Source organism: Suricata suricatta, chromosome 6, assembly GCF_006229205.1.
Source record: "Suricata suricatta isolate VVHF042 chromosome 6, meerkat_22Aug2017_6uvM2_HiC, whole genome shotgun sequence".
In the NCBI taxonomy this organism is placed as follows: domain Eukaryota; kingdom Metazoa; phylum Chordata; class Mammalia; order Carnivora; family Herpestidae; genus Suricata; species Suricata suricatta.
Window position 1 is genome coordinate 31,854,856 of NC_043705.1, and position 109,983 is coordinate 31,964,838.

The following is a 109,983-nucleotide window of genomic DNA, read 5'->3' on the forward strand; positions in this document are numbered from 1 at the left end:
GGCGGCGAATCCGTGGCTGCCACCCCCCGCGGCGCGGCCCGCTTCTCCTCTGGCCAAAGCAAACCTCGGCGTGGGTTTCTGGGGAGAAGGATCGGGGACAAATGTGCGGCGACAGAGGAAGCTAGGCCTGAGGAACATGTAGCTGAGCTTAAAGGCCATCACCCTTAGCTCTTAGCTCTCAGACTGGGGGCCGTGCAGGCATTCAGAGGGCAGGTGTTAGATCCTGATATCCGGGTTCAAATCCCAGCTCTGCCGTGCCAACTGTGTAACCTTGAGCAATTTAACTTTCCGGAGTCAAGGTTTCATTATCCGTAAAATGGGAATAATAGCACCAGCCTCCTAGGGGACTTGTGAAAAGTAAATTAGAAAACACATGTAAAGTACTTAGTAGAGCACTCATACAGATAAAATTGAATGCTCATTATTATCATTAGGATAAAGGCTGGAGTTCTCATAGTTTTCAAAGCTCTGCATAACCCATACTGGTAGCTCTGTGGCCTTCAAGAGGGCACTGTCCCCCTTCATTACTGAGCTTTGATGGCTACATTGATCACCCAACAGCCTAATTCCCTTCTGCCTCAGGACCTTTGCATGTACTGTTTCATCTGCCTTCTTTTCCACCCTCCATCTCAAACCAGCCTGTGTGTTCTTTGAGCCTGAATTTACTTGTCACACCATCGGGAAAACACTCCCCAATTTTCCCCTCTCTCACATGTAATCTCTGCTCTCTCTTCTCATAGCAGCTGGGCTTCTCCTTGCCAGCAGTCCTCCTAAATGCAATGTATCATCAGCTTTGTTATGTTTTCATACCCACCACCCCTTGAACAGTTTGCTCCACGAGGCCAGGAGCCCATCCTATTGCATCCCCAAGCCCTGGAACAGTGAATGGCCTAGAACCTCTATTTGTTGTGAATCATCCAGCATGGCTGGTGGGACCCTGAGGCCAGAGGGATTCCTGAGTCTTCTATACTGTTTCACCAGTTCGTTCCAACAGTGGCATTCAAATAGGGGCGCATTCTGCTTTAGAGTCAGAGCTCTTACCTCTGGGGCCACTCTGGCTCAGAGCAAACAGCTCTGAGGATGCCGTCCCTGCCCACCAATGCAGTAGAACGCTGCCACCCAGAAGCAGAGAGGCAGGTAGGAGCAAGGGGCTGAGGGCAGGTAAAAGCTGTACACCCTGCTCCACACATTGAGCTTAATGAGGAATGTTCGCAAAGGTGGCAAAGGAGATCTGCAAAAGCTCAGCTAAAAACAGGAGTGCCTCTGGCTTCTGAGCTGCCAAATCCCAGGCAGTGGAGGGAGGCCCCTGCCTAAGCCAGCCTCATCGCCCTGAGGGTGCTGTTCTCACCTTTCACACCCACCTCAAAGCTCCACTGATCCTGCTACGTCTCCTCTCACCACCCCCGGGGGCTTTTTTTTTTTTTTAAGGTTGGATTCACATCCTTCATTTGCTCTCTTAATGGCAGCCCTGCCTGTTCTCCTGGATTCCAAGAGTCAGCCAGCAAAGGGTTTGGAGGCTTACCGGGAAACCATTCTTCAGAGTCCTCTCTGCGGATGCCTGGCTGGGGTAGGGAGGTGGGGGGGAATGGTTCCTTCAAAGATTCGATGAGACCACCTTTCTTTGTTCAGGTCCCCTCCACCCTCCAGCTCTTAGAAACCTGCATCTTCCAGCAGTGTCCAGAGAATTCTGACAGGTGGGATCCGAGGTCACAGCAGGACAGCTAATGGAAAAGTCTAGCAGATGATGTCAGGCTAGAACTCAGGAAAAAGAACAAGGGTAAGGCTAGTAATTGTTGCCATTTACTGAGTTCTTTCTGTGTGCCAGGCACTGCGCTAACCGAGCACTTTACATGTGATCGCTCAGGGAATCCTCACATCACCCTGTCAGGATGTACTATCCCTGTACCCCCATTTCACAGATGAGGAATTTAGGCTCCAAAAATTCAAATCACTTTCCCAAGTTCACACAGCTAGAAAAGGGTGGCGGATATAAACCCAGGCCATTAGGACTCTGGAATCCAAACTCTTAACCACTCTCTTCTTCTTTTTTATCTTCTTTTTTTTCATATAAAGTTTATTTATTTTGAGAAAGAGCACACACGCACATGTGCACTCAAGCACTTGCACACACGTGTGAGCAGGGGAGGGGCAGACAGAGAGAGGGAGAGAGAGAATGTCAAGCAGGCCCTGCACTGTCTTTTTGGAGCCCAATGCAGGGCTCTATCCCATGAACCATGAGAACATGACCTGAGACAAAACCGAGTCAGATGCTCAACCAGCTGAGCCACCCATGCACCCCTAAAGTCTCCTCTCCTTTAGGAGTCAACAACATAGGAGAGAGTTCAAGAAAAGGGCAGTGGACAGAGAAATGAAACACAGGCAATGGTTGGACTCAGGCTCAGGAGGAGGAAGAGGCAATGGCAGACATGAAATGATCAGGAGGTAAGCAAACACAGAAAATGCAGTAGAAGGGAAGCTGGGGTGGGGGATGTGGAGAGATTCAAGGGTCTGCTGCAAAAGATGGTGATTTTTGCTGGGCCCTGGGGACTAGGTAGGTGTGGGAGTATATGGCACTTTTGGGATGTCTATGAAGATCATGAAAAATCCAGAAAGAAAGCTAGAGAAGGAGGACTCACTTCATTGACTCAGAAGTCTTAGTTTACTCTAAGTCTCTGTTTGCTCTTAGTCCCATTCTCTTCCTGTCTCTTCTAGAACCTTCATCTCTATAATTATCCTGACCCTCATGCCAAAGCATATGTGTCTCTACTAGTTATTTTCTTTTTTCTATGAAATATACAAGAGCCTTTCCTATCTTGGGAGGAAAATCCTAAGTCTACAGTCCTGGTCTTTCCTGGGTTCCAACTATATCCTGCCTTGGGGGGTCCATTAAATGTCCCTCTGCTCTTTCATATCCTGATAACATTTTCCAAAAAAACTAGCTTAATGAATTTCTAATATTGGCAGTAAAAGTCAAAACTTATGTGAGGGAGGACAGAGAAGGTACGTAAGCCAACCTTGAGTTCAAGGTTTCTTTCCTGAATGTCTTGGGGAAATGATACAATGGACAGAAATAAGGAAGTGGGGTGATGAGGTGGTTTTGTATGTGAGAATTAAGGAGTGGACAGTCAACTGAGTCAAGTGCCCTGGGCCAAGGTGATCGATTGAGCAAAGGCCCACTGGCAGTTAACAAGGTGGTCTTTGATGGCCACACTGACAGCTGTGTCAAGGAAGCTGGGAGACAAAGCTGAAAAGCAAAGGAGTCGTGAAGTTATGGGAAGCAGTATGTGTGCTACTTAATTAAGAAATCTGGCAGTAGAGAGAATGAAACAGAATGGTAGCTGAAAAGGGCAGGAGGATCAAATAAAGGATTTTCCTCCCAAGATAGGAAAGCCTCTTGTATATTTCATAGAAAAAAGAAAATAACTAGTAGAGACACATATGCTTTGGCATGAGGGTCAGGATAATTATAGAGACGAAGGTTCTAGAAGAGACAGGAAGAGAATGGGACTAAGAGCAAACAGAGTTTGGCCCTACAACAAAGGGAAGAGACAGACCTCTCCAAACGGGTCTATGTTCCCGTCATTTCCTCTAACTCATATTCATACTGTACATTTATTTGTATAGTGTGCAACTAAACATCCACAGCTGTCCTCACAGCGGCCCTCAAGGTAGAACCTTCTTCCTCACCACTTATGGAGCATGTGCCAGGCAGTTTATACACGGTTATCTCAGGAGAAGGCTACAGTTGTCATTCCCTTCTCAGAGATGAGGAGTGAGGGAAAAGATTTTATAATTTTAAGTCTTTTAATACTGTTTGACTTTTTCCTAGAATAGGGGCTCTTTTAACTGCTCATTACTTAACTGAGGGGTAAAATCCACCAAGCCTGACCTGCTTCCCATTCTTGGCAGGAGAGCTCTTCCTGAACACACTTTACACTTACGTACAAATTGTTGGACCACCTGCCCAACCTCATGTCCAAATCCTATCAGGTAGAAGGCATTCTATGACATGCTCTTCTTAAAATAAAAACAAACAAAAAAACTTGTATAGAGGACCTTGCATTGCTAATGACAAAATTTTCCACTGCTAGGTGTACCTGGCTGGCTCAGTCCGCAGAGCATGTGATGTTTGATCTCGAGGTTATGAGTTCAACCGCTACACTGAATGTAGAGATTACTTAAAAATAAATCTTAAGGGCGCCTGAGTGGCTCAGTCGGTTGGGCAGCTGACTCTTGATTTTGGCTCAGGTCATGATTCCAAGGCTGTGAGATTCAGCCCCGCATCGGGCTCTGTGCTCACAGTGTGGAACCCACTTTGGATCCTGTGTCTCCCTCTCTCTGCCTCTCCCCAGCTCATGCTCGCACGCATACTTTCTCTCTCTAAAAAAATAAATGTTAAAAAAATTTTTAATCTTAAAAAAATTCCCACTAATAAAATGCAAAAAGAACTAATATTAGTGCTGAGGTGATGACTCAGTCTTTTTGGTGACAGGTGAGATCACTGGATGGAAGGTTCTGGATGAAAATGAAAATTTGATCCCCTCTAATCCATCCCCCCCGCATAGCAGCCAGTAGCCTCCTTAGGATCTCTGTGGCCTGATCACACCCTTGCTTCCTTCCTTGGTGTCCCATGCCCTCAGCCCAGAGTCCAGACATCAGGAAGGGGGGGGGGGGAAGGCTGGGGGAGAGGCTTATGAGACATTATGACCTGACCCCGTTTATCTCTCCAGACCAGAGGGCTATCCCTATCCCATACCACCCCCTCCCCTACTCTCCCACCACTGCCCCACTTCCCACCAGCTACAGCCACACTGAAGGATCTCAAGTTATGCTCCCTTTGCCTCTCAGAGGCTTTGTACCAGCTATTTTCCTGGCCTGAATTGTTGCCCCTTCCCTTCTTTATCCGGCTAGATCCCAGACCTCACCACTCAGGCTCATCATATGTCATCGCTTCCAGGTAGCCTTCCTGACTTCTGTACCTGGGTGTTCTCATGGCACCTTGTACTTTTCCCACTGAAGCTCTTGCTGGCACCCAAAACCCCACAATTCCTGGCATCTGTCTTCCCGTCTGCACTGACTGTGGGCTGAACCTGTGAACTGCTTTAGCCAAGAGAGTATAGGTGCAGGTTCCAGGCCTAGAATTCAAGAAGCCTGGCAGCTTGCGCTTCTGTACATTCAGAAGCTCTGAGGCACCACTGAAGTTCAGCTACTCAGCTGGAGCAGCCCTGAGACAACGTGGAGAAGGAAAAGGGCTCAGCCGCCCCAGTGTCCTGGGTGCACCTTCACAGAGATGCCGCTCTCAGCTGCCATCTGACTGCCACCTCGTGAGAGACCTGAAGTGAGACCAGCAGAATTGCCCAGCTGAGCCGTCAATTCACAGAACTGTGAGACATAATAATTGTTTTAAGCCACTAAATTTCAGAGCATTTCTTACGCTGTACTGAGACACCATTCTGTATTTTAATTGTCGACTGAGTGTGTCTGCCCTGCGGACTATTTTCTCTGTGAGGGCAGGGACCACATCCACTTTTTAAAAATTGGTATATACTCAGGACATTCTCCAGCACAGAAGAAGCACTAATATATTTGATTAACATAAATTAAGAATCTCTACAAAAGGAAGACAAGAAAAAAATGTCTGAAACACTTGCTGTGGTGAGTATACAATGTCATCAACAAAAGGTAATGAACTGGATATCTGGGCAGTAGGTTCCTGATGTTAAGTTAGACAGCTTATCTCTGTGGAAGGATTGGGTCAAATTGACTGGGCTACAAGCCAACACTAGAGTGCAACCTTGGGAGCTGAAGAAGAGAATGGCCAATGGCTTTAGCAAAGCCAAAGGCAAGGGAACAAAGTTGTCATTCTGATGGCGCTCCTCTGGGCAACACTGGACAGGTGATCTGCTATGCCAAGGAGGTCTCCAGCTGTCCTTGCCATCTACACAGTAGTTGTTTAGATTTCTAGGGACAAGAGATGTCATGTCATTTTACACCTCATCTTCACAGTTTTTCAATGAGCTTCAAACATGAAGGGCCCTCAGTGTGTGTATATGGAATGAATACGTTCCTACCCAAATCAATAAATCCCTGATTGGGGTCTGGTGCTCTTGTCTGGAATTATCATCAGCACAAGGGTGTCCAGTCAACAGACATTGTTTGATAGTTTATGTCAAGCTCTATGTGGGACACAAAATGGGAAAATGCCATCCCTGCCCCGAGGGAAAGAACTGGGGAGACTAGACTTACACAAATGGGATAATTAAATCACAGGACAACATATAATTACTGCTAAATTGTGTGGTAAGAAATTAAGTGCTACAGGAATTGGGAAAAGCAGAGCGAGGGCTCAAACAGTTGGGGAGTATTCACTGAAAAAGCTGGATGTGGCCAAGCCTCAGGGCATGAAAAGAACTGCAGACAGGCTGACAGGAAGAAAGGTGCAGAAATCCCGGGAGAGAGAACAGAGCCAAATCAGTTATTTTGAGGCAGCAACCCAAGGAATGTGAAAGGTGCCTGCCCCAAATCCCAAAGCAAGGGTATCTCTGAACACAGTTTCCCAATATTTGCACTCCTGGGCCTTTATTTATTCAGTTTTTTCTCCTTGCAATGACTTTCTCCCTTCTCCACCTAGGAAACTCTTACTCCTATGTAAAGATCCAGCTCAAATGTAAAACTTTTCTGAATCTTTCCTCAGTATCCCATAGCCCAGTACTCATGCTGCTATTGGAACCTATCTATTGGTTTTGCCTACTTACCTCCTCTGCCACTGCAATTAGAGCAACTTACATTTATTGGGCTCTTACTATGTGCTCGGGGCTATGCTAAACAATTTCATGAGATTATTTTTTCTCCTATTTGATAGATGAAGAACCTGGGGGTTAAAGTGGTTGACTGCTGTAGAACACATAGCTAGGAAGTAAGAAAGCGAGGAATCAAAGCAATTGTGGAACTCCACAGGCCATTCTTAAAACACTGGACCAAGTGTTCCCGGAGGCCACAAGTGCTCTTCACTCTTCTGTCTTCTCAGATGCTAGGATGGTGGCTGCCACATGGCTCAAAACTTGCTGAACAAATACAACTATCCTATCACAAACCGGGTCTAAAAGGAGGTGACCCCAGTAAACTGTTAGCCCAGTGTAGACTTCTACCCAACCTGAAGTCATGTACCTGGGAGAAAGGAGGAGGTCTAGTGTCTTACATTCGAATTTGATCTCCTTTATTTCATAGATTTACATTTGGTGAAATAAGAACCATTCTCTCCCACACAAAAGAACGCAGATAACAAGGGCTGGGTCTGGAGATGACGGCTCTGATTAACAGGTGTGGGGGGGCGGGGCGAGGGAGTCTCCTCTTAGGTATTTCAAAAGCAACTCAAATTGTTCCTGTAGAGCCAGGAAGGACTACTCGAGATCCCTTGATCTTATCCTATCTTGGCGTAAGCTGGGGCCCAGACAGGGGAAAAGGTCGTCTGGTGGCTGCACGGCTACAAAAAGAGGAGCCGGAGCTAGAACCCCGGAATCACAACGCTGCCTGCGCAGTTTTTCATCGCCGAGCCCTTCGGTCCCGGCCCGAATCTCCTAGTCGAGGGCCTTGGACTGGAAAGCGCGGACTACAAGCATCTCTCGTCGGACCCTAGCGCTCCTCTCCGACCACTGGCCCTGCGTACTACCGCCTCGTCCATGCGCGGGGCTGGGGAACATGCCCCCCTTTTCGCGTCTCCAAGGGGTCTGCAAGGTCGGCGAGCGCTACAGAGGCCGCCCTCAGCCCCGCCTCTCCACAGTCGTTTCCGACTCAGTTCGGCCCCACGCCCCCGCCGCTGGGCGTCCTCCCCACTCTCAGGCTGGCGGCAAGCGACGCCTCTTCCACGGGAGGCCGGGCCAACGTCCTTGCCCTTCTCGCAGTTCACCTCCCCGCCCGCCCCAAACACGCCTACACCCCAACTTCCTTTCGCGTAGCGCCGCTCTTCCGGCTAGGCTCCTTTCTAATTGGCTGGCTGGGAGCTTCCTCGGGACCCGGCCATTCGGAGGGCGCGACGGCGGCCCCTCTAGCCTCTGCCCCGGCGTCTGGCCTCGCTCTTTGGACTGCGAGCTCTCTATGCTGTTGGCGACGACATGTGGCGCCTCCCGGGACTCCTGGGCAGAGGTAAGGGGCGTCGGAGCCGTCCGTCGAGAGGCAGCTGCAACTCCGAACTGGAGGAAGGGGGCGGGCCGGAGGACGGAGCCTCAGCCTGAGCGGCCTGGGTTAAAGCTGAGAAAAGGCGGGGTCCAAAGGGGGCGGAGCTACGCCCGCTTGCCAGGGACTTCTAGAACTTGACCTGTGAGTGGGACTTGTGGGGGGAAAAGGGTGGAGCTTAGGGCCTTGGGGACGGGTGGGGGTATTTAAGGGAGGGAGGGGTCAAATAGCAGGTGCTCAGAGTCCGTGAAAGGTGAGTAGGGGCCAGTGGAGTAGGCGGAACCAGTGAAAACAGGCGGGATTTAGAGACCCGGCGCTCCAGAAATTGAGCGAGAGTTTGTGTATGAATGTCTGATAATTTTATAACGGTGGTTGTCAGCCCTTGGAAGACATCACAGTCACCAGAGGAGCATTTTCAAAATATGCCCTGGATTATCCTGGTTTGTTGGTTTTGGGCGGCACCTCTGAAACTGTACTAGGCAAAAGATTCACACTTATGTCCTAGTTTATGAACTTATGCCGGGGCGCCTGGGTGGCTCAGTCGGTTAAGCATCCGACCTCGGCTCAGGTGATGATCTCACGGTTCGTGGGTTCGAGCCCTGCATCAGGCCCTGTGCTGACACCTAGCTCAGAGCCTGGAGCCTGTCTTCAGATTCTGTTTCTCCCTCTCTCTCTGACTCTCCCCTGCTCATGCGCGCGCTCTCTCTCTCTCTCTCTCTCTCCCCCTCTCTCTTTCTCTCTCAAATAAATAAAACCAGTAAAAAAATTTTGGAAGAACTTATGCAGTGGTAGATGTCAGTGATTCCTGGGTTCCAGGAGTGGGGCTTTGTCAAGGGAGAGAGGAGATTGGTGGGGCCGTTAATGTCAAGATGATTGATCTTTGTTTTTATACACAGCTCTTCCCCGTCTGCTGGAACCCGGCTTCCGGGGGCTGACTCCAAAGTCCACCAACCCAGATGGACCTCACGCTGCCCCCTCTACTCTGCTGGTCCCTGCCCCCACCTTTGACAGGTGAGATATTACCATTTTGTTGCCCGTCTCTTCCCCCGACCTTCCACTCTTCCTACTTGGGATAGAACTTGATAGCCTTTTTTTGCTTCATGTAGGTCAGGCCCACATGGCTCAGGCCCAAGCCCAAACAGGGGCCCAAAGTTTGATGGATGGAAGGAGGCCTTCCAGTGGATGTCTGCCCGTGTCTCCCCAAACACCTTGTGGGATGCCATATCATGGGTAAGGCTTCCCAGGTTCTGTCCTTGACCCTGTGTGTGGATGAGAATGATCTTCCATGGAATATAGCTTAGAAACAAGAGCTAGGGCATCATGTTACCACACCCAAAATTTGAGTAACCCATGAAATAGGAGCACATTTGAGGAGATGTTGCTGCTCCCCTTCCCCTCTGCCCTATTTCTCCTTTCATTCAGTAAACATTTGTTTAACACCTTTTCTGAGACAGGCATTTTTGTTAGGCACTAGTGACAGAGTGGATAACAAGGTAGATGTGATTCTTGCCTTGCTTACAATGAATAATACTAAACAGCAACATCTTACATATTAATGTAAAATATTATATATGCATTATCTTGTTTAATCCTTATAAACATCTTGCAAGGGAAATATAATGTCTGTTTTATAGATAAGGGAACTCAGGCTCTGAAACTTTAGGTAACGTGCTTAAGGCCATATAGCTATTAAGTAGAGAAACCTGATTTTATTCTGGAGCTCATGCTCTTAGCTACCATGCTCTACAGCTTGGTTGCTATACTTAGTGTGGCTTTATAAAAGCACCTACTACAGATCCTGGCCCATAACAGTTGCTCAATAAATATTTGTTGACTCTGATCTATAAAGTTAGGTGCTCAGTGGCAAACACTAGGTCCAACAAGGCAGAATCTTTGCTATACAGGTTGTACACACAGCACTCGCATTTTTGTCACATCTCTGTCAATTTCATGCTGTGTGCTTTGGGCAAGTAACTTGACTTCCCTGAGCATCCATTGTCTCATCTGTAAATTGGTGTCACCAACAGAATGGAGCCTGGAAGGTCTCCATGGTAGGGCCACTTCTCTCCAGTGCTGTGGTCTAGGGGCATAACATACTTTGGGGAGGGGGACATTTTCCCATTTTGTCAAAGATCTGAGCCCTAGAGTGATTCTACAGTGAGTCCTCCTAGAATCTGGGCCTGGATTCTAGGAGTCCTGATGCTGTCCCTCAGCTCTGTCACTGTTGCCCTTGTGAACAAGTACGAGCTGTCCCAGGACCCTGGATACATGTCCCTGTTATTTACATGCTGGCACCTTCTCTTCCTTCTGGCCTCAGCTCACACATCACCCCTGTAAGAGAGGCTATCCCTAATGCCCTGTTTTGTGAGCCCTCCCTCTTATGCTCTGTGTAAACTCCTGATTTGTTTCTTTTTTGGCATTTTGCCTTGTCATTATATTTATTTCTCTGTGTACGTGAATTTTGTCTTTCTTCCTTAACAAAGATCTAACTCCATGAGGTCAGAGACCGTGACTGTCATCTTTCCTAGTGTACCCAGTGCCTGTTGTAATAAACACGTATTTGGGTGTGCACAGGAGGGGACAGGGAAAACCAAGCAGTCACTGGGCTAGGAGCTAGCTTTGGTCTTCCACACACCTGTCTACGAAGGAATACCTTCAGCAAGCCTGTGTGTGTGAATGTGTCTGTGGTGGCATGGCTTGGGCAGAGAGAAAGGAAGAGTTGTGCCCCGGGCCAGAGAAAGAGAATGAACTTGATGGGGAACTCTGACCTGTCACTGCATTTGTGGCCAAGGCCCAGCTTACCACGTTATCTTTTTGTCTGCTTAGACTGTATTTGTTCGTTCACTCATTATGCATTTAATATATTCGTATATTTATTAACACTACAACTTAGCATTCTTCTAGGCTCCAGGGTTACATTGGTGAACAAAACAGACATGATTCCTGTCCTCGTGCTGCTTAGAGACTAAAGGAGAGACAGACGTTAGCTAAAAAAATTGTTGAGGTGATTATTTAAGTACCTGTGTGATCCGGGCTCTGCAGGGCAGGTTTGGGCACTGGGAGGGTATTAGTTGGCCTCAGCCAGGAGTCAGGAAAGGCTTCTCAAGGAAGTGGTGTTTGAGCTGAAGGGTGAGACTGAAGGAGGTGACTCGTGCGAAGCTGGGTCCCCGATGTGCTGTCTTCCCAGGGCACTCTGGCCGTGCTGGCCCTGCACCTGGCAAGGCAGATCCACTTCCAGTCGTCCCTGCCAGCAGGACCTCGGCAAGCAGAGCACTGCTCTTGGCACAGACCCCTGGACCGTTTCCTCTCATCTCCCTTGTGGCATCCACGATCCTGTGAGTTCTCAGTCCCAGGGACAGGAGAGCTAGGCTGGGAGTTTCTCTGGGTCAGGAAGCATCTCTGGACACACCTCAGGAAAAGAGCCATCAGCAGCTCCTTGCCTTTCCTATCTGAAGTCAGAGGAAGGAGAATGTGAGGAAGTTCTCCCCACCCAGGGTGTGGGCCACACCTGCCCCTCAGTGTCCTCCCGCGTCCTCCCCCGCCCCCACATAAAGGGAGCCCCAGAGGGATCCAGGCTGCTTTAGATCCTGGGTGTGGCTTCCTGCCTACCCTTCAGCTGTGACCCTTCAGGCCATTCATTAATAAGTGAATCTTCATTGGAAAGCTATTATGTACTATGGTACACAGGCGATACAGCCCAGCGGTTACGGCCCTGGAGTTAGTGTCAGGGTCAGGCCCCAGAGCTGGTGCATACTAGTCTTGTGTCCCCGAACAAGTCACTTTTAACTCCCCTGTACCTCAATTTTTTTCGCCCATAAAATGCGATAATAATAAAACCTACTTCTTAGGTCTCTTGGGAGGGCTAAATGAGTTAATACATGTCAGAGAGTTAGAACAGTGCCTGGCGCATAATAAGTACCCAGTAAGTTCAAGGTCTTGTTCATATGATTATAATCATTATGAATATTGCCATCAAATAGAGCACTAGGTGTGGGGGCTACAACAGTGAGTAAGGTAGATGCCTCCCAGCCACTGGAAGAATTCAGGCAGAGGAATAATTTATACCTAGGGCAGTAGATGAGCATAAATGTAGGCCCCTCTTGGCCCCTGCGGAGAAGCCAGCAAAGGAAGTAATGGAGGAGGAGGCAGAGGTATGTGAAGGAGATGTCTCAGGAGATTCCACATTCTTCCCCCAAACCTCAGGGGTGCTCAGTCAAGCCTGAGCAGACTGAGCTGATCCCCTGCTGATGTGTCTGCTCTTATTGCGTCTTCCCAGCCCTTCACAGGCATGTTCTCCCGAGCCCTAACGGCCCAGCTCCTGGACACACTGGCCTCAGGGAACCCAGGCTGGGCCGGGAAGACACCCCTACTCAGCCCGAGAACCTCTCTTCACACAGCTCCTTGAGGGTGTCTGGTCTTCAGGATCTCACTGAAGAAGGTATGTTTTCACCTCCTAGAATCAGCCAGAGGTAGAGGTGGGGGGGAGAGATTGGCAGATGGACATTTGTTGATGCACATGCCACACGAGGGAATTGTCATTCCTGTGTGGGCCTCTGCTTTCTGGGGCATTTTGAATGAGTTTGTTTCCTGGTGGTGGTGCTGGCAAGAGGGGCTGGGGAGACTGGGACAGTGGGAGAAAACAAGAAGCCACACTATCTCCTTCACCCTGGCTGGGTGTCCCCCATTTCCCTTGCAGATCTCAGTGATCTCGGCTTCCTTCATGCCAGCAGTGACATCAGATCCAGGGCAAAGCCAGCCCAGTCTCAGCCCACCGGACAAAAGCAGGTATTGTTCAGATGTGGCCTCCAGATCCTCACAACATTCCCCTGGGCAGGTGGCAGTTCCGGTGAACCGTCCTGTGATGAGTCTTTCTGTTTATTCCCCAGGAACAAGATAAATCAAAAACTCTTTCCCTTGAAGAGGCTGTGACTTCCATCCAGCAGCTCTTCCAGCTCAGTGTTTCCATTGCTTTCAACTTCCTGGGTAACTGGGTGGACCTTGCATCAAGGCAGGCAGATGGGAAAACGGAAAGGGTGTGGGGTTGGTCACTTAGAGTTAGGGTAGGGAGGGGTTTAAACTGAGAGAATTTATTTTCTCCCTGGGTAGGTAGACCAGATCTGGCATGGTGGCACGGTGGCGTCAGGGACCCATCCTCATGATTCTGCCGTTCTTAAGCCTGGCTTCCTAGCATGGCCATACCTAAGCATGGCCATACCTAGTCACAGAGGAGACTGTGCACTTACCTGAACATCATTACTGTGTAAGAAAAAGATAAATCTGGGAGGATGCCTTGCATTTTCTGACACGTTGAGGCAAGAACAGACTCCTAAGGTCTGGAGCAGGCTCTCAAGTGCACAGACGGGGACCTCTTATCCACATCTGGAGGCTCTGGATGCCCCCCACCATTTGTTCTTTTCTCCACAGTGACTTAGCATAAGTTTCAGGCCTTTTAATGCAGAGACCCAGACTGCCAACAGCATCTGTTGGAGAGCAGAGGCAGAAGCATGAGAAGGTGGGATTCATTCAGGGCAAAGCTGTTAGGCATTCAGCTTTTGCTAGGCCCTACTTTTAGGTGTCAGGGTTATAGTGATTCATGACACAGAGTTCTTTCTGTCATGGAGCTGACATGTGAATTGAGGGGGAGAAGAATAAAACATTGCCAAACCTTTAAAAAGAATTTCAGATGATGGTAAATGTTACAGAGAATTGTAAATAGGGGAAGGAGCAGCTTTTGATCTGGAAGTCCTCACATGGGAGGAACTCTGCACCAAGACCTGACTGGCAGAAACAAGCCAGTCTTGTTTCTCTCTAGAGAAAGAGCTTTCCAAACGGGGAATAGCACGTACAAAGGTCCTGAGGCAGTATTGAGTTTTGCTTGTGAAAGGAATAAAAGAAAGGTGAGTGTGGCTGGAACTTAGAGATCACCAGGAGAGTAGAAAGAGATGAAGTAAGAGAAGCAGGGAGGGGTCTGGTCAGGCAAGGCCTTCTGAGCCACTGTGGAGTGTGGATTTTCTAAGGGAGATCAGAAGCCATTGGAAGGTTTTACGGTGGAACAGGAAGAGGGGCAGTCATATGGTCTCATTTACCTTTTCAGATTTCTCTGGCTGTTGTGTGGACAAATGTGGAGTGCAGGGATGCCAGAGGAAACAGGAGACTGGGTTGGAGGTGTTACTGATGGCACAGCAAAGCGTCATGGTGGCTTGGCCTAGGCTAGAGGCAGAGGGGCCAGAGAAGAGAGAGGGATCAGGGAGCCAGGGTGGAGAATGGGGACAGGGTGGCATCCTTTGCCCTTTTGAGTCTTCTCAAGGACAGAGGGCTCTGTGAATCCTGGACAGTGTATTTTCAGGCAGCAGGGAGGTAACTCTAATTCACTGCCGACTGAATGGAACCTGGCTTCTACCTCATTAGCTTTTTGTGATTTTGATGGCCCGACAGTCTCTTCTGAGAATTTTCTTGCCCGTTCCTTCATTCATATATTCATTTATTCAGCAACGCTAAGCATGTGGCAGAACACAAAGGGAGCAGCAAGCCGTCATCATATTTTGCATTTGTATAGAGCTTTCACCCTATGCGAAGTTATTTCTTCTACATTCTTTTTCTGCTTCTGCCTCCAGGATTTTGCAGTCTAATTGAGGAGACAGGGCTGTACTCTGGAAACAGTTTAGTTCAGAGAAAACGGCTTGTATATTAAGTAAAAGCCAAAAGAGTGTTTGAAGCCTGAGTGTGGTCTGAAGCTTCCAGAGCAGAAGCAGGATGGTGGAGACAGAAAGATAGTCCAGGGAGGAGAGACAGCTTGAGCAGAGGTTTGAGTTGGGACTTGGCTGTGCCCAGCCCCATCTGTATTTTTTGTCTCCTCGTGTGTTCGATGATAAAATGGAACATGGGCTTTGCTGTCAGACACACCTGAGTTCAGGTCACACTGTCTTAACTTTCTCTCTCACGGTTTCCTCCTATAGCAGGGTTAACAGGATCAGCTGTTATCAGTAAGATTCAGTCCATTACAAGCAGCCTAAACCCATTCTGGCTAACTTGAGCACAAAAGGAAGCCACTGGGATCTGTTGATCTGCCAAGTCTCCAACAGGATGGGAATAGCGAAGGTCCTAGGATCCAGGGGGCAGTAACTGTCTTCAGAGTTTTGCTGTCACAATAAAGCTACAAAAGCTATTTTCTCTCCTGCCTCCACCAGATCAAGATTCAGATTCCTGAGCCAGGGATTTACTGGTTGGGAAGAGCAAAGCACAATGATTGATAGCCCTGGGTGGAGGGGTGGAGGGCTGCTCTTGAAGGAAAATCGGGGTGCTGGTACCACAAGGAAGATGTTATATAGGAGGGCAGAAGCCACTGATGTCTCTGGCAAACCAGTGAAATACCGGAGGCTGCAAACATATACAGAGTGTCTAGCACAAAAAAGAAAGGAAGCAGCTTATGAGGATCTGGCCAAGGATGGGGGGAGGTTCACAGAGGACATGGTGTTTCTTACAGGGACAGAGAACATGCGGAACGGGGACTACACGGTGGCCTTTTCTTACTTCCAGAAAGCAGCAGACCGCGGCTACAGCAAAGCACAGTACAACGTGGGCTTGTGTCACGAGCATGGCAGAGGCACCCCCAGGGACCTTGGCAAGGTACTGCACCTTCTCTTTGTCCCCAGGCCTGTCTCCTGAGCTGCCCTGCCTGAGTTGACCTCCAGAAATGAGCTGCGGGTGGGGCTTGGGGAGAGTTCACCTGCTCTCTGGCAGCCGTGAGGGGAAAAAGAAGAAAGAAGCTCCTAACTTCTAGGGATTTAGATTCAGATGGAGGCCAGGGACCTTGTCTTTTTTCTTGGCAGCTGTATCCTCAGGACCTAAAACCTTACCTTAATGAGTGGATTAGTTCATTCTAAAAAAGTAGGATATGTACCCAAAGATGTTATATTCAAGAATGTACTTCTTAGAATTGTATATGGTGGTAAAAAAAAAAAAAAAGCAACTTGAAGTTCTTCAGTAATATGTTGGTTAATAATATCCATGTGGGGCTTAAAAATGATGCACCAGGGGCAGTGGGGTAGCTCTGTCTGTTGAGTGTCTGAGTCTTTAGTTCGTGATCTCACCGTTTTGGGATTGAGCCCCGTGCCAGGCTCTGTGCTGACAGCACGGAGCCTGCTTGGGATTCTTTCCCTCCTTCTCTATTTGATCCTGCCGGGTCTCTCAAAATAAACATTTAAAAAATGATGCAGTAGATCTATATTTACTGGCAGGGAAAGACATTCATGGTATATTGTTAAGTGGAAAAATAGGTTACAAAAGTGTGGATGTTCTCTCTCGTTTCTCCTGTGCACACACACATACATAAAAATGTGTGTGTGTGTGTGTGTGCATGTATATGTCTACATGTGTAAATACACGTACATGTAGGAAGAAATTTGCAAAGCTGTAAACTAAAAGGTGAACAGAGAATGATGTTGAGGAGGGAGGTTTTTTGGGGATTTAATGTTTCTATTTTTGGTTTGTCTGTATTTTGAAACTTTGGCTTATCTGTATTTTCTGATGAATCTGTGCTGATGATATATTGTTTAATTAAAATAATTTTTACAAATTTTACTCAAAGAGAAGGCTGGTTGACTGGGTGTCTGTCCCTTTGTCCCAGGCAGTCCTTTCTTACCAGCTGGCTGCCAGCCAGGGCCACCGCCTGGCTCAGTACCGCTACGCCAGGTGCCTGCTGCAAGGCCCAGCCTCCACGTGGGGCCCTGAGTGCCAGAGGGCGGTGTCCATGCTGAAGCAGGCTGCACACTCGGGCTTGAGAGAGGTTAGTGCCCAGGGTGGGTGGGCAGTTTCTCCTGGGCTCCTGAAACATGCGGGGCCTGGAAGTGACTGAGATGCCTTTTTCCTTCCTCCTGAACCACAGGCTCAAGCTTTCCTCGGGGTGCTTTTCACCAAGGAGCCACACCTGGATGAGCAGAGTGCTGTGAAATACCTTTGGCTTGCGGCCAACAATGGGGTATGGGCTTGCCAGTGTCCGGGCATGTTGGGGTTCGAGTCTAATGAAAGAGGGGATCTCGGAACTGGTACCAGGCTCTGCTGAGCATAGGAGGTGGTTGACAGGAATGCTGGGCCAGCCTCACGTCTTAACTGTTGCTACCTTACTGTGTGACCCTTGGGGAGGTCTGGTGGCCCTGGAGCCGGCCCACAGCAATCTGAGCGAGCTGCCAGTTGTTTAAAATCAGCTGTGGGTGGGGTATTTGCATCACAGAAATGACTACATGCTCCAGAGCAGGGTCTGTTTCACCGCACAGCCAGTTGCTACATTTACCAGCATACTACTGGACCGGTCACTTCTTGCTGTCCACATCTCGAAAACTGGGATAGTAATGACTGCATCACCTGTCGACTGCTTCACAGGGGTGTTGTGCTGAAGATCAGACTCTAATGGAGGTAGCAGATGTGCGAGCACTTGGTCAGCTGTGCACTGGGAAGGTGTATCCTCAGGAGCAGTGCAGTTCAGGGAAGTAAGAAGATGCTGAGCAATTTCAACAGGCAGGTGTCTGGAGATGTTGGCATCCAGGCTGCAAGACCTAGAGTTTGTTCCCTGGAGTATTAGTTTCATGGGGTGTTTATAAGTAACAGGAGGGAAAACATGGTCACATGGGTTTGGGAAATTCTGTGTTAAACAGGTGCCTTCAGTGCCGGAGATCTCAGTGTTCACCTCAGTGTGATTCACCAAAAAGGCATCTGTGCTTTGCAGTGTTCCTCACGTGTACTTGAGCAGGACTTTTTTGGGCTCCGCATCCAGACGGACCAGGAGTACTGGATTAAAGCAAGCCATATGCACATATTAGAATTCCCCTGCATTGGGGCTGCTGATTCTTGGTGTTTCCCGGCCAAGACAGTGGTACCTGATTGGACTCTTGGGCATCAGAATATTTGTTTTTGTTTTTACTCTGTTACCTGTAGTAGCTTTCAGAAGGGGACCAATGTCACCAACCAGTACTGCCTCTGTGCCTGCCTTCCTTGCTAGAGTCCTGGCTCTGTCTCCGGCTGAGTGCTTCTCACCTTCTCCTGTGCTAGACATGCCCGCGGGCACCTTGGCCCGCTTGGGTCAGCACGCTGAGAGAAGTGCAGACAGGGTGTTGGGCGCAGTACTCACATGCACCCACCCCAGACTAATGTATCTTTGTAGGTTTGTGCTGAGCAGAGTTGCAGGGTGGCTCTTTTGGCTTCATGAATGTCCTGCGCTGTGTTCTAACCTGGTCTACAGCCATGAGTCCACCATGTTTATTACATAGACTTTGGCCTGCATGTTACAGAAACTCTCTTAAGAAATTTGACTCTAGAAATTAGAAGAGGAATGGGACCATGGTGGAGAGTCTACAGAATATTTTTTTTAAGTTGGGCACTTGAATATAATGATCATATTCCAGTAAAGAGAGAGAGAGAGTAATGATGTGGGCAACTAAAATAATATGAAAATAATCACAGTAAATGCTTCTAATGTATTAATACATGTGATTTTCATAACAATTCGATAAGGTAGGTGTTAATATTATTTCCCACTTTATAGATGAGGATACTGAGATACAGAGGCATAGGGTAATGTACCTGAGGTTCCATAGCAGGTAAGTGGTGGAGCCAAGGTTGGGACGCAGACAGTCTGGCTCTACAGGTTGTGCTCTTAGTCTCTACCTGCTACTGCAGGGGTCTCCAGGGATCATTGTTTTCAATGAGAGGAGACAGGATCCAGCACTTTGGGCAAAGGGATTATTAGACTTTTAACCTTTCAAAAGAGGGACACTCGCTGTAATGTATGTTTTGCAGCCCCTGGGCAGACATTCAGAAAGGCATGTGGGGCCTCTGAGAAGCCTCGCCTCCACCCTGGCTCCTGGCTTTTCCAGCCTAACTAGGAGCCTGACTCCCAGGTTTCCCACAGTTGGGTTGGTCGTTCCTCGTGGCCTTGACTTCTGCTGCCTTCAGCACCAGCCTCAGTGATAGTCTGCCACGCTGCCGTGCGAATCTTCCTGGGCAGAGAGATCCCCAGCTCCTCTGTGTGGGGCACACTCTGGGCCTCTGGCTTTTCATACTTGAGATCCCTTGGTACAGGGAGGGCTGGAGCTGGACCTTGAACCTGCATGGGTGAAGCCCCAGCTTGCCTGACTGCCCCACCTTCCTCCTGCCTTAGCGTTTCAGTTCCTCTCTCCTGCATGTGTGCATATCTGTATGTCTGTTTTCCCTTCTAGGACTCACAGAGCAGGTACCACTTGGGAATTTGCTATGAGAAGGGCCTTGGTGTGCAGAGGAATCTGGAAGAGGCTGTGAGATGTTACCAGCAGTCAGCAGCTCTGGGCAATGAACCTGCCCAGGAAAGGTTGCAGACCCTCTTTTCCATGGAGGCAGTGGGTAAAGGTGCGTATCGGAGCTGACAGGTTCCCTTCCCTGAGCTCAATGCCCTATGATAGAGAAGGCGATGGCAGTAGTCCTTGGTCTCCGTGTCATTTCCTGCCCCAGTGACGGGTAAGAGCCCAGGTTTTTGAGTCAGACACACCTGAGCCTTACCAGCCCTGCTGTGTCACTGAACTCAGACTCCATGTCTTTGAGCCTTCAGGTCTTCAGTTCTGAAAATGAGGGTACTGCTAGTACCTTACTTGTTTGGTCGTAAGGATTGAATGATGGTTCTGGAGGGCTTAGCACAACCTGGCACACAGCAGGTATTGCATAAATGGTAGCTCCTCTGAGGATGTTTTAGGAGAGACCATATCCTGAGATTTCCTCAGTGCCCTGAATTACCCTTTGAGGGCTCTGAGAGCCCTGCTTCCTCATGAGTCACTCGGTCTGGCCCGGGTTAACAATGCCAGGGGCAACCAGACCCTGTAAGAAGTCCTTGATCCAGAGATGGAACCCACAGTATGAGTAAGAGTCGCTCTCACCTCTCCTCACAGCCCTGGGGCCCAGCGACTTGGCAGTGACAGGATTGAAGTCCTTCTCCAGCCCCTCCCTCTGCAGCCTCAACACTCTGCTGGCGGGAGCCTCGCGCCTCCCACACGCCTCAAGCACAGGGAACCTTGGCCGCCTCTGTAGGAGTGGGCGTCTCGGAGCCAGCCCTGGGGGGGCTCTCCCCCCCCACAACTACCCCTTGGAAAGGAGTCTCGTCGGACTGGGTTTTGGCTAAGGTGAGATAAGACAAGTCACTGGTGCTGGGGTGAGGAGAGCGTATAAGTTGGATGGCAACAAAAACAGGTACCAGTGTCCCTTTCTGAAGTGGACATTCCAGTGAGAGCTGAGGTTCTCAGGCAATTTCAAGTGCATGGCTATGACTTTGACCTTTCCTCCAGTTGGTAGTCTCACAGATGAGCAGTGGAAACAATCATAGTTATTTCTGGTTCTGTACACACAAGGAATTCATTCACTGACCTCTGAGAAACTCTCCTGAAGGGTGACTTTGCCTCTGACTTTGAGGAACCACTTTCTGTTCTCTCCCATGCCTCAGTTTCCTCAGGCCAGATGAGTTTTTGCCAACATCTGATGCATGTGCCTCTGGTCGTTCACAAGAGGATTTTAGATACTCAAAGTAATACTTTCTGTCTTAGTAATTGTATGTTTAATATACAATGTAAAAATGTGACTAGCACATTATAGTTTCACAGATAATAAAAATGACCCATTTAAAGAGAAACATTGTGGAATTGGATAAAAGGGAGCACAGGCCCGGAGAGGTGGCCAAACGCATGAGGGTGGTTCCATGAATGGCTAAAACTTGAGGAACATTGAGTCGGGCCATTCCCAAGATGAGCTTCAATATTCACTTTTGCTCATCCCCAATGGAGTTCGGATCATCTTCATCACTGATTTGAGAAGAATGAGTTTCTTGCCTACATACCTAATATATCTGCTTGACTTTTTCAGACCTTTTCACTTCAGCCCTAGAGACGGAGCCTGTGGCTTCTCAGAGAGCTACAACTTGAGTCCCAAAGCAGAGGCCAGTTACCTACCCCGCTTCCCAAAGAACCTTAAGCATCTGCCCCCGTACAGTAAAGAAGAAGAAAGTGTGTAAAGATCCAGGTCCTGGCCATGTCACTTTGCCTGACCATATCACCTTAAGAAGCAGTGACCTGACCCACTACATTGTTTTCTCAGTTGTTGACCAAAGGCATTGGTGTCTGCCCTTCAGCCCTGCAGAGCTCATGGGGGACATTTCACTGCAGAAAGGGCCTCCATGCTCACTTAGGCCCAAGGAGGCAGACTGGTGCCTGTGGTTCTATGACTTTATGAGTCACCAGGCCAGGAGAAGGCCAGGCCCCCTGACTCCTGGCCCAGGGCTCTGTTTTGCCAGTTGACACTAGCTCTACGTGTGTTACTGTCATGCTGCCAAAGCGAGGGAGTAAGTGGAGGCTCGGGGCAGGAAAGAGTAAGTTTCGAGATCCTTGTTTGTGAAGGATATGCCAGAAATGGATGGGACTTTAATAAAATAGATATTGGATTATCTCATCACTCTTGCCTTTGAGTATGTTGGGGAGAGCTGGGGGTGGGGAAGGAGGGCCGAAAGCAGAGGCTCCAACCTCTTCTCTAAACTCTCCATTAACCAATTTGAAGGGTCTTAAAAGCTTCTCCAAGAGAGAGACTTAGGAAAAAATGATTTCTGAGTCAACGCTAATGACTCCAATTACTGAATCTGTGAATAGCTGCTCCCTAGCTTCTGGATGTTAGCCCAAGTTCAATAGCATGGATGTGGTTGAGGGTGGGGGCTGGGAGGGACCAAACCCTTTAGAAACTATTCAAATGTGAAAGACCACCCACCTTGGCCACTTCAGAGGTGGAAGGAGTTGGGGGTGGAGGTTGTCTTCTCTGTTGCCCACCCCTCTCACCAACCTCTAGTGGCCCCTGCCACACTTTTCTAGCACCTTCCTCTCACCACTGAAGTCTTTCAACTCTAATGCCTCCCGTGACTGCTGCTCCATTTCCAGAGCTGCCCTGCATGCTGGCCTTCCCACCCCCACACTCTGTGCGGCTGCCTCCCACAGATGGTTCCTTGGGCTCTGGGACCTTGTCTTTGTATTCTGGTATCCTCAGAATACAAATACTTAGCACAGGGCCCTGTACTAGGAGGGGCTCAATACACAGGTTAAAGCTCAGGTTTTTAAGCTGTACAATGCACTAATCTCTCTGTAAGAAAAAAAAAGTTCTGTGGTCAAATAAGTTTGGGAAACGCTGTACCAGACATCCCTTTTTTATAGATTTACAATGCACATCAGCATCTTTAAGATTCCAAGAAGCCTGTAGTCAAGAACTTGGTTAACCCCACGTTCTCCAGCCTGAGCTGAGCACAGAGCCTAGCCGCACACAGATTGCCGATCGAACTTCCTGGGGCACCTTCTGTAGAAGGACATCTCCTGCCCTCCTGTGGGACCCCACTCCCCAGCCTCCTCTCCTCTTGTCATTTTGGGTTACCGCTTCCTTCTGGGGAAGCAGTGGCAGTTCAGACAGTCCTGGGACAGCGGGCGGCCCGTGTTGCTGGCCAGATGCAGTTCTCCCTGCCCCTCAGTCGTTACAAGTTAAGTACTGATTCAAATTAGGGTGCTAAACCTGGAGGTAGGATATTTTTAAGCTTTTCTTGTGGAGAGGGAGGATGGAGGAGTCGTGAGAGAGATGTTGTCAAGGGCTGTTGTCCTTGGCTGTTCAGTCACCGCAGCCTCCGTCCAGCCCCAGGGGGTGGGCCTCCGTCCACAGGCGCTGCTGTGTTTTCACCATTACAATTCCATTATTAATGACTCGTTGTCAGTGCTCTGAAAGGAAATACTAGGGGGAGGGCAGGGGCATGGCCCCTGTCTGGGTTAGGTACAGGGTGACCCAGGTTTTAGGACCTGGTGCCCTCAGCAGTGAGACTTTCGTGTGAGGCTATGCTGACTCAGTTTCCTTATCCAGGGATGCTGGTTCCAGGGAGCCCTGACCCAGACCGGACAAGGCCATTTGATTCATTATATCTTCGGTGCTAATATAGCCCAGGGTACTTAGTATATGTCAGTAAATATTTATTGAAAGAATGAGTGATTTTATGTATTGCCTCCTCTTCACCTAGCGCCTTGCGCCAACCCTATTTAGCACATAGTAGGTGCTTTAAATATTTGTTGAGTCCCTGATTCTGTATACCCCCTACTGCTCTTTCTAGTGCTACTTCTGATGCCTCGTAATCACTCAGTAAAATCAAAGTGTTTGTTGAATGAGTGTTTCGGATCATGCCTCCATCCTCCCCTGCCCCATTACATCATACTCCATACTTAGTAGGAGCTGGAAAAGGCTGACCTATTTTCTAGGTGCATACTATGTGCCAGGCCAAGTTCGCACTGAAACACCTCCCTCACCCTCCTGTTTTCTTTTTGGGATTTGGTTCTCTCCAGAGTCCCACGGGTAGTGGTTGCCATCTCACTCTTGTTTTAGCCAGAGGAGAGGTGGGGTCAGTGAGCTGCCAAGCTGAAGTTGGGTGATAGACAGGGAGGCTGCCTGTCAATCTCTGAGCTGCCCCCAGGCTCCAAGTGAGCACTGCATTGCACTCCTTGTGCTGGAGAACCGGCTGACTGTTGATAAAAAAAAAAATGTCCCTCTGCGCTTTCCAAATTAAGACGACATTTAACTGAGTGCTCGCTGGCTTGCCTGCTCCCTCGATATCCCAGGGGACTGAGCCCATCTTGGTGAAAACTTCTGAGCATGTCCGAAGTCTCAGCTTTGACATCTTGGCTGATGCGAAAAAGTTTCTGTAACCGTCCTGCTCAGCATCGTCAGTTCTGTCACCATACATACTGTGTCACTCTCAGCCTGTTACTGAGAGAGTGCTGGGTGTTTCCATGCTTGGGGGTGGTTGTATGGTGCAGCCAAGAGCAGCTACATACACCCCGACTCTGGCCAGAGATCGGTTGCCTCAGAACAGAAACAGCTCTACCCGTGAACTCTTCAGGGTCTGTGGAGAAGGCAGAGCCGAGGACCAACAGAGAGGATCGCAGTGGTCCTTAATCTTATCGAGGCCACAGACCCCTTTGAAAATGTGGCGAAAGCACGGATTCCTTCCCGTAGAAAAGTGTGTATCCCCTCAATTTTGTATGCACTTCAGCGGATTCATAGATCTTAAAGCCCAACCATGGACTCCAGGTTAAGAACCATTGCTATATTAGAAAGAACATCACACAAATTCCCGATTCAGATCCTAGCCCTGCCACAGGCCTGGCGTTTGGCTTTGCGCAAATCAGAAGTGTCTTTGCTTTTTTCTTGGCTATAAAATGTTCTGGCTCCTTCTGAGTAAAAATTGCTTGTGTTTGAGGAGGTTTAGTTAGTGATTTAGACCAGGTGCAGTGTAACCTTTCATAGGTCACTTGTTCCTTTGAGAATCTGATGAGGACTTTGCATCTTCTACCTAGAAAAACACCTATACACAAGGCTTTGCCTAGTATTCTCGAGGTCCAAGAACTACAGAATAGGGATTTTTGAACTAGAGTGAACCAGTGATCAAGGGCATGCAGTGATCCAGTGGACAGCCACCTTTCCAGTTTTCTTTTTAATTAATTAATTAATTTGGCTCCAGGTTTCTTAGGTCGACTCTTCCCCCATCTCTTTCTTTCTCCACCCTCCCAACATCAGCTCTGCATCAAAAATCCGCCAGTAGTTGTGGGTGGGGAGTGGCGGTCAACATTGTTTACTCTAGTTCCGTGGTTTTCAGAACTTTGATTTCCCATAATGGAAGGGTTTTTTTCTTTCTTTCTAATGACGTCTTACCTGGCACTCCAGTGCAGATAAAAGAGAACTCCAGTATTACTTGTTTTGCTTGTTGGTGGTGTTTGCTTATTTAATACATTCCGTCAAGGACAGAAATTACATGATGTTTTTTTTTTGGTTTTTTGTTGGTTTTTTTTTCCCCCTAGGAAGTGTGTCTTGGGTTTTCCTTATTATTTTCATTACTTTTATTTTTCTCTTCTTTTTTTGGTGGTGGGGGTGGTTATGTTTAAATGAAGTTGATTTTACAACACCAAAGACTTAATCATCCATTTCCTATATAAAAGGTAGCTACTTTTTTGCACGGACCTCAAGTATATTGTAGTATAGAGGTGGAATTTAAGGAAAGGTATTAAGCAGGCTGTGTTTTAGCTTATGGGCAAATAACAAATTGTATCATGTATCTTGAATGTATCATAGATAAGCTGCTATATAATGAATGCCACTTCAGATAGCTGTGAAATTAGGTGATTAACTAGTTGTTACTTAACCTTCTAATTTCTGTATAAGTCTAATTACATTAATTAATTAACTAATTAATTAAAAAAAGAACTCCAAAGCGCCAATGTATCCGTTTAATTCATTCATTCATTCAACAAGTATGTATGCATCAAGTCTTTGTGCCATCACCTGGCTCGTCAGGCTGGAGACCCCGTCTGCTTAGTTTCCCCTTGTAAGGAGATCACTTCGGCCTGAGTAAAGTGACACAGATTCAGAGACTCTGCTCTTTGAGCACTTAACTTTTGGGGGTCTCATTTTCCTCATCTGTGAAATGGAATAACTGGATAATGGTATCACGTTGGATTCCAAGTACATATGGCTTTCATGGTCCCTGGTCGGGAGTATGATTGGCCCATTACTGGAGACAATGAACATGAGTACTGGCCTCCAACAAAGAACAAAAGGAGGAGCACAGAGAGGCATTTTTGTCTGCAGTGTCCAGGAGAGCCCCATGCTACCAAGAAGCTGAGTGGCAAGCTGAATGACTGCTTGGAAATTTCTAGGAAAATTGTGAGGCTGAGACTTGGAAAAATATTTGCTATTTCTTTGCTCCCTCTGCCCTGGAAGTTTTGCTGCTGTCAGTATCGATTTCATAGACCCAGGTCATACACTGTTCTCTAGGGCCTAAATCACAGGCCCAAACCTGCTGTGACAGAGGAAGATTTATCCATGAACGGTGGGTCTGCAAAGGTGACTTCTGTACCTAAAGGGCTAATCGTTGGGAAAGGACAGGAGCCTGCAGAGGCCAGGCTCGTCTGTGTCACATTAGATCCAAGTCCCTCTTGTTCTGTGCTCGGAAGTGCAGAGCCGTGGAGGCCTGAGCAGCTTTGGAAATGTTTTTTTTTCAACAGTGTTTCATGAGGGAGCTCAGATAAGTCCACTCCTGGCAGGAGCTCAGCTGTAGGGCCTTTTCCCTTCCTTTCCTTGGCTGGCAGTACAGTGTCAAAGTGGGGGGCATAGGTTTTGGTGTTGGTCAAGGCTAGTTCCAAACCTTGCTTCTGCCTCTACTCTTGATCTTGGGCAAGACACGCTGCTTCTCCAAGCCTCACGTCCTTGTCCGTGAAATGGGGACAATAACACCTCGCTCCCAAGGTTGTTGAGAAATTAAACTAAATCCTCCTGTAAAGCCTGGGGCTTTACTGTCTCACATAAATGCTCTATAAATAGTCATACTTTTCTTAGCCCCAATTTTCCAGCTGAGAAGCAGATTATTTAATAATGTAGCAATAGGGCCCTGGGGTCAAGAGTACACATGTTCATCATCGTGTACCTTACACTGTGTACCAATGTGTCCTATTCCTGTCCAGGTCCAGCATATCATCTTGCCAGGGAATGGGCGACAAGGACCCCTCACTCTGCTCCCCTTCCCCCTCCCCTTGACAGGTGCAAATGGGAGAATAAGCCAGTGCTTTTCCTTTATTAGTAGGTCAGAGAGCTTTGCCTGGCACCCCAGGACCAGCACCGCCCCCCAACTATGCAATGAGGCCATCCTTTCCTGCTTATGACACTCCTTGGCATCTGTTCCACAGGAGGACTGACCCTCTGTGCTCTACATGTGTTTTGCCAGCAAACACTCATTTCAGCCACAAATGGCTCTGTCCTCCAGAAAATTCACAGGCAGAGCCAGCCTCTCACAAGGGTCTGTGTTGGTCAGCCAGCTATTAGTCATGGCGCCCTTGCCTTCTCTGTGGGGCAGGATAGGTCACCCTAAAGTTCTTAGGCCGCCTCCCAACAGTGAATTCAAAGATTTTAGAAAGCAGCTTGTGTCCCAGGATCCTTAGTGCCCGGGCTCCCTAACATCCCCGGTTCCTGGATCCACAACCCCCTGCTGCTGCTGCTGCTGCCAGTCCTGCCCTCGGCCCCCCTCTTGCCACCTGGGCCCCCCTGTCCTTCTGTGCCTGAGGCCCCACTGGTGGCCAGGTCCAGACTGAGGGTCCTCCCGCAGACAGACAGCCTCCGCAGCACCTCGGAGGCGGCCTCCACGGGCACGCTGGAGCGTTGTTCAAGCAGCATTTCCAACAGCGAGCTCATCTCCGAGACGAAAGTGCTGGCCAGCCGAGTGCCTGTCAGGCTCAGCTCAGGCCCTGTTGCCTTGCCAAACGTCTGGAAGGTCCGCGGCTCCTCCAACGCTGGAGTGTCTGGTGAGAACACGTTGTCACGGTAGTTTGTGGTGAGGGGCAAAGAGAGCCTTGCCATCCAGGCCGGGTCGGGGACGCTCAGCCGGTCCAGGGCCAGGCCTGCACGGGAAGGAGGGAACACAGTGAAGTCTGGGCTCAGGAAAGCACCAGGCAGGCCAGGGTGGGGCTGTGGGCAGGGCTAGGGCAAAGGACAAAGGAGGGAAGGGAAATGGCAGGGGACAGACGGGAGGCCAGAGGGGGAGGCGAGAGGGGGACAAGAGAGGGGGACAGGAAGGAAGAGGCCCTGACGGAAGCTTGTCAGGCAGGAAGGCTGCCTACTGAAGTACCCACAGGGGCTGAGTGGGGAGGAGGCAGGAGGAGGAAGAAAACCTTGAATTAGATATAGCCAGGATCCTCACTCCCTCAGGCACTAGTAGGTGAGGAATGGGGGGTGGGGGAACGTCCCTTTTCTCAGCCAAGGCTGGAGTTCCTGCCTTGGTCCTGCCACCTGCCTGTGTTCATCATAATAGCGACCACTTCTTAAGTTCTTTTGTGCCAGGTAATTTATCTAGTTCTCTCATTTAACCTCTGCACATACCTTTGAAATTAAGAGTGCTATGCTATCCCCGGGCTCCTGGGTGGCTCAAGTCAGTTAAGCGGCCAACTTCAGCTCAGGTCATGATCTCACAGTTTGTGGGTTTGAGCCACGCATCAGGCTCTGTGCTGACAGCTCAGAGCCTAGAGCCTGCTTCTGATCTTGTGTCTTTTTCTCTCTTTGACCATCCCCCGCTCACGCTTTGTGTCTCTCTCTCTCAAAAAATAAATAAATATTAAAACATTAAAAAAAAAGTGCTATCCCATTTTATGGATGAGGAAACTCAAGTTCCAAGAAGTTGAATCACAGACCTGCTAGGCAACCAAACAAAGGACTGGCACTATAGCTGATGACTTCAAAGCCTCCTGTGACCATACCATGCTACCCAGTCTCTGAGGAGCTGGCCCCTCTTCCCCCTGGGTGCTCTGGGTGCCCACCTGTGGCCTCTGGAATTTCCAGGCCCGCCAAGGTCTGTACTGTCACCATGCCCTAAACTCCTCAAACTTTACTTCTCAAGCTGCAGGAAACCCTTGGCCTCAAGGCAGGCTGGGAAAGGGCTGTCTGCCTAAGGGCTGTCCCAGGAAAGGGACAGGGGCAGTGAAAAACTGTCCCCTCGATCCCTAATGCCGCCATCACACTTTTGCTTTTCCCATGTCTTCAGCAAAAACAGTATCTCAGAAAACTAACCCTAGGGGCACCTGGATGGCTCAGGGAGTTAAGTATCCAAATCTTGGTCTTGGCTCAGATAATGATCTTGCGGTTTTATGTGTTCAGGCCCTATATCTGGGTCTGTACTGGCAGCACGGAGCCTGCCTGGGATTCTCTCTCTCCCTCTTTTCTGCCCCTCCCCTGCTCACGCGGTCTCTGTCTCTCTTAAAAATGAATAAAAACTTAAAAAATAGAAAGCTAGCCCTGGGTCCAATGGTAGAGGTCAAGCCAAAGGAAAAAAAGTAGAAGTCTTATGGTTAAGCAACTGTGTTTAAAAAAAAAAAGGTACAACATCCACATTACTGTGTATTTAATGTTTGCTTAAGGTGAGCTTCTTTAGCATCTATGCATATAATAAAAAACTGGAAGGAGATATGTCAAAATGTTAACTGGAATTACCCCTGAGCAGAAGTGATTTATTCTCTTTTTGTTTGCCTACATTTTCCTGCCTTAACCAAATATTACTTTTGTAATTTGGAAAAGCTATTCCAAAATACAGCTAATCACTGTTTATATTGATAAATGAGTCTCAGTCTTGCCTTGTCAGGGTCAGGCCTCTTCCCCGCTGGTCCAGCCCACGCCTGGGACTTAGTGAGCATTTCTTGAATGACTCAGTGAACATAAATATTAACCCTGGGCATTTGGGAAATGTAAACCTTAGTTCCCTGAGACTCTGGTAATAAGGTGGAAATTCTACTGGTGTTACAGAATCAGGCCTTGGTGTACCAAGGGTCAGAGAGCTTCAGAAAGAAGGAGGCTCAGAATCAGAAATTCACTGGAGTGAATAAGAATGGCTGAAAAACAATGGGGAATCCACCCTGCGGTAGGTGGACGCTGGGCTGGCCTGGGCTTGATTTCCTACCTCTGCCATTTATGAGCAGTATGACCTTGGGAAAATTGCTTAACCTGAGTCTCCTTTTCTCTCATGGGAGTGGTAAGACTCATATCGTCAGGTTGCTGGGAGCATTCAGTGAGCTCATGCAAGCAGTAAAATATTGACCTTATAATACTATCAGACGGATGCACCCAAGACCTCTGGGGTCAGCGAGCTCACCAGTAGCTGTGTGAGCAGCACAGGCTTTCTATCCTCGCCACCCTCATCATGCCCCTACTTCTTACAGTACCCCTGTGTTCTTTGGCCTCTGGGCTGTGGACCATGTGGCATTGGAGCTGACTGGTTCCAGCTCAGAGCTGACCAGTAGCGATTAAGGTGATAGAGATCATTTTAAATTTACTGGAAGCCATGTTAAAAAAGAAAAAAGGAAAGGCAAAATTAATTTATAAAACATTTTATAATTAATATCATTTTATCATATGATGAATATTTTTTAAATTAATGAGATATTTTCCATTTTTTTACAGTCTTCAAAATCTGAATGTGTTTTATATGTTTATTACATCCTTTTTTAAAATAATAAGTTACATTTTTTAAAATACATTTTATTTATATACTTAATTTTTAAGCAAGCTCTATGCCCAACACGGGACTGGAACTTACCACCAGAGATCAAGAGTCAGATGCTCTACTAACTGAGCCAGCTCAGGTGCTCCAGGTTTGTTTTATTTTTTAAGATGTCTGATTCTTTTTTTTTTAAGATTCTTTTTTTGTGTTTAAGTAATCTCTGCACCCCAAGTGGGGTTCAAACGCACAACCCTGAGATCAAGAGTTGCATGTTCTTCCCACTGAGCTAGTTTGGGCCCCCATATATCCCATCTTGATTCTGACTAGCCTTTTTCAAATGTGACTCGTGGCTACCATATTGGACCTCACGATTGTGGATTCTAGACAATGCTGTCATACAAAACTTTCTACATGTGTGCTGCCCAAGGCAATATCCACTGACCACACGTGGCTAGTGAGCACTTGAATTGTGACTGGTATAATTGAAGAAGTGAAGTTTTCATTTTACTTAATTTTAATTAGATTTAATATTCCTTAATTTTAATTTAGAGCCACATGGCCAGTGTTTGTAACCATTTTCTGCACAAGCTTGGGAAAATTATTATTATGTTTTAAAATATATTTATTTATTTTTGAGAGAGAAAGAGAGAGACAAAGTGTAAGCAGGGGAGGGGCAGAGAGAGAAGGAGACAGAATCTGAAGCAGGCTCCAGGTTCTGAGCTGCCAGCACAGAGCTTGATGTGGCGCTTTAACTCACAAATTGCAAGATCATGACCTGCGCCAAAGTTGGAAGCTTAACCGACTGAGCCACCAGGTGCCTTGGGGAAATTATTAAACACCCTCGCCCCTCAGTTTTTTCCTTTATGAAATAGTGATACTGAATAGTTTGTATCTTGAAAGATTTTCTAATGAGAAACACATAACAGGGACAGTGCATGGAAATCTCTCCTATGTTTTTTTTTTTATTTTAAAAAATGCTTTTATTTCTTTTTGAGAGAGAGAGACAGAGAGACAGTGCATGAGTAGGAGAGGGGCAGAGACAGAGGGAGACACAGAATCTGAAGCAGCTCCAGGTTCTGAGCTCTCAGCACAGAGGCCAACACAGGGCTCGAACCCATGAACCATGAGATCATGACCTGAGCTGAAGTTGGACGCTTAGCTACTTAACTGACTGAACCACCCAGGTGCCTCTCCCCTATGTTTATTTTTGAAACAGAGAACATGAGGCAGGGAAGGGGCAGAGAGAGAGGGAGACAGAGAATCTGAAGCAGGCTCTGCGCTGTCAGTGTACAGTGCAACCTGGGGCTGGAACCCACTAACCGAGAGGTTATGACCTGAGCTAAAGGAGGACGCTCAACTGACTGAGCCCCCCAGGCGCCCAATTAGCTCTAGTCCTTGCCACGCCTTCAGTGTGTTTACAGCCCAATGGAGCACGTAGGATATGTCCAGTTGAGAAACAGATTATTAACTACAGCGACAGAAAACCACAGCATAGGGATGGACAGAGGAATGCTATGTTACCTAAAGGAGGCTAACCAATGTCCAGCTGGCACCAGATTATGTACTTACTGTCAAAACCATTGTTTCCCTAGAAAATATGGTTTTTGTTAACATTAGAAATGTTAACACATAAAAGAGTTGACTCAGTTCTCAGGGACGAAGGATATTTAAACCCACCAAAGAAACACAAATGGGTGGTTCAGGAAGTAAGGGGAGGTCCCTTGATGGCAGACAGGCCCAGGCTAGCTCCCTTTCAGTCACTGCTGAGCTCAGTGACTCTAGGCAGCCTGCAGTGCCTCTCTGGGCCTCGGTTTGTTTGTCTCTAAATTGGAGCTCATAACGTCTGCCTCCAAAGACTGGAAGATTAATTGCAATAATGTGTATGAGACGCTCTCCAGTACCTGGCACACACCAAGAGCTCATTTACTATTATTATGATTTTTAAAATGAATAATCAAAGTAAGAATCTGGTCTTTTAACAAATGAAGACTGCCTGAAGGTTTAGGGAAAGTCAAAGGCTGCTGATATTCCTGGCTAGCAACAAAATGTCTGTGTTCTCCCATGGAGGGTGTGCGAGGTGACCTTGGAGGCAGAAGCAAGGTCAGAGTGATCCTGGGGAGTTCCGTACCTGTGTGAGGGTCCAACAGGTTTGACAGCTCTTCTTCTAGCAGCTGCTTCACGGAGAGGTCCTCTTCAGGACCCAGGGGCCCTTCCTCCTGGTCTGGTTCTGTCTGGCTACCAGCCCTGGCACCTGGGCCATCTGTGTCAGAGACTGTGCTCCTGCAAAGGAAGCCAACCGGTCCGTGAGTGAAGAAGTTCACACACAGATTCATTCATTCCTGTTCACGAACATTCTTCTATTCATGTCAGTATTCATCCCTTCATGTAAGGAGTGGATACACAGCCTGGCCTTCAGAGTCAGACAAACCAGGGTTATTTGGTCCCAGGCCTCCTGCTACTACTCTTGAGTCTGTTGCCTCGTCTGTAAAATGGGGATAATAAATAACCCCCACCTTAAGGGGCATGTGAGGATAAAATGAGACATTGTATGTAAAGCAACTAGTACAATGCCTGGCGCTTGTAAGCACTCAGCAAACAGAAATAACAATGAATGCACTAATGCCGTTGCTCCCCATGGTCCCTCTTGATCCTCTGCAATGCCTGGCCCGTTGTAGGAGCGGAGTAACTTTGTTTGAGACAGTGTAATCACCCGTCCATCCATCTATGCCTCCGCCTCCATCCAGCTGACTATGAGCTCCAGTGAGGGCAGGGGTTTTGTCTGCCCCATTTGCTGCTCACCAGTGCTCACAGCAGGGCTTGGCACATAGTAGGTGCTTAATAAATACTTTGTGGGTAAAGTGATGGAATATTCTATTTTGTATTCCCTATTTGAGGCCAAATCTCAGGCCAGAAGGGCAAGTCAGCGGAAGATGCCGCTGAGGTGAGAAATTGGAAAGCCACTTGGACTGTCCCTGACTCCTGCGGTCTCTGTCCTGGCCTCTCCCTCCCACAAACCCTGCCTACCACGAAGGTAGGCTAGTTCCTGGGACTGCCTCAGTATGTGGGGGGGACAGGTCTGGCCCCACATTCCAGCAGGTGGGAAGGCTCCCTGAGGAGCCTTAAGGTCTGGGAGTCTTTTCTGCTTTTTTTTCTGTGACCATTCCTGCTGTCCTGAAGCAATCAGCAGGGTGGTGACAAGTTTGCAATAATGATGACAACAACTAATGTTTATTAAGCAATTACTCTGAGTCAGGCCTTATGTTTTGCAAGGTATGTGCACCTTCTCCTTGGACTTTTCACATCTGTACAGGGTTCTCTTGTTATCATTCCCATTTGGCAAATGAGAAAACCAAGACTTGTGAAAATCATGCATTCGCCTAAGGGCCCCCCGGATTAAGTGTTAAAGCAAGAATTCAAATCCAGGCTGACGTGACTATGGGGTGCGTGTACTCACTGCTGCTCTACTCACCTCCCACAATCGTTGCAAAAAAGAAGGTAGGGGTTGTCAAGATAAGAGCACTGAACCTGGAGTCAGGTGCCCCGAGCTGGTCCCAGCTTTGCCACTCACTGGTTCTGTGACCTTGAGCAAAGTCACTTTAGGAGGAAAGGACTTAGCATTGGTTATGCACCTAGTATGTGCCATTCACTGGGCTCTGGGCCTAGAATACATTTGATTGTAAAATCTTGACGCCATCACTGCAAGGAAGTGTGATGACCTATATTTTTACAGATTAGAAACCGAGGCCCTGAGGATTTATCTGGCTTGCTCAAGTTTAATACAGAGAGGTTGGATTAAACTACTTAGAGCCCCAGTTTCTCCATCTGTAACAAAAAGGAATTATATTAGATGTCCCCTTGAGGTCTCTTTAATTCTAGGAGTGCCCGAAAGAACATATCCACACACCCATGTTCTTAGCCAGGGAGCCCTCAAATTATGTGTAAGGGTCAAGAGAAAGAAAGCTGCAAGTTATGCATTTAAAGCCCAGAGCCGAGCACCTCTGCAATCAGGGGATAGATAGTCAGAGCCTCAGGGATGAAGTCATTTCCTTAGAGACTCTGGGTCCTATAAATACTATAAATACAGTTGCTCCGGGACCACGCTGCCTGGGATGGGGGGATGGATGCTGTCCGCTGCTCTCCCAGGGGGCTGCCGTCTGGGATGTGCTCACCCTTCCTCAGATCACAGAGGCCGCAGGGGTACACGCGAGCTGGTGGGGGGCTTGATAAGCCTGTGGGCACATGTGCTGCTTACCTGCCGCCACTGGGCTTGGCCAAGTACTTATTTCCCCGGTGGTTTGGTTTGGGCTGGAATTGGCCCTGATGCAGCAAGGACAGCAGCTGGGAGATTTGCTGCAAGACAGGAAAAATCTGTTGACTCCACACAATTCCGACCCAGCACACTTCCTTGCCGGATGTTTCCCTCAATGCCCGCGCTTTCTTTTTATAGTCTTTCCTCCAGCTTCAGATGTTTGTGTGATCAGATGGGGGATGGTGACCGGTGACGGAGGCGGAGACCTGTGCAGGCAGGTTCCTTGTTTTGTCCTGTCACCACGGGAGCTGGGTGTCTGAGGGAGAGAATGGGGACCCCCCTGGGCCCATCCTCTCATTTTCATTCTAAGTGACCTGCTTCTGCTGGATCTGTGGGATGGGGGTGAAAACGCATTTCCTGACCATAAATTCGTTATTACTTTGATAAGGATTATCTGAAGGTGTTATTTTCACGCCTTCCACAGTATTCAAACACTCAGCCAATTTGGGTGGGCAGTGGAAGACTCTGCTGGGGAGACAGTAAAAGGTATCATTCATTCATTCGTTCATTCATTCATTCATTCAACAAGAGTAAGAATGAGAACAGAAAGAACAGCAGGCCAGAGGAGATGGTAGAGGTTTAGAAAGGTTGGACAGTGGGTGTGCAAGATAGAAGCGCCATTCTCTGCAGGGCCTTGTGAAGGAGAAAACAACAGACCAAGACTTGGGAGGCTGAGTTCTAGTTCAAGGTCATTTCTAGTATGTGTACTGTTAGGTTTTTAGACATACTCAGACCTCAGTTTCCTCATTTCTAAGTTGGAGCTGGAAATACCCACTCAGCCTTTTCCACCGGGTTGTCAGGATTAAGCCAATGGTTTGAAAATTTTAAATGCTCAGAGAAAGTGAGGATTAAGGGTTGTTACTCCTAGAAACACTGCTCTGGCCCACCCCCACGTTTCCCTGAGAAGGCCCACTCGGCCTCTCTGGGCAGCCCCCGACAGAAAGTGCCAACCTCAGAGGACAGCTGGAAGAGGAGGTGGGAAGGGCTGGGGGCTCACTGTGGCCTGGGAGAGTCGGAGTCCAGTTGCCTGCCTCAGGGCAGGCCCCACCTCCCTGCCCAGGCCCAGAAGCCCTCCTAAGGCACCTGCCATTCTTCTAAGTGTTAGCTGATATTTTGGGGACTCTCCCTGACTGCCACGGCCTGAACATAGTGTGGTCATTCAGAATCACTTCACTGTTAAGGCGTGGACTCTGGAATCAGTCAGACTTGGATTCAAATCCTAAACCTGCCCCTGCTCCCGTTCCATCTGGATGGCCTTGAGAAAGTCAGCATTCTCGGTTTCCTCAGCCGTCAAAAGGGAATAATAAAGAGGCCCAGGTGGTTGTAGTTATAAGGACTAAATGAGTGAAGATATAGAATTCATTAATTTCCTTTTTTTTAAAGTAATCTCTCTATTCAACATGGGGCTCGAACCCACAACCCCAAGATCAAGAGTTGCATACTCCAACCAACTGAGCCAGCCAGGAGCCCCTATAATTCATTTATTAATAGATCGTATGACAAGCACTTAAAAACTGTAGGGGTGGTGTATAATCTCATTTAATTCTTACAATAACCCTAGGGATGAGATACCATTACACCCATTTTGCAGAGGTGGCACCTGAGGCTCACAGGGGCTACATAGCACTTAACGGCCAGGCTACAATTTGATCCCACATCTGACTCTGCTGTGGCACTGGGCTGCTGGAAAGACCTGAGCATGAAGCAAGCTGCCTCTACCCTCAAGGTGATCCCAGTTGGGCACCCTTCTTTCCATCACCCCAGTGAGCTCAACTGCAGCGCTTGTTCTCTGCTATCTCTGTTCAACAACTAGCACAGCTCAAAAAGTTCCCCCAGTAGGCATTTGATGAATGAATGAATGAATGAATGAATGAATGAATGAATGAATGAATGGCTCTGGACAACTTCTGGGGCTACACAGATCCCAGGGCAAGACTCCTAAGAGAGGAGCTGCACTCTCTCCAGGTGGTTTCCTGGGGAGGGTGTAGGGGAAGGAAGCTGTGTCCTTGGTCCACAGGAAACTTGAGCCAATGGCCTGGCTAAGCAGAAGTGTGTCTTGAGTGGACAGCTTGGCACAGAGAAAGTTATATGAAGTGGAGGGGAACAGATATGGGTGTGAGATAAGGCACAGTCTCTACAAGAGATTTCCCATTTTTGTCTGGCGAATCCCTGGTCACTAGATACTTTGTCTTTCATTGTCCCATTTGATCCTCAACCCCTGGGAGGTAGACACAGGGTAAGTTTGGCATCACAATTGCCACTTAATAGATAAGGAAAAGGAGGCTCTGATATTGACGGACTTGCCCAAGGTTGCCCAGCTACTAAGTGGCGATGCTGAAATTTAAACCCAGATCTACCAGACTCCCAAGTCCCGAGATTATTTCCACTGCCCCGTTCTGTAGGCCTAGCCAACAAAGTCTAGTCTTAGGCCAGTCACATTGCAGCCTCTGAGCCCAGGGGCAATGATGCTCATGCTGGCCTGCTTCATGGGGAGTCTGCCCAGATAAGAAGAGATGAAGAGCTTTTGCAGGAGTAATCGTCACCACTTGCTGAGGACTGACTATGTGCCAGACATTATTCTAGGCTTTAAGTGCACTCATTTCATCTGCAAGCAAATTTAGAAGAAGGGTACAATTAACATAGACATCTTCAACAGAGAAGCTGAGTAATGTTCCTTCGGTTCTTAGCTCAGAAGAGGTAGAGCCAGGATTCGAACCCAGGCAGCCTTAACCCAAAGCATGTATTCTTAAGTGTGCCTTTTGCTGTGTGTCTACTTGACAGACCCCAGGTAAGTGTTTTTATAAGAACTAATCAAGTCCTCAGGACAACTCTGAAAGGTAGATGCTCTTACCATCATCTCTGCTTTACAGATAGGGAGACAAAGGCTCAGCAATAGCAAGTAAGTTGTCCAGGATCGCACAGCTAAATTCTGTTGACCTCAGAACTATGCCCTGACCTACTGCATCCAATGTACCATAAAGTCCCTAGTGAACCCAAGGAATGAATGTGATGAATGTGAAGGTGATGGGTGGTCCAGGGGTGACCACAGAGAGAGCTGCCCACACCCAAGGTACCTGAACAGGAGGAGAATCCATCGTGAGTTCCTCTACAGGGTTCCGCTCTGCAAAGGCAGCCACAGAGAGCCGGACCAGGCTCCGCAGGATCTGACGGGGACCCGACTCTTTCTCAGGGGTCACTTTGCTGTTGAGATTCCGCTGCCGCCTCAGGGTTGCAGAGGAGGCGGGTGGAATCAGTGGAGCTTCCTCGCTGCCTGCATCTCCTGGCAGCCTCCCTGCAGGGCTGCCCATAGCCTTTGGGGGCCTTGATCGTGGCTGGCCCATCATAGGCTGGGACTCGGGAATGTTCAGGTTCTCCCTGGAGGCGTTCCTTTGCCTGGGACAGTTGAAAAGGAGGTTGACAGTGTCCTGCAGCACCTCTCGGCTTTCAGCCAGTGCTCCCTGGTTGCCTTGGTTACGCAGGGTCCTGTACAGGGTTGGAGTGAGGTGAAAGGGGGCCTGCAGGCAGGGGTCCCAGCCTGCTTCCATCATCCCTTCCTTGTCTGTGTCCTTGTGGGGCTGCCCAACTTCACTGGGCTCATCCACTTGACCCCTGAGCACAGGCACAAGGTGGATGTCTGCCTTCTGAATGTGTTTCTGGGGCCTCTTGGGCTGGTGGCGATAGGTAGATTCAGCCTCCCGACAGTTGTACGCCCCATTGTCCTTCTTCTCTGTCCGGCAGATGGACATGATCAGAGCCAAGATCAACCCAAAGATGGCCAGCAGTACAACCAGGCAAATCACTGTCAGCACCGATGTGCTCAGGGCCCCAGGTTCACGGGCCCTGTCCCTCAAGTGGTCCACACTGGTGACAAATGAGACCATCAACAGGGCTCGGGTCTGCAACGAGGGGCTGCCACGGTCTTCTACCACTATCTCCAGCTCCCACTCACTCCCAATGAGACTGCTGGCATTGGTGATGTTGATGAACAGCTGCCCCAGGTGGGGGTTGAGGACAAAGATGTGGGCTACATTCCCGCTCCTAATACTGTAGAGGAGCTCCCCATTTGCACCTGAGTCTTCGTCTCTTGCTACAATGGTTGTCAAAAGGAACGGTCGGGAACTGTGGGTTGTCAGTGGCGTTGGATCAGCACCCACTGGACCCAAGCCATTAGGAGTTTCAATGGGTACCAAAAGGTGGCCTGTGGAGGCATTTACAAGCACGGAGAGGCTGGCTTTTCCATCAATGAGAATCGGATGAATCACCTCTGGGGCATTATCGTTGACATCCAAGAGGCTGACAAACACAGAGACGCTGGATGCAAGTTGAGGCTGCCCCCTGTCCTCTGCAATCACACGGAACTCAAAACCAGGCATCTGTTCATAGTCCAGTGACCTCTGAGCAGTGACTTCTCCAGTGTCTGAGTCAATAGCTACCAAGTGAGAAACTGGGGATTCCTGGATACGATATGAGATTTTTCCATTAATGCCCAAGTCTGCGTCATGAGCCTTGATGGTAATGAGGTGAAGAGAAGGTAGGTTGTTCTCCCGAGTAGAGACCTCATACCTGTTCTTCTCAAACACAGGTGCATTGTCATTGGCATCACTGATGTGAATGCTGAGCTGTTTCCTGGCTGATAAGGGCTGAGGTCCTTGGTCTTGAGCCAACAGAGTGAGGGTATATTTAGGCCACTGCTCTCTGTCCAGTGTGGTGTTGGTTAGTAGCATGTATGTGTTGCCATTGGTCCTTTTCAGTCTGAAGTGGCCCAGTTCTTGGCTCAGCCAACAGTGAACCAGACCATTATTTCCTGAGTCCAAGTCATTTGCCATGATGAGAGCAATGAAACTGTCCTTTGGAAGAGCTTCTGACACCAATGATGGCTGGGAGGCCCATGTAATGTGGATGCTTGGGGCATTGTCATTGACGTCCAGAACCTTGATGAGTACTTTGCAATGGGCTGGGATGGGATTGGGACCCAAGTCCCTTGCCTGGATATCCACCTCATAGGCAGGATTCTTCTCATAGTCTAGGGGTTGGCGCAGAATCACCTGGCCTGTTTTTGCATCGATACTGAAGGTGTCCAGCACCTCTGGAGGTACATGCTTACTGAGGAAGAACTCCACCTCCCCATTGGGGCCTTGATCAGGGTCCGTGGCAGTCAAGTTTATGAGGAGAGTCCCAGGGGCAGCATCTTCCTGGATTTCTAGTGCCAATGAGCTCTCAGCAAACACAGGGCTGTTGTCATTGGAGTCCAGGACATTGACCTTGACCAAGCTGGTGCCTGACTTGGGGGGGTTCCCACTGTCATAGGCAGTTAGCACCAGATCAAAAAATGAGTGGATTTCCCGGTCTAGCTCCTTCACCACCACAAGTTCTGCATGTTTGGTCTCATCAGGCCCCACGATGACATCCAGTGCAAAGTGCTCACTGGGAGACAGCGTGTAGGAGTACAGGGTGTTAGGGCCAGTGTCTGGGTCGAGAGCTCTGTCCAAGGGGATCCGGGTGCGCAGAGAGGCACTCTCCGAGATTTCCAGCTCCTGCTCGCCTTTGGGAAACTGTGGCTCATGGTCATTGATGTCCAGCACCTGGATCTCCACGTGAATCAGAGCCAAATCCTCTGTGGCAAGCACGTCAAAGGAAACCAAACAGGGATCCTGCTGCCGGCAAAGCTGCTCTCGGTCCAGCCGCCTCCCTGTGCTAAGCAGGCCGTCCTCAGGGTCCACCCGGATGGGGAGCGCCTGAGGCAGCTGCAAGACCTGGAAGGCAGCCCCTGTTTGCCCATGCCTCTCCTCCCAACCCAGTTCCCGCGACAGCTTGCCTATCACAGTGCCAGACGGCACTTCTTCTGACACTTGGTATCTCACAGTGAGAGTGGCCACCTCCTGACAATCCCCTGGAAGGAACAAGTAGCCACCTGGCCCCAAAAGCCCCAGCAGAAGTGACAGAAGTCGTATCATGCTTACCGCCAGAGTGGGCTAGACTCAGAAACCACTAGAGTTCTTCAAAGGGTAGGCAAGTCCTCCAGTGTTTCCTGGGGGGCTCGATTAGCCCCGTTCTCCTGCCCCCAGACCTGCTGTCACAGCCTCGTCCCATAATTAGATGATGATGGAAGTAGCAGGATTTCCAGGCAAGGCCATCTTCATCTGAAGAGATCTCAGAGGTCCAGGCCCCGATGAAGTGAAGTTGCTAAGGGAGACCTTGCACAGGGACACAGTTGGTCTCCTTTAGTAAATGATAGAAAGAGCCAGCCGGTCCAAGAGGGACTTGACCCAGTAAAGCAGGATGTGGGGATCTGACTTCCAAACAGTTGCTGGGCTGGGGAAATGGAGAAGCAGCTTTTTCCTATGGAAACCCCACCTACAGGAAAAGGGAGGGCTGTAAGTTTCAATGCCAATTAGAGAAAGAGTGTTTCCCCCACACCATCGAGTGGCCTGTGGCTGAGGAGGATGGGAGTCCCCGGACTGGCCGATGGAAAGGTGCTATCCACACAAGGCAGCCACCGAGGGAAAGGTTGCTGTGCAAACAAGTGGGCAGAAATCCTGAGCCCCGCTGCCTGCCCCTGATACCCATCCTGGCCATGTTGTGTGCCCTGTGTCTCTCTTTCCTTCGGTTCTCTTTGTTTCCCCCATCTCGCCATTATTCCTCTCCCACTCAGTCTTTTCCTTACACTCATCTACCTTGACGTTTTGGCTCTGCCCAGATCACCCATTTTTGTCTCTTGGGAAGCAACTGTGATTAAGAAAGTGACTGTCAGAACCAAACTGCCTAGGTTCAGATCCTGACTCTGCAATTTACCAGCTGGGCCATGTGGGACAAGTCACTTAACCTCTCTGGGCCTCTTCCACTTCATCTTTAAAGTGTGTACGAGAATAAGAACAGTAGCGCTCACAGCAGGAAATTGTGAAGACGAAATGAAATGATGCATGAAGGGCCAAGTCCTGGCTCAGAGTCACAAGCAATGAAGTTTTGTGAACAGTGGGTGTTGAGAACTGAATCACTGGTCCCACCTTGTAGCTCTGGCTCTCACACTGGCCCTGGGGCAGTCCCTGCTCACACAAACCCAGGAGGGTGCCCATGGCCTTGGCTCCTAAAGGCAAGAATCTCTCTGACCTGACCACATGGCTTCCTCCCCCTTCCCTTCCTGCTCCCCAGTCTGGAGGCCCATTGTTTTCTGCATCTGGTCCTGCCAGAGTCCCTGTCTGGGGGAATCCCCAGCCTCCTGCTCCCCTGCCTCAGAGAATTTTATACTTTTCCCTCTCCCACGCCTTCCTCTCCTTATCCCTCCCTTCCCCTGATTCTTCTCTCCCTACTCCTGTTTATGACAGAGTCCCATGAACAGTATTCCCCTGCACCCCCAACACGCACAACGATGTGGACGTGTTCAGGTGTGCCCTCCCCCAATCACCTCCTCACATTGGTGAGGCCCAGGATCACTTGCTGCTGCCAGCACCCTCCTGGTCTTATACCCTGCCTCGGGCTGAGTCTAGAGGTTTGTAAAGCATTTGAAGTGATAGGAATTTAAGGCCAGCTTCCCTTAGGTGGGCATTTACAGCTGAGTCCTTGAAGCTGGAGGTGCCCATTGGGACACATCAGGGCCTGTCGGCCTGTAGGACAGGGGGAGCTGAGGGACTTCCGTGGCCTTTCAGCCATCTGTGCTCCTCCCTTCCCTTCATCTTTTCTTTCCCACACCCTGTCCGTGTTCCACTCCTGGAGGTTTCCTGTCCATGTCACTTGTTGAATCACACACAGCAAGGGCCTGAATTCACGGGGTCATCGCCTACAGTGTGGCCCTAGAGACAGAACACTCACAAGCTTGGAGACACTGTAAAAGTCACTTAACCTCTCTGGGCCTCAGTTTCCTTCCCTGTGGGATGTAGCTGTCATTCACCTAATGAGGTTTTGGTAGGATCCAACAAGATGATAGCTATAGGGCACAGGGAGTGCATTCATTGGGACTGTTCTTGTAGCTTGTATTATTTTCCAGGTTTTATGCCTCTGATGCAAATGGTAAAAGGGGCCTTGCATCTGTCCCTTCACTGTCTTCTCTGCCTCCTTGGCCTGGACAGCTCACTTTCCAGGGCGTCCTCAGCTCAGGTGTGGGCCATGCTGCCTGTGCATTAGCAGGAGCCAGCACAGGCCCCGTGTTCAGAGACGTGCCCTGTGCTTACTGCCACTGGGTGACAGCCTGCATGGTGAGCTCACTGCTTGGCCCTCATTTGTCCTATCATGTGCAAGGAAGCTAGAAAGACAAAGTGACCCACAAGGGGCTTGCATTCTAAGGAGGTATGTGGAAAAGGAAAGAAGTGGGTCCAGTGGCTCTGCATTTGGGCCCAGAGGTCAGAGGAGGCTCCCTCATGGAGGGCATTGGGCCGAATCCTGAAGACATGGAGGAGTTAGCCAGATGAGGATGGGTGAGCAAGGGAGAGACAACACATGCAGGGGGAGCTGAGTGGACAAAGGTGGGTGAGCTAGCTCCTTATAATATCTGTGTGAAGAAAAGGGAGGAAGAAGATGGTCTGGGACATTAGAAGGGGCTGCCAGATCCTGGAGGGCCTGGGGTTCCATGCTAAGAATTTGGACCTTGTCCTGAAGGCCACAGGGGAGTTTTTGAATGGCTCTGAGAAGGATCATGAGGACAGTAGCTATAGGCCAGGCCTTGTCCTGAGGGCTTTACCTACCTACATCCTTCTGTGCCACCCTCATAACCAGAGCCATCGGGGTAAAGAAGCTAAGCACAGAGGGTTAGCTAACTTGCCCAAGACCATGTGGATTGGACCTCCATAAGGCCCCTTGGGCTGAACTCTGGAAAATGCATCGATGAAAACAGATGAGGAAGGGGGAGGGCAGTAGGGAGTAATGCAGGGAGCTTTGGTGCAGAAACTCTAGGGCTGTGAATGTTTCCAGAATGCCATCTGGTGGCCAAAGGCAGAGAAGAAGGTACAGAGGCAGAGAGGTGGGTGGCTAGAGTTCCCGAACATCCATAGCTCTAGACCCCTGCTGCATGGGTCACAACGTAAAAAGCTTACACACGAAGATAATCGCTATCTTTCAGGAGAAACCTAATGTCACCCAAGGTCCACCGAAGAAACCATGGAATTCATGGTTTTACCTATGTTAACATTTATATTCTTGGAGGCACATTGTTCTATCCATGTTCTGTGTGTTTGTGTTGCCTTGGCTACACCACGGATGCAAAAACTGGTCTCACAGGTCACAGGAAAGCTTGACTTTAGACCTCGCAGATGGTTTTCGTGGTTGCAGTTGTTTTATTCACGCCGGGAGCACAAAGCTGAGACAGCCCTGTAAGAATCCAAAGCCAGCAAACAAGGTATCAGACATTTTGAAGGTGATTATCTCCAGGAATGAGATCCCCACTTAGTGATTTTCTCTCCTCCTTTCTGGTGTGGGGATCTATTGTTCTTCAGCATCCACACGTCAGGAGGTGAATGGACTTCTTTTGGAGAGCCTCATCACTACGAGTTTTGAAAATTGGTTTGAAGTCATACAAGGACTCTGAAATAGGTTTGCAAAAGCTAAGGATGGCCTCCCTCAAGTCTGAAATACTTTTTTAAAGAGGGCAGCACCGGGGCTGGTGTTTGAAAGACTTGCTCACCACCAACTTTAACATCATTCATACTTGGGCCCTCAGCTATGGGGAGGGGCTGGGGGATGAAGTGGGAGGGGCAGGGTTGGGGTATTTTCAAAACACCTGGCATCCTGAGGAAAGTTGAGGAGTCAGACCAGCAAGGTGGAACTCTGACCCTTGGGGGACCCCTAGCTCAGCTGGGGGAAGGCTAGGATCATGCTCCATGCTATGAACGTGCTGCTTGGCTGGCTTCCCATGCTCCGGGCTCCTTACGAATCTGCCCGGCAGCTGCCACGGTGACCATCACAAGACCCCTTGGTGAAGTTCACAAGCTTCATCCTCCAGATCATTCCCATTGGGAGGGTGACAGGACTACCCAAGGTCAGCCTCTTTCTTTCAGCAAGACCTTGTTTAAATTAGAGTCAGTCTGGCCAGGTATCTTGATGGGAAGACTCAGGTAGATGTTCTGAGTCTCCCGCTTTTGATCTGGCACCTTGTGGTCTTTGTTGGGACAGATGACAGATGGCCACTCCCACACAATGGCACCTCTTTCTGGGCCCAGTGCAGAAAGAAAGGTGTACTTTGTAGGGGAAAATTTGCCAAGAAATAGAACTTTTCAAGGAATGAAAAGGCTTTGCATCTTGGTTGTCTTGCTTAAGAGTGGTAGCTCTCAAAAGGGGCCAGCTGTCAGAATCACTTTTCTGAGTACCAGAGACAGGGCAAGAACAGTCCTATTTTTCCCGTCTCACCCTGCCAAAGAGAATTTTATAACTGCCAACTCCATTCCCTCTACCTCCCTTCAAAAAGTCTTCACCTTTCACTTGGGACAGAGTTGGGGAAGTTGATTGGAGCTTTTTTTTCTGGGAAGAGAGGCTTAATTGGTCTACATAATAAAAGGAAAATAGGAGAGGGGGGTTGATGAAGGCTGAGGAAATGACCAAGGGGGTGCTGTGAAGGAAGGCAGTAACTTGAACATGAGGACTTGTGAATGAACTGTTGTGAACCATAGGTCTCCTTCATGATTTTCAAGAAAAATTCAAGAAGAGACTTAAATTTATTACAATTCATTAGCTTTAGGAACCAGAACCGAAGCACATAAATTCCGAGTTGATAAGGGTTACACATATGTTTTGTCTCTCTCCCCCAACCTCAGAGGGAAAGTGGGCCACTTCTAGCCTGTAGTTTTAAATTCTGATATACAAGTCACTCTGACATGCACCCCATCTCCACCCCAGTCTCACTGAGAACCACTGATTTAGAACTCCTTAGAAGCACTAGCAACTTTGTAAGAGCCAAATTCTACGGCATCAGGCCTTTCTCACTGAGCAGTCCTCCTGGTCCACAACGCTCCCCCTTGCCTGGGTCACTACTCTGCAGAAACTCTGTGCATGGCTGCCTCTCTTTCTTTCTTTCTGCAGACTCTTGTCTGCTTCCTTGATTCCGTCCTTGGTTTTCCTTCCTTCTGACTCCCAGGTGTGGACATGTCCCCAGACCCTGTCCTCAACCTTCTCTTCTCCATAGTGTTCTTAGCCCAGAAACAGGCTGTCAGATTAAAAAAATAAATAAAAATACGAGGTGCCCAGATAAAGTTGAATTTTAGATACACGATGACACTGTTTTTAGTGTATTTTTACCTGGCAATTCTACTCAGAAGTAAGATATAGTCTCAACACAAGGTTCGCTTCTATTTTTCTGTTTTCTCTCCTCCTCTTCCTCCTTCTTTTCCTCCTCCTCCTTCTTCATCCCCTTCTTCCTCTTCCCCTGCCCCTTCCTCTTCGCCTTCTCCTCCTTCTTTAGAATTGTGATTTACACAGTGAATCTGAAAATCTTTCAGTGAACACAAAAATCAAACATACTAGAAGCATCGTCTGTGCATGAATATTCAGAAGCTGACTGTGTTGATTGGCCTTGTTATGAATTCAGCATTTCTGGGTGACTCCAGTATCGAACTGTTCTCACACTGACAGAACCACCCCGGGGGGAAGCCTGGATCACACTCATTCATTAGCTTATTCAGTCTTCCAGTCACTCATTTATTTGGCGGAATTCAGCATGTTCCTCTCTATTTACAAGGTCAATTTTTTTGGCAAGGGAAGTAGCTGAAGTTGACCCACATTTTCCCTTCCTCTAAACCATTGGTTTGGTTTTCTTTCTTCACACAGAATCTAATCAACCTAATTCTTGCCTTGCTTCAGAAAGGTTCTTGCAGGAAGGAAAACGAGTCTTCCCATCGTTACATAAATTCTCATGGGGCTTCCCTTTATACGTTTATGACAGCCAGGAGTTGAGCCTGGAGCTCTGAGACAAACAGCCACACACTGATTTATGATGGCAGCTGCTGCTAAATCTCACCCCCTTTCCTTCTTGCAGAGCCTTGTTACCTTGGGGTTACAAAACCCTTTTCACTGTTATTCAGGGGAATAAGAATAAAATGCCAGGTTGCAAGTATAAACATGATCATTCTGTGCCTATTATTGTAAATCAAATTTTACCTTGCATCAGAAGCACAGAAAACATTTTATACTGTCAGCCAACTCAAGCCTTTTTAGGAGTCTATTTTTATATAACCCTGGGATGACCCGAGGTATTGTATGAGCTGCCCCAACCTAAGAAACTGGTCACACAAGTGACCTGGCTGTTTCTCCTTACACACCCAACTGACCAGTTCCCTGGAGTGAATTGTTAACTCTATCTAAGTATGACACTGGGGCTAATGATGTGGACTCAAGGCTCCGGTCACTTGGATTCAAGGCTCCATTCCATAATATACCCTGTGTGTGACAGCAGAAAGTCACTTAACTTCTCTGGAATCAGTATCCTTAGCTTTTAAATAGGGATGATAATTGATGATGGCCCCATCATCCACTAGGCATGGGGACAGGTGATGGAGGTGATTCTTTCCCTCTGTATTCTCATTCTCACCTATCATTATGTCATCATAAAATCTAATCCTGATTTCCTTAGGGCGTTCCCTTTTAATTCCTATAGGATGAATTATTTTGTTCTCTTTGTATTTCTGCTACAACAAACCTAAATCTTTTACAGGGTACAGGAGAATGTGAGACTGGTGAGGAACTGGTCCTAATCTTATCACTGTTTGACATTGGTCAAATCACTTCACCCATTAGTGTCTCAACTTCCTCATCTGTAAAATGGGGAGACAAGGTTGCCGCAGTTATGGAGTCCTGGGTATTTAAATGAGATAATGCATGTAAGATGCTTAGCCCAGTAGAGGGCTGGGCACTTGCAGAAAGCTTATTTATTTATTTATTTATATTTTAGAGAGAGAAAGAGAGAGCACACGAGTGGGGGAGGGGGCCAGAGGAAGAGAGAAAGAATCTTAAGCAGGTTTTACGCTTAGTGTGGAACCCAATGTGGGGCTCAATCCCACAACCCCGGGATCATAAATTGAGCCAAAATCAAGAGTCAGACACTTAAACAACTGAGCCACCCAGGCACCCGTGGGGAAAGCTCAATTTGAAAAATTATAAAGGACATGAAACCAAAGATACGAAAGTCTATTATTTTTAGGAAGTCTAAAAGCAAATTTTATTATAACACTATCTTTATCCAATCCTGACCTCAAAACTGGACTCTAAACATTTAGTCCAAATTATTAATACTGCTTTGAAGTTCTCTCTTCTATTCCCTCCATTCTGTGACTTCTGACATGAGGTCATGACATGATGTCATAATTTACCTCCTGCTCAGATTTGTGACAATGTTCCCACTGGTTCTTAGGCTCCCATACTTTTTGCATCTGGTAGGTCTCTAACAGGATTCATGGTCTTACCTATGAGCACAGTGAGATAGGGTTATCATATGTTTTGCTTTTGGTTTTATTTCCTTTGGCTAAACATGAATAATGATATTAGTGAATGACTTTAGAGACTCTTCCTCTGCCTTTCTGTCTTTAAGGAGAATGTTTCTGGTTTGTAAGTCTATCACAGGGGTTAGTTAGGTTTCTAGTCTGAGACACTACGGAAAAGTAGGAGTGATTATTTGCATCTCAAAAGTTTCCCATTTGTGGCAGGGAAACTCCTCCAAAGCCTTGATTTACTCACTTGGTTTTTCTTCTCTCCTGGGTGCAGGACCGCCTGCATAATTTGTGGAGCCCAGTGCAAAATGAAAATAGAGAGCTTCTTGTTAAAAAATTAAGAATTTCAAGATGGCCACTGGAGAGCATTAGACCAAGAGCAGGGCCCTTGTAAGCCTGAGGCCTTCCCGAGAACAAGGCCCTGTGGGATGACACAGTGGCTGGCCCCTGAAGCCAATCCTGCCTGGACGACAGTGGTGGTAATGGCTTTTAGAATCCTGTAGGTTTGCATTAGAGGACCACCCTTGCAAGTTGCTTTTCTTGGGGGAGAAGAATCTGATAAAAAGGACACAGGAGCTCATTAGATTATTAGGGCACATTAGTTTGATGGTTTCCAAGAACTGGAGCCAACATTTCAGCATCCCACTTAAGTGCTGAGAACAGTGTTTTGTACCTAAAACTTTGTTATTGAGATATAATTTATATATCATAAAAGTTACCCTTTAAAAGTATACTGTCCAGAGATTTTAGTATACTCAAAAAATTGTGCAATCTTCACTGCTCTAATTCCACAGTATTTTTATCTTCCAGAAGTAACCCCATGCCCATTAACAATCATTTCCCATGTACTCCTGCCTCAGCCCCTGGCAGCCACAAATCTTCTTTCTGTCCCTGTGGATTTGCTGTTTCTGGACATTTCCTATAACAGGAATTATACAATTTGTGGCTTTTTATGTCTTACTTCTTTCAGTCAGTGTAATGGTTTTAAAGTTCATCCATGTTGTAGCATTTATCAGTACTTCATTCCTTTTTATGGCATTGTATGGATATACCACATTTTGTTTATCGGTTTATCCAAGGATGGACGTTTGACTTCTTTCCACCTTTTGGCTTTTGTGAATAGTGCTGCTATAGTGAACATTTATGTACTCTACATTTGTACATAGGTACAAATGTATATTCGTGCAAGTTTTTGCATGAACATATGTTTTCAATTCTCTTGTGTATACACCTAGGAGTAGAAATACTGGGTCTTATTGCAACTCTATGTTCAACATTTTGAGGAAGTGTCAAACTGTTTCCTGGAGCAGCTACACCGTTTTACATTCCCAGCAGTGTATGAGGGTTCCAATTTCTCCACAGCCTCACGGATACTTGTTATTATCTGCCTTTTTATTATAGCCATCCTGGTGTGAAGTAGTTTCTCAGTGTGGTTCTGGTTTGCATTTCCTTGCTGACTAATGATGCTGACCATCTTTTCACGTGCTTCCTGACCATTTGTGTATCTTCTTTGGAGAGAGGTCTATTCAGATCCAACATGGGCAAACCTTAAAAATATTTAAAATTGGGGTATTTGCTTTTTATATTGTTGAGTTACAGAAGTTCTTTATATGTTCTGAATATTAGATCACTGGTTTGCAAATATTCACTCCTATTCTGAGATTGTCTTTTCACTTTGTTGATAGTGTACTTGAAGCACAAAAGGTTTTGATTGTGTTGAGTCCAATTTATCTATTTTTTGTTTCTTGTGTTCTTGGTGTCTTATCTAAGAAGCTATTGCATAATCGAAGTTTAGAAGACTTACTCCTTCATTTTCTCGTAAGAGTTTTACAGTTTTAGCTGTTACATTTAGGTCTTTGATCTACTTTGAGTTAATTATGCATATGGTATGAAGTAGAGGGTATGTGATTTTTTTTTTTAAAGAGGGCATGTGATTTTAATTCCCGCTCAGTTTCTCAATAATTATGGGTCCTTTGGTAAATTCCAACCTCCCTACGTTTAAATTTCCTCACTAATAAAGTAGGAATAACAAATAGTATCTAAAATCAGAAGGTTAAGGTGAAGATAGAGAAAACGTACACACACTTGGCAAAGTGCTTGAAGTATCCTGGCTGCTCAATAAACGTTCAGTTATTACTGTTATAATATGAACAGTGAGTGAATGATTTCATAGAGGAGGTGCCCCAAAGATGGGCAGCATTTTTGAGAAAGAAGTTTGGATAGGGGAACCTTGCTTCGTCTACCTGGAAGAGCACGTCTGAGATTGTTAAAGGAGTGTATGTCTTGGATACAGCACTCTCTCCCTTTCACCTCCAGGGATTGGCAAAATTTCGAATTCCAGAGCCCTTCCCAGAACTATGGAAAGGAGCCCTCTGGTCACAGAATCTGCGTTTGTATCCACCTCCCCAGAGGCAAACATATTTACCACGGGAGACGCGGAGGGCGGTGACCGCGATCGGCCAGGCACAACCGCCTTTGGCCTTCAGGGGGCGGCCGAGGGCCCGCGCGGTCTCGGCGGCTGCGCAAAGCTGTCCCGTTGCCGGGGCGCCGCAGCCGGATCCGCCCGACTCAGCTGACGCCTCCAAACACGGAAGAGGCGGTGCCGAGCGCAGGTTGAGCCGGGCGTCTTCAGGCCGGGCCGGCGGTGGCGGTGAGGGGACAAGGGCTAGGGCGGAGGGCGGAACATTCGGGCCGGGCGCGACGGGGCGGCCGGAAGGTTCGGTGTGGACCGGGCGCGCGAGGCAGAGAAAAGCGGCCGGGCCGGGACTCTTCCGTGGGCCTGAGCCCCCAAACCCGGGACAGAGCGTCCCCAGCCCGGCCCGGCTAAGAGCCCAACCCCCTACCACCCGGGGCGCCGTGAGGAGGAAGGGGAAGGTCCAGGCCCTGTTGGTTCGGGACACCCGGGGCCGGCTCCCCCCTCACACATTCTTAAAGCGGCCTCTCTGTCGGAGCGCAGGGGCAGGTAGCGAGGCTGGGGCCTGCCCCCGGGTTGTAGGTGAGTCGTACCAGCAACGACTCAGCACCCCGGGTGGTGAGTGGCAGGGACACCCTCGGCGGCGTGCTGCTTCCGGAGCCAGGGCTGACCCCAGCCCTACAGTTTGCACGGCGTGGCCTGGGAGAGTGAGTAGGATTTTCCCAGGCCGAAGGGAAACCCGGCGGAGGAGGGCTTCCGTCGCTGGGGTAGCGGTTTCCCGTTTACCGAGACTAATATTAAACTCGATATCTATCTGATGGCCCGGGGTTTAGTCTCGTTCCTGGGTTACAGATGAAGAAACGGAGTGGTCTCAACCCAGATTTACTTACATATTAGCTGTGTGACCTTGGTCTGGAAAGGGACTTAAACTGTTATTTTTCTCATCTGTGTAATGCAAATAGAGGACTCTGCTTCTTGGGGCTGCGGGATTCTGCCAGGAGTGATTGCATTTAAAGTGCTTATCACACTGCCCCACACACAGTAAGAGCTCAGCGTTAGTTTTCTTAGTGGTGTCGTGACTCCTGCTTCTAGTGGACTGTAGTAAAGCCGTCACTGAACGTTGGGATTCCGGTCCCCCTTTTCAGCACACTGCATCTCACACCAGTTCAGGTACATATTTTTCTCCGTTGCCAAACCCAAGGCACTGCTAGATGCTGAGAGCAGCACACATATGCAAAAGACTTGATCCTTGCTCTTAAGGAGCTAATGCAGTCTGGAAGTGTAAGCTCATGAACTTCTGTAGTGCAGAGTGGGATGTGATAATGTCCTAGAAAAGTTACAGTAAGAATAAGTTTGCTGGATTTTTAAAGTAAGGACATCTAGTTGAAAATTTCTACGTAGAATAGGGGCTTTGGACATGAGTCTTGAAGGCCTAGTGGATAGAATGAAAATGAAATGTAGGTCTGCCGGGCGAATTAGGGGACTGGGACCTGGTGGCAGCTTCAGAAGCTGGGGTCTGGTGCCATAGGGCATGAGAAGCTGTTGATGGGAGACACTGCTTGGAGTAGAGCTGCTTAATCCTAGCGGCACATTAGAATCATCAGAAGAGCTTGGATAACTAATTATTGATGCTTGATTTAATTGCTGTAGAATACAGCCTAGGTATTGAGATTTTAAAAAGCAGCTCCCCAGCTGATTCCAGTGACCAGACAAGCTAAAGAAGAATAACCTAAAACCTGAGTCATTATAAAATAATCTCATCCCATTTACAAATGCTTTAGACAGGAAGAAACAGAAAATTGTTTAGGATTAAGTAAGGTAATGTGGAAGGACCTAATATATAGTAGGTGCTCAATAAATGCAAATGGATTCTCACTTTCCTTCTTAGTTTATTTGGGAGTCACACCTCTGAGAATCTGGTTTCAAAATTATCATTTCATATAAGATTTTTGACTGTAACTTCTGAGTATTCTTAGGCTTCTCCATAACCCATCTATGGACCACCCTCCACTTATCTTCACTCCTAGTTGAGAAGTCTGGCTCTAAAATTTTGAAAATAGAACTTGAAAGTGTGTGTACATGTGCACGCTTTTGTTGTTTAGTTTTTAAATATCTTGCTCTTGTTCTTACGTCGACCTAATGTTGGGTGCCCCTAGCAGGATTAATTCATAGGTGAGAGGAAAAACCGGAGGGGGATAGGAAATGAAGGAATAGAAGAAGCTGAAGAGCAAGGGAGAAACAAAAACAAATCCAGGAAGACGTTTAGATGTTAGAGGTGTGCTCACCTCTCTTGCAATGTTGGTATTCCACCTCGGCTCCTCCCAGGGCTGAAGGCGGTCAGATAAGGTTTCTCACATAGCTGGGGCCTCCCCCCGTGGCTCTGTCAGGCTGTCCTAAAGAAAGTAATAGGCAGCTGTAGATTAGGATTGACTGTATGTTATGATGTGTTTGACTTAACTGGTAATAATGGAAATTTGGAATTAAAATTTGAAAAGGGTCCTAACACCATCTTCTGGTTTTTTTGTTTTTTGGTTTTTGGGTTTTTTTTCTGCAGATGGCTGGATTTCTATAGTATAACTAGTATGAGTTCCAGATCTTGGCCTTTGATCCAACTTCAACAGTCTTCTCCTCCTCCTCCTGGAGAATAAATGGGATTTGCATGAATTCCACACTCTGAATTGAAAGATAAACTGCATTGCTAACAGCCTTTTCTTCTGATTGTTATAAACAGGTACTAACTCACCTCAACTAGAATATGCCCATATGTTCTGTTTGGGATAGGAATGTAGCTTAAGCAGAACCATGATCATCCGTTGGAAAAAAAAATTTAATGGAATCATTTTAAATAAATTTGTTCAAATTTTGAAGTGTCGCTTTTTATAATGTCCTAACTTTTCAATTAAAAAATATTATAGTGAAGAGGTGGCATGTTTGCAAATCCAGTTATAGTCCAGTATTTTAATTGACAGAGTGGTAATTTTTTGTTGTTTTAACAAAGTAATTTTCATAGATGCTCATTACATACTTTTCCACATTTAAATTACCTGAAATTGTGGTGCATCTTTCAGTTGCTGTGATTAAAAAGCATAGATTTTACATCTTAATTGTAGCATATCTTCATTCTTAGTTTCATCTGAAAACAATGGTAAATCTTAAAATTATTGTGACAGAGTCTGGTAGTATTTTAAAAGCTTAATGTTAGGGGCACCTGGATGGCTCAGTTGGGTAAGCATCTGACTCTTGATATCAACTCATGGTCTCATGGTTCATGAGATCGAGTTCCCTGTTGGGCTCTGGGCTGACAGTGTGGAACCTGCTTGGGATTTTCCCCCTCTAGCATTCCCCTCTTGCACACACAAGTGTGGTCTCAAAATAAATATTAAAAAATATAAACAATGTTACTTTGCTGCTTCCTCAGTTATCTAACCCTCTTATATAGTATCTGTCCCTGTAACATTCTCTAGAACAGGGCGTTTTGAACTGGGAGCCATCCCCCACTGCACCCCGGTGGGTGCATTTGACTATGTTGAGGGGGAAACACACTGTTGGCATCTAGTAGGTTGAAGCCAGGGATGCTGGTCCATATCCTGTAAGGCACAGAATAGCCTCCTGCTACAAATAATTGTTTGCTCCAAAATGTCAGTAGTACCGAGGTTAAAGAAAACCTGCCCTAGAGATTTTTATGAATTTTAAAAAATTATTTAGGGGTGCCTGACTGGCTTGGTCTGAGGGAATGTATTGTTCTTGATTTTGGAGTTGTGGCTTTGAGTCCCACATTGGGTGTAGAGATCACTTAAATAAAACTTAAAAAACATAATAAAATTATTTATTTATTTTTAGGAAGTATATCACATATACTCTGACTTTTTTTTTTTTTTAAGAGCGTGTGAGCAGAGGAGGGGCAGAGGGAGAGAGAGAATCTCAAAAGCAGGCTCCGTGCACAGCACAGGGCTTGATCCAACAACCCTGGGATCATGACCTGAGCCTAAATCAAGAGTCAAACTCTCAACCGACTAAGCCACCCAGGGGCCCCTACTTTGTCTATTTTTGTGAGCAAGTCACTTTGCTAGGATTGGTGGCCCAAGTCAGAATAATTTGAAAATGAAAAAAAATTTTTAGATCATGCCTTTTTCCCCTAAATTTGTGATACGTACCTGTTAGAGTCAGCAATTAGAAGCACCACAACCATCATTTTTGAAAAAGCTGTTCCTGTTGCAAAGGTACTGGAATATTAGATATGTCTATCATCTTCAGTTTAGCAGAAAAGTGATAATATTGATTAATTCTTTGCAGTTTTTTGTGTGGAACTTTATTACCTTTTGGGGGGAGGTGTGGGTGGGGGTTGCCCCTAAACCTTTCTAAACTCTCTGCCTTTCTACTCTTAACTGATTTGGATGATTGTCTTCAGCTCCAGAAAATTAAATGTCGTCAGAAGACCGAGAAGCTCAGGAGGATGAATTGCTGGCCCTGGCAAGTATTTATGATGGAGATGAATTTAGGAAAGCAGAATCTGTCCAAGGTGGAGAAACCAGGATCTATTTGGACTTGCCACAGAATTTCAAGATATTTGTGAGCGGTTAGTTAGTAATACTCTCTTACACAGATATTTCTACATAAATGTTACTCTCAATTACTTTGTGTAGACTAAATTATTTACCATCTTGTGTTTATAGGCATTGGTGATAGATGATAGTATTACAGATTTAATGCATGGTCCTCTTTTAATTGAAAATTGGACTGAGGGTACATGGTTTTCAATTTGATTTGCCTTTTGACCACTAAATTGGGATATTATCCTGCATATTTCATGCATCCTGATCTTCTAACTAGCATTTTATCAGCTATGAGCCATTGGCTGTTAAACAGGGATAATAAAAGAGAAAATGACATCATGTACATGAAAACGCTTGGGAAGCTTTAAAGTACCATGGTGGTTGTTAATACCATTTGGTTTCCAGAATCATTTCAACTACCATAAACCTGTGACATATGCAGTTATTCTGTGACCTTTTGCTTCAGAAACAAAAAACTGCCGCTTTTGATACAAACGTTCACAGAAGACTTTGATGCACACTTTCTCAAAATGTTTCTACCAAAAAGGCATTGAGTAAACAAAGTAAGTGTAATAATTTAAAATGAAACTTTGATTGTGAGAGTGTTGTGTGCTGTATCTTGCCCTCGAGCCTGAGATCATTGTGTTGGCACAAATTCTCCCAACTCTGATTCATGGGCAGTTGGCGCATGCTGGTCTAAGTAGGTCATAGCTCTTCCATAAAAATAAAAATCCTTTTCTCTAGACCGTGTCTCTAATCATCTACTTTAATCATCAACAACAGCAATAAAAGAAAACATTGTGTATTACTTGCTTATTAGTGTTAGGAATTGTACTCAAAACTATGTACAAGAGTAAGCTACATGTCTTCATTAGAAATGTCATGGTGCTTAGTAGATTTTTCAGGGGCTTATAAGGTTTTTTTAAGGTGGTGGCCATGGAGTGACAATTAGGAAATAGAAAGTGCTTTGGGGGAGGGTTTTTATCCTCTCAGCTAAAGCGTTAGTCTTTCTTGAGCACCTGCTCAACAGTAATGGACACTCAAGTGTTGACCAACTGATTCTTTCTAATTTTTGTTTTCGGTTCAGGCAATTCAAATGAGTGTCTCCCGAATAGTGGCTTTGAATACACCATTTGCTTTCTGCCTCCACTTGTGCTGAACTTTGAACTACCACCAGATTATCCATCCTCCTCCCCACCTTCATTCACACTTAGTGGCAAATGGCTGTCACCAACTCAGGTTAGACCCGAAACTTAATTTCTCCTATCCATTTTTAGAAACTTAAAAAAAAAATCACCTTTAATTAAAGACTACTACCTTGATGATCTTGAATTCAGTGCATGAAGAACAAATGGCTTTGATTTTGTCATTTTTCCCCCTTTGCCTTCATGAATCCTAATGTTAATGAATTGAAAGTGGTGTTTCAGAAAGGAACAGCAGTAATTAGGATGACTTATCATTATGAATTGCAGTACGAGTAATTTTTAATTCAATATATATATTTTTTCTTATCTTGCTGTTTTTCCCATTTAATCTGTAATAGAGACTGTAAGGGCCTCCTTATTTTCCTTAGATGTTGGTATGACTTTTTTTTCTTAGTTTCTTATCCATTCCTTAAATGAAAGATTTAAGCGTGGTTAGGAGGGCTAAAATGGAGCTGATGTAGTCATAATAAACAAATCAGCTAATTAAACAGAATAACTGCTTTTATTTTTAGAGATCTCTATATTAATAACAAACAATTGTTGTCTGGTCTCCCATGGATGTAAATGCACACAGAAACGTGTGATCCCTATATCCTGTCTCACAAAGGTTTGAGGCCTTACGTTACGAGCCTTGTATTATGAAGCCTTCCTTTCCTAAGGCTTATATATCCTTTTCAAGTAATAACCTCGACTCTTGATTGAGACATAAATATGACTTGAAGCTAATATAAAGCACTCTGAGATAGATAATAGATCAATAGCAGCTACTTTTCTAGAAGTCCTGATGAAGATTGATGGGCTGATGTCTATTAAGACAAAAGCTGTCAGAGTCCCTTGACCTCAAGGAACAGCCTGTCAGTTTTTCCTGTTTGATCACGGTGTTTTCATTCCACCCCACTGACTAGTCTAATCTTTGAGATGAGAGTGCTTTTGTAAAATTGAGCTTATGGTTTAAAAACTAAATTAAATTTTACAAAAGGATAATACATGTAGGATAGAAAGGAGTATTATTATCTTGCATTCTGATATCTTCCCAGAGGCAATACATGCAAGACAGTGGATTATTTGCCCAAGAATGTCAAGGCTGTTTGACATTTAGATCACTGAGAGCTGACTGAATTACTTAGATATTTGTAATCTCATTTTTCCAGAGAGCTTTTGACGCTTTATTTCCATGCCTGTGTGCACACACTTAGATGTAAGCCCAAAACAAGGACAGATTAACTGAGAGCACGGATGCAGTTTCAAATTCCAGCCAAGTAGTCATCTACTTACTGCTGGCTTTGGGAGTGTGGGGAGAGCAGAGTTGTTTGTTACTTTATATGTTGCATCTGAAATACCAGAGAATTCTTTATCAGATAAATTGTTAGTCATATAATTGACATTTTAATTGGCCTTGTATTCCTTCTTGGCGCAATTCTTGTTGGTTGCTGGGCCCTGATTCCTCGACATTGTGAATCTCACCTCTTGATAGTGAAGTTGACACATGGGCCTGTCTTTCATTGGGTTGGGGTTGGGAGAAGGGAAGTGGGTTTAATCTCATAGTATTTTCCATTATGCCTCCCCCGATATATATACATAAGCAGTCTCTCTCTTGTTCTTTTCCTCTTTCAGTCCCCCCCTCCTTACATTTATGTGCACCCCAGCTGCCCCTTGAAGAGGAGTAGAGAAAAAAGAGGATGGAGAATGGCTCCCCATTGGACTTGGTGGCTCAGATAGCACTCAGAGCTTCCCTTTTAGTATTTAGTACATTTTACACATTCCAGCAGGTTTCTCAGAAGTGTCACTGATCTTATAAGCATATTCATGTACATGTGAAAAAGCATTTTGAACGGTATTTAACATCCTAAGTTTTTAAGTTCAGGAAGTGTTTAAGTTCGTGCCTATATTGGGTTTAGTGAATGGCACTGTGCAGAGCAAGGAATAGAAGTCGTGGTCCTTTTTCACTTGTTATTTAAATTTACAAAATTTGTCTGCATGTGGAAGGCTTATTTTTTGTGTTTAGCCAAAAAGAAAAGCTGCTTATAATTCCTGAGCTCTACTTACCAATATTCTACATTTCTAATGGAAAATCCTCTTACATTTGCTTTTCAAATTGAACACACCACCTTTAAAGAGGGAAAGTCGAAGTAGTTGAAACTTTGGTTGCTCAGCTTAGAGAGTGTGAGCTTTCCCTGTGGCAGCCAAACCGTGTTGAGGCCTTATAATCGTGTCCTGGGTCTATAGCATTCTGTCTGCCTTCATTAACCAGGATCTGCTGTAAGCCCAGATTGCTTAGTTAAAACCAGCTTCTAAATCCAAATAACAAGGACCCTGAGGTTGGATTCTGTTAGTGATTCTTTCCCTTGAGTTGACTTTTTGATAGGACCGAAAGCTAGGATTAAAAACTTGGATGAGATTTTTAAACTGCACTCTTTCTAACCATTATGCAGGGTACCTACAGGGCTAGGACTCCAGAGGGATCGAAATAGTCCATTTTAGAACTAAGTCTCTTTCTCCTACATGAGATATGTAGCAATACTAAAAGATCAGATAAAGAACAGAAAAAATCCTCCACCCGGTGGCTCATATGTAAACCTGTGCTCTTGCAGAGTCTTGCCATGCCTTTTGTTTTCATGGTACTTCTTTTAGCTTCTGACTTTGTTTTCTGCTGTGACTCACATTGTTGCATAGTTGAAGAGGTATACCAGTATTCTAACTCTCTTTCTCTCTTTCCAGTGCAGTTTATCACAGCAGTAAAACAAAACAAACAAACAAACAAACAGAAACCATGTTGGGGATTGTAAGGGCCTAAGTTAGAAGTTAAAAAGGTGTCAAGAGAAGTGAGGAGTTGACAGTATCCTCATCTTTCCAAACTCACCAACCCCCTCGTGTGTTCTCTCCTAGCTGTCTGCGCTCTGCAAGCACTTAGACAACCTGTGGGAAGAGCACCGTGGCAGCGTGGTCCTGTTTGCTTGGATGCAGTTTCTTAAGGAAGAGACCCTAGCATACCTGAATATTGTCTCTCCTTTTGAGCTCAAGATGGGTTCTCAGAAAAAGGTGCAGAGAAGGACGGCTCAAGCTTCCCCCAACACAGAGCTAGCTTTTGGAGGAGCAGCTGGATCCGATGCCGACCAAGAGGAGGTTGTGGATGAGAGAGCCGTGCAGGATGTGGAATCGCTGTCAAGTCTGATCCAGGAGATCTTGGACTTTGATCAAGCTCAGCAGATCAAATGCTTTAACAGTAAATTGTTCCTGTGCAATATCTGTTTCTGTGAGAAGCTGGGTAGTGAATGCATGTACTTCTTGGAGTGCAGGCATGTGTACTGCAAGGCCTGTCTAAAGAACTACTTTGAAATCCAGATCAGAGATGGCCAAGTTCAGTGCCTCAACTGCCCAGAACCCAAGTGCCCTTCGGTGGCCACTCCTGGTCAGGTAATCCTCTGCTCTCTTCATAGCTGCCTCCTGATTCTCCTTCACAGTCTTCTCAGGATTTTCCTTGCTAGGGCTCATCAGGGCAGGCTGAGGCCTTGGAGCCAGTCCACAAATAGTTTCACTGTATCCATCAAGAAGGCTGTGTCTTCCTGTTGAAGCCAGTGTGAATGCTTCCTTTGCTGGTCTCGGAATGGGCACTTCTTGGCATGGATGAGTGTTAGAAAAGTTTAACTATAAAGTGTTCTGGTGATTTACTTAGCTTATCTGCTGGGATCCCATCACCCCGGAGAATCACTAGCCTGCCTTTGTGTGAGGTTAGGATCTGAAGAGCATATCCTTAGAATGGGTCACAGGGGCAGCATACTTGGTTTGACTTTTTTTTTTTTTAAATCAACTTTCACAAGCCATCACTACACCCATATAAAGTGTACAGTTGGCTTAGCTTTGACACATGTGTAGACCCATGTAACCACCCCCTCAGTCAGGGTCTAGACTTGCCACATTTGGTTTGATTTCAAAGTGAGATAGACAGTTTTAATTCATGTTAACCTAGTTAGCACCAGCATTTTAAGGCTCTCCCCAGAATCAAAACTGTTTGGACATCATTAAACTTGGGTGTTTTATGTTTCCCTCCAGGTCAAAGAGCTAGTGGAAACAGAGTTATTTGCCCGTTATGACCGCCTTCTCCTCCAGTCCACCTTGGACTTGATGGCGGATGTGGTGTATTGTCCCCGCCCCTGCTGCCAGCTGCCCGTGATGCAGGAGCCCGGCTGCACCATGGGCATCTGCTCCAGTTGCAATTTTGCCTTCTGTACCTTGTGCAGATTGACTTACCACGGGGTCTCCCCATGTAAGGTAACTGCTGGTAAGTTCTAACCGTGTGCACTCAATCCTCCTACCCTCTACACTCCCCCACCAAAAAAAAGTCTTATCACTTCAGTCCTTCCATTTGGACATGTTCATTCAACAGATATTTTTGCTTCAGTTACTGTGTTATATCCTAGGCTCGATATGGTAGTGACCAAAAGCCTTCATGGAACTTAGATTTTAATTGGTAAACAGAACCGTAATGAAATTAGATGGTTATAAGTGCTGTAGAGGAAACAAAATAAAGCAGGAACAGAATATGAAGTCGCTTGAGGTTTTACTTAGGGAAACCAGGAGAAGGCCTCTCCAGCAAAGCAGTTTGAATCAAGAGTTAAAGGAACTAAGGACACAGCCATGCAGATACCAGGGACCATTACAGAGAAGGAATGGCAAGGTCATTTCTATCTACGAACATGGAATAATGGAGGTCCTGCTTGGCAAAAGCAGACCATCTTAGCTGCCACTCTTGTTTCCATAACATGTACGTCTGATCAGTCATCAAGTTTTTTGTCATTGAGCCCAGGAAAGTCTCAGAATCTTCCTCAACACATAGTGCTTCAGAAAGCCACCGTTCATTTAAGTGGACACAATTTGCTAATTGTGATATAAATAAGGATTAAGAAATCAGGCATTGACCTCAGTTTAACTGGACTTTGATGGCTTAGTCTTTCTCAGACTAACAGGGATAATGATAATAGCAACTATTCATAGGGCGATTGTCAGGATAAAATAAACTATTGTAGTGCTCCTCAAAGTTGATACTGTTGTTAAACTGGTGTATGACTAGGTAAATAAATTGAGAGTCAGGTCTAGAAAGTTACAGTGATTTCACAGAGTAATTTTATGTCAGATCTAATAAAAACTTAAGCTTATGTTTTTGTCTTCTTATTATTTTTCCAATAAGATTCATTGGATTGTATTTTGTGAAAATACTAGACCTTGACAGAGTAGTGGGGGAAATACCGGTCCTTCAACATAGTTCGGGAACAGCAAGCTAATACACGTAAAATGCAAAATGGTAACCATTAATGCCATTATTACTGTAGTTACTAATTCCCACTATAAGCAGAGTGTCCATACCCCCAAGAAAGTAGCCCTAAGGGGAGAATGAGTGAATACTTTCAGTTTGCCTCGAGCACAGTTGTAAGTAGATACGGGCAGATGGGATGGAGAATTCGCCAGAGTCTAATATAATATAAGCCTTTGCTTTACACTTCCGTAACCTTATCATTGAGGGGCTGAAGTACATTTCAGGTGTTTCATAACATTTGTGGAAGAAATCAAAGAGGCTTGGGGGCTTCAGCAAAATTAAGAATATCTTTCTGTATCTATTTATATCTGTATATTTATATATTAAATAACACTATATAAAATATATGAAATACTGACAATTATTTTGAGAACTTTAGAGTGGTAATCCTTGTGCTTCGGATATCTGAAAACACAAAAGTGCCTTGGATTTTTAGAAGGGTAAAAATGACAGGATAAAAAGATACAGGTGTGCAGCTTCTAAGTAGAGGTGCTGGGAAGGCACAGTACAGAGAAAGAAAGCGTCCTCCAAAGACACTACATAAAAAGGGAGTTAGACCTCTAAATAATATGAGGAAAATAAACTAGCAAAATAATTATAACATTGTTGAGAGAGGTTTTCAATGAACCTATTGAAAAACTAAGGTAGGGGCGCCTGGGTGGCTCAGTCGGTTAAGCGTCCGACTTCGGCTCAGGTCAGATCTCACGTTCGTGGGTTCGAGCCCCGCGTCAGGCTCTGTGCTGACAGCTAGCTCAGAGCCTGGAGCCTGCTTCCGGTTCTGTGTCTCCTTCTCTCTCTGCGCCTCCCCCTCTCATGCTCTGTCTCTCTTTGTATCAAAAATAAATAAAGCATTAAAAAAAATTAAAAAAAAAAAAGAAAAACTAAGGTAATTGAATGTGAACAAAAGCCTTTGTCTGCAAGTAAAGTCTTTGGGAATGGCTGCCTGTTACATTTGAGTTAAGTGATAGAGCCGTGCAGCCAGATGGAAGAGTATCCAGGGGAGAAGTTGACAGGAGGGACTTTGCAGTGCCCGGGGTGGTAAATATATTTTTTTGTATACAGAATTGAAGAATCTCTGCTCTTAAGCCAGAGATGCTATTGTTTATTTGGTAGGCTTTGTTAGCAAAGGATGAATGATACTGACATCATGGAAAATGAATGTGTGTTTGAAACTTTGTGTCTTTTAGCTAAGTCAGTCTTTAACTGCACACCGCTAGTTGTGCAAACATGTCCACACCATTAACTCAAAGTCGACGAAAAAGATGGCCTCTTATTCTAACACCTTGAGCAAGGCCAACTTCTCTAGCTGCAGGATTCTTTTATGTTCTTTGTCATTTGTACATGTGTCATTTTTACCTAGTTATAACCTAAACATGCCTTTTTCCGGATTCTGTAATGAGTATTTTAATTGAGTTGTAGCTGTCTCATTTGTAAGTTTTTAATAACTAAATACAATGTCATTAACTGGCTTTCTCACATGTGGTTATTCCATTGGACATTTAATTTGTTTGCCATATACACATCTCCATGCATATAACTTTGAATTATTTCTTTATGATTAAAGTCCCAGTAATAACATTATAATCAAAGGTTATGCCATTTTCAAATGGTTTTTAGTCAGCTTTGCAGAATTGTATAAAAGTTAATTTTCCATTTCACTTTCCAGACAAATTAATAGACTTACGAAATGAGTACCTGCAAGCAGATGAGGCCAATAAAAGATTTTTGGAACAGAGGTATGGCAAGAGGGTGATTCAGAAGGCACTGGAAGAGATGGAAAGTAAGGAATGGCTAGAAAAGAACTCAAAGAGCTGCCCGTGTTGTGGGACTCCCATAGAGGTAAAGGTTCTGGACAGACATGGCAGACAGACTTGAAAGCTTGTTATGATTGCTTTAAGCCTGTTATTTATGACTAAGGAAATGTGTTTATCAAACCTTCTTATTTGCAAGATGCAAATTCACTGTTATTATTGACCTTAAATGGATGTGGACTTCCCTTTTCAAAATGGGTTTCATAAAGTGAAAATAACTCTCACATTATATCCACATCAAAATGGAACAGGTTATGATGAAGCCATAATAGAGCTACAGTCAACTCTTAACTCCTCTACCTGATAGAAAAAATCAAGCCTGACTTCTTGGAACTAATCATCTTGGAATTGAACACACCTGCTTAAGAAGTATACACTTAGGAAATGACATTTTCCTATTAATCTGAGCCAAAATAGACAGTTAAATCTATTGCTTCTTGACAAAATGTATGTTAGTATGTTTTAAAATCAGAATTTATCTTTGCATTTGATTCTCCTATTCTAATCCATTATATCCAAACTGAAACCTGGTGGTGATTCTCCAGACCCCACTAAGGAAATTGGCATTCTCTTTAACCACTTCAGACATGCCTGAACCCTGTGTTAGAGTGAGGACTTGATACCAAATGTTTACTTAGATTCATTAAGTTTTGCTAAGTGTCTAGTTGTAAGGCACACCTGCTAAGTATTTCTGTGTTTTACTTGTAATGTATAATAGTGAGAGCAGGTCACCTGCATATCTGAACCCTGCACAGGGAAAAAGAAGTCTAGGAGGAGGATGTACTCAGTCTTTTTGGCATGGGCTTTTCTCTTTTGCCTTAATAGCCTTGGTATTTTTCTCTTTCTATCTTTTCTTCCAGAAATTAGATGGATGTAACAAGATGACCTGTACGGGCTGTATGCAGTATTTCTGCTGGATTTGCATGGGTTCTCTCTCTAGAGCAAACCCTTATAGGCATTTCACTGACCCTGCTTCCCCATGTTTTAATCGGTACGTATACACAATCCCGTGTCTCAGAAGCAGTTTGGGGCCGTTTTGCTTAGAGAATTCTCTTCTGTATTTTCTCAAATACATGGACTTCTATTTTTTTCTTGTGGGTTTATGATGAAAATATGCTATGGGGAAATTTTATTTTTTATCCTCCTCAACTTTTTATCGTGAAAAATTTCAAACATAAAGAAGAGTTGAAAGAGTATAATTAACAGGATACCTTCTACCAAAATGAAAAATTGATAATGTTTTGCCATATTTATTTTCTAATACTTGATCCTAAGTTGGAGATACTTCTATATCCCCATTATCTCCTAAAATAAGAATATTCTTCTACATAACACAGTACATAAGTTTAATGATGATAGCACACTATTTTCTAATAAACATATTTAAAACTTCCCAATGACTCCTAAAAATAACTTTCAAAGCTGATTTGAGCCAGGATCTAATCAAGTTCAAACATTTTATTTGGTTCTTTTTTTAAGTTTATGTATTTATTTTTGAGAGAGAGCATACAAGCAGGAGAGGGGCAGAGAGAGAGAGAGAGAGGGAGACACAGTATCTGAAGCAGGCTCGAGGTGCTGAGCTGTCAGCACAGAGCCCGACATGGGGCTCGAACCCACGAACTGCGAGATCATGACCTGAGCCGAAGTCAGATGCTTAACCAACTGAGCTACCCAGGAGCCCCTCCCACTTAAAAAAAATCAAATGTTTGTTTGTTTATTTATTTAGAGAGAGAAAGCATGCGTGCACATGAGTAGGGGAGGGGCAGAAAGAGAAGGAAAGAGAATCCCAAGCAGGCTCCGTACTGTGGGTGCAGAGTCTGACATGAGGCTCAGAATCACCAACCTCAAGATCATGACCTGAGCCAAAATTAAGAGTTGGATGCTTAACCGACAGCCACCTGGATGCCTCTGCCCACCTTTTTTTTTTGGATGTGTTGAGGGGAACATTGACATTTTAGAGAGTCTAGGCCACTTGCCCTATAGAACCTATTACTTTCTAGATTTCTGTTTCTCCATGTTGTCTTTTAGTTACTCTGTCCTCTCTCCTGTAAGTTGGAAGTTAGGTCTAGACTGAGTTTGAATATATTTAGAGTAACATTTTTGAGAAGAATACTTTATGAGGGGTGATGTGTACTACATACTGTATCACATTAGGTCCATAATGTCAGGCTGTCCCATTGTTAGTGTGCTACTCAGTTCTCTTGCTTGTTCCATTGTAAGTGTAAGTTTTCTTGGCATGTCTGGGTGGCTCAGGGGTTAGACGTCTGACTGCAGTTAAGGTCATGATCTCACAGTTCCTGAGATTCCTGAGTTTGAGCCCCACATCGGGCTCTGCACTGGCCGTGCGGAGCCTGCTTGGGAATTTCTCTCTCCTCTTTCTGCCCCTTCCATGCTCTCTCAAAATAAATAAATTTCTTTAAAAGTAAGTTTCCTTTTTTGTAATTCGTAAGTAATATCTGGTGTGATTTCTTGGCACAATGCGAATATCCTATTTTTCAACAGTTCTTATTTCTGTCAGTTGATGACCTTTCTTAAGAGGCATATGTATAGAACCTAAAATCATTGGTGTTACCTAACTGTAAAAGAAGTTGAAGAAATAGGTTCTCTCCGTGAACCGTTGTAAATCAGGTGTTGAAAATTAATGAATTTTAGGTAACATTAGGAAGAAAAACAAGTTGACAACTATAAAGCATCCTACCAGTGGCGAATGCAAGGGTATGAAGCGGAGGACAGTGACTCCCATGTGATAGAGTTACAGTGGTTTAGAGAGTTCACCTTCTTATAGATTGCCTGACTTCCCTAATCCTGGCTTATTCCATTTGCTGCACACATTGAGTATCGGCTTTTTGATACCCATCTACTGTTATTGTTAATCCTTGGCCTTAAAGAGTTTGTCTGGATCCGAAAAGGGCTGTTCTGGTAAACTTTAAGACAGCTTGTTCGGGGGACCCATTTTTCAGCCTTCTTCAGTGTAGTGATGGCGGGAAAGGAAAAGCTACACAAAGATGTTATCAGAAGAGTACATTCGGTAATTTTGAGAGAAGGAAAGATTATTTTTTTCCAAGTGCATCAAAATGTACCTTATTTTATGCTTCCAGGTTGTTCCATGCCGTGGATGTTAATGGAGATATTTGGGAAGATGAGATTGAAGACTAGTTAACTCCCACTGCTCGAGATAAGGAAGTGGAATGGTTTACCCTAATCTTGTGTCAAGTACACAAAATAGCGTTGCAGGGTATTTAGGGTACCATTTATTCACTCATCCTCTGTAGAAGATGTGGGAGAACAAGGTTTATATTTCTGTGTGGTACTACTGATGAACGCACATGCACACGTTTGTCAGTGTAACGTAGAGAAAATTATAAGCCAAAGGTTCAGAAAATGAAAACTAGAGAATGTTAAATACTACAGTGTGCCTGAAGCTCTTAATAGTTAAACAGTAAATATTTATTTTTTCCCCGAGCTCTAGGTGAGGAGAGGAGTCAAGAGTTAAACTTACAGACCTTTTTATCTGAAACCATCCCTCTAAGACATTACGTGGGAGTCCTCTCAGTACTACTCCTTATGACTGGGGTAGGGAGAAAGAAGCCTTATTAAAAATTGTACCAAGAGCCTGATCTTGTTTAGTCCATGTCACATTCCTTTGACCCTAAGTTTCTGCCAAGTGACTTTTCTTTGGAGGAGGCCCTTTACTCAGTAACTGATAGGATGACCCAGTGTCGTTTTGACCCACTGCTTTTCAGAATAGAAATTTATAGATGATTTACAAGACCTTTTTATTGCCACAAGAGTTAGCTGGTATCTATTAGTGGTGCATAGTCCACTGGTTTTGAGCCGAGTCTGGAGTTTGCTGATAGCGGCTCAGCGGTATTTCAGTTTTATTCAGCTCTTCTGGGCGGTAGAGCCTGGATTCAAAACGACTTGTCTTTGCTACCTTTGGTTCTATGCTCTCTCCCTGTACTTGTGCCCCACCTTCCATCAGTGAGGACAATTTTAATATTAACTTCAGCTCATATTTTTATTTCTGCTGGAATAGAAGAAAGCCTAATATATTCCCAAGCTGAACAAGCTATATTTTTAAAAATTACCTCTATTTTGAACTCCACACCATTGTAGTTTTAGTCGTAATTTTCTGAATTCTTTTTAAAGGTCTTCTCTAATGAGCTATGGAAATTTGGCTTCCTACCCTGTTTTGCAACAGCACTATTTGGGGGGATAATTCTGGCTTGATTCCTACATCCCTGTCTCTGGATTTTGATGGCTTTTTCAAAAATTGTCTTTCCTTGTGGTTTGGTGAATGGCTTGGTAGCAAAATGATTTTTTGAAAAAGAGGACAGAGGGATACAGCTGCAGCTGTGAACATGTCCTTTTTCCCCCAACTTGTCATTGAAAATTGGAGAATCACTTTGAACCATTTTATGTGTGTGTATCCAGAGTCAGTGAGGACTGTTTCTGGATTGTCAACGAGGCTGCTTAATCTTAAAAATAAAAATAATTTAAAAATCATCTTATAATTAGAGCAGAGTTGCTGCTGTTCTGTCTCCAAGGCAACTGATCACAGATTTAAAAACTCGATGGTATGTAACACATATTCTTAAAGTGAACAGAAAAAAGTCGTGGAAAAGCACCTGTTCTCTTACCCAGACTCGTGACTGAATTTAGGTTTTAGGGCCCATATTTTGTTTCAACCATATGGTTCATGAGCTTTCATTTTGCACATTTTATATGAAAAACTAAAGTTAATTTCATATATATATATATATATTTTAAGTTTATTTTTTTTGAGAGGGTCAGAGAGAGGGGGAGAGAGAGAATCCCAAGCAGGCTCTGCACCGTCAGCATGGAGCCTGATGTGGGGCTCGAACCTACAAAACTGCAACAACTTGACCTGAGCCGAAATCAAGAGTTAGACGCTTAACTAATTGAGCCACCCAGGCACCCCCGAACTAAAATTAATCTCTTGAAGAAAAGTTGAATATAACAAATGGAAATTAAAACGATTATACAGTATATACCTAAGAAGAGTGGCTCTGTGTTAGAATAGGAATTCAGTTGAGGTTTTTTTTTCACGAGTAGCCACTCAGAAGCCCTTTAGTTCATGCACTAGTTGGTATTTGCTAGAGACTATTTTATTTTAGGCTTTTGTACATTATGTTGATGATAAAGTGGAAGTAGGTAAGAAAGTGTTATGTACTTCTGTGAAGGAAATGGGAGGTTTCTCTTTATGATTTTAAAAAACACAAGTGGTTAGTCTTAGACTTGTTTGTTCATCTGAATGTTTCATTTTTGTTTCCTTAGGTGCAAAATCTTCACCATCCAATTTTAACAAAGACAGTAGGGCTTATAAAGTCTTTTTTTTAAGTGCCTGTTACGAGGTAATTTTAAGATGGTATGGTTCTGGGTAGAGTACTTTTTTAATATATGTGCTGCCCAAGTGAGCACAATGGAGTACTTGTTTAAAATGTATTTATCTAGAGAGGGAGAGCAGAGGGAGAGGGGAGTGCCAAGCAGTCTCCATGCTGTCAGCACAGAGCCTGATGCAGGGCTCGATCCCATGACCCTGGGATCATGGATGGCCTGAGCCAAAATCAGTTGGGTGTTTAACCGACTGAGCCACGGAGGCACCCCTTGGGTAGAATACTTATGTCTCTGAGTAAAATGAGAGATTGGGGTAACCACAAATGCCCTGTGAAATACATGAGTTTGTAGAAGGTTGGTATATCAAGAAACTATATGGTAGCACAAAGAGTTCTGTACCTAGTTTAATTTCATGAAGGCCTTTTGTTACAAGTGGGCCGAGATTTGTCAGAAATTGACCTAAACCTCATGTATCCTTTTGGTTGAGCGCGCGAGAGCAGAGGGTCCCTATACAGAATGTCAGGTCATCATGTTCAAAAGTGTAGTTTGAAGAGGCTGCGGCTCTTGATTTAAATAATAAAAGGTTTGAGGCTAGAACAGATAAGTGAAAATAAGCTACAAAAGAACTTTTAAAGTCAAAATAGAAGTTCTGTGACTTTTTTTTTAATTTTTTAAAAATGTTTTATTTATTTTTAATACAGAGAGAAACAGGCATGAGAGGGGGAGGGGCAGAGAGAGAAGGAGACACAGAACCGGAAGCAGCTCCAGGCGCTGAGCCAGCTGTCAGCACAGAGCCTGACGCGGGGCTCGAACCCACGAACATGAGATCTGACCTGAGCCGAAGCCGGGGGCTTAACCGACTGAGCCACCCAGGCGCCCCAGAAGTTCTGTGACTTTTTTAAGGTTGTGATTGAACTGACTTAAGGGCCCACTTTATCCATTGAATTGCATCTTGTCCCATTCTCTTTTGAAGTAAACATTTTTAGAAATCTTGGATTTACAGAAAATTGCAGGGATAGTACAGAGTTCCCTTATATTCCACACAGGCTTCCCTTTTACTAGTATCTTACATCAGTAAGATATCAGTCACAGTAATGAACAAATATTGATTGTTATTAGTAATGAGAATCCATACTTGTTTCAGATTTCTGTAGTTTTTTCCCTAATGACCTTGAGCTGTTGGCAGATCCCATCCAGAATACCACTTATTACTTTTAGTCATCATGCCCTCTTAGGTTCCTCTTGGCTGGCACAGTCCCATCCATTTTTATTGTTAGTTGAACAGCCATTAAGTCTTGATGTACCTGGGTTGGTCAGGAGCTGAAACCTTTTCTTCTCTTTTTTCTTTTTTTTTGAGAGAGTGAGAGAGAAAGTGCACATATGCACGTGCATGTACACATGAGCAGAGGTGGTGGGCAGAGATGGAGGGAGAGGGGATCCCAAGCAGGCTCCATGCCCAGCAAAGAGCCCAATGCGGGGCTCAGTCCCACGACTGTGAGGTTATGCCCTGAGCTTAAGTCAAGAGTCAGACACTCAACTGACTGAGCCACCCTGGCGCCCCTAAAAACCTTTTCTTGAAGACTGATGACCTAATCCTAGCAAGCTCAGCCAATCATTGTACATTTTGTCTGTCTGCGGTCTGTTTGTAGCTTTAAATCTGTTATATCTCAGACATTTCACTGCCTTTGTATGGAATTTTAGGCCATGTACCTGTTATGGTCGTTTTCCAAATCAGCTTCATGAAGAAATCATGAAACTGGATAAGTTTCTTTTTGTTCTTTATTTTTTATTTTTCTTCTTTATTTTTTAAAAAAAGATTTTATTTTTAAGTAATCTCTACCCAATGTGGAGCTCAGACTTAAAATCCTAAGATTGAGTCTTATGCTCTACTGACTGAGCCCAGCCAGGTGCCCCTAAACTGGGTAAGTTGATTAGACTGGGGGTCATGTGGACCCACAGGGCTCAGCACTGGCATGAGAGAATAAGCTTGCAGTGTTAGCTAAATAGTGAATCCAGTCAGTAAGCACCGTATGGACACATCCCTTCCTGTTGAGGAGATGGATAATGGAGAAAAGACTTGGCAGCCACTCTCCCAGACCTATAGTATTGTCAGCAAGGTCTTTTTTTTTTTTTAAGTTTATTGAAGTAATCTCTACCCTCCACATGGGGCTCGAAATCATGACCCCAGGATCAAGAGCCACAGTCTTCCAACTGAGCCAGCCAGGTGCCCAGCAAGGTTATATTTTAGTAGTAGATGGTTCTAGTTTACTTTAGAAATCCCTTCATACACATAATACTTATTTTTGTTAAGAGAAAAGTAGAGTTGATGAGATTGAATAATCATAAATCCATCCATGTGGCTGCCTGCTTTGGAAGGAAATTTTGTTGGAGAGCCCACCAAGTGTTGTCATAAGCATCACCAGCAGGTGGCAGCAGTTTCCATGTTGTAAAAACGCCATAAATGATTAAGCGAGGAGCAGGATTTTATTTGGCTACAGAAACAGTTTTATTTCTGGGATTTTAATTGTCCTTGTTGTGTTTCATTATAGTCTGCTTCCCACACTGGTAGGTGGAATGGCAGCTAATGGCAGCAGCAGGGTAGGAACAGCAGTATTACCAAAAACTGTGAGGCCACTTATGACTATACCTGCACCATAGTTGGCATCCACTTGTTACAAAGCAAGTGACACTTCTGCATGCCCTGGTAAACGGATTGTTATAGCTGAAGCTCCTAAGTGTGACAGCTAAGTCGTGACCCTGGTACCATCTGATACTGGGAAGAAGAGCCAAACAGTCTGCTCCCTGAACTTTGGCTCAATAAAATAATCAGCCAGCAAACCAGTCTGGGGCTTTGTGGTCAAAGAGCTGGCTCTGAAGATGTTAACAAAGGTTAATGCTAATTATCGACTTGCAGCGTTCACAGTCCAGTCCTTGTGTGATGATTCAGGTCGCTAAAGATTTACCACTCCCAGGATTTGCATACTTCTCTGAGCCAGAGGATGCCTCAGAGAGGATGGTGCACACGGAAAACTTAGTGAGATTCTGATGCCAAAGTTGTAAATACAAATTCAGCATAGTTACTTTTATTCCCCTTTCTTGCCTCTTTTTTCCCCCTTCGTTGAATCAACAACCTAAACTAATATTAATGTGTCATTGAATGTGTGGAAATTTAAAAGATGATTGTGTGTCTTACTCCCATTCCATTTCTTGCAGCCTACTATGTTACTAGTATTCATTCACTTACTTACCAAGTATTTTTTGGACACCTCATGATGGGCCTTCCTGTTTTTCTAGGTGCTGGGAATGTAGCAGTGAATAAAACAGACCTAAATCTCTCCCCTTATACAACTTTTAATTCTGGTAGGAGACAGACACTAAGGAAATGATACGGTTTATCAGAGGTGAAGTTGGTTGAGGGGATGGGGAGTCAAGGAAGGCAGAGTGATGTTGGAATTTTAAAGAGTGGAGAAGACTTCATTTTGATAGCCCCAGGACAAAGGCTTGGCAGTGCAGAAGTGTACCACATAGGCACCTCGAGAAGAGAGTCCACATTGAGGGAGCCGCAAGGGCCAGGGCCCTTGGAGTAAGAAAGAGCATGTTGGAAGGCTCCAGGAACAGCATGGAAGCCAGTAAGAGCTGAAGGGAGAGTGATAGAAGGCGGGATGGCAGAGGCCTTCTGCTCTGAGACAGGAATCCTTGGAGGGCTTCGAGCAGAAGTGTGATAGGGTCTTAGGTTTTAGGAGTGTGTGTGAACATGGGTAGAAACAGACCAGTTAGGAGACTACTGCACTGGGGGCCTGGCTGGCTCCGTCAGTTAAGCGTCTGACTTTTGATTTCAGCTAAGGTCATGATCTCACGTTTTATTGGTTTGAGCCCCACATCGGGCTCTGCGCTGACCGTGTGGAGCCTGCCTGGGATTCTCTCCCCCCACCCCCTCTCTTTCTCTCTCTCTGCTCCAACCCTGCTTGTTCTTTCTCTCAAAATAAATAAACTTAAAAAAAAAAAAAAGGCTACTGCAGGAACTCAGGCAATAAGTGCAGGTGGCTTGGACCGGTATGTTTACACTTGGAATCTTGGTAAGTGGTCAGGTTGTGTTCTTACCTTAAAGGTAAGATTTCAAGGATTCACCTGTAGATAGGATGTATAATATGAGAAAGTGATGCATCAGAATTGATTTCTAGCTCTTTTTGTCTCAACGGTTTACAAGGGAAAAACTGGAGGTGGCAGAGATTGGCGAAGATGAGGAATTTAGTTTGGGACAGGTGAGTTTGAGACACGTGGCAGTTACCTCAGTGGAGATGTTGGGTGGGCAGTTGGTATTCTAGTCTGGAGTTCAAGGAGGAGTCTCTGGCTGAAGATGGAAATAGGGGAATCCGTGTACAGATGGTATGTGAAGCCATGGGACTGGATGAAATTACCAAGAGAGGGAGTTTTATGGGGAGAAGAGAATCTTGGCGCCCTCCAGATGCCAAGAGTTGAGGGCAGTGTGGAGGACCCAGCAGAGGAGCCGGCGGCTACCAAGGTAAAGTCAGCTGAGAGTGATGTCCTTGAAGCCGTGTGAAGTTTGAAGGAAGCAGTGGCCAGCTGTCACATACTGCGCAGAGGTCAAGTAATAGGAGCTCTAGCATTGACTTAGCAATCAGCGTGGTCACTGGTGACTTTGACGGGTGGTGTTTCAGTGGAAGGGAGGGGGAAATCTGGAGTGTGTTTGAGAAGAAATGGGGTAGCCTCACAACAAGAAAAAATGCGGAGCACACTGAAAAATCAGCCTTTCTCTGACCCATCAAAAAACGTAAGTAAGTCACAGGGCAAGCCACCACAAAAAACTAGAGAAAAAAGAATATGCAGAAAATACAGATCACTTCACCTAAAGGAGAAACTGGAGCCATTAATTAGGATCGAAGCGAATTACTGGAGGCTGAGTGTGGACTACCTTGAGAGATTAAAACTCCTGGGAGTTACTCTAAGGGGTTGCTCACACTTGGGTGGGTTTTACCTCCACGAGCCACCGCAGGTTCTCAATGAGATGGCAGACAAATCTCCTGTAAGGGTGGTGGCGGGAGTCGGCATTTCAAAATACACCCAGAACTTTGTTTCATTGGCAGAAGGCTGCCCTCCGGGAAAACTACTTAAGTCTTCTCTGACCTTGGGGAAGGGCTGTTGGATGGCTTAAGCCCCCTCCATCCTTTCTTACATAAGAAAAAAAAAAGGCTATGACACTGAAAACCAGGACACTGAAAGAAATCAAAACCTCTGACACACACAGAAGACATTGAACACAGTGTAGCTGCTGGCCAGATAAACATAAAACCTCCCGCTAAAGGCCTATTGACTTCAGTTTCTATTACCCAATATATATCATGTCAAACTTCCAATCAAAAAGATACAAGGATGCTAAGAAGCAGGAAAAGAATCTGAAGAGATGAAACAGACACCAGAACCAGACACTGGTGTGGCAGAGATTCTAGAATTAGCAGACTGGGAATTTAAAGTAACTCTGCTGAACATACTGAGGTCTCTGGTGGAAACGTGGACAACATGCAAGAACAGGTGCGTCACGTATGTAAAACATGGAAACTAAGAATCAAAAGGAAATGCTATAAACAAAACAAACCAATGCCTTTGAGGGGTTCAGCAGTAGACTTAAAATAGCTAAGGAAAGAATCTGTGAGCTTGAAAGTCTGTCAAGAGAAATGTTCCAAACTGAAATTTGAAGGAAAAAAGAGGAATGATTTTTTTTAAAAAGGACGGAATATCCCAGAACTGTGAGACCGTTACACAGGCATAGCATATACCTGGTGGGACTACCAGGAGAGGGAGGGAGGAGAGAGCTAGAGTAGAGGTGACTCGAGAGGTTATGTGATAAAGGGGATCAGAGAGTGAGGCTGTTACAGGACGGGCAAACGGGGTGAAGAGGGTGGTTTTTAAAGCTTGTTTTATATGCTGATAGGAGTGATCCAGGAACGCAGGGCAGTCTGTTGCTGCAGGTGAGCCAGAGCCTTGCTGGAACGATGCCCTCAAGGAGGCGAGAGAAGGATCTAGTGCACAAGTGGAGGGACTGGACAGGAGCGAGGAACAGGAAGAAGGCAAACCATGAGAGCAGGGCTGGCAGGTGGGTGTGTGTGACGGTGGGGCTTGTGGAAGTCCCATCCTGATGGCTTTGATTTTCAAGGTCACAGCTGAGAGAAGAGCTGGGGGAAGAGAGGCTGGAGGCTTGAGGCCTCACAAATTAGTCTTAGAAGAGACTGAACGGCCTGGGGGAGTATCATGTGGTTGCCAGCTGGTGTTAAGGCCTCCCTTGAAGCCTGAATTAGTGTGTTTTATTTTATTTACCATTATTGCATAACTCAGTATTCTGTTAAAGTATATTTTATTGGAAACATATGCATGTTTCACTAGCATCTCCTCACAGTAAGGATTTGGGTTCCTGTGAATGAGGAATCAAATTTGCAAAGTTAGATCCCCTTAGTAGGCCACTAGGCTAATCTTTGATCATATAATATGCTCTTTTTTCCCCTGGTTGTTTTTATGGTTATTACTCTTAGGAGGAACTATCAGGCTTATAGTTCAACAAAAAACAGATACCTTCTAGATAGCAAAGCACTGATAGGGGATAGAGCAGTATTTAGTCTGCCTTCATGAACCTTACACTTAGTAGGAAACAAAATATACACGTCGAGCAGGAAAAGAACAGGCTAAAGGGGACTAGAGAGTCTGGACTGCTACCTTATCTTGGAGGGTCAGGGAAGATCTGTGATAAATGACATTTGAGCAGAGATATGAAGGAAGGAAGCCGTAGCTAGACCAGGGAAATGGTGGGTCTGGCTTTTGTATCCAACTCTACTTTATAAACAGATTTAATAGAAGAGGTGACACCCATTTATGTCAACAGGCTGCCACATTTTACTAAATGCAATGAAACCTTAAACACATTGAATCCTCTCTTTCTGAAATGCAACTCCATTTATAATTAATATTACCTTTTTTTCTCTTTTGAGTATCAGACTTAGGGTTTTACAGATGGAACTTGTTTCACTTAGCTGTATTTAATACTTATTGATCAAATTGTCACAGCCTGGCCATTCAGGGCCCCTTTGAACTACTGTGTTGTTCTCTCATTACTGCCTCAAACCTCTTTAAAAGTACCCTTACTTGTGGGAACAAGAGAATCCAGGCCCACTGTGATCCCCGCCCCCAAACGTAATGAACTCTTTTCCAAGGAGGGCTGAGTAGTGTCAGAGGCCCACTCTGGCCCAAGAGCATACACCCCACTTGATCTGCAGAGCTGGTTGCGGGAGGAGGACACTGCTGTTGGGCCACCAGGGGACATGGCCTGGGACGGGGATCTTTTTAAAGTCTCGAGTTCATATAGGCATCTCCAGGTTAGCTGTTATGACTAAATTCGTTTTCATTTCATCCTAATATAATTTTTCCTAGAACATACCTACTTATTATGTAAGCCCTTCTTTATCAGATGAGCAAAATGTGGCGTATCCATACTGCGGATTACCATTTTGCAGTAAAAAGGGAATACTGACGCATGTTGAATGGATTAACCTCAGAAACATGCTAAGTGGAGGAAATCAGAGCCACAACATGCGGTAGGATTTCACTGTTATGAAATATCCAGAAAACATAAATTGTAGAGATAAAAGCAGATCATTGGTCACCTGGGCTGGGGTAGGAACAGGGAGCTTTCGGGGATGATAGAAATGGATGTGGCAGGGGAATTGGACAACTTTGTAGATGAAATAAAAATGAATTTATATTTAAAATAGATGACTTTTACAGGCATGTAAATTGTATCTCAGTACCACTGGTAAGAAAAATTAAACCCTTCTGCCAGCCTCTACTTGTACCTCAGTTGGTTATATTAGCCCAAGATGTCCCACTATGTTTACTTTTCTAACTAAAAAACCCCACTGAAACCTTTTTTTTTTTTCATACCTTGCAGTGTTTATATCCCCCTCGGTCACAAATCTCATTCTGTTTAGAAGCCGTACTGTCGCCTGGATCCCAGGCATAGCCAGAACATGACCATTCGTTGCTCACCTGTTCATGCCTGCCATTCTGCTCAGGTGCTTCGTTTTTATGAATGACTTTATTTCCCCCCTGGTGACCGAAGAGGTGGACAGTCGCTCTGATTGTGCTTTCCTCTGGAACTGCTGTCAGGAGTGAGTGTGAAGCCTGGCTCACCAGGCATTACCAAAATACATAAAGACCAAAGCAGACCACCCTCTGACTTCTGGGGACGCAAGTCCACAAAGACATTTTATTTGAAAATAACAGATTTAATAGAAAATATCATCACATTGTAAACAAGCCCGTCGATCCATTAGCCTAAGACAGAATGACAGCACGATCACGTATAAAAGCTAAGGACAGAACACTGGTAGCAAACAGCGCGTAAGGAGAGGCCGGAGCCATTCTCTGAAAGATCTTTCCCCGAAACAGAGGAAGCAGCAGCTTCAAACAGGCACAGAGATAGGGAGGGGAAGGCAGCATCCGCTCCACGAAGGCTTAAGGTCAAAAGGCAGAGCAATGAACTCATGTTGTGAACAAGGGGTAAAGGATGAAGGGGCAAAATGGCTGTGTTCCTGGTATTCTGGGGACACATGACCCCACTCAGGAACCCGAGAGGGCTGGAAGAGCAGGGCATTTTTCGTGAGGAAAGGTGCCATTAGGCGACTTTAGAAGCATTTGGTATGTTGCCTTGGCACTCAGCTCTCAGGGAAGCAGGAGAACATGGCCCTTGTGTTGTGACTAAACTTAGGCTGAACCGAGCTGCTTGCCCAGCCCCTGTCTCCTTAGCTGGACACACTGATGTGATGGCAGTACGCGTCGGCCCAGGGAGACTTTGGAACAAAAACAAGGGCTCTGGTGGGAAGAGGGTTTCCGCCTTCCTCCTGTGATCGAGGGTCCCCAGGGAGGGGCGGGTGACGTGACTCTGCCCCATGAGGCTCTGAGTTTGTCAGCCAAAGCCTTCTCTTTAGCCCTTGCCACCCAGATCCTCCCTCAAGGTATCCTCTGAGTTCACGGAAAGGCCAGCTGTGAGAGCAGAGAAAAACAAGAAGGGAAAGAAAGGAATCCTTTTCTTTCTTTCCATGGCACGTAGAGCTGAACATAAGGTTGAGAATTTGTTCCTTCCTCTGGAGTAGTGATCCTCAGATGATGGGCTTTCAGAGCCTCTCCAGAGAGGTTCTGGCCGGTGTACACAGGCCCCTCCCCCCAAATGAGAATCAGCGTACAAATGACAGAGATTACTGGTGGGAGTGTGCCGTATGTGAGAACAGTGCCAGGGGGAGAACAAAGCTAAAAAGCCCTCATTTATGTAGGGCAGACATCAAGAATTATCAAGTACATTTTTCAGAGACTTTTTTCTGATTAAGTTACAAAATAAGTCATTCTCCTTGTTCCTAAACTCTCACAATTAGGCTCCATGCTGCAGAGCCAAGAACAATTAGCATCCCTGTTCATCTGGAGTCACCATACTGGGTGAAAGAAACACAACTGTGTCCTCCTAAAGGCCATCTCCAGAAACGCCCCCCTGTCCTGAGGACGCCCTTGATGCTGGGGTGCACGGGCTAATCACCGTATGGTTTCTCAGGAGACTGACTGTTCTCGGTTTCTTTCTCCTTGATGCTGTACAAGGGGTCCACCAACTTGTTATGAACAAGCATTAAGCCTGTGAAAAGTTAGAAAACAAAAAGCAGTTAAAGCAGGTAGGAGCTGAGTTCCACAATTATAAACAATACCATCCAGGAGTTCTCAAATTTTGTCCTCTTCCTGAAAATCATCATCTTTTTTCTGTGGCTCCAAATGACAAAAACCCAAGAGTAGGAAAAGAACTTGTTATTTCCGGGGCACCTGGGTGGCTCAGTCAGTTAAGTGTCTGGCTTCAGCTCAGGTCCTGACCTCATGGTTTGTGGGTTCGAGCCCCGCGTCAAGCTCTGTGCTGACAGCTAGCTTGGGGCCTGGAGCCTGCTTCAGATTCTGTGTCTCTCTCCCTCTCTGACCCTCCCCTGTTCATGCTGTCTCTCTCTCGGTCTCTCAAAAAAAATATATATAAATTAACTTATTTCCAACGAATGCTAAAATCCATGGGGCTTCTAAATCCAGGTTTCGGGGGTGTTGGCCATTCAAAGGTAATCTTTTAACCAAAGAATAAATTCCTAATATGTCTGCTTACTAGATGAGGCTTTTCACATAAGTTTCCTCAAAGCAGTGTGTCCTTTTTAAAGTAGAAGAGCAAAAGATCTTCCTGAGAATTCAGTGGCCCACCTAGAAGTCAAGGCCTGCAGGAGACGGGGAAGTTTAAAACACCCAGCGGCTCAACATCCCTGCCAAGAGATCACCACATGGCCCTCAGACTACAACTTTTTATTTCACTGTCTTTTTGGGCCCTCAGAACAAAGAGGCGTCTAGAAATAGCCCCTTGCAGTCATGAATGGAAGACCACTGACTGTATTCTGAGACCGTAAGGCTTGATTTTTGTTGAAATCAGAGTTGTCTGTGCAAGTGGCCAGAGCACAAAAACCAGATCCACTCCTCACCCCTGCCACACCCTAAACTCGGCCACCAACTCCCAGACCTGGCCCTCCCCTCACCTTTGAAATACTTGACGGTCTTCACTTTGAGCTCCAGGGTGGCATCCTCATCACACACAAACACCGTGCGGGGGTGCTGCTGGAAGGCAGATACGGTCCACATGTGGCTCACCCCCTCCTCGATGGCCTTGTACAGAGCAAAGGCCTTGTGGGCGCCTGTGATGAGGATCATCACCTTGGTTGGGAGACAAGCCGGTGAGGGAGGAGAACTAGCAGTGGAGCCTGGAGCACAGACATCCAAATTCTGGCCCAGTCTCCCCAGCTGGCTGTAAGAACCCTTGTTTTTAATGCACCATTTTAAGTTGTTAGCGGGCACTGAGCTGTGCTCCCTGCAGTCTGGGCGTTATCCCACAAATAACCTGAGGCAGGGGTGTCACTGTCCCCTTGTTCTATTATGAGGAAAAGGGCTCCAGGGGATGAAGTCCCTTGCCCCAGGTCATTTCTGACCCAGAGGTCATGATCTAGACCACCCCATAATGGTGCCTCCTGATACCTTTGATGATGGCTATGAACAGACATGCAGGACAAAGGCCCACACCCCTATCCCAACAGTTCTGACACTGGGTTCTGAGGGGTCCTGGGCTAGGTGAGGTTTCCCAAGCGCAGTCTGCATAGAGGGGTCCCGACCTGCCCCATCTACAAAGGCCATGGATGTGATGGTAATAGGTGTGTGCCTCCTAAGGTTGAAGCCCAGAAAAGCTGCCCCTTAATCTGGTCACTTACAATTCCAAGCATTAGACTGACTAATAGGACTTGGGGTGGTGCTTTTTGTTCAAACAAAGGCACAGCTTCCCCTCAACAGTTAAAATATGGAGAACATAAGTGCTGGAAAGTGACTGTAAAGAACTCTGTTCTCTAGATTTCCTTTCATTATAATTCCATTGTACCACGGAGTTGTGAACAGGATTTCTGTTCCTCTCTTAAAAGATGTGCAAACAGAGGCATAGAGAGGATGTGACTGTTTGTTTAGGACCCCAGACTCCTGATTTCCAGACCCAAGTCCTTTCCCAGATCCTAATACCCTCACATGACAGGGAGGGCCCTAAAGCCCTAGAATTTACAAGCTGCAAGGCCAAAAACAGCAGGGTGACCTCCCTAGGCACTGAGTCAAGGTTACCCAAGAGAAAGCTGGTAATACCACTCATTTCATAAAAGTTCACTTGAAACAGGGAGCCTTTTCCACTAACGTTTGTTGAGCAAAGAAACTTGAAGCTAAAATGTGTGTGGCTGGTTCCCACTGAATATACCCCTGAAAGGAAGAGAAGAGGTCTTTAAAATTCTCATGAAAGACAGTAAAGAGATTGGAACCACCAAAAATTCAAATGATACTCAACTTTCTAGGGAAAGACACACTGAACTGAGTTAAGACACTTAGATTCAAATCACACTTCTCCACATTTATGAATCCCCGAGCACAGGCCTAGAACCACAACTATCCCGGGGCAGCAGGGGTGCCCCCTTCCCACAGTGACCTCCGCCAACTGCAGGGAGCCAGCAGCCCCTCGCAGGACCCAGGCAGGTGCAGATTCATACTCTGACATCAGTAGGGCTGGGCTCCTCTCTGCCTGGGAGAAGTCCCAAAAGGGTAGGGAGGCAGAGGCTGGGGGCCTGCAGCCTCTTCTAAGTAGTCAGTGCTGAAAGGGTTCCCCTCACAGTGAGAACACTGGCTGCCTCCAAAGAGGAAGGAGGAGCAATGATGGGATCGGTTAGGATTTTAGCCTCATTTGTTAAGGCCTTCCCTTTTAATAAGTGTATTCAGGTGGTACCTGTATAGTTAACAACAAATAGGCCGGTCCAACCCCCCCCCCCCCCCCGCCGCCCGAGGAAGGCCTGTGGACCCCTTGTGCCCTTACCTCTCTAGCATCCATGAGAGTGCCCACACCCACCGTCAGGGCCATGGTGGGCACCTTGGTGAGATCACCATCGAAGAACCTAGCATTGGCCAGGATGGTGTCCATGGCCAGAGTCTTCACACGAGTCCTGGACACCAGACTGGAGCCCGGCTCATTGAAGGCAATGTGTCCATCGGGGCCGATGCCTGCCCAGGAGAAACAAGGACAGCTCTGTCAGTCCCAGGGATCCAAGATTTCAAGAATGACAACCTAACCTTCCTGACCTGGGTTCTGAAAAAATCCTTGAAATCTCCCTCTTTTCCCATTCACCCTAGGCAGGTACACCTTAAATATAAGGTTTTCCCCTCTTTCCACCTCCTGGCCATTTCTGTTTGAGGGTCACACAGGCACCATCGCCTCCCTACCACCCTCAGAAAGCTAATAAGCAGCACTCCAAATAGCTTCTGCTTTCTGAGATCATTGATGGGTAACTTCTCTCTTTTTTAGTAGTCAGGGGTCCTGCTCCTGAGACAGAGTCACAGCAAATAAAAAACGGCCTGGTCAGCAGTTGCAAAGTTTATAAAATCTCAGAACATGAATGCTCAGGACATTAGCCTCTTCCTTCCTACCTTGAAGTAAAGAAGAGTTAAGTCTAGAGCAGTACAAGTCCAACTTAACATCCCCATGGGTAAATCCGGAGGTGGCAAGAGATGGAACGTAAGAGGGCAGCCCCGGGCAGGAACAAACTCTTATCGAGAAGGGGACACCCTAGATTCTTCCTTTCTTTCCACTGTTCCGGCTGACACTGGGGAAGTCACAAACCTTCTCTGGTGTTCAACTGGCTATAACAGTGTGCAGGGGCCGAATGTGCAGTCTTCAGGAACTACATGGACTCTTTGCTTTTAACTGTTTAGGTAGGTCCCATGGACTGATCCATGCAAAACTTTAAGGCAAGGGAATAGAATCTGAGAGTCCAAATCCAAACATCTCACTTTACCAACAAGGCTCTGAAGTGCAGAAAGAAGAGATGTCCAAGATCACAGTGACTGAGCAGAACAGCTAAGGTGAGGGCTCTGACTCTAGTCTTCCCTGCCTCAGGGTAATAAACGATCCCTGCTGTTGCAGTGCAGTGAGGAAGCTGCAGTGAGACAGGCACGGGTCTCGTCCCCTCTCCCACGTGTCCTCGCCACCCTGGGCCTGCCCCGGACCCACGCTGCAGAGCGTCAAGCTCACCTCCAACGAAGAGCTCGATGCCGCCCGCAGCTTCGATCTTCTCTTCAAAGGCGTCACACTCAGCCTGCAGGTCAGGTGCGTTCCCATCCAGAATGTGGGTGTTTTCTGGGCGGATGTCAATGTGCTTGAAGAAGTTGTTCCACATGAAGGAGTGGTAACTCTCCGGGTGGTCTCGAGGAAGGCCTGTTGGGGCCACGGCTACACTCAGTCATGCCCAGGCTGGGCTGGAGCTCTCCTCCCAAGGAGGATGCCGGGAGACCCCCAGACCTTCACAGACTCCTCCTTCGGGGGAATGCCCATCAGGGAGCATTGGGCACCACCCTTCTGACCCCGGGATGCTCGGGATAGGCTGAGCTGGTCTCCCTGTGTGCACCCACCACCACCACTGTGACCACAGGACTGAGCCAGGGTAGCTCCACACCAGGAGCCTGAGAAATCCCCTCATTCAGATCTCCTTTTCACAAGGGTTATTGTAGGCTGGAGGCCAGGGCCACTCTGGGCTTCCGGAGGTGGCCTAGCAACCTGGGGGTGGGGCGTGGTGCATCCAGGAAAGGAAGAAAGAACGCCCCTTCCCGTGCCTCCCACCTCACCATTCACCCCCAGGAATACCCCGCTCAGCCTGAACCCCAACTTGAATGCCAGGGAGTTGGACAGAATTATCTCCGGGCTTCCCAAAATGATTTTTAGCCAAGAAGAAAAAGAATGTTTAAGGTGAATGTTTGATGTTAAACATTGTGAATGTATTCCATCAGCCTCAAAAAGGAACGAGATTCTGACACTACAACATGGGCGAACCTTGTTGAGTGAAATAAGCCAGCCACAAAAAGATTTACTCTATGATCCCACTTAAATAAGGTACCTAGAGTAGTGAGACTCACAGAAACAGTAAAACGGTTGTTGCTAGGGGCTGGGCAAGCGGAAAAGGGGTAGTTGGTGTTGAATGGGCAGAGAGTTTCCGTTTTGCAAGATGAAAAGAGTTCTGGAGATTAGCTGCACAACAGTGGGACTAATTCCCGCTGTACATATAAAGCTGCGCATATAGAAATGGTTGAGATGGTAAATTTTATGTGGATTTTACCACAATTGGAAAAAAATTTTTTTTTAATTTTTTGATGTCTTTATTTTATTTTGAGAGAGAGAGAGAAAGAAAGGGGGGGAGGGGCAGAGAGAGAGAGAGGGAGTCACAGAATCCGAAGCAGGCTCCAGGCTCTGAGGTGTCAGCACAGAGCCCGACACGGGGCTCGAACCCACGGACCATGAGATCATGACCTGAGCCGAAGCTGGATGCTCAACTGACTGAGCCGACCAGGCGCCCCCAAAAAATGTTTAAAAAGAAGCCATATGAAATGATGACCTGGGGGTGGGGGAAGGAAGGGGACAGAAGACCAAGGTGTAGCTTTTCAGCCAATGGAAGGGATAGCAGTGTCTGCTCCTCTCCCAGTGTAGTTGGCAGGAAGGAGGGCTAGAGGATAAATACTGGGCAGAAAGACCGGACACAGACACTGAGAGACACACCCCAGCCACGATCCCATTTGGAATTATTGGCTCCAGAAAGAAATGATATGGAGCTGGGGAAGAGGCAGAGGAGAAAGAGATACTCTAACATTTATTTATTATGCTTGTCCTAGGACCGCCTGGGTAAGCTCAGTTGGTTAAGCATCCGACTTCAGTTCAGGTCATGATTTCAGAGTTCACAAGTTTGAACCTCGCATCAGGCTCTGTCCTGACAGCTCAGAGCCTGAAGTCTGCTTCGGATTCTGTGTGTGTCTCTCTCTGACCCAACCGTGCTCACGCTATCTCAGTCTCTCTCAAAATGAGTAACGTTAAAAAAAATGCTTGCTCTGTATAACAGGCAAGCCGTATCCGTGGGATCATTTAATGCATACAACCTAGGAGGTCAGCTTTCATCCGCCACTGTGCAGCTGAGGACACCAAGGCCTGGAAGAGTCTGGTATCGCTGAGCTTATCACCAAACATCACTGGTTCCCCAGGACCTCCCTATTCCTCTCCCGGGCTGAGTCTGGAAGGCGAGGGGTATGACTCTCCTGGAAGCAGGAAAGACCTTGAAAGAGACAGACTCACCCACATACTCATCCATGTTGAAAGTCTTCACATATTTGAAGGACAAGTCTCCGTTCTTATAATACTCAATCAGCTTCTTGTAGCAGCCAATCGGGGTGCTCCCTGCAAGAGAGGCCACAGCCATGAATCCCCTGCAGCTCCCAGCTCCTGAGGATGCCCAGGAGCGAGTCAGGGCCGCTCAGCCAGGAGAGCCTGTCTGATCTGAGAGAACAAGGCAGATCTGAAGTCCTATCCCAATGCTCCAATCCTAACAGCTTCTGCATGCCTACTTCCCCGCTAGACTGTAAGCTCAAGGAGGGCAGGGCTGTGTCCTGTTCACTGCTGAATCCCAGTGCTCAGCACACTGCTGACTGAAACAATGGTGATGAGTAACCTTAGTGAACATCACTGTACTTACTGACACAATATTCTCTGAGCACCTAGAATGTGTGAGGCAACGGCCCTTGATGGGAACACAGGAGCAGGGACATAGCAGCCGCTCTGAAAGAGCTCACTGTCTAGGACTGGGGACACAAAACAGTAGTGTTAGCTGTGACCAGGGTAAGTCTGTGTGTTAACGGAAGCCTTCCCTGAGGAGCAGCAAAGTCCTGCGAGTTGAGGGTCATTAAAAAGCCAAGGTCATAAAGCGCATGAAAAAGGCAGGACCCCTGTAGATTAAAAAATTAAATATGCATGAAGTCTGGATACAAGCTTACCAGGGGGAAAACTATAAAAAATAAATGTGGAGAGTTTGGAAAGAAATGTTACTACAGTGTATATATCAGATGATATTATGGAAGGATTTTTAATAGGTATGATATCAGTACTGTGATTATGTAAGAGAGTATCCTTATTCTGAAGAGATAGATGATGAAAGATTTAAAGGTAGAGTGTCAGGAGGTTGGGAACTTACAGTCAAGTGGTTCATAAAAAAGTGTGCATGTGCGTGTGTGTGTGTATGTGAATAGACAGAGCATGAGCCAGAAGACAAGGACAGTGTGGAAAATGTTAACATTTGGTGAGCCTAGGAAAATGGTACTATATTATTCTTTCAGCTCTTGTGAATATTTGAAAATTTTAAAAATGAGATGGGAAAAAAGTGCCCCACCCAAGTCAGATCACTCTTTTCACAACTACTGCTTCACATTTCACTGAGTAATAATCCTCACAAAATCTGTAACTAACTTGGCTCCTGGTTACCTCTCTCACCCTTATTCATCCTGCTCCTGGCAACGCCACCTCAGTGCCTTTGCACATACTGTTCCCTTGGCCAGCAGGGCTCTTCCTTCAGGTATCTGCATAACTCTCACCTCTTCTGGCCTTTACTCAACTGTCACTCTCTCAGACGGGCCTGCCCCACCGCCATATCTGATAATGCAAACCCCATGCCTACCTAATTACTCCCTAACCCCTTTCCCTGTTTCATTTTTCCCTTCCAATCATCACCATCTAACATACTCTGTTTTGTCAGTTAACTTATTATCTGTCTCTCCTACTACAAGTTAAGCTTTAGGAAGGCAGGGATTTATTTTTTGTTTGCTGTTGTATCCCAGCACCTAGACCAGCTTGGCATACAGCGGGCATTCAATAAATACCTGCTGAATAAATGAAAGTTTCCATCTGTCCCTGTGACATGCCCTCAGCCATGCCTGAGCCACATAGCTTTTCTGTCCTTCCCCTGAGATTCTTCATGTGCATTTTCCAAATTTCTAGCTTCCCCATCAATTTTGGGAGCTCCCCAATATCTAGGCAACAAATTCCTTTTCTGCTTGAGTTAGCCAGAGTTGGTTTATTTGGTTTCCACCAACTAACGGTGTTTTCACCTTTTCGGTGTTTCACCTAAAAGAAGGTATGTTCCAAGGATCCCATATACGGACATGCCATGCTGGCTCAAGTAGGACAGAAAGGAGCCAGGTCTCGGAAGGCCCTGAACGCCACACCAAGGAGCCGAGATCGGTTTATGCAGGTGATGAGGAGTTAGGGAGGGATTTCAGCAGCACAGACTCTGACCTAGAGTAGCTCCAGTTACAAAACAATATGTTAGTGCAGCCCCCACAGGGCCTGAGACGTTGGTGGTTTTCCAGGTTCATGCAGATACTGCTTTTACGTGCAGAGGTCAGCCCACTTCACACTACACGCCAAAACTAGGCTGCTCCATGTTTCTGTGCAGCTCATCAGTGAAGAATAAGTTTTAAATAGCAAAAGAATATTACTTTGTGACATATGAGAATTAGATCAATTCAAACTTCAGTGTCCATAAATAAAGTTTTATTGGCAGATGGCCATACACATTCATCTATGTGTTTTCTGCCGCTGCTTTTGAGCTACAAGGGCAGTTAAGTAGTTGCAACAGAGGCTATATGGCGAGTGAAGTGAAAAATATTGACTACATGACCATTTACAGAAAAGTTTGAAGGTCCCTGCTCTAGTGGATGGGACAATAAGGGGCAAATTCACCCAAACTCAGAAAGAGCCAGGACATTTGCCTTGAGGAGCTAGGGTTAGAACATCCTCCCATAAAGGCAACATTCCAAGTTTTCTGTACAAAACGGGGAGTGTTACGGAGGTGCCCCAAAAAATTAAAAATAGAACTAAATTACGACCCAGCAATTGCACTACTAGGTATTTATCCAAAGGATATAGGTGTGCTGTTTCGAAAGGGCGTGTGCACCCCAATGTTTATAGCAGCACTATCAACAATACTGTCCACAGTATGGAAAGAGCCCAAGTGTGCATCCCTGATGAATGAATAAAGAAGACGTAACATAGATATACAATGGACTATTACTCGGCAATTAAAAAGAATGACATCTTGCCATTTGTAACGATGTGAATGGAACTAGAGTGTGTTATGCTAAGCGAAATTAGGGAAAAACAAACATGACTTCACTCATATATGGAATTTAAGATACAAAGCAGATGAACATAGGGAAGGGAAACAAAAATAATATTCAAAAAAGGGAGGAAAACAAACCATAAGAAACTCTTAAACACAGAGAACAAACTGAGGGTTGCTGGAGGGATTGTGGGTGGGGGGATGGGCATTAAGGCACTGAATGGGCAAGGGGCATCAAGGAGGACACTTGTTGGGATGAGCACCGGCTGTTACACATAGGGGGTGAATCACTGGGTCTTCTCCTGAAATCATTATTGCACCATATGCTAACTAACTTGGATGTTCATTAACAATGAATGAATGAATGAATGAAACTGGGACTGTTTTTCACTTAGGTTCCATGTTTGTTTACACCTTACAGAAAATGCCTTGAGTGGACTGTCTTCTCAGTTCTCCCAAGGATAATGCTCAGCTAGTAGCATTCTAGATGCACAGAAATTCATTCATTACATAAAATGTATGCCTGAAGATATTAGGACTCAATTCTTTTAAGGACTTCTGGTGGACAGGGCAGACTTAGAATGGAGTCTAAAAATCAGGTTATTCCTGCCTAACCACAACTCTTTAGGAGAAGGCAGCAACTAAACAAGACCAGAAAGGAAACTTTGTCCTCTGTTTTGCCTGTCCAGGAAACAAGGTTGTTCACTCATTCATAGCACCAGCACCTCAGAGCCCTCCTTCAAAGTCCCTTGGCTTAATGAGCCCATGAACCTGGTCCCTTAAAAACCCAGATGCTCATTCTCTCCCCCTGCCTCCAATCCATGGCACCCTCTCTATCCCACAACGCACCAGTGGGAAGTCCCAGAGTGAAGTACTTGTCTGGCCCTGGGTTAAACTGGATGATGCGATTCCTGATGTACTTGGCTGCCCACTCGCTGGCCTGAGAATAATGGTCCAGGATGATGAGCTTCATCTTGTCCTGTAGGGGGCAGGTGACAAAAGGAATCAGTGATAAGGGACAGGGAGAAAGGGGTGCAGGTAGTTGGGGAGAAGGGAGAAACCCTTCTCACCCAGTAATACCCTCTTCCCAGGCTCTATGAGCCAAGAAGAGGAAGACCCCAACTTTCAGCTAAGAGGAATTAATAGGCTGGGCCAAGTGCCTCCACCAACCACCAGGAGGCGCTGCTTGTGAGACAGACCTGGGTTCTAATCTTTCCTCCGTTTACCAACGGCAGGATCTTGGTCAAAGGACTCAAGATCTCTGAGATTGTTTCCTCAGACGTAAAAGTGGGGACAGGAGTACCTCCCTGACACATTCCACGATTGCGAATATTAAATGAGGATGCATGCTAAACCACAGTGTTCAATATGTTGGCAACTAATTACCTTATAGCTCGACCCAGTCCCCTTTCCCCAACCCGTCTACCCCCTGCTGAATATTTTGTACCCACGGCCTCTTCCTCAATATACAGAGGGGTCGTGGTATCATACTGGGACGCTAGAGCAGGTGAGACCCATGGGTTTTGCCTGGAGAGGGGTGTTCTCTTTCAGTACTGGAGAGGGTGCTCCCCCCGGCCTGCCTTGCTTTGTGGACCCTCAGTTTCCCCCACAGCATACAGGGTAAATGTAATAGCTCCTCAAGAAGGGCGTCTGCTACCCTTTCACTGCGGTCAGTCAGAGTGGGAGGCGGAAGTGTCCAGATCGGCCAACCGAAGGATTGGGGAGTGCTTTTCCGACCCCGATGGCGATCCCATCGCCTCTCTGACCCTGCATGGGGAAGGGGTCTCAGCAGCTCGCTGGGCTCCCGGTCCCGGGGGACCGGAGGCTGGGGCAGCTGCCGGATCCCCGCCCGCGCCCACCCGCGAGGAGGGTCCCCGCCAGCCCGTTACCCACTTACTCCGACACCTCCCGCGGCCGCTGCAGCTACTGTGCTGGCGGCCCCGCCCCGCGCGGGTCACGTGGCCCCGGGTCACGCGGAGCAGCTCTTGGGCGGAGGGGCTGACTCGGCCGGGTGACAGCGGGGCGCTGGCACCCGGTGGACTCTGCCCTATACGGGGCCACCCACCCCACGTCCTGGCCCTAGGGACGTACTGGGCTGGGAACAGCCGTGGGAGACGAGGCGTGGAGACTGGGTTTGTGCAAGAGGTGGGATCCTTGGGGCCCCCAGGTGACTCCTTAGGAATGCAGTGCGCCCAGGGGGCTAGAGTTTTTACTGCTGGGGGAGGGTGGGGGGAGGAAAAGCAGAATCGCTTCCTCAGAGGCCCTAGAGTTGGGCCTAGCTCTGCCTTCAGGTTAACTTTTAGATGTCATTGTTTTATCTAGATACTACAACTTCTTTTCTTTAAATATAATTGGATTTTTTAAACTTTATTTTTAAAGCTTAATCATTACAGCAATCTACACTAGAGAAAAAGGAAGGTCCCTGGTCTTCCCAGGTCTCCACTTCAAGAGAACATTGCTAACAAAAATGATATAAAGAAGGGGAGGAGGACAGAACATAAGAGACCCTTAAATATAGAGAACAAAGGGTTGCTGGAGGAGTTGTCGGGGTGGGGTGGGCTAAATGGGTAAGTGGCATTAAGGAGTCTACTCCTGAAGTCACTGTTGCACTATATGCTAACTAACTTGGATGTAAATTAAAAAAAAAAAAGATAACTTTGCTAACAGTTTAGACTCCATCTCCGAATTGTTTTTCCTTGAATATACTTCTGTTTTACAGAAATGGGAACACACCACACTTGCTATCCACAATGAGCTAGGTGGCCACATTCTGCAGTTCCGTCACTGGACCCACGCGTGGGCACAGCCCCAGCTCCAGACTAGCTTGATAGAGGCGTGTTAGTCCCATGAGACCGAGTGGTGGAGCTCATTTGCAAAAAAAAAAAAAGAAAGAAAGAAAAAGCAGTCAAATGGCATCTCCACATCAGGCCTGTAGATGTTTCACAACCCCAAGCTCCAAACACATCAGATAACGGGGACGCAGCTGCCTTCGGGTCTGTCCAGGAAAACTGACTTCATGTGACTTTAATTGGGCCTGTCCCTCCCACCCCCACACCCATTACCCTTTTGTAGGGAACCAGTTCCAGGTCCCTGTTAAAGGCTGGCAGCTCTGGAATCTGAGAGCTTAGGGACTAATCAGAAAGATCTGGTCTAGTCAATTCCCAGTTCTTGAGTGAGTGACTCAAGCAAAGGACTCAACTTCTCCAGGTCTGACTTTTCTGGAAGAAGGGGTTTGAGTGGGAATTAGTAACACTGACCTTATATATCTGTGGGGAGAATTCGATGGAAACTAGAACAGCTTGGCTTTCATGGCCAGCCAGGATTACCGCTTACTTCCTCCCACCTTCCTTCCAGCCCACTCTCTACGCTCCTAATGCTCTCTACCCTAACCTCCTGCCCCTCATTGTTCCTCCCACTGCATGCCTGGGGTCAGCTTACCGGAGCAGGTCCTCAGTCCTCTTGTTTTAGAGCTAAAATGGGCTAATTAAAAGAATTGTAGATCCACCCATACAGCGGAGCCCTGTAGCTCTCCTGTGACAGGTGTTTTTGTACCCTTTCATTGCCCCTGCCCTGAGTAAACACCTTGCCCCCAGGCCCAGAAAATCCTGCTTGGTCCCTAGGGTTCCTATGAGTTTTGAGAAGCTGGCCCTGCCCTTTGGCCTCAGATCTAATCAAATAGATAGCTCCATGCCCCTGGCCATGATTGATTCAGGGCTAGGCAGACATGGAAGATACTAACCGAAGGGCCACTCACAGACTCCTTTCTCCTTGGCGGCTTCCCACTCTGGCCATTGGAAAGTTAGCTACCCTCCCAGCCCCTCAGCCAGGATGCGGCCAGGTGACCTAGTTCTGGACAATGAAGTAAAAAGACAGCTCTGGGAGTATACTTTACTTTCTGAGAAAAGTGACATGCTTGCCAAACGGTCTCTGCTGCTTCCCTTCTCTTCCTGCCATGAAGTCAGGTGTGATGCCTGGAGCTGGAAAAGCCCTGTTATAACCATGAGGCAGTAAGTGTAAGGATAGATTGAAGGATAGAAAGCACTTCGTAATATTTGACCAGTCCTGCGACTCCTGCTTCTGGACTTCTTCTACGTAAATAATGAATATTCTTATGGTTTAAACTTTAGGTCACTGTTAGAGTTTTCTGTGACTTGAAATTGAAAACATGACTCATTGTTACAGCAGATGACTCAGGTCTTCCTTGGGGTTTATGCTCGCATTTTGAGGATATTCGTTTTGGGGAGCTGTAAAATCCAGGAAAGCTTAGAACTGCCAGTGAGAAAAGTAGAACCGTCTAAAAGAGGTCCAGAGCCCTGATGACATCATTTGAGCCATGTCTGAAGCCAGATATATCATTAAGTCAATAACTGGGTGAGTTATTTAGAGCAAACATACTTTTTTTTTTTTTACTCTTTCTTTCTTTCTTTTTTCTATTCCTCTTTCTTTCTTGCTTTCTTTTTTTCTTTCTTTCTATGAGGCTAGTTAGAGGAAATTTTGGAAGAATACCTACCTATTGTGGCACAAAAGATTATCCCAAAACTCAATGGCTAAAAATAAGTTCAATAAGAGCTACAAAGAAATGTGCTGTCAAGCCACAAAAAGACATGAAAGGAAACTCGAGTGTGTGTCACTAAGTGAGAGACGTCAATCTGAATAGGCTATGTCTACTGTAAGATTCCAAATGTGTAACATTCTGGAAAAGGCAAAACTAGAGAGAGGTAAAAAAAAAAAAAAATCAGGGGTTTCCAGCAGGAAGGGGGGAGGAGGAAGGAATGAAGAAGTGGAGCACAGAGAAGTTTAGGGCTGTGAAAGTATCCTGTAAGATGCTTTTATGGTGGATACATGTCACTGTACCTGTGTCTAAATCCATGGAATGTACAAGAATGAACCCCGAGGAAAACATAGGCTTTGGGTGATTACTAAGAGTAAGTGTAGGTTCATCAGTTATAACAAACGTACCACTCTGATGAGAGATGGTGGTAACTGGGGAGACTGTGCCCGTGTGGGCACGGGAGGTATACGGGCGTTCTCTGTGCCCTCCTTTCCTGTTTTTAATGTTTGTTTATTTTTGAGAGAGAGCGTGAGTGGGGGAGCATCAGAGAGAGAGAAGGTCAGAGGATCTGAAGCAGGCTCTGTGCTGACAGCATAGAGCTCGATGTGGGGCTGGAACCCACAAACCTGAACTGAAATCGGAAGCTTAACTGAGCCCCCCAGGTGCCCATGTACCTTCGTTTCAATTTTGCTGTGAACCTAAACCTGCTCTAAAGAATCCTTTTAAAAACATGCATTTTTAAAAATTATCTCTCATGATTTCTGTATGCTAGACATTTGGACAGGGTACAGTGGAGCCTCAAGTGTAAGACTCAAAGGCCGGAGCTGCAATCATGAGGCTCATTTACTCACATGCCTGATGGGTGATGCTGGCTGTAGCTGGAACACTCCCATCGGGCCTGGCTTCCTCACGACATGGTGGCTGGGTTCCAAGGTCAACCATATCCCACAGACGTGGATGGCATATCCTGGAATGGATTTCAGAGCCACACTGTCTGGCTATGAATCTCTTCTCTACCATTTACTGATTAGGTAACTTCTGGTAAGTCACTTAATTTTTCTTTGCCCTAATCACTTCATCCATAAAACATGAAAAATATCTTCATTATAGTATATGCTATGATAACCAAAAATAATTATGTCAGGGAGGAATAAATGATTTTAATAGATGTAAGGCACTTAGAACAGTGCCTGGCACAGTTAGCCATCACTAAGGGGTCATTTAGAGATGGGTCTCAAAAGAGAATTAGGATTTGGTCATTGAAGAAGAAGGAGAAGGCATTATAGACAGGGGTGATCAAAGGCATGGAGGCACAGAGGCTGGGGGAGAGGTGTTCATGAATTCCAGAAATAAAAACACAGGACACAGTTAAACTTGAATTATTTCTAATTGCCTACACACATGTACTTTGAGATTAAAAAAATATTACAGAAGACATACTTATTCTAAAAACAGAGTTGTTTATCTGAAATAAATTCTAAATACCTAAATTACACACCTCTTTATTTCATTATATTTCCCTGGTGATTTGGCTTTTCCTTAATAGTCCCTTGTTTTGCAGAATTTGCTTATAAAATTCCCCGAAGCTACAGTCTATGTTCCATTTACATTTTTTTTAAGTTTTTAAAAATGTTTATCTCCTTTTATTTTTGAGAGAGAGACACAGAGAGAGAGAGAAACAATCTGAAGCAGGTTCCAGGCTCTGAGCTGTCAGCACAGAGTCCGACGTGAGGCTCGAACCACAAGCTGCAAGATCATAACCTGAGCTGAAGTCAGACGCTTAACCAACTGAGCCCCCCAGGCCCCCCAGTTCCATTTTCATTTTAACATGATTTCTGCAGTGATCACATTCAACTTACTTATTCTGAGAGAGAGAGAGCAAGAGCAGAGGAGAGGCAGAGAGAGAAGGAGAGAGAGAGAATCCCAAGCAGGCTCTACACCATCAGCACGGAGCCTAGTGCAGGGCTCGAACTCACAAACTGGGAGATCATGACCTGAGCTGAAATCAAGAGCTGGACACTTAACCAACTGAGCCCCCCAGGTGCCCCACATTCAACTTATTCTGTTCCTGGCCAATGAACATTTGTTACTGAGAAATCATGCTCACCATTAGCATTATGAGCCAGCATGTGAAACATGTACTTGGAAAAAGTTAACAATCCTGAGTGTTGTTCTTCAAATGTGGTTGGCTGAAGCACATAATGCCATCTTTCACAGCGTAACCTGCTTTTCCACTCTTCAGGATCACGCTGCATCTCTTGATCATAAATTTTGTAAACTGTCCACTAGCAAAAAGGAACATGGTCTTCAATTTTTATTCCTTTTTCCTTCTGTGCTACACGTGTTGATTCTACTTATTCTCATGCCAGAAGAGTGTTTAGTAACATCCAAGTAAAATAATTAAATTTTTAATGGATGAACCCCATCTCAAAAGATAGTCATAGCAGGTGCTGAAATAGTTATCTACTGAGCTGAAATTTATTTTCTAGTTCACAGAATGCCTCTTTTAAGAATAGCTTTGTTAATAAAAGGGATGCTTTTTCATCAATTCTCCTTTAACACATTCAATCAGTTATTTAGTAATGGAGCACCTCAGTAACACTGTTAACTGTTCTTTCATTTTGTACCATCCTGCTGCCAAATTGGTACCGAAAACTATACGCAAGAAATAAGTAGGGGTGCCTGGGGGCTCAGTCGGTTGAGCATCCTACTTCGGCTCAGGTCATGAACTCAGGGGGTTCGTGTGTGCAAGTCCCATGTCAGGCTCTGTGCTGACAGCTTAGAGCCTGGAGCCTGTTCAGGCCCTGTGTCTCCCTCTCTGTCTGACCCTCTCCTGCTCACGCTCTGTTTCTCAAAAATAAATAAACATTAATTTTTTAAAAAGACATTAGGTACTGTTGAGTAGCATTATGCAGAATGTCAGGCTAACCACCCATAGAATTAATTATGTTGTCCTTCAACCTCGAGTAAGCAGGATTTATACCCTTATACAAACATTCACCAAAAGTTGTGTTTGTCTTATCTCTGACAAAAGTAGTAAAAATTTTTTCAATAGCTCTTTTTTATATACACAATAAACTGTATGTATTTAATGTATATGATTTGATGGTTCAAATATATGCTTAAACCCGTGAACCATCGCCACAGGCAAGGTAATACACATCTGCATCACCTCCAGAAGTTTCCGGTGCCCTTTTGGTGTGGGTGTGTGTGCGTGATGGACTCTCTAAGAGAGTTTCTGCACAAATTTGCTACCGTTTCTGAGGTCTTCTCTGGAAGAGATTCTGCTCACAATAGCCCTGTTAGCAAGCTATTTTTAGCTAGAAAACGATTGCACACAGGAGAAGTTGTTTCTGCGTTGAGATTACTTGCACCGTGGCTATGCCGTGCAAGGTGAGACGTTCTCTCATCATCTCGGTAGTACAAAGTGCAACTTGTACAATTTTATTATGAAGTGGAGTTCGTGCTACCATTTGAAAATGTGCTTGCAATTTTCTGGAATCAGAAAACACCTTCAGCAGGGGTACATTTGAATGGTTCTCGGCGCTGGTAGACTGATGATGGTATACATTTCTGCTGCAATTATTTTACCATTTTAACCTGAATCTCTCTTTAAAAAAAATCTGTTTATCACTCCCCTTAACGCTAGTTGAGGAAATCAAACATCTGCTATGCGTAGCTGTTAACATACGCTGGTTTATATCTGACTTGCACCATTTTTTAAACTATGAAATGACCCGTTGCGCACTGTGGAAGGCTTCCAAAGGAATGTTTCCTCGCTCAATAAATGACTACTGCTCAGAAAGTTCAGCACCGAATTTATGCTGGCTTCTGTTGGTGGGGGGTCAAATATACATAAATAAAACATAGATAATGGAAACTAGGCCAAGAGTCAGAGACTGAAGTTGAAGATCTCACAGCTCCAAGAGCACACCTGCACTTACCAGTCTGACTCACAACCAACCATAAGCAGGGGTCCAGATGTTAAAAGGGCGGCAAAGCTGCAAACTAATATTAAATTGAACTTTATGTTTGATGGAAAAAAGATGAACTTCATGTTTGCCTGAAAGTGAGAAGGGTGTTTTAAGGCAAAGTGTCCCCAACAAAAGCTAGAGCTGATTTTATGTAAGGGTTGGGGAAGCGTGGGAAGAAGCTGCGGACTTTCAGAAGGGGAATCATTTAGGAATTCAAGGACCCTCCGCTGTGTCAGGGCATCTCTAGGCCAAGGCTGCTTTTGACTTGCTGACTTTCAAAGTGGACTGTGGAATGAGGGACTTGCTGATTGGCTGTTGCCTGGGAGCTCGGGGCTGTCGCTGATTGGCTGGCTTTCCGAGCCTTGGGGCTCTCCTTCCCGGACTTGCGGGTTTTCCGAAGCCTGGTTGCCGGGGTGAGTAACACTGATTGGCTGCTTTTCAGCACAAATATCGTTATCTTTTATTAATGGTGGGTTATTGTTCACCCCTTGGGACTTTAGCCAAAGAACAGATTTTTCCGTTCCCGAATGTGAACATAAATACGTATAATTTGCAGTGTTCCCTTTTATACATACCTCCGTTAAACCTGCTGGAGATCGTAAGGGAGTGTCCAGATCTTTATTGGTAGGATAGGCTTTTCAGTTAGTGTAACCATTTAACTGATTTAAATACCAATAAGTGGAGGAAAAATAACTCTGAAGCTTTTTAGTAATTTAATTTTAAAAAGCTGGGTACAAGGCTCAGTTGGTTGAGCGTCTGACTCTTGATTTCAGCTCAAATCAGAGTGGAACTTGCTTAAAATTCTCTCTTTCTTTCCCTCTGCCCCTCTCCCTGTTTCTCTCTAAAACAAAAAACATAGGGGCGCCTGGGTGGCTCAGTTGGTTAAGTGTCCCACTCTTGATTTCAGTTCAGGTCGTCTCCTGGTTAGTGAGTTGGAGCCTGGTGTCCGCTCTGTACTGACAGTGCAGAACCTGCTTCGGATTCTCTCTCCCTCTCTGCCTCTTTCCTGCTCATGCTCTTTTTTTCTCTCTCAAAATAAATAAAAATATTTTTAAAATAAAGTATAATGATAAATCCGTTTAAAAAATAAGTTAATAAAAAAGCTGAATACATTCAGGGCATCCTGACAATACAGAGTGCAGGACAACGTACAGGATATGTCCTGTATAAACTGGCAACTCTGGAGAAATTTTGAGAGTAACTGAAGAATCCACCCCAACAGAAGGAACTCTGATTCTCATTTCCTCCTAGAAGGTCATTCATTGTCACCCCGCTTCTTAAAGGAACGTATTAGAAACAACCTAAGTGCTCATCATGGTGGAACTGGTTGGATAAAGTTTTGCAGATCTGTACAGTGGAATATAATGCAGCAGTTAAAAAGGCGTAGTTCTATGAACTGCTCTAAGGATTACTCCCATAGTTAAGTTAAAAACAACAACAACAACAACAAACAAGATGCAGGGGCACCTGGGTGACCCAGTTGGTTAAGTGTCTGACTTTGGCTCAAGTTATGATCTTGCTGTTTGTGGGTTTGAGCCTCACATCAGACTCTGTGCTGACAGCTCAGAGCCTGGAGCCTGCTTCATATTTTGTGTCTCCCTCTCTCTGCTCCTCCCCCAACCTCAAAAAATAAAATAAATAAACATTTTTTAAAAAGAGGGAGTCTGGGTGGTTCAGTTGGTTAAGTGTCTGACTGTCTCTGGTCATGATCTCGCTGTTCGTGGGTTCGAGCCCCACGTTGGGCTCTCTGCTGTCCATGCAGAGCCCACTTTAGATTCTTTGTCCCTATCTGTCTGCCCCTCTCCTCACCTCAAAAAATAAAAATAAATAAACATTTTAAAAAAAAGAGAGGGGCCTGGGTGGCTCAGTTGGTTGAGTGTCCAACTCTTGATTTCAGCTCAGGTCATGATCTCGCAGTTTGAGAGTTCAAGCCCCACATCAGGCTGTGTTGACAGCTTGGAGCCTGCCTGGGATTCTTTCTCTCTCCCTCTCTCTCTGCCTCTCCCCTCCTCCCTCTCTGTCTCTCTCTCTCTCTCTCTCTCTCTCTCTCTCTCAAAATAAAAATATTTTTTATATAAATAAATTTAAAAAAATAAGATGTAGAACTCCAGGTATGGTATCATTTGCGCTGAAGTATGTATTGAGGTCATGGAGGTAGGAATAGATATATGTTCCTATTATGTTCCTATAGACTATCTCTAGAATGATATTCTAGAACAGTTGTAATGATCTCCTAGGGGGAAGGAGACCTGAAAAGCTGGGAAGCTGAAGCGAAAGGAGCAGGAAGTCTTCCTTTTCATACTGTTTGATTTTTTTTAACTTTTTATTTCTTTTATTTTTAGAGACAGAGAGTGTGTGTGTGCGCACATACATGAGTTGGGGAGAGGGAAAGAAAGAGAGAGAGAACTAGAGAGAGAATCTCAAGCAGGCTGCATGCTGAGCCTGCAGCCTGATGTGAGGCTCAATCCCATGACCCTGGGGTCATGACCCAGGATCACATCAAGAGTCAGATGCTCAACCATCTGAGCCACCCAGACAGCACTTGTTTGATTTTTTTATACTTTGTAGGGCATTTCCTATGCTAAACACTACTGATTTTTTTTAAGAAGTTTATTTTGAGAGAGAGAGAGAGGGAGAGAGAGAGAGAATGTGTGCACACACAAGCAGGAGAGCGGCAGAGAGAGGTAGACAGAGAATCCTAAGCAGTCTCTACACTGTCAGCGCAGAGCCCAATGCAGGGCTCAATGTCACCAACTTCAAGGTCATGACCTGAGCCCAAACCAAGACTCGAATGCTTAGCAGACTGAGCCACCCAGATGTCCCACCTGTAATTATTTTTAAAACAATGATTTCAAAAGTCAAGTGTGTGACCTGGGCATGGACCAAAGGTACAGGTCCGATATGTTTGGGGGTGTGGAAGGACATTTCCTGACCCTGGTGACCCTTGTGCACTAGGGCGGATTTCTGAGGCTGGCAGACCAGCTGTGTGGGATGTTTCCTACGTCTCCGAGTCCTGACCACATCACAGAGCACAGGAAGCAGCCTGGGGCTGGAAGGAGAGCAATGTCATCCTACATAGCGTATGACCAAGAAGCAGCACTCACAATAAATGTACTAAATTTCACAAGCAGCCAAAGGAAACGAACCACACTCATTATTCTGTGCAGAGGTCACTTCCTGGGAGCTCTCTATTGCTGATGGACATAAAAACCAAGAAGGGCACTCCAGAGCATCCCTGGAATTTCATAGCTGGAAGTCTTCTCACTGGAGAGTCAGTCTGCCTTGAGAATCATAGCTTCTTTCCTGGGAAAACCAGATCTCTACAGCACAGAATGTTTTAGAGAGAGAATGATGAGAACTTTTGAAGACAGAGGGGTTGGGAGCAGTAGAACCTACCCTAGCAGGTGATCACCATCATCCCAGGAGCTGATATGCACTGAAAATGTCCTGTGTTATGTGGACTGTGACAGGTGCTTTGCATGCATTATCATGTCAGTCCTTAGAACGACCCTATGGAGTAGGCACAATTGTTCCAATTTTACTGATGAGAAAACTAGTATAGGGAGGTTTCGATTTTCACCCAAGGTCATGGAAATGGGTGATCGGGGCTTGCATCCAGCTGTCTGCAGTCTTAGCCATTCAGTCCTACTTCCCTCAAAAGAGGGCTTATCCACCATAGCCTAAAAACCAGTTAAAGAGCATCAAGCATTCATTGAGCACCTACTGTGTGCTTGGGACTAGGAGAGGTACCATGGGAGACATTTGATGTTTGAGTGCTAGTGTGACTCTTGGAATGTGATTTAAAAAAATTTTTTTTACATTTATTTTTTTTGAGAGATAGAGACAGAGTGTGAACAGGGGAGGGGCAAAGAGAGAAAGAGACACAGAATCTGAAGCAGCCTCCAGGCACCGAGCTAGTGGTCAGCATAGAGCCCGACGTGGGGCTCGAACCCACAAACCGTGAAATCATGACCTGAGCTGAAGTCGGACGCTCAACTGACTGAGCCACCCAAGCGCCCAGAATGTGACTTTCTTTAACTGAGGTGAAATTCACATAGCATAAAACTACCCATCTTAAAGTGAGCAATCCAGTGGCATTTAGTACACTCACAGTGTTGTATAGCCATCACCTCTATTTAGTTCCAAAACATCTTCCTTACCCCAAAAAGGACTCACCTCCCCATTAAGCTATTTCTCTCCATTCTTCCCTCTTCTCAGCCCCTCTACCCAGCAAATCTGTGTTCTGTTTCTGTGGATTTACCTATCCTGGATATTTCATATAAATTGAATCATAAACTATATGGTCTGTGTCTGGCTTCTTTCACTTAGTATATTGTTGTCAGGGTTTATCCACATTGTAATAGATATCAGTACTCCATTCCTTTAAATGGCTAAATTAGATTCCAGCATATCATACACCACACTTTGCTTATCTATCTACCCATTGATGGGCATTTGGGCTATTTCCACATTTTGACTATTACCAATGTTATAGGACAGAGAACCGGTTCCAAACTTAGGTTCACCTGCTCGCCGCTGAAAAATCAAGAGAGGAGCGATGGGAGGAAAGGAAAGGTTGGTTTATTCAGGAAGCTGACAGCTTGGGAAGATGGTAAACTAATGTCTCAAAGACCATCTTCCCTGCCCAGGGGAAGCTGTAGGGTTTAAAGGAGAAAGCATGGGGAAAGGGAGGGGGCCTACACCCAGGAGAAGCAGGTACCCAGGCTGTTTGTTACTTGTATGTGGACACGACCCAAGCAGACTTCCTGGCATCAGTGGCAGCTGTTTTCAAATGTGGTGAGGCCTTATCTTCTGGGAAAGTTTGGTTCTTCACGCCCCACAACCACAAGGAAAGTAAGTTGTTTCTGTCATGCATCAAGGGGCAGGTGAGCAAGCAAGGAATGTATAAGGACGAAGCAAGCTAACCCTGAGCGCCGTCACTCAAACAGCGCGGCTGTGAGTATGTGTGCACGTACTTGAATACCTGTTCTCAGTTCTTTGGGGTTTACACCTATGAGCAGAATTGCTGGCTCCCATGGTAATTCTACGTTTACCTTTTTGAGGAACCCCCAAATTGGAATGTGCTATTTTGACATTGGAGTCTTGTCTTGGTTCCTTGGTTCTCTCGTATCCAAGCAAAGGAGAGAGCTCCCTTCCAGGGCGAACAAGAGAAACACAGTGCGGGGTAGTGAAGACACAGGCTAGTATAGTTTTGTCCTACCACTTGTTGATACTGTGTGTGGGGGCTAGTTGTAAGCCTCCTTGAGACCGTCTCCTTATGATAGAAATGGAGATGATCCCACCATCCATCCATCCCTCCACTGCATCTGCTGAGGGCTGTTGTGGGCAAGGTGCTGGAGTCAGAGTGAGCCTTCATTGAATTTATGGAAGGAGAATGGGGTGGGCTGGGGAGGACCCAGGAGTGGATTATTTTTTAAGTTTATTTATTTTGAGAGAGAGAGAGAGAAGCAGGGACAGACAGAGAAGGTGACAGAGAATCCCCAAACTTTTAAGCTTAAAGCACAGAGCCTGACACAGGACTCAAACCCATGAACCAGGATCATGACCTGAACCTAAATCAAGAGTCAGTCGCTTAACTGACTAAGCCACCCAGCTGCTCCAAGACTCTTTATTTTTTTAAAGATTTTATTTTTAAATAATCTCTACACCCATCGTGGAGTTTGAACATAAAACCCCAAGGTCAAGAGTCGCATAATCTTTCAAAAGAGCCAGCCAGGAGCCCCAAAAGGAAGACTCTTTTTGTCATGTGCATAATCGCTCCCTTTAATCACAAGTAATCGGTGCGTCCGTCCAAGTGGGACTGCAGCCCCTTCCTCTCTATCCCCAGCAGCAAACACAGGGCCTAGAAAGGGGTGTGTCCTTTAGGGTGCTGGGGTGGTAAGCAGCTGAAACTGAGTGACTTGGTTCAACAGATCTTCCTGGAAAAACAATTACAGTGGCTCCCAGAATCGAAAGAATAACTAAGCGGTGAGCCCTCAGGGAGGCCGGGAAGACACCAGGCGGTGACAGGCTTGCTGTACCAACAGCCATAGCTCTGCCTCCCCTGGGGCTTTGCCCCCCGCGCTCAGACCTTGTCTGCCCCTGAGGGGGCCCTGCCTTGGCTCCCAGAGCCTCCTGCCACCACCTGGGGCCTGCGTGCCACTGCAGGTGCTGCCTCTCACTGTTGGGTTGGTCTTTGCGTGACTCCTGGGGGTTTCTTCACATTACAGTCATCAGAGGTCTGCATTCTCATTATGACAATTGTTTAGCAAATACCAGTAACACGTCTTGAGGAAAAGTGTCTCTGTCCAAAGTCCTCCTGGGGCTGAAAAAGCAAAACCAGGCCTGGGACTGACAGTGAAAATCAGTGTGCTCTGCCAAAGAAAGAAGCCAGGAAGATGGCGAAGACAAAGCCAGCTGGAAAGCCAACAGGAAATGCTGTTTCTTCCAGAGTCATGTGGAAGCTGTGAAATGTCACGAGGGCCTCTCTTTGGGTGACCGGTGCTTTCTGATCTGTGACAAAGGCCTTCTTTGCCATTCTCATCTGTTAAGGAGGACAACCAACTACTCAGCCACCCTCATGACATGACAGCTTTCAATCCCCAGGTAATTTTGCTTTTCTCAATCCCAAGTCCAAAAGGACAGCACGAACAGTCCTGCGGAAGGCCCCACCTCACCGCATCAAGTCACGAAATCCAATTGCGTCAGACTGCAGGCTCCTTCCTGGTGGCTGATGAGGCTTGACGGGACTGTGGGGCCTGGAACAAAGGACCGTGAGTGGCAGCCCTGCTAGTACATAGGATGGAGGGCTGAAATCCATCTGCAAAAAGGTGGAAATGCTGTAATTAGGAAATGGTGAAAGGATTGGGCTTCCAGAGACCCAAGACATCCAGACTGCAAGAGTCTTGGAGTACATGCTCAATTTATGCTAATTGTTATTATTGCGGTCGTGTTCTTAGCAAGTATCTTATAAAATTATAGTTGATAATAATAATGCTTAATGATGATCGGACATTTGCACTGTGCCAGGCATTGCTTGTTTATCTAATTCCCGCAGCAACCTCAGGCCTATTTTATAAGGTCCTCCACCGTTTCTGGGACCGGCCGTCTGTGAAGGGAGAGTCCTCCAGTGTGAAGACTGGAGGTGGCCGGCTTCCAGTTCTGGGTGCAGTGACTACTCTGGCCTTGCAGTGTTCCCTGGGTCTCTCTGGATCTTTGTTGGGGACGAATGAAGTCAGAAGTGGATCCTGGCCCAACACGCCCTACTTTAGGTTAGGGGACTCACATGCTACGCTGGCAGCAATAATGATAACAAACACTCTTCAGTTGCTTTACTACATACCCGAGACCATGCTGAGAGTTCTGCATTTATCATCTCATTTCATCAGCAGAGCAGCCCTGTGAGCTACGTGCTTCTTTATTTGACAGATGAGCAAACTGAGGCCAGGAGAGGTTTCTTGCTAAGGTCCCATAGTTGATGAGTGACAGAGTCAAGATTTGAACCTAAGGCTGTCTAGAGCTCATGTGCTAAAACTACAAAGCTACATGGCTTGAATGACCTGCGACCGTCTGTAAAGACAGCCCCGGTTTACATTTTTGTAATTGTTTATGTAGTTGTTCCTATCTAAATAAATTAAAAATATATATATATTTTTTTTTAAGTGGGTTCAACACTGGATGTCGCACTTGAGCTCACAGCCCTAAGACCTGAGCTGAGATCAGAGTTGGACACTTAATTCTTATTTAAATATATTTTTAACAAATTACTGAATAAAGCACTTAGCCCAGGGCCTGGCATGAGACTCATGAGCCATTATTACAGTTACAATGGATGTGTTCTTGACAAGTAAGTAAAATCCTTTTCTCACTTTAGGTTATGATGCTCCCTTTATCTTCATTGCTCAGTGATGATCACTTGGCTGTGGCTCTTAGATGCTCTCCATCTCTCCCTCGAATGCCATCTACCAAGTTTCTCCCTCATGCTTTGTTTGTGGCAAACACTTAAGGGCAAGTGCCTAAAAAATAAAAGCATCTCTAAGCAAATTATTTGGAGAATGAAAGAATGCTATTGTCAAGGGGTAAATAAGTGATCAACTCCGAAGAAGTGAGTCCTGAATGCCATGTGGCATAGTTTTATGTATTTTCTACTTCTTTGTCTCCCATATATAGTAACACACAACCGTGTAGTCTGATTAAGTGGTCTCTTGTTACAAGATCTTGAGGGATGTTATCACATATACATAGTCAGGTTGCTTTGAGGTTTTTTTTCCTTTCATTGGGAGGGGAGGGGACCCTACCACAAGAGGAGCAAATTTTGTTTTGTAGTTTATTTTTGAGAGAGAGAGAAGGGTAGGGGCAGAGAGAGCACGCGAGAGAGAATCCCAAGTAGGCTCTGCACTGTTAGCACAGAGCATGACGTGAGACTCCAACTCATGAACCTTGAGATCATGACCTGAGCCAAAATCAAGAGTTGGATGCTTATCCAATTGAGCTGCCCTGATGCCCCGAGGAGCAAGTATGTTTAAAAAATGCTTTGTGGATGGCCATGTTTTTAGGGCTTTCCTGGGGGTTTTTTTTTGTTTGTTTTATTTTTTGTAATCTCTATACTCAGTGTAGGGCTCAAACTTAAAACCTCAAAGTCAAGAGTCACACAGTGTACCAGTTGAGCCAGCCAGGTGCCCCCAGAGGTCTCCTGTTCTGCTCCCAAGTGTCTCCCTTGCAACAGCTTTTCATCATGGCCTCACTTGCCTTTTTAACATCAATGTCATTATTACACTAGTGCTCTAAGGGTCCACCTCTGGAAAATGCAGTGGGGGAGCGATCACCGTCCCTGATCCTTCCCCCAGACACGGTTTTGCTCTGAGAGGCTGATTGCATAGTACTTACCATCCTTCCAGGCCCCTCCCCCTTTTTCTTATTTCTTTTGGTCTTTGCTGTTACTCTTTCATCATAGGGGAGGCAGAGAGGATGCTCCTAGAATATGAAAGACCCATTTCCCTTGTGGAAATTCAAAGATGAAGTTCACGTGAATCAGTTTTCCTTTGGATTTGAGGCAGTTATTTTGGACCTAATTTAGCGTGCCCTGGATCGAGAGAATTGAAGTCTGTTTATCTCCTTCTCTCTCTTCTTTCCGCTTTTGTTTTCTTTTCCCCAGCTGCCCTTGCAGGTTTCATTTATCAGTCTGGCTTGCTTTGGGGATGCCAAGAGAGGAGGCTGGGCATGAGTCTGCGGCTGGCTGGAGGATTAAGAGGAAGCTCTAGGAGCATTGTGGGAGGAAGGGAATAAATGCATGTAAAATACCTTGCTACAGCTCAACAACAACAAAAACAAACAATCCCAACTGAAAAATGGGCAAAGGATTGGATATACATTTCTCCAAGGAAGATATGCAAATGGATGATAAGCACATGAAAAGACGCTTAGTATCACTAATCAGTAGGGGAATGCAAATTGAAACCACAATGACATACCACTTGGTACCCATTGGGATATTATTTAAAAAACAAAACAAAACAAAATAAAACAAGTGTTAATGAAGATGTGAGGAAATTGGAACTACTGTGCACTGCTGGTGGGAATGGAAAACAGTAGGGCAGTTCCTCAAAATTAAAAATGGAATTACCATATGAACCAGCAATTCTACTTGTGGGTGTATACCCAAAAGAATCAAAGCAAGGACGGGAAAAGACACCTGAACGCCTGTGTTCATAGCAGTATTATTCACAATAATAAGAAGATAGAAACTCTTCGGGTGTCCGCTGACAGATGAATGGATGAACAAAATGTGGTCTGTACACGCAGTGGAATGTTATTCAGCCTTAAAAGTAAGGAAATTCTGACACAGGCTACAACATGGGTGAATCTTGAGGACATCATGCTAAGTGAAATAAGCCAGTAACAGAAGGATAAATATTGTATGATTCCTTTTCTATTAGGTACTTAGGGTAGTCCAGTTCGGAGACAGAATGTAGAATGCTGCTTACCAGGGACTGGAGGCAATGGGAAAGGGAGTTTCAATTTGGGAAGACGGAAAAAATTCTAGAGATGGATGGTAGTGACTTTTGCACACCAGTGTCAATGTACTTAGTGGCCCTGAACTGTATGCTTAAAAATGGTTAAAATAGTTAATTTTATTTTATGCATATTTTACTACAGTAAAAAGACAAATGGGGGCAATAAAGTTACCTACCTCAGGGATTGTAAATACTTGCCAATATTTATTGAGCCTGTGCTATGTGCTGGGTGCTGCTCTAAGAACTTTACATGTGTGTTTCATTTAATCCTCACACAAACATTTAAGACAAGTCTTTTTTTTTTTTTTTTGGTCATTTCTCAAGGGGCTAATAATGATCAGTCATCCACTGAAAAGCAGAGGCAAGTTTGAAACCGAGATCTGATCCAAGTGAAGCCTCCTCTGTAACTTCTTAGGGTAGGAACTTGGCCTTGGCACTGCCATTTCCCCATGGTACCTAGAAGAGCACCTTGCACGTAGCAGTCTCTCAATAAAACATGTTGGCTGAATGAGTAACTCCAGAGCCTGTACTCGCAACCTCTCTGCCAAACGAGATAGTGCGTGGATAGTACTCAACATAGTGCCTGGCACACTGTAGACGGACAATGAAGACAAACGATTTTCATGACCATTATGGGTGCTTCCATATGGTGGGAAACTTGGAGGAAGGATATAAAATTCATCCCCCAGCTCTTTCCTGTCGACCATACTGGAGCTGTGAGCATGGCTGGTTCCTTCCTCAGCCTGCTCCTTCTTTCTTGGCTACCTTCCGCCTTTTTTACACTTTTGTTCTCTGCTCCCATTTGGGCTCAGCTTCCTAAGAACAAGGTGGTGACATCTTTGTGTTCTTTTGACGGCTTCTCCACACAAGGCTTTAGGCTCAAAGGGCCCTGGAGAAATGGAGCAGAACCCCCTGTGCATTTTCTGAATTGGGAGTGGGGGAGGCTTCTCTTCAGAACATGCTGAAGGTCCTCGAGAAACTCAAGGCCAGGCAAAACCCCTACATCTTGCTTTCCTTGAAGGAGGCTGCAGGTTAGCTCTGGTATATAAAGCTAGTTCTTTCCAGGTTAGGGGGTACTCTGGTCAGAACCAGGAAAAAAGGTTGGAAAGAAAAGGCTTTCAGTATCTTGATAGGAAAGACGCATTCCCCAAATCGATGAACTAACAGACGTAAAAAAAGGGACAACCACTCAGAGTTAGGGTACTGCTCTTTGTTTTTGTTCAGCAAGTCAGTGTTTACGGATGTGCACTTCCTCTGACTTTGCTCTCCGTCAGGCCTTCACCCGTGTCCTGCAAGCAGTCGTTTTGTCTGAGGGCCCCTTGGACAAACAGGAAGTGCCATGTGGAGAGATCTGCTGACCTGGAAAATGCATGGCTCTGGGCTTTGGTTGGGTGAAGAGTCGAGGGGCCATTTCCTTAGCCCCAGGAGAACAAAGAATTTCTATCATGACTACAACATAAATCTGCCCACGTTGTTTTCTCTGAGGTCTGGGTTTTTCTAGAAAATTGCCTTTGACTTCTAACCAGGCAGTTTCTTTTTCTTTTCTTTTTCTTTCTCTCTTTCTTTCTTTCTTTCTTTCTTTCTTTCTTTCTTTCTTTCTTTCTTTCTTTCTTTTTCTTTCTTTCTCTCTCTCTCTCTCTCTCTCTCTCTCTCTCTCTTTCTTTCTTTTTTTATGTTTATTTCTTTTTTGAGAGAGAGAAGCAGAGACAGAGCATAAGACAGGGGAGGGGCAGAGAGAGAGGGAGTCACAGAATCCGAAGCAGGCTCTGGGCTCCAAGCTGTCAGCACAGAGCCCTACACGGGGCTGAAATCCACATACGGTGAGATCATGACCTGAGCCAAAATCGGATACCTAACCTACTGAGTCACCCAGGCGTCCCCCGCCCAGGCAGTTTCTGATGCCTCTTACAGACGTTCTGAACAAATTGTTCATCTTTTTTTTCTACCTGATTCACCCACATGGACTGGTCCCTAGAACACCTCTGCCTTTCCCACCCCAAAAAACCTGGGTGTCCAGTATCATTTCATGAAGGGAAGATTGTGTATACACCACTGTTTTCCAAAATTTGAAGATTGCATACCACTTCATTAGTTGTTTAGTTGCTATTATCTGTGTTATTACTTAATATTTTTTAGTCATTTTTTAAACCTTAGTTATTATCCTAGTCAGTTGTTATCTATGAAATCAGAGATTTTATGTTCCATTATACACACATGTACTTATATATACATAACTTTTTAAGAGTTTATTCTTTTTTCTTAAAATTTTTTGTTTTTTATTTATTTTTGAGAGACAGAGAGATACAGTGAGAGCAGAAGAGGGTCAGAGAGAGAGGGAGACACGGAATCCAAAGACAGGCTCTAGGCTCTGAGCTAGCTGTCAGCACAGAGCTGCCGCGGGACTCGAACCCATGAACTGTGAGATCATGACCTGAGCCAAAGTTGGATGCTTAACCTACTGAGCCACCCAGGCACCCCTTAAGATTTTATTCTCAAGTATTCTCTACATCCATCGTGGTGGGACTCCAACCAACAACCCCGAGATCAAGTGATACACGCTCCACTGACAGAGCCAGGCTAGAGCCCCTACACACACAATTTTAAATAAACACGTAACTAGTGAAAACAAATTTACAAAAATCCTCAGGTATATGTACTCTACCTCAGGAGCACAGGCCTAAGTAATGGTGCTCTGGGTACAACTCTGGAGGTGGATTCTGTCAGGCTTAAGTGGAACCAATGTCAGCCATGGCCGTGGGCGTCTTGCCTGGCCCTCTTCTACATGAGTCCCAGAGTGGGGGACTCCCAGTTAGGAGGCACAGTGTTTATGAGAATCACCCCACACTTCTATTAGCATTGGAGCATTTTCCCCAAGTTTCTGTTCTTCCTTCTATTAGCCTGCTAGTTTCACCCTGCTCCGCCACACCCTGGGTCTTGCCTCTGCAGTGCCAGCAAGTCAGCTGACTTGCGAGGCTGCCCTTGGAACCCTGAACAGTATCCTCAGTCCCAGAGAGGGCTGGCCAACTGAGCTAGGCAGATGTAGGCAGCTTCTCTTTGCTCGATGTATCTCTTAACCCTCTTTTCTTAAAGGTTTATTTAAAAATGTATTTATTTATGTTACTGAGGTGTAACTTTTATATCTTAAATGTACAGCCTGATAAATTTTTATGTAAGTGTATACGTATGAAACTACCACTGAAATCAAGGTACAGTCCTCTGGCTTTTGATATGTAAGCACCAGCCACATGTGAGAAAATGAGGGTGGCTCATTGGAATTGAGATGCGCTTAGTATAAAAAAAGGAATATATATCGTTGATAATTTTTGACTAGTTATTAATGTCCAAATGACAACATTTTGGATATTAAATAAAAATGCATCCTTAAAATTAAATTTCTCTGGTTTCTGGGGGCACCTGGGGGGCTCACTTGGTTGAGTGTCTGATTCTTGATTTTGGCTCAGGTCATGATCCCAGGGTCATGGGATTGAGCCTGCATTGGGCCCTGTGCTGGGTGGGGAGCCTGCTTGTGATTCTCTCTCTCTCCCTCTGCTTCTCTTTCCCGTTTGCCCTCTCTCTCTCAAATAAAAAAATAAATAAATATGGCTCCTAGAAAATGTTAAATTGCATATACAGCTTGCATTATATATTTTTGGCACAGTGCTGGTATAGAACATTCCAAGCATCCTGGAAGCCTCCTGGAAGCAGCGGACCAGAGTGTGATTGCTCCATATCCTCACAGGCGCTTGGTATCGCCAGTCTGTTTGATTTTAGCCTGCCTAGTAGAGAGACAGTCAGATTTTGAACTGAAAATAATTCTTACCATTTTCTTCCCTTTACAAGGTGACAGACACCCACCTAGAGGATGTGTAGAACATATACACAGGCAAAATGACGACAGTAAAAATACCCAGCATCTCAAGTCAATTCCTGTCAATCTTTTATTTTTGTTTTTTTAATGTTTATTTATTATTTTGAGAGAGAGAGTGGGAGTGTGTGTGTGTGTGTGTGTGTGTGTGTGTGTGTGTGTGTGTGAGCGAGCGGGGGAGGGGCAGAGAGCGAGGGAGACACAGAATCTGAAGCAGGCTCCAGGCTCTGGGCTGTCAGCACAGAGCCTGTCACAGGGCTCTAACTCCCAGACTGAGAGATCATGACCTGAACTGAAGTCAGATGCTTAACCAACTGAGCCACCCAGGCACCCCAACTCCTGTTAATCTTTCATATATATCCATCCAACATTTATTAGTGTGCATACTGAAAAAAATGGCATCATACTACAGTTTTGCTAACAATTTACC

At 45.8% G+C, this 109,983-nt stretch overlaps 4 protein-coding genes and 3 long non-coding RNA genes across 11 annotated transcripts; 4 read left to right on the top strand and 3 right to left on the bottom strand.

Moving 5' to 3' along the window:
- Positions 1–7,978: 7,978 nt before the first annotated feature.
- DELE1 (DAP3 binding cell death enhancer 1) lies at positions 7,979–21,630 on the top strand. Its single transcript, XM_029942130.1, has 13 exons — positions 7,979–8,142; positions 9,069–9,183; positions 9,279–9,402; positions 11,360–11,507; positions 12,449–12,610; positions 12,869–12,957; positions 13,059–13,155; positions 15,656–15,798; positions 16,799–16,957; positions 17,057–17,149; positions 19,383–19,548; positions 20,082–20,312; positions 21,046–21,630. Exons 1-12 carry the CDS (start codon positions 8,112–8,114, stop codon positions 20,309–20,311), a joined length of 1,557 nt encoding a protein of 518 aa, XP_029797990.1. The 5' UTR covers positions 7,979–8,111; the 3' UTR covers position 20,312; positions 21,046–21,630.
- Positions 21,631–25,458: 3,828 nt separating this feature from the next.
- On the bottom strand, positions 25,459–40,483 carry PCDH12 (protocadherin 12). Its single transcript, XM_029942474.1, has 4 exons — positions 37,604–40,483; positions 34,473–34,570; positions 32,349–32,500; positions 25,459–27,635 (listed from the first exon to the last, which is right to left on the bottom strand). The coding sequence occupies exons 1-4, from the start codon at positions 40,481–40,483 to the stop codon at positions 27,148–27,150; spliced, it is 3,618 nt and encodes a 1,205-aa protein (XP_029798334.1). The 3' UTR covers positions 25,459–27,147.
- Positions 40,484–43,629: 3,146 nt separating this feature from the next.
- Positions 43,630–50,585, bottom strand: LOC115294327. Its single transcript, XR_003909816.1, has 2 exons — positions 50,355–50,585; positions 43,630–43,826 (listed from the first exon to the last, which is right to left on the bottom strand). It is a non-coding gene; the product is annotated as an uncharacterized LOC115294327 (long non-coding RNA).
- RNF14 (ring finger protein 14) lies at positions 50,492–67,739 on the top strand. Of its 5 annotated transcripts, none has more exons than XM_029942131.1 (9): positions 50,492–50,579; positions 52,897–53,073; positions 54,751–54,918; positions 55,983–56,134; positions 58,987–59,514; positions 60,151–60,379; positions 63,078–63,250; positions 64,083–64,213; positions 66,321–67,739. In XM_029942131.1, exons 3-9 carry the CDS (start codon positions 54,765–54,767, stop codon positions 66,376–66,378), a joined length of 1,425 nt encoding a protein of 474 aa, XP_029797991.1. In that variant the 5' UTR covers positions 50,492–50,579; positions 52,897–53,073; positions 54,751–54,764; the 3' UTR covers positions 66,379–67,739. The 5 variants fall into 5 exon arrangements, with proteins under 5 accessions (XP_029797991.1, XP_029797993.1, XP_029797992.1 ...); XM_029942132.1 differs by lacking the exon at positions 50,492–50,579 and adding an exon at positions 50,654–50,924; XM_029942133.1 differs by lacking the exon at positions 55,983–56,134 and having other exon boundaries at positions 54,751–54,812.
- Positions 67,740–72,637: 4,898 nt separating this feature from the next.
- On the top strand, positions 72,638–82,330 carry LOC115294330. Its single transcript, XR_003909817.1, has 3 exons — positions 72,638–72,842; positions 74,531–74,692; positions 82,145–82,330. It is a non-coding gene; the product is annotated as an uncharacterized LOC115294330 (long non-coding RNA).
- Positions 76,820–89,102, bottom strand: GNPDA1 (glucosamine-6-phosphate deaminase 1). Its single transcript, XM_029942136.1, has 7 exons — positions 89,047–89,102; positions 87,999–88,128; positions 84,335–84,436; positions 82,253–82,435; positions 81,041–81,225; positions 79,188–79,362; positions 76,820–78,265 (listed from the first exon to the last, which is right to left on the bottom strand). Exons 2-7 carry the CDS (start codon positions 88,120–88,122, stop codon positions 78,165–78,167), a joined length of 870 nt encoding a protein of 289 aa, XP_029797996.1. The 5' UTR covers positions 88,123–88,128; positions 89,047–89,102; the 3' UTR covers positions 76,820–78,164.
- Positions 89,103–100,974: 11,872 nt separating this feature from the next.
- LOC115293803 lies at positions 100,975–103,709 on the top strand. The gene is made up of 3 exons (XR_003909611.1): positions 100,975–101,040; positions 102,127–102,281; positions 103,549–103,709. It is a non-coding gene; the product is annotated as an uncharacterized LOC115293803 (long non-coding RNA).
- Positions 103,710–109,983: the final 6,274 nt, after the last annotated feature.

Excerpts from the sequence above, each read along its gene's own strand:
- DELE1 (XM_029942130.1), top strand. The coding sequence starts at position 8,112 with ATGTGGCGCCTCCCGGGACTCCTGGGCAGAG. Across the intron at positions 15,799-16,798 it reads CCCCCAGGGACCTTGGCAAG|GCAGTCCTTTCTTACCAGCT; the intron begins GTACTGCACCTT and ends CCTTTGTCCCAG. Across the intron at positions 19,549-20,081 it reads CATGGAGGCAGTGGGTAAAG|CCCTGGGGCCCAGCGACTTG; the intron begins GTGCGTATCGGA and ends CTCTCCTCACAG.
- PCDH12 (XM_029942474.1), bottom strand. The coding sequence starts at position 40,483 with ATGATACGACTTCTGTCACTTCTGCTGGGGCTTTTGGGGCCAGGTGGC. Across the intron at positions 34,571-37,603 it reads TGGATTCTCCTCCTGTTCAG|CAAATCTCCCAGCTGCTGTC; the intron begins GTACCTTGGGTG and ends CCTGTCTTGCAG. Across the intron at positions 32,501-34,472 it reads GCCAAGCCCAGTGGCGGCAG|GAGCACAGTCTCTGACACAG; the intron begins GTAAGCAGCACA and ends CTTCCTTTGCAG.
- RNF14 (XM_029942131.1), top strand. The coding sequence starts at position 54,765 with ATGTCGTCAGAAGACCGAGAAGCTCAGGAGGATGAATTGCTGGCCCTG. Across the intron at positions 59,515-60,150 it reads CGGTGGCCACTCCTGGTCAG|GTCAAAGAGCTAGTGGAAAC; the intron begins GTAATCCTCTGC and ends GTTTCCCTCCAG. Across the intron at positions 60,380-63,077 it reads CCCATGTAAGGTAACTGCTG|ACAAATTAATAGACTTACGA; the intron begins GTAAGTTCTAAC and ends TTCACTTTCCAG.
- GNPDA1 (XM_029942136.1), bottom strand. The coding sequence starts at position 88,122 with ATGAAGCTCATCATCCTGGACCATTATTCTCAGGCCAGCGAGTGGGCA. Across the intron at positions 84,437-87,998 it reads CACTCTGGGACTTCCCACTG|GGAGCACCCCGATTGGCTGC; the intron begins GTGCGTTGTGGG and ends CCTCTCTTGCAG. Across the intron at positions 78,266-79,187 it reads GACCGTCAAGTATTTCAAAG|GCTTAATGCTTGTTCATAAC; the intron begins GTGAGGGGAGGG and ends AACTTTTCACAG.